The sequence below is a fragment of the Oncorhynchus mykiss genome, chromosome 7, assembly GCF_057628025.1.
Source record: "Oncorhynchus mykiss isolate SJ-2025 chromosome 7, ASM5762802v1, whole genome shotgun sequence".
NCBI lineage: Eukaryota > Metazoa > Chordata > Actinopteri > Salmoniformes > Salmonidae > Oncorhynchus > Oncorhynchus mykiss.
In genome coordinates this window covers 1,690,376-1,834,554 of record NC_143028.1, presented here as the reverse complement: position 1 = coordinate 1,834,554, position 144,179 = coordinate 1,690,376, and the positions used below count along the sequence as shown (strand labels likewise).

Here is a 144,179-nt window from a genome sequence, read left to right as displayed (position 1 = left end):
TGATACTTAAGTATATTTCAAACTAAACACTTTTCGACTTTTACTCAAGTAATATTTTACTGGGTGACTTTCACTTTCACAAAAGTCATTTTCTATGAAGGTATCTTTACTTTTACTCAAGTATGACAATTGGGTACTTTTTCCACAACTGCACAGAGACACACAAACACACACAAAGACACTGACCCACAAACAAACACACCCTCACACACAAACACACACACAATTCCCACAGTCAATCTGGAGTCAAGCTGGGCTATCCCTCTCTACCTCTCCCATTGCTTTTCTCTATTCTCCTTCTCTTGTATTTATCTTCCATCTCACCCTCCTCTCCTCCTCTCCTCCTCTACCTCCCCTCCTCCTCTTCATCTAAGACAATAAACCATTGTCTTAATATCATTCGTACAAACCAACTGTAAAGTTGATCACAAACTGTAGACTGACTGTTGCCTCTGTATCAGTATTGGTGCTGTTTCTATATCTCTGTATCAGTATCAGTGCTGTTTCTATATCTCTATATCAGTATCAGTGCTGTTTCTATATCTCTATAGCAGTGCTGTTTCTATATCTCTATATCAGTATCAGTGCTGTTTCTATATCAGTATCAGTGCTGTTTCTATGTATCTATATCAGTATCAGTGCTGTTTCTATATCTCTGTATCAGTATCAGTGCTGTTTCTATATCTCTATATCAGTATCAGTGCTTTTTCTATATCTCTATATCAGTATCAGTGCTGTTTCTATATCTCTATATCAGTATCAGTGCTGTTTCTATGTATCTATATCAGTATCAGTGCTGTTTCTATATCTCTATATAAGTATCAGTGCTGTTTCTATATCTCTATATCAGTATCAGTGCTGTTTCTATATCTCTACATCAGTATCAGTGCTGTTTCTATATCTCTGTATCAGTGCTGTTTCTATATCTCTATATCAGTGCTGTTCTATATCTCTATATCAGTATCAGTGCTGTTTCTATATCTCTATATCAGTGCTGTTTCTATATCTCTATATCAGTGCTGTTTCTATATCTCTGTATCAGTGCTGTTTCTATATCTCTGTATCAGTATCAGTGCTGTTTCTATGTCTCTATATTAGTATCAGTGCTGTTTCTATATCTCTGTATCAGTATCAGTGCTGTTCTATATCTCTATATCAGTATCAGTGCTGTTTCTATATCTCTATATCAGTGCTGTTTCTATATCTCTATATCAGTATCAGTGCTGTTTCTATATCTCTATATCAGTATCAGTGCTGTTTCTATATCAGTATCAGTGCTGTTTCTATATCTCTATATCAGTATCAGTGCTGTTTCTATATCTCTATATCAGTATCAGTGCTGTTTCTATATCTCTATATCAGTATCAGTGCTGTTTCTATATATCTATATCAGTATCAGTGCTTTTTCTATATCTCTATATCAGTATCAGTGCTGTTTCTATATCTCTAAATCAGTGCTGTTCCTATATCTCTATATCAGTATCAGTGCTGTTTCTATATCAGTATCAGTGCTGTTTCTATATCTCTATATCAGTATCAGTGCTGTTTCTATATCTCTATATCAGTGCTGTTTCTATATCTCTATATCAGTATCAGTGCTGTTTCTATATCTCTATATCAGTATCAGTGCTGTTTCTATATCTCTATATCAGTATCAGTGCTGTTCCTATATCTCTATATCAGTATCAGTGCTTTTTCTATATCTCTATATCAGTATCAGTGCTGTTTCTATATCAGTATCAGTGCTGTTTCTATATCAGTATCAGTGCTGTTTCTATATCTCTATATCAGTGCTGTTTCTATATCTCTATATCAGTGCTGTTTCTATATCAGTATCAGTGCTGTTTCTATATCTCTATATCAGTGCTGTTTCTATATCTCTATATCAGTGCGGTTTCTATATCAGTATCAGTGCTGTTTCTATATCAGTATCAGTGCTGTTACTATTTCTCTATATCAGTGCTGTTTCTATATCTCTATATCAGTATCAGTGCTGTTTCTATATCAGTATCAGTGCTGTTTCTATATCTCTATATCGGTATCAGTGCTGTTCCTATATCTCTATATCAGTATCAGTGCTGTTTCTATATCTCTATATCAGTATCAGTGCTGTTTCTATATCAGTATCAGTGCTGTTTCTATGTCTCTGTATCAGTATCAGTGCTGTTTCTATATCTCTATATCAGTGCTGTTTCTATATCTCTACATCAGTATCAGTGCTGTTTCTATATCTCTATATCAGTATCAGTGCTGTTTCTATATCAGTATCAGTGCTGTTTCTATATCAGTATCAGTGCTGTTTCTATATATCTACATCAGTATCAGTGCTGTTTCTATATCAGTATCAGTGCTGTTTCTATATCTCTATATCAGTATCAGTGCTGTTTCTATATCTCTGTATCAGTATCAGTGCTGTTTTTATATCTCTATTCCAGTATCAGTGCTTTTTCTAGATCTCTATATCAGTATCAGTGCTGTTTCTATATATCTACATCAGTATCAGTGCTGTTTCTATATCAGTATCAGTGCTGTTTCTATATCTCTATATCAGTATCAGTGCTGTTTCTATATCTCTGTATCAGTATCAGTGCTGTTTTTATATCTCTGTTCCAGTATCAGTGCTTTTTCTAGATCTCTATATCAGTATCAGTGCTGTTTCTATATCTCTATATCAGTGCTTTTTCTATATCTCTATATCAGTATCAGTGCTGTTTCTATATCTCTGTATCAGTGCTGTTTATATATCTCTGTATCAGTGCTGTTTCTATATCTCTATATCAGTGCTGTTTCTATATCAGTATCAGTGCTGTTTCTATATCTCTGTATCAGTATCAGTGCTGTTCTATATCTCTATATCAGTATCAGTGCTGTTTCTATATCTCTATATCAGTGCTGTTTCTATATCTCTATATCAGTGCTGTTTCTATATCTCTATATCAGTGCTGTTTCTATATCTCTGTATCAGTATCAGTGCTGTTTCTATGTCTCTGTATCAGACCTAGTGGAATGTCTCACTGCAGTGTGAGCTACAGTCCCTTAGATCAGGAAGAGTGCAGTTCAGAGTAGTGTCCTATAGACAGCAGAAGACAGTATCTTCATGACTCCAGCTCTTCCTCTGTTCTCCGACTGTGAGAAGTAATTACCACTGTCTCACACACACGCGCACATGGAAGCACACATACACACATGGAAGCACGCACCCACACATGGTCACACACACACACAAATGGAAGCACACATTCACACATGCACGTGAATGCACGCGCACATGCACACACTATCAGAAATGTCGGGAAGATAACCAGAACCCCAATTACCTCATTGATGGGACATTTCACTGGGGTGGGAGCCATACTAAAATAATGGGGAATTGGCCAAGATTTACAATGGTGGCTTGGCTGGGACATTTCCAAGACGCTCGCTAGGTCCACCCCCCCCCCCCCCCCCCCCACACACAATTTCCACTTTACCAAATGGAAGATGGTGGAGAGATATCCCAAGTAAATTAGATGGGTTTTTTCTTTGTATGAAGAGACTGCAATCATATAGAGGTTCTCGTTCCAATCAAGAGTTGGCTTGCGTCCCAAATGACACCCCTACTACTAACATAGTACACTACCTTTGACCAGGGCCCTATGGACCCTCATCAAAAGTAGTGCACTATGTAGAGAATGGGCTGTCATTTGGGACTCAAGTTGGTTCGGCGTGATAGAGCGGTGATGGAGGAGAAACATTAGCATTGAGACAACAGTGTTAACTAACCTCCAAATGAGCTTCAATGCCATACAACACTCCTTCCGTGGCCTCCAACTGCTCTTAAACGCTAGTAAAACCAAATGCATGCTTTTCAACCATTCGCTGCCCGCACTCGACCGTCCGACTAGCATCACCACCCTGGATGGTTCCAAACTAGAATACGTGGACATCTATAAGTACCTAGGTGTCTGGCTAGACTGTAAACTCTCCTTCCAGACTCATATCAAACATCTCCACTCCAAAATCAAATCTAGAATCGGCTTTCTATTTCACAATAAAGCCTCCTTCACTCACACCGCCAAACTTACCCTAGTAAAACTGACTATCCTACCGGTCCTCGACTTTGGCGATGTCATCTACAAAATAGCTTCCAATACTCTACTCAGCAAATTGGATGCAGTCTATCACAGTGCCATCCGTTTTGTTACCAAAGCGCCTTATACCACCCACCACTGCGACCTGTACGCTCTGGCCCTCGCTACATATTCATCGCCAGACCCACTGGCTCCAGGTCATCTACAAGTCTATGCTAGCTAAAGCTCTGCCTTATCTCAGCTCACTGGTCACGTTAACAACACCCACCCGTAGCACACGCTCCAGCGGGTATATCTCACTGGTCATCCACAAAGCCAACACCTCCTTTGGCCACCTTTCCTTCCAGTTCTCTGCTGCCAGTGACTGGAACGAATTGCAAAAATCGCTGAAGCTGGAGACTTACATTTCCCTCATTAACTTTAAACATCAGCTATCTGAGCAGCTAACTGATCTCTGCAGCTGTACATAGTCCATCTGTAAATAGCCCACCCAATCTACCTATCTCATCCCCATATTGTTTTTATTTACTTTGCTGCTCTTTTGCACACCAGTATCACTACTTACACACCATCATCTGATCATCATCATCTGCTCATCTATCACTCCAGTGTTAATCTGCTAAATTGTAATTACTCCGCTACTATGGCCTATTAATTGACATACATCCTCACAACATTTGCACACACTGTATATCGACTTTATTTTTTTTCTATTGTGTTATTGACTGTACGCTTGTTAATTACATGTAACTCTGTGTTGTTGTTTGTGTTGCACTGCTTTGCTTTATCTTGGCCAGGTCGCAGTTGTAAATGAGAACTTGTTCTCAACTAGCTTACCTGGTTAAATAAAGGTGAAATAAAACATTTAAAAACAGCTAGAGGAGATTCATGCTCTTTCTACAAAGACTATCTTATTCACATTCACATGGGAGCCTTGAACAGCATCACCCCACAGCCTGTGTCTGGCTCAGCATCACCCCACAAAATGTGTCTGGCTCAGCCTTGAACCGCTTCTCTCCACAGCTCAGCCTTGAACAGCATCACCCCACAGCCTGTGTCTGGCTCAGCATCACCCCACAGCATGTGTCTGGCTCAGCCTTGAACAGCATCACCCCACAGCATGTGTCTGGCTCAGCCTTGAACAGCATCACCCCACAGCCTGTGTCTGGCTCAGCATCGCCCCACAGAATGTGTCTGGCTCAGCCTTGAACCGCTTCTCTCCACAGCTCAGCCTTGAACAGCATCACCCCACAGCCTGTGTCTGGCTCAGCATCACCCCACAGCATGTGTCTGGCTCAGCCTTGAACAGCATCACCCCAAAGCATGTGTCTGGCTCAGCCTTGAACCGCTTCTCTCCACAGCTCAGCCTTAAACAGCATCAGGTTTGATTGGTATTAATCCACTAACTGTCAATCACTCAATGTGACCATTGTGAAGGTCCACAGTTAAGGCTTGATATCATGTGACCATTGGGAGCGTCCACAGTTAAGGCTTGATATTATGTGACCATTGGGAGCGTCCACAGTTAAGGCTTGATATCATGTGACCATTGGGAGCGTCCACAGTTATGGCTTGATATCATGTGACCATTGGGAGCGTCCACAGTTAAGGCTTGATATCATGTGACAATTGGGAGCGTCCACAGTTATGGCTTGATATCATGTGACCATTGGGAGCGTCCACAGTTAAGGCTTGATATCATGTGACCATTGGGAGCGTCCACAGTTAAGGCTTGATATCATGTGACCATTGGGAGCGTCCACAGTTAAGGCTTGATATCATGTGACCATTGGGAGCGTCCACAGTTAAGGCTTGATATCATGTGACCATTGAGACGGTCTATAGTTGAGACTAAATATCATGTAACTATTATGAGGGTTCCTAGTCAAATCAAATTTGATTTATCACATGCTTCATGGACAACAGGTGTTGACTAACAGTGAAATGTTTACTTGCGGGTCCTTTTTCAACAATGCAGAGTTACAAGATAAAAAATAAAATAAAATAAAATAAATAGTGACATAGAAAGAATATATACACAGTGAATAATGAATTAATAAAAACAATGGCTATACACAGAGAGTACCAGTACTGAATCGCTGTGCAGGGGTACGAGGTCATTGAGGTAGCTACAGTGCCTTGCGAAAGTATTCGGCCCCCTTGAACTTTGCGACCTTTTGCCACATTTCAGGCTTCAAACATAAAGATATAAAACTGTTTTTTTTTTTGTGAAGAATCAACAACAAGTGGGACACAATCATGAAGTGGAACGACATTTATTGGATATTTCAAACTTTTTTAACAAATCAAAAACTGAAAAATTGGGCGTGCAAAATTATTCAGCCCCCTTAAGTTAATACTTTGTAGCGCCACCTTTTGCTGCGATTACAGCTGTAAGTCGCTTGGGGTATGTCTCTATCAGTTTTGCACATCGAGAGACTGAAATTTTTTCCCATTCCTCCTTGCAAAACAGCTCGAGCTCAGTGAGGTTGGATGGAGAGCATTTGTGAACAGCAGTTTTCAGTTCTTTCCACAGATTCTTGATTGGATTCAGGTCTGGACTTTGACTTGGCCATTCTAACACCTGGATATGTTTATTTTTGAACCATTCCATTGTAGATTTTGCTTTATGTTTTGGATCATTGTCTTGTTGGAAGACAAATCTCCATCCCAGTCTCAGTTCTTTTGCAGACTCCATCAGGTTTTCTTCCAGAATGGTCCTGTATTTGGCTCCATCCATCTTCCCATCAATTTTAACCATCTTCCCTGTCCCTGCTGAAGAAAAGCAGGCCCAAACCATGATGCTGCCACCACCATGTTTGACAGTGGGGATGGTGTGTTCAGCTGTGTTGCTTTTACGCCAAACATAACGTTTTGCATTGTTGCCAAAAAGTTCAATTTTGGTTTCATCTGACCAGAGCACCTTCTTCCACATGTTTGGTGTGACTCCCAGGTGGCTTGTGGCAAACTTTAAACGACACTTGTTATGGATATCTTTAAGAAATGGCTTTCTTGCCACTCTTCCATAAAGGCCAGATTTGTGCAATATACGACTGATTGTTGTCCTATGGACAGAGTCTCCCACCTCAGCTGTAGATCTCTGCAGTTCATCCAGAGTGATCATGGGCCTCTTGGCTGCATCTCTGATCAGTCTTCTCCTTGTATGAGCTGAAAGTTTAGAGGGACGGCCAGGTCTTGGTAGATTTGCAGTGGCCTGATACTCTTTCCATTTCAATATTATCGCTTGCACAGTCCTCCTTGGGATGTTTAAAGCTTGGGAAATATTTTTGTATCCAAATCCGGCTTTAAACTTCTTCACAACAGTATCTCGGACCTGCCTGGTGTGTTCCTTGTTCTTCATGATGCTCTTTGCGCTTTTAACAGACCTTTGAGACTATCACAGTGCAGGTGCATTTATACGGAGACTTGATTACACACAGGTGGATTGTATTTATCATCATTAGTCATTTAGGTCAACATTGGATCATTCAGAGATCCTCACTGAACTTCTGGAGAGAGTTTGCTGCACTGAAAGTAAAGGGGCTGAATAATTTTGCACTTCCAATTTTTCAGTTTTTGATTTGTTAAAAAAGTTTGAAATATCCAATAAATGTCGTTCCACTTCATTATTGTGTCCCACTTGTTGTTGATTCTTCACAAAAAAATACAGTTTTATATCTTTATGTTTGAAGCCTGAAATGTGGCAAAAGGTCGCAAAGTTCAAGGGGATCGAATACTTTCGCAAGGCACTGTATATACTGTACATATAGGCAAGGTGACTAGGCAACAGGATAGATAATAAACAGTGGCATCAGCGTATGTGGTGTGTGCATGTGTGTGTTGGGGTGTCAGTGCAAGTATGTGTGAGTGTGTGGGAAGAGTCCAGTGTGTGTGTGTGTGTGTGTGTGTGTGTGTGTGTGTGTGTGTGTGTGTGTGTGTGTGTGTGTGTGTGTGTGTGTGTGTGTGTGTGTGTGTGTGTTATGGGGTGTCAGTGTAAGTAGGTGTGATTGTGTGGGTAGAGTGTGTGTGTGTGTGTGTGTGTGTGTGTGTGTGTGTGTGTGTGTGTGTGTTATGGGGTGTCAGTGTAAGTAGGTGTGATTGTATGGGTAGAGTCCAGTGTGTGTGTGTGTGTGTGTGTTATGGGGTGTCAGTGTAAGTAGATGTGATTGTATGGGTAGAGTCCAGTGTGTGTGTGTGTGTGTGTTATGGGGTGTCAGTGTAAGTAGGTGTGATTGTGTGGGTAGAGTCCAGTGTGTGTGTGTGTGTGTTATGGGGTGTCAGTGTAAGTAGGTGTGATTGTGTGGGTAGAGTCCAGTGTGTGTGTGTGTGTGTGTTATGGGGTGTCAGTGTAAGTAGGTGTGATTGTGTGGGTAGAGTCCAGTGTGTGTGTGTGTGTGTTATGGGGTGTCAGTGTAAGTAGGTGTGATTGTGTGGGTAGAGTCCAGTGTATGTGTGTGTGTTGGGGTGTAAGTAGGGGTGATTGTGTGGGTAGAGTGCAGTGAGTGTGCATAGTCTCAAAAAAGGTTGAGACTATATCACGTGACCAATGGGAGGGTCCTTCTGTTAGTGTTCCAGCAACTGTCAAGTGTTTTATGGATTGACTGAGGTGGTTTAGATGTCTCACTGGAGAAATGTCGGTGTGATGAGTGTGTGATGAGTGTGTGTGTGTGTGTGTGTGTGTGTGTGTGTGTGTGTGTGTGTGTGTGTGTGTGTGTGTGTGTGTGTGTGTGTGTGTGTGTGTGTGTGTGTGTGTGTGTGTGTGTGTGTGTGTGAGGAGAAGAGTACCGGTTTGTGGTGGGAGTCTCCAGCTCATGGAAGCCAGCTAATGGAAGCCATCTCTCTCCCTCCATCTCTCTCTCCATCTCCCTCTCCACCTCTCATTCCATTCGCTCTCTCTCCCTCCCTCTCTTTCGATCTCCCTCTCTCCCTCTCTTTCCCTCTCTCTCTGTCCCTTTCTCTCTCTCTCAGCTAGCTATGGGCAGAATTACCTCCCTAATAGCCGTTCTGCAGCTTCCTGCTAACGGTACCATGGAGAACCATAGACAGACAGACAATCCCATTCAGAGGCATTCAAACAGCAGTCACATAAGATAGGAGAGGACATTTTTGTAGTGTCCCACTGTGAAAGAAGTCCCCATCTGGATCAATGACTGAAGGTGGAACAAGTAGAGCAGTAAAGAGTAGCTATGTGTCGTTCGCAAATGCCGTTTCCTTGATGGCTGGTCGTAGAAAATGAATAGTTGAAAACAAACAGCTGTTAGTTGGTCTGTTGGTCTGTGGCCAATCAGACTGCTCCAAGATATCTATTGAAGAAACCACATAGCCCATACCATTCCATTTGTAATGGAACATCTAAAAACCAAACATGCAGGTTACATGGCACACACACACACTCACCATTAGCATCCTGAGCAGACCCATTACTCTCTATCTGTTGTGTGGGCCCCAGCCATAATGAGTCTAGTCCCAGAGGCCTTTACTCAGGTGCAGTACAGTGAAGGGTTCCTCCTGAATGGACAGCACTGGCCTTTTTAAAGGAAAGGAGAAGAATGAGGGCAGGTTATACTGCCCAATATGGAGACCAGTGTTGTCTTTCAGCAGGAGCTAGCCTCACTACCCAATATGGAGACCAGTGTTGTCTTTCAGCAGGAGCTAGCCTCACTACCCAATATGGAGACCAGTGTTGTCTTTCAGCAGGAGCTAGTCTCACTGCCCAATATGGAGACCAGTGTTGTCTTTCAGCAGGAGCTAGTCTCACTGCCCAATATGGAGACCAGTGTTGTCTTTCAACAGGAGCTAGCCTCACTACCCAATATGGAGACCAGTGTTGTCTTTCAGCAGGAGCTAGCCTCACTACCCAATATGGAGACCAGTGTTGTCTTTCAGCAGGAGCTAGCCTCACTGTTTCATCCTCACAACCGACAGGACATGGCAGAAAACATCAAATCATTTGACCAGGTCAGTCAGTAGGAGGATTTAGCTTTGCATTGGCATGTTTTTGTCACGTCTTCTCCCATCCCCCTAACTGGCGCTCAACATCGCCAGTTTATTCATTATTACGCACACCTGCCACCATAGTTACGCGCACCTGCGCCTCAGGAGACTCCCCCGGACTCCATCACCTTCCTGATTACCTCCCCTATATCTGTCACTCCCTTTGGTTCGTTCCCCAGGTGTCATTGACTCTGTTTTATGTCTGTACGCTACTCGTGTCTCTTGTTTTGTTCCATGTTCCATTAGTAATTAAATTCACTCCCTGTAATTACTTCCCGATTCTTAGCGTACATGTTACAGAACAACGCCTCACCAAAGGAAAGCATCAGGGATTTACTGGTGACCTTGGGTCCAAGTGCCTCTGCTGTCTTGTCAGACTTCCATGCCTCGGCTGGCTCGTCAGGCTCCCGCGCCCCAGCCGGCTCCACAGGTTCTCGCGCCCCAGCCAGCTCCACAGGTTCTCGCGCCCCAGCCGGCTCCACAGGTTCCCGCGCCCCAGCCGGCTCCACAGGTTCCCGCGCCCCATCCAGCTCCACAGGTTCTCGCGCCCCAGCCGGCTTCACAGGTTCTCGCGCCCCAGCCAGCTCCACAGGTTCCCGCACCCCAGCCGGCTCCACAGGTTCCCGCGCCCCAGCCAGCTCCACAGATTCTCGCGCCCCAGCCGGCTCCACAGGTTCCCGGGCCCCAGCCGGCTCCACAGGTTCCCACACCTCAGCAGAAGCAACCGGCCCGCTCCTGGTCCTCGGGACCGTCCCTCGGGTCAACGTCCTGCAGCTGGAGTCGCACATCAGGGAGGATGTACTGTCACTTCTACTCCCGCTCCCCGGCGCTCCACGTCGCCAGTTCATTCATTATTACACACACCTGCCACCATCGTTACATGCACCTGTGCCTCAGGAGACTCACCCGGACTCCATCACCTTCCTGATTACCTCCCCTATATCTGTCACTCCCTTTGGTTCGTTCCCCAGGTGTCATTGACTCTGTTTTATGTCTGTATGCTACTCGTGTTTCGTTCCATGTGCCGTTATTTATTAAATTCACTCCATGTACTTGCTTCCCAATTCTTAGCGTACACGTTACAGTTTCGCCTTTATAATCACTTAGCGCCAATTAACGCTAGGAAATGTATGTGTCCTAACCACGGCTGAGACTGAACTCCAAGAGATGGAAAACATCTTGATTTCTACATTATTAAATGTACTAACTGTATTGTCCCGACAGTGAATCCCTCCTCCTGAGGGCACAGGATGGAAGGATATGTCTGCCAGCGCCGGCAGTGTCACTGTCGAGGCTGCCAGCTGCATCTGATTCATCCTCTCTGGTTGTAATGGGCGTAAGTCATCCTTGATTAACCCCTGCAGAATGAGTCTAATTACTTGAAATTAGCCCAGGCACAATGGAGCCGCTCTTCATGCAGATGCAAAGTGGAGGGGTGGAGGGCACTACCCTGCCCTGCAGCGTTATACAATACCTAACTCCTCGACAATCCCCTCTCCAAGCCCAACTCCTCTCCCCTCTCCAAGCCCAACTCCTCTCCTCTCTCCAAGCCCCCCTCCTCTCCTCTCTGAGAGGTCAGTCTGAACAGGCCCATTTACACCAGAGGATGCCATAATTGTTCTAGTTTATCAGCGACCCCATTTCTATTATTCCAGCCTGATGATGGGTTTGTCCGTCTGCCAGCCCTAGACAACAAGGGCTACGTCCCAAATGGAACCCTATGCCCTCCACTTATTTTGACCTATGCCTGTAGGGCACTATGTAGGGCATAGGGAGCCATTTGGAATGTAGCCCTTGTTTGCCATTGATGCAGAAAAGTCATGTTAGGCCCATGCCAGGGGAGCGAGACAGCGTATTCAAGCTCGGGGACGACAAATTGAAAAGGAGATTTTGTAATGTGCCGAAAGCGCGTCTGAAAATCAAAACAGACCCAATAACCGTCTACCTCGCAGCTATTCACCTCATTATGCAGACAGGGGAAGATGAGGCGGTTATGTAGAATGTACACTGACTGCATCCCAAATGGCACCCTATTCCCTATATAGTGCACTACTTTAGACCAGAGCCCTATTCCCTATATAGTGCACTACTTGACCTCTATCCGTTTAGCTACCAGGAATTGTACACACCAGACCAGAATCACTGAGGAAGTAAAGTACATTGTTCCTGAATGTGTCTAAGTGGCGGATTGGTTGCGTTTCAGGCCATTTAATTTATTGGGTTAATTGATAGAATGATTTTCATGTGACTATACGTACTAGTCTAAAAGTGAGTATGAATGAAGTGAGGCCAGTTCAGAAGGAGCACGCCAGTGTGGTGCCACCAGCTGATCACATCAGCGGATATCACACCAACTGGATTCATACAACTCACATGCGGTCTATTTAAGTTGACCAGTTCTACACATGCTTCCTCAATGCCGGATGTATCTTGCTGCCATTGCGCTGCTGCTGTAAATAGCTGTTAGTCACTATGCTGGCTGTTTTTTGATATCCACTCCAGCCTCCTCCTGTCTGTGTTCTGGGTTTCTTCCTTCAGACTATTGTGCTCATTGCCTGTAGATATTTTATCATCTTTATATGATGCTTGGCTCTGGCAGTGAGCTACCCTGAAGGAGCAGAGCCTAACGCCAAGACTATGCGTTGTAATCTTTTCTAATAAATGGTTGAATGTACACGTGGCGTTTCCTTTCTGAGCTTGTTCTGAGAGATAACAAGATAAACGTGTCTGTCCACCGTAACTGTGCAATGACTGTTGAAAGAAAGGTGGTAACTTCCACTGTTTAGTTCAAGAACAACTATTGTGTCTAAGTATTTGCCTTGACTGGACATCAGAGGTGTTAGTGGAGAAGTTTACTGGTGTGGAGAGGTTTACTGGTGTGGAGGTGTTAGTGGAGAGGTTTACTGGTGTGGAGATGTTTACTGGTGTGGAGATGTTTACTGGTGTGGAGAGGTTTACTGGTGTGGAGTTGTTTACTGGTGTGGAGGTGTTAGTGGAGAGGTTTACTGGTGTGGAGGTGTTAGTGGAGAAGTTTACTGGTGTGGAGGTGTTAGTGGAGAGGTTTACTGGTGTGGAGAGGTTTACTGGTGTGGAGGTGTAAGTAGAGAGGTTTACTGGTGTGGAGGTGTTAGTGGAGAGGTTTGCTGGTGTGGAGGTGTTAGTGGAGAGGTTTTACTGGTGTGGAGGTGTTAGTGGAGAGGTTTGCTGGTGTGGAGGTGTTAGTGGAGAGGTTTTACTGGTGTGGAGGTGTTAGTGGAGAGGTTTCATGGTGTGGAGGTGTTAGTGGAGAGGTTCACTGGTGTGGAGGTGTTAGTGGAGACGTTTACTGGTGTGGAGGTGTTAGTGGAGAGGTTTACTGGTGTGGAGATGTTTACTGGTGTGGAGATGTTTACTGGTGTGGAGAGGTTTACTGGTGTGGAGTTGTTTACTGGTGTGGAGGTGTTAGTGGAGAGGTTTACTGGTGTGGAGGTGTTAGTGGAGAAGTTTACTGGTGTGGAGGTGTTAGTGGAGAGGTTTACTGGTGTGGAGATGTTTACTGGTGTGGAGCTGTTTACTGGTGTGGAGAGGTTTACTGGTGTGGAGAGGTTTACTGGTGTGGAGGTGTTAGTGGAGAGGTTTACTGGTGTGGAGAAGTTTACTGGTTTGGAGATGTTTACTGGTGTGGAGAGGTTTACTGGTGTGGAGATGTTTACTGGTGTGGAGGTGTTAGTGGAGAGGTTTACTGGTGTGGAGGTGTTAGTGGAGAGGTTTACTGGTGTGGAGAGGTTTACTGGTGTGGAGGTGTTAGTGGAGAAGTTTACTGGTGTGGAGATGTTAGTGGAGAGGTTTACTGGTGTGGAGATGTTAGTGGAGAAGTTTACTGGTGTGGAGTGTTATAGTGGAGAGGTTTACTGGTGTGGAGAGGTTTACTGGTGTGGAGGGGTTTACTGGTGTGGAGAGGTTTACTAGTGTGGAGGTGTTAGTGGAGAGATTTACTGGTGTGGAGAGGTTTACTGGTGTGAAGGTGTTAGTGGAGAAGTTTTCTGGTGTGGAGGTGTTAGTGGAGAGGTTTACTGGTGTGGAGGTGTTAGTGGAGAAATTTACTGGTGTGGAGAGGTTTACTGGTGTGGAGCTGTTAGTGGAGAGGTTTACTGGTGTGGAGAGGTTTACTGGTGTGGAGAGGTTTACTGGCATGGAGTTAGTAGAGAGGTTTACTGGTGTGGAGGTGTTAGTGGAGAGGTTTGCTGGTGTGGAGGTGTTAGTGGAGAGGTTTTACTGGTGTGGAGGTGTTAGTGGAGAGGTTTCATGGTGTGGAGTGGTTAGTGGAGAGGTTTACTGGTGTGGAGGTGTTAGTGGAGAGGTTTACTGGTGTGGAGGTGTTAGTGGAGAGGTTCACTGGTGTGGAGGTGTTAGTGGAGACGTTTACTGGTGTGGAGGTGTTAGTGGAGAGGTTCACTGGTGTGGAGGTGTTAGTGGAGACGTTTACTGGTGTGGAGGTGTTAGTGGAGAGGTTTACTGGTGTGGAGTTGTTAGTGGAGAGGTTTACTGGTGTGGAGGTGTTAGTGGAGACGTTTACTGGTGTGGAGGTGTTAGTGGAGAGGTTTACTGGTGTGGAGCTGTTAGTGGAGAGGTTTCATGGTGTGGAGCTGTTAGTGGAGATGTTTACTGGTGTGGAGGTGTTAGTGGAGAGGTTTACTGGTGTGGAGGTGTTAGTGGAGAGGTTTACTGGTGTGGAGATGTTAGTGGAGGGGTTTACTGGTGTGGAGGTGTTAGTGGAGAGGTTTACTGGTGTGGAGGTGTTAGTAGAGAGTTTTACTGGTGTGGAGGTGTTAGTGGAGAGGTTTACTGGCGTGGAGAGGTTTACAGGTGTGGTGATGTTAGTGGAGAGGTTTACTGGTGTGGAGGTGTTAGTGGAGAGGTTTACTGGTGTGGTGGTGTTAGTGGAGAGGTTTACTGGCGTGGAGAGGTTTACTGGTGTGGAGGTGTTAGTGGAGAGGTTTACTGGTGTGGAGATGTTAGTGGAGAGGTTTACTGGTGTGGCGATGTTAGTGGAGAGTTTTACTGGTGTGGAGGTGTTAGTGGAGAGGTTTACTGGCGTGGCGGTGTTAATGGAGAGGTTTACTGGCGTGGAGGTGTTAGTGGAGAGGTTTACTGGTGTGGGGATGTTAGTGCAGAGGTTTACTGGTGTGGAGTTGTTAGTGGAGAGGTTTACTGGCGTGGAGAGGTTTACTGGTGTGGAGGTGTTAGTGGAGAGGTTTACTGGTGTGGAGGTGTTAGTGGAGGTGTTTACTGGTGTGGAGGTGTTAGTGGAGAGGTTTTCTGGTGTGGAGGTGTTAGTGGAGAGGTTTACTGGCGTGGAGGTGTTAGTGGAGAGGTTTACTGGCGTGGAGGTGTTGGTGGAGATGTTTACTGGTGTGGAGGTGTTAGTGGAGAGGTTTACTGGTGTGGAGGTGTTAGTGGAGAGGTTTACTGGTGTGGAGTTGTTAGTGGAGAGGTTTACTGGTGTGGAGGTGTTAGTGGAGACGTTTACTGGTGTGGAGGTGTTAGTGGAGAGGTTTACTGGTGTGGAGCTGTTAGTGGAGAGGTTTCATGGTGTGGAGCTGTTAGTGGAGAGGTTTACTGGTGTGGAGGTGTTAGTGGAGAGGTTTACTGGTGTGGAGGTGTTAGTGGAGAGGTTTACTGGTGTGGAGTTGTTAGTGGAGGGGTTTACTGGTGTGGAGGTGTTAGTGGAGAAGTTTACTGGTGTGGAGTTGTTAGTGGAGAGGTTTACTGGTGTGGAGATGTTTACTGGTGTGGAGGTGTTAGTAGAGAGGTTTACTGGTGTGGAGGTGTTAGTGGAGAGGTTTGCTGGTGTGGAGGTGTTAGTGGAGAGGTTTTACTTGTGTGGAGGTGTTAGTGGAGAGGTTTCATGGTGTGGAGTGGTTAGTGGAGAGGTTTACTGGTGTGGAGGTGTTAGTGGAGAGGTTTACTGGTGTGGAGGTGTTAGTGGAGAGGTTCACTGGTGTGGAGGTGTTAGTGGAGACGTTTATTGGTGTGGAGGTGTTAGTGGAGAGGTTTACTGGTGTGGAGTTGTTAGTGGAGAGGTTTACTGGTGTGGAGGTGTTAGTGGAGACGTTTACTGGTGTGGAGGTGTTAGTGGAGAGGTTTACTGGTGTGGAGCTGTTAGTGGAGAGGTTTCATGGTGTGGAGCTGTTAGTGGAGATGTTTACTGGTGTGGAGGTGTTAGTGGAGAGGTTTACTGGTGTGGAGGTGTTAGTGGAGAGGTTTACTGGTGTGGAGGTGTTAGTGGAGGGGTTTACTGGTGTGGAGGTGTTAGTGGAGAGGTTTACTGGTGTGGAGGTGTTAGTAGAGAGTTTTACTGGTGTGGAGGTGTTAGTGGAGAGGTTTACTGGCGTGGAGAGATTTACAGGTGTGGTGATGTTAGTGGAGAGGTTTACTGGTGTGGAGGTGTTAGTGGAGAGGTTTACTGGTGTGGTGGTGTTAATGGAGAGGTTTACTGGCGTGGAGAGGTTTACTGGTGTGGAGGTGTTAGTGGAGAGGTTTACTGGTGTGGAGATGTTAGTGGAGAGGTTTACTGGTGTGGCGATGTTAGTGGAGAGGTTTACTGGTGTGGAGGTGTTAGTGGAGACGTTTACTGGTGTGTAGGTGTTAGTGGAGAGGTTTACTGGCGTGGAGGTGTTAGTGGAGAGGTTTACTGGTGTGGAGTGGTTAGTGCAGAGGTTTACTGGTGTGGAGTTGTTAGTGGAGAGGTTTACTGGCGTGGAGAGGTTTACTGGTGTGGAGGTGTTAGTGGAGAGGTTTACTGGTGTGGAGGTGTTAGTGGAGGTGTTTACTGGTGTGGAGGTGTTAGTGGAGAGGTTTTCTGGTGTGGAGGTGTTAGTGGAGAGGTTTACTGGCGTGGAGGTGTTGGTGGAGATGTTTACTGGTGTGGAGGTGTTAGTGGAGAGGTTTACTGGCGTGGCGGTGTTAGTGGAGAGGTTTACTGGCGTGGCGGTGTTAGTGGAGAGGTTTACTGGTGTGGAACCTTAATCGATAGTCACCAGTGGTTTTATCTGAATGGCTGACTTCTGTACGGTAGAGATTGATGACATAGGTAAGAAGGCAGTATTAAGATCGTCACGTGTGGAGAGACTCGATTTACCCTCAACCATTTCTTTATCTCACAGTGTTAGTCTGAGTCTCTCTTATGCGTGCACGCGAACACACACATGCACACATGCACTCTCTATCCCACTCCCTCTCCCTCTGTTATGTTTATCCAGATAAGGCTCTTTGAACCTCACAGTGTTAGTGTGTTCTGAGACTCTGCGGTGGCATCTGTTAATGTCACTGGTAATGACGTACGGCCTGCTGGCTGACTGGTGATGCACCTTGAAAGAGCAGCGGGGAACTGAGGCTCAATCATTCTCACACTCTTCACAGAAATATATAAATGTATTCATGAAAGGGTGAAAAACAAAGAGCGAGAGAGTAAGAGAGAGAGAGAGACTTTCAGAATCTGAGAATCTGAGAACTGCGAATGCAGACACTTCTTTTCTCGTAAATCATTTTCACACATGCCTTTGAAATGGCAAAGCCCCTTGAAAAAGATGAGGGAAGCTCCAATATTATGAACAACAATCCAGAGATGAAAGAAGTTCATGCTTCCCCGTCACCTTTTCACCTCGGTCTATCTACTGATCAGGGATCAGGTGACAGGGTTGATGCCTCCTGGGGTCAGAGCAGGTTACCCAGAGAGAATGTGATCGTCAGCCTCGTGGAGAGAGGACCTATGGTGAGCATCATTACGCCTCTCGCTGATGAAGACGGCAGTTGGAAATGGTTCCAGCACCAACCTTTCCCATCTCTTTAGCAAAGAAACATTTAGCAGTTCATCAGATGATGCACGACTAATTACACTATAGAGTTACAAGATACAAAAAAATGCACCTATCGGATAGGATTAAATACATAGAAACAGAATGAACAGAACGGACAAATCATTGACTTGAATGGGGACTCCCGTTCTCTTCATTCTATTTCTACGCTTTTAATCCCATCCAATAGGCGAAATCCAGATAGCTAACTTTTGAAAATCTGGGTCCAGATCTCACAAGCTACCTTCCCTCCCTCCCTCCCTCCCTCTCTCTCTATGTTATATATATATAAAAAAATATTTATCCTACTTTCTCATTAGGTTTCTGTTAATGTTATTTCCATACTGAACAGATAGGAACTCGTCTAAAGAACACCTTTTGGATTGTCTTGATATACATTAACATTAATTACCATAGGATAAAACACACTTTCCCCCCGAATGATTCCAGCTGCGTCTCAGAGGGAGGGCTTTCTCTGTTCTCTGCACAGCAACACTGCTCATTGATGCAGGAGGTGTCCTGTCAATATTGGACCATTCACTACGAGTGGACAGATCTCTCCTGACAGAGTCAGACGGCCACCTGGGTACCAAATAGGATTAAGAGAGGAAGGTACACACATTAATATACAGATGCAATACGGTCACCTCTCACATGTCTCCCAAATGGCATGCCTCCCAAATGGTATCCTATTCATTATATAGTGCACTACAATTGACCAGGGCCCTATTCACTTTATAGTGCACTACAATTGACCAGGACCCATGAAGATTAGGGTGCCATTTGGGACACAAGATAGGACAATCAGGGGAAATCAAGTTGTTGAAGACACATAGCAACCAGCTAGACTAGACTATCAGACCATATTCCAATGGATCGTTCACAGACAGCGACTAGGAATGCATTGCAATCACACACGCCCTGACTATCACCGTCGGTATGTCAATGAAAGCATATCGGAAACAGCACATTTACTTTCAAATCCTATTCAATCCATTCAGATTCAATCAAATTTACAGCCCATATAGAAAACGGCATGTATTAATATTGAATCAATGCAGATCTTACTGTAACCATATTGAAAATCACAAAAAACAAAAAAAATAAACACACACAATAATCACAATCCTATTCAAAACTGGGATTGCTATGCTGGTGTACAGTGTACTGCATATGTAGGCCTATGTGCAGAGTAGTATATCTGTCCCAGGCAGTTCTCCTGTGTGTTGTGGAGAGGTGTTAGATGGTAATAAATGATAAATGTTTTTTTTTGCTTTGGGTTGCTCCGGGTCTTCTTTTCTCCCTCTGTGGAGGTCAATACCTGACAGCTGCTGATTGGCTGTGTGCTGTGGAGGTCAATACCTGACAGCTGCTTGGCTGTGTGCTGTTGCCATGGCTCCCCAGTGGATGGCCTAGTTTCTTTGACCTCTTGTCTTCTCTTTTATGCCCACTCACCTCACGGAGAAGCTGCAATCAAATCAAACACACACATCTAGAGAGAGAGAGTGTGTGAGAGAAAGCACACACAACTAGAGAGAGAGTGTGTGTGAGAGAAAACACAACTAGAGAGAGAGTGTGTGAGAGAAAGCGAGAGAGAAAGGTTACACACATGAACACACACACACAGACAGACAGACATCAAAATCACTGCTTCATTTTTGACAAGATAATACATGGCGTTCAGCATCTGTGGATGAGTACCTTCCAGTCTCTATTCATGCTCCAAAACCAAGCAGCTATTAGAGTTTCCTGTGTCTTATCACACCTTGTCATGTTTGTCACTGAGCAGAAGACAAGTCATGAATGCCATTAGGAATTCACCCATTGAGAATTCAAAGCTACAGATGTAGGATGTTTTTTTGATCACTCTTTTGTTGCTGAGAATTTTCACTGCACCACAGGAAGTGCAGATGAGCTTCGTGATTTACCTAAATTCACTGAAAACCCCCATTAACACACGGTTATATTAATTTTAACCAGCAATCAAGCAACATTATGGACTAAACATTAAAATCCTGTTGCTGCCAGATTATTTTGCTTTGACAACCAAATCAAATTCCAAATCAAATCAAATTTGATTGGTCATATACACATGTTTAGCAGATGTTATTGGTCACATACACATGGTTAGCAGATGTTATTGGCCACATACACATGTTTAGCAGATGTTATTGGTCACATACACATGTTTAGCAGATGTTATTGGTCACATACACATGGTTAGCAGATGTTATTGGTCACATACACATGTTTAGCAGATGTTATTGGTCACATACACATGTTTAGCAGATGTTATTGGTCACATACACATGTTTAGCAGATGTTATTGGTCACATACACATGGTTAGCAGATGTTATTGGTCACATACACATGTTTAGCAGATGTTATTGGTCACATACACATATTTAGCAGATGTTATTGGTCACATACACATGTTTAGCAGATGTTATTGGTCACATACACATGGTTAGCAGATGTTATTGGTCACATACACATGGTTAGCAGATGTTATTGGCCACATACACATGTTTAGCAGATGTTATTGGTCACATACACATGGTTAGCAGATGTTATTGGCCACATACACATGTTTAGCAGATGTTATTGGTCACATACACATGGTTAGCAGATGTTATTGGCCACATACACATGTTTAGCAGATGTTATTGGTCACATACACATGGTTAGCAGATGTTATTGGCCACATACACATGTTTAGCAGATGTTATTGGTCACATACACATATTTAGCAGATGTTATTGGTCACATACACATGTTTAGCAGATGTTATTGGTCACATACACATATTTAGCAGATGTTATTGGTCACATACACATGTTTAGCAGATGTTATTGGTCACATACACATATTTAGCAGATGTTATTGGTCACATACACATGTGTAGCAGATGTTATTGGTCACATACACATGTTTAGCAGATGTTATTGGTCACATACACATGTTTAGCAGATGTTATTGGTCACATACACATGTTTAGCAGATGTTATTGGTCACATACACATGTTTAGCAGATGTTATTGGTCACATACACATGGTTAGCAGATGTTATTGGTCACATACACATGTTTAGCAGATGTTATTGGTCACATACACATGTTTAGCAGATGTTATTGGTCACATACACATGTTTAGCAGATGTTATTGGTCACATACACATGTTTAGCAGATGTTATTGGTCACATACACATGGTTAGCAGATGTTATTGGTCACATACACATGTTTAGCAGATGTTATTGGTCACATACACATGTTTAGCAGATGTTATTGGTCACATACACATGTTTAGCAGATGTTATTGGTCACATACACATGTTTAGCAGATGTTATTGGTCACATACACATGTTTAGCAGATGTTATTGGTCACATACACATGTTTAGCAGATGTTATTGGTCACATACACATGTTTAGCAGATGTTATTGGTCACATACACATGTTTAGCAGATGTTATTGGTCACATACACATGTTTAGCAGATGTTATTGGTCACATACACATGTTTAGCAGATGTTATTGGTCACATACACATGGTTAGCAGATGTTATTGGTCACATACACATGTTTAGCAGATGTTATTGGTCACATACACATGGTTAGCAGATGTTATTAGTCACATACACATGTTTAGCAGATGTTATTGGTCACATACACATGTTTAGCAGATGTTATTGGTCACATACACATGGTTAGCAGATGTTATTGGTCACATACACATGTTTAGCAGATGTTATTGGTCACATACACATGTTTAGCAGATGTTATTGGTCACATACACATGTTTAGCAGATGTTATTGGTCACATACACATGGTTAGCAGATGTTATTGGTCACATACACATGTTTAGCAGATGTTATTGGTCACATACACATGGTTAGCAGATGTTATTAGTCACATACACATGTTTAGCAGATGTTATTGGTCACATACACATGTTTAGCAGATGTTATTGGTCACATACACATGGTTAGCAGATGTTATTGGTCACATACACATGGTTAGCAGATGTTATTGGTCACATACACATGGTTAGCAGATGTTATTGGTCACATACACATGTTTAGCAGATGTTATTGGTCACATACACATGGTTAGCAGATGTTATTGGTCACATACACATGGTTAGCAGATGTTATTGGTCACATACACATGGTTAGCAGATGTTATTGGTCACATACACATGGTTAGCAGATGTTATTGGTCACATACACATGTTTAGCAGATGTTATTGGTCACATACACATGGTTAGCAGATGTTATTGGTCACATACACATGTTTAGCAGATGTTATTGGTCACATACACATATTTAGCAGATGTTATTGGTCACATACACATGGTTAGCAGATGTTATTGGTCACATACACATGTTTAGCAGATGTTATTGGTCACATACACATATTTAGCAGATGTTATTGGTCACATACACATGGTTAGCAGATGTTATTGGTCACATACACATGTTTAGCAGATGTTATTGCGGGTGCAGCTAAATGCTTGTGTTCCTCGCTCCAACAGTGCAGTATTATCTAACAATTCACAACAATACACAAATCTAAAAGTAAAAGAATGGAATTAAGAAATATATACATATTAGGACGAGCAATGTCGGTGTGGCATTGAGTAAAATACAGTAGAATAGAATATAGTATATACATACAGTATGAGATGAGTAAAGCACGATGTAAACATTACTAAAGTGACCAGTGTTCCATTATTAAGGTGGCCAGTGTTCCATTATTAAAATGACCAGTGATTCCATGTCTATGTATAAATGGCAGCAGCCTCAAAGGTGCAGGGTTGAGTAACCGGGTGGTAGCCGGCTAGTGATGGCTATTTAACAGTCGATACAGGTCAAATTAAGATCCTACACCTGTATGACATGATATGACAAGGCTGTACCACCAATGGCACAAACGGGCCCTTTCCCACTCCTTTTCATTGCCATTCAGGTTGAGGCTAGACAGACAAACCTGAATGGTACCGTATTCACACTATCATGTCCACACAAAGCATAGGAAGCTGGCTTGTGTATTTTCCTGGAGTATCATGGACATAACCTTCAACAGACTGGCAGGCCCAGACCCAGACAATGGTATAAAAAGTATTTTTCACACTGTCACTTTCTCATTATACTGTTACAAATGATATTTAATCAATTTAGATAAAACCAATTCACACCCTACTGAAAACTGCTCCTTTTACTGTCACAAATCATATTTAATCAATGCAGATCTCACTGCAACCAAAAACCACACATTTTCTTTCACAATCATCACAATCCTTTATTCAAAACGGGATCGCCATGCTGTTGAATTGCTGGTCTACTCCATTAGTTGGATTGGCCTCGGATCGGCTCTGCTAGTGTGAAAAGGACATGGGTGTCGCCAATCATGGCCACACTCAGCACAGAAGGGCCACAGTATCATGAAGATAACCTTCAACAGACTGGCAGGCCAAGACAATGCTAGAAACAGTCAGTTTCACACACTGTCACTATCTCTCTCTTTCTCTCACACTCAACGGGCTTTAATTGGTTCTAAACAGCTGGCCACGGTGGCCTTGTCTATGTTCTATTTCCTCTGCGTGTTCTGGCTTAGGAAGGACCAGCGCAGCACTAAATATCACCCAGCTAAAAGGGCACTTTCTCTGGCTCTGTCTCCCTCCCCCATCCCTGGTTCTCTATTTCAGCGACTGCGGGGGAGACTGAACCTCCGAAACCCCTAGCATTCATTATCGTTTTTCTGTTTTTCTCAGTCTGTCACTCCAAATCCCTCCAGTCCCTCCCTCCTCTCTTCCTCCCTCCTGTCTCCTTGCTCAGATGAGTAATGGAGGATGGTAGTGAGGAGGTCTGCAGCATTCAGGGCCCAAGCATAGAGTCTTAGAAAATAGTCTGAAGAGGAAAACTGTCCATTAGGGTGCTACAAAAGGCCTTAGATTTCAGCTGTGGTCTTGACTTCCCGCTGCAAACTGGTAGTGCATATGTATAGTTATCTATGTACATACACATCTAGACATCCAGGGTGTAGGCACTGCATCATGCTGAACCAAAGCCTGTTTCCTGTGCTGAGGAACAATCTCTTCCAGTGGTGTAGTGAAGGGTATAGAGCCCCACAGGGGAGGTGTCATAATACCTATAAAACTTAGCGGTCAAACAGGGAAATGGTTCCAATCGTTTTTCCACCATTCATTTTTCCCCATAGGGGATTTTGCTAATTAGCATTTTCGATTCTGAGAGTAAATAGAGGCAAATATATTGATAAAAGTCACCTTGTCCGAGAGAGATTTACATGGTTATCAATACGCCACGCCAGGGTAAGAAGACACGAAACACAGCCCGTATTTGAAGTGTTTCTGAAACCCCCTATGGGGAAAATGAATGGAACCATTTCCCTGTTTGACCGATAGATGTTATGGTTATAATTACTCATACTGTGGTACTCTATATGCAGGTATACACCCATATACACACCTTTTCTTCAGTGGGCATTGCATATACACACTTCATAATTCCCTCTGATGTGTATCAAAGTAGTGTAGTGGAGGTATATGCTGTATCAATTAATAAGGTTGATGGAACAGATCAGACTGTTTATCTTAAAATGTTGATAAACTGTTATTTCTGCACATTTGAGTGCAGCGATGTGCACATGGTGGTTAAGCCAACATGCCAATGTTCCAGAATGTCATCAGCTGGAAAACACTGTTCTGAAACGTACACCACACATGCAACTGTTTTCAGATGGAACGGCTTCCCCAAAACCTTCTCAATGAAACGTTAACTAAAGTAGCCTATGTCTTCCTGGCCACATGATATCATGATCCAGTGGCCATTTGTTCTGCTCCATCTCATGTGTGCTACAGAAACACTGGTTGCCTGAACACTTTCATTAAAGGATAACGACACAACAAAAAAATATAAATTTCTCAGATTTGACCCAGTCCTCAAAAGTGGTCTCCTGATGTGATTTAAGCATTATTGTGAACTTAGAACATCCAATGTTGTTGTTTTTCTATTAAAAAAGCGTGACTTTGAGAGCTAAAACCTGAAAGAAATGGGAACAATCAGAAACCTGTTCATTTCTGACTCATCTGTTTTAATGGTAGTCTACTATTAGCCTACTCACCGGCACAGCTTGGTTTGGTCTTACTGTGAGAGACCAATATGGCATTGATCATTTTAGGTCATTCAGAGTACAATTCTCACATGATTTTTCACACAGGCCGCCATTACTTCGCCGGGCGATCCGTTTGGGAAATGTTTTGGCAAAATGAGAGTATACCCACATCTCCAGGCACCACTACACCAGTGATCGCTTCAATGAAGCATCTCCATTGAAAACATTTATTAGTCCAAGAATAGATAGAATCTGAGTCCCAGAAACTGCCCCAGGAAGTGCAACCACGGTAACACACACATAGACATCACCATTGAAATGTGCGGTCATATGGATGTTCCACTCCACTGCAGGCTTACCATAATAGACTAGAACCAATGAACACCGAGCATAGAGGTCCCCATTAATCTCATCCTGCTTAAATACCTGAATGAGTGAACTCCTGTCAGTGACACACCCAGCCACTGCCTTTTGGGTAAAGGGCATCTGTCATTGTGCTCTCTGCTCTACTAAAGTCCATTGAAATTGTCCTGATCCATCTTCCTCAATAAAAGCCCTGCATTCAGCTGACGGGATTAGCAGCCCTGCTGCCTCATATTCCAATGATGGATCGCAGTCGTTCAATTATTTATACTGTAAAAGCACTAACTGCCAGGTGAAAGCGATGTCAGCATCCCGGTGCAACAGTGTGAGCAGAGTGGTGGACGGTTTGTTTTTTATCTATGATATGCATGCACACAGGGACTCTCAATGGAACCGACGGAAGCTTTTATGTTGCAATAGCAGCTTGTGTATGCATGCACTTTACCACTATGCAACATGGGCTGGGATGATACGGTGATACGCCGTGTGTGTGTGTTTACTGCCACATAACATAGGCTGGTATGATAAGGTCATACTGTGTGTGTGTGTGTGTGTGTGTGTGTGTGTGTGTGATGGTAGGTTTACTCCCCAGAGATGCCGACCAGGGTCCTCACCAGCAGTTGTTAAATATTTACACCTCAGTCAACCATGCAGAGATAAGCAAAATGCCTGTGTGTGTGTGTTGGTGCTACATGTCTTGGTCTGAGCTCTATCGTTAGTTTTTCTTTCACCTTATCTGAGCTCTCTCTCTCTCTGACTCAACATGTAGTGAGAACATCTTATCTGAGGTCTCTCTCTGACTCAACACGTAGGGAGAACATCTTATCTGAGCTCTCTCTCTCTCTCTGGCTCAACACGTAGGGAGAAAAATGGAGAGGTAGAGGTGTAGAGAGGAGGTAGAGAGAAAGAGACTGTGTGGTTACGTGTGTGCATGCGTGTGTTTGTCTGTGTCCCTGTGTCTGTGAGAGAGAAAAAGAGAGACAGAGAGAGAGTGAGACAGAGTGAGAGCTGAACGAGTCAAATGGATAAATGTCAGTCAGTGCTTCATCAGCTCACAGCGTGCTCTCCCTCCCCAAATGCCATGTGTAAGTCACACATCCAGGGCCGTCAGCCAGCCTCCCAGAACACTGTAATAAGATTACGGCTCTGCTGCATGCCACCGTGTGAGTGTGTGTGTGTGTGTGTGTGTGTGTGTGTGTGTGTGTGTGTGTGTGTGTGTGTGTGTGTGTGTGTGTGTGTGTGTGTGTGTGTTTGTGTGTGTAAGGTAACTCAGTATAAACTAGACTGACACAAATCCAGGCAAATAAGCTCTGTTACTCACATAAAAACAGATGAGGTGAAAGTAGGCATCAGAATAGTTTTCGTCTACCTGTTTTTAGTCTCCTGAGTCAATATATATTAAGACAGCCTCAGTCTCATATACACTACCGGTCCAAAGTTTTAGAACACCTACTCATTCAAGGGTTTTTCTTTATTTTTACTATTTTCTACATTGTAGAATAATAGTGAAATACATCAAAATGACAAAATAAGACATATGGAATCATGTAGTAACCAAAAAAGTGTTAAACAAATCCAAATATTTTTTATTTGAGATTCTTCAAATAGCAACCCTTTGCCTTGATGACAGCTTTGCACACTCTTGGCATTCTCTCAACCAGCTTCATGAGGTAGTCACCTGGAATGCATTTCAATTAACATTTCAATTGTGCCTTCTTAAAAGTTCATTTGTGGAATGTCTTTCCTTCTTAATGTGTTTGAGCCAATCAGTTGTGTTGTGACAAGGTAGGGATGGTATACAGAAGATAGCCCTATTTGGTAAAAGACAGAGTCCATATTATGGCAAGAACAGCTCAAATAAGCAAAGAGAAATGACAGTCCATCATTACTTTAAGACATGAAGGTCAGTCAATGCGGAACATTTCAAGAACTCTTAAAGTTTATTCAAGTGCAATCGCAAAAACCATCAAGCGCTATGATGAAACTGGCTCTCATGAGGACCACCACAGGAAAGGAAGACCCAGAGTTACCTCTGCTGCAGAAAATAAGTTCATTAGAGTTATCAGCCTCAGAAATTACAGCCCAAATACAGTCGGGCAAAAAAGTATTTAGTCAGCCACCAATTGTGAAAGTTCTCCCACTTAAAAAGATTAGAGAGGCCTGTAGGTACACTTCAACTATGACAGACAAAATTAGAAAAAAAATCCAGAAAATCACATTGTAGAATTTTTTATGAATTTATTTGCAAATTATGGTGGAAAATAAGTATTTGGTCACCTACAAACAAGCAAGATTTCTGGCTCTCACAGACCTGTAACTTTTTCATTAAGAGGCTCCTCTGTCCTCCACTCGTTACCTGTATTAATGGCACCTGTTTGAACTTGTTATCAGTATAAAAAGACACGTGTCCACAACCTCAAACAGTTACACTCCAAACTCCACTATGGCCAAGACCAAAGAGCTGTCAAAGGACACCAGAAACAAAATTGTAGACCTGCACCAGGCTGGGAAGCCTGAAAATGCAATAGGTAAGCAGCTTGATTTGAAGAAATCAACTGTAGGAGCAATTATTATCAAAATGATAACAAGGGGTCAAAATGGGGGTCAAAATGATCACAAGAACGGTGAGCAAAAATCCCAGAACCACACGGGAGGACCTAGTGAATGACCTGCAGAGAGCTGGGACCAAAGTAACAAAGCCTACCATCAGTAACACACTACGCCACCAGGGACTCAAATCCTGCAGTGCCAGACGTGTCCCCCTGCTTAAGCCAGTACATGTCCAGGCCCGTCTGAAGTTTGCTAGAGAGCATTTGGATTATCCAGAAGAAGATTGGGAAAATGTCATATGGTCAGATGAAACCAAAATATAACTTTTTGGTAAAAACTCAACTCGACATGTTTGGAGGACAAAGAATGCTGAGTTGCATCCAAAGAACACCATACCTACTGTGAAGCATGGGGGTGGAAACAGCATGCTTTGGGGCTGTTTTTCTGCAAAGGGTCCAGGACGACTGATCCGTGTAAAGGAAAGAATGAATGGGGCCATGTCTCGTGAGATTTTGAGTGAAAACCTCCTTCCATCAGCAAGGGCATTGAAGATGAAACGTGGCTGGGTCTTTCAGCATGACAATGATCCCAAACACACCGCCCGGGCAACGAAGAAGTGGCTTCGTAAGAAGCATTTCAAGGTCCTGGAGTGGCCTAGCCAGTCTCCAGACCTCAACCCCATAGAAAATCTTTGGAGGGAGTTGAAAGTCCGTGTTGCCCAGCAACAGCCCCAAAACATCACTGCTCTAGGGGAGATCTGTATGGAGGAATGGGACAAAATTCCAGCAACAGTGTTTGAAAACCTTGTGACTTACAGAAAACGTTTGACCTCTGTCATTGCCAAAAAAGGGTATATAACAAAGTATTGAGATAAACTTTTGTTATTGACCAAATACTTATTTTCCACCATAATTTGCAAATAAATTCATTAAAAATCCTACAATGTGATTTTCTGGATTTTTTTTCTCATTTTGTCTGTCATAGTTGAAGTGTACCTATGATGAAAATTACAGGCCTCTCTCATATTTTTAAGTGGGAGAACTTGCACAATTGGTGGCTGACTAAATACTTTTTTGCCCCACTGTAGATGCTTCACAGAGTTCAAGTTACAGACACATCTCAACATGAACTGTTCAGAGGAGACTGTGTGAATCAGGCCTTCATGGTCGAATTGCTGCAAAGAAACCACTACTAAAGGACACCAATAAGAAGAAGCGACGTGATTGGGCCAAGAAACATGAGCAATGGACATTAGACCGGTGGAAATCTGTCCTTTGGTCTGGAGTCCAAATTTGAGATTTTTTTGTTTCAACCGCCGTGTCTTTGTGAGACGTGGTGTGGGTGAACGGATGATCTCCACATGTGTATTTCCCACCATAAAGCATGGAGGAGGAGGTGTGATGGTGTGGGGGTGCTTTGCTGGTGACACTGTCTGTGATTTATTTAGAATTCCAGGCACACTTAACCAGCATGGCTACCACAGCATTCTGCAGCAATACACCATCCCATCTGGTTTGGGCTTAGTGGGACTATCATTTGTTTTTCAACAGGACAATGACCCAACACATCTCCAGGCTGTGTAAGGGCTATTTTACCAAGAAGGAGAGTGATGGAGTGCTGCATCAGATGACCTAGCCCCCACAATCACCCGACCTCAACCCAATTGAGAAGGTTTGGGATGAGTTGGACAGCAGAGTGAAGGAAAAGCAGCCAACAAGTGCTCAGCACATGACTGTTGGAAAAGCATTTCAGGTGAAGCTGGTTGAGAGAATGTCAAGAGTGCAAAGCTGTCATCAAGGCAAAGGGTGGCTAAAATGTATTTTGATAACACATGATTCAATATGTGTTATTTCATAGTTTTGATGTCTTCACTATTATTCTACAATGTAGAAAATAGTCAAAATAAAGAAAACCCCCTGGATGAGTAGGTGTGTCCAAACTTTTGATTGGTACTGTATGTTTGTATTACGGTGTCCATATTAGGGCAGACTCAGTCTCAGCAGGACTTTTAAGATGCCAACAATCTTGTCTACATAGACTAAGAAACTGTAGGGTCTGGGGATGAAAGGTTGAGTTCATTCTCACATGGGGAGTCTTCCTTCACGTCCTCTTTCAGAAGAGGTCATAGTGACAAGCACCCCTAACACACAATGGTAGTCTATTGTCAAACGAGAGTTATGTTCCATTCACAAACTTTGAGGCGTATTCCAACAACTTCATTGCACTGAAGAATACTGTTATATACACTATATCCTGTTTACCTCACATAATGGGCCTTGTGTAAATTGGTGACCCCAAATGAGAAAGACACAGGGTATATCCTACATGTACTGCTACATGTTGGTTCCTTCAACAAACTCTCACAGTCTCACGTCACAATTAGACTTTCATCATTTTGAAGTTGTTCCAAACGCACAATGTTGAAGTGGTTAAGGTTAGACATGAACTTTGAATGATTAAGGGTAAAGGTTTGAGATAGGCTTAAAACAAAAATCTAAAAAATAACTTTCTATCATTGGATTCGAACATGCAACCTGTTGCACTAGAGGGAGGTTAGTCATTAACTCCAAATGGTTAACGTAAGGGTTAAGGTTTGGGACAGGCTTAAAACCAAAGTCTCAAAAATTACTTTTATCACTGGGTTCAACTTTCTGCAACAGTAGCAGATGCTTACACCCCCATTCACCATCCCCAACACCCAAACAAAACGAAACCTACTTAAAAGGTAACAGCGCTCACAATTGCCCCTAGTGGCCTTTTTCACGTCATTTCCGGACTTCCTCAGACATGGATGGATGTCGAATACTGACTTGTATCACGGGTGACCTGGTACCTTCAAAGCAACTCCAAGGTCTGTGTTTGTCTTTCTAAATTCTTTGGTCTACTACTTTAGTCACACGTAGAGTATATGGTTAATGTGTAGGCCTATAACCGAGAGCCTATTGTGGTCCAATGATTTGCATATCTCCTCCTCTTACACACCTTAACCTGTCAAATCGCCCCTTTGGCGGGATCGTCAAAGCCATTTACCTTATATAGCCACGCACGAAGTTGATTGACAGTATGTACACGCCCCTCCACTCGCTACTCTCCTCCCCGTTTGTCTTGCGATGCCTGTAGCCTACTACCATCCTGCCCGAACATTTTCCTACGGAAGCGGAGCGCTGGGGAAAAGCCTAGTGGGGATGAGCAAGGTTACTACCTAGCAATATCCTACGGATACACATGGAGCCTCCATCATCTCTGCAAGTTTGCGTTTATCACCAAGTCTAAACTCGTTCATTAGAGTCTCCAGCAAATAGTGAAACTATATATTTCCTTCTTTCGGATCTGTTTATGTTTCTTTCTATGCATTATATTTCCTGAAAGGACTGGCATGAACGTGGATTTTGACATTTGATTAGGCGCAGCCGGATTCCTTTTTTTCGTGGAACAGTCTCCTTTCTGCGCTCCGCATACAGAGCATCACCATGGACGTTTTGGCGAATCACGGTATTTTTCAGGAACTCCAGCTCGTGCATGACACCGGCTACTTCTCTGCGATGCCTTCGCTGGAGGAGAACTGGCAGCAGGTGACTATAGAGTTTCGATCGAGAGTTTCGATCGTTAGCTATATTAATCGTTAAGTGTAGCTATATTGCTGATGGTGGTTTGGCAAAGCCACCGAAGTGCGCCCGAATCACTGACATAGGCGTCAACTTTCCTCCAATATCTTGCATCACAAGTTCAGAGAGAGAGGTACTATAGCCTAAATATAATAGTAACTTGTCAAATAGATGAGTTTATGAAAGGAAACCGCTGCGCTATTGCAATTAAATCTTCATACTAGGCAAATAAATCTGCACGATGTATTGTTACGGTATTGTTAAGAATATTACCCTGTGTGATTAACTTGAAGCATGTAGTCTAATTAACAGTGTCGCAATGTAAACTTGTACTAAGTATGATTGTGTTATGATATTAGATCATACCAGCGGAGTGCTGTTCTGTGTTGAGCCGAGCGCAGGTTGTTATTCGCTGCCGCTAATGTATCCTTCACCGGTGCGCATGGTCTCAGCTGTCAACAGCAATTAGGGAAAAGCGGTCATAATTTCGACAGGGATGATGTAGATCTCTGAATAATAAAACCAGTGCTTTGTACATAAATAATACATCTGCTTCCGTCGGATTACTTGTTTTGAAACCCTCGGCGGCATGAGGCGAGGAGGTTCCCCATTCAAATGCATAATGTATTAACGCAGATGTATAGGGTTGCCGTTCGAGATAAGCAAGTGGTCTTTTTACAAGATGCTGTGGAAATGGGGAATAGGAAGAGGGGGATTATAATGGGGGAATGATGTGGTCCAGGAGTCAAGCCTCGAGGTTTCCGAGTCACATTGTGTCATAGTTTTTATAAGCACAGGCTCTATGGTGAAATGTCACGCCGGGGGACACATGGTGAAACCAACCTACTCTCCGTAGGGCCGCAGGCGTTATTCAACTCTGGTCTGCTGGGAAGTAAACTGTTTCACTTACTATGCAAGAAAGACAACATATACACGTTCAGTTTTCTCTGTATGCATAAAGTCTCGATGTTTCTTGTTTTACGCGGTGCGTGTAAAGGCATTTAAAGAACCACGCGGTTTCCATGCAGCATGCCATCCACCTGCGCTGATGGAAGCAGTTTTGGATGATCGATTTCGCCACCAGCATCGCTGGGCTGCAGACAACAGCAGTGCGTGGTCATTTGATGCCGGCTACTTGTGCCAGTAGAGTTCTTGTGTGTAAATGAAGGCTAGTGGTCCATGACCATGGCTTTACCCTCTCTAGTCACCTTCTTAATTGGCTTCCTGCTGTCAGCCACTCAAACATCCAGACTTAACTCAAGATCACTGTCCAATCACACACCAGATATTACTGCAGGCATTTGAAACACTATGTAACCATTGATAAATGTCATGTTATTGTATTACTGACATGGCTCTGGCCTGGTCTGGAGAATACAACCTGTCATCAATCTGAATCCTGGTCTGGAGAATACAACCTGTCATCAATCTGAATCCTGGTCTGGAGAATACAACCTGTCGTCAATCTGAATCCTGGCCTGGAGAATACAACCTGTCATCAATCTGGTAGAATCCTGGTCTGGAGAATACAACCTGTCATCAATCTGAATCCTGGTCTGGAGAATACAACCTGTCATCAATCTGGTAGAATCCTGGTCTGGAGAATAAAACCTGTCATCAATCTGGTAGAATCCTGGTCTGGAGAATACAACCTGTCATCAATCTGGTAGAATCCTGGTCTGGAGAATACAACCTGTCATCAATCTGGTAGAATCCTGGTCTGGAGAATACAACCTGTCATCAATCTGGTAGAATCCTGGTCTGGAGAATACAACCTGTCATCAATCTGGTAGAATCCTGGTCTGGAGAATACAACCTGTCATCAATCTGGTAGAATCCTGGTCTGGAGAATACAACCTGTCATCAATCTGGTAGAATCCTGGTCTGGAGAATACAACCTGTCATCAATCTGGTAGAATCCTGGTCTGGAGAATACAACCTGTCATCAATCTGAATCCTGGTCTGGAGAATACAACCTGTCATCAATCTGGTAGAATCCTGGTCTGGAGAATACAACCTGTCATCAATCTGAATCCTGGTCTGGAGAATACAACCTGTCATCAATCTGGTAGAATCCTGGTCTGGAGAATACAACCTGTCATCAATCTGGTAGAATCCTGGCCTAGAGAATAAAACCTGTCATCAATCTGGTAGAATCCTGGTCTGGAGAATACAACCTGTCATCAATCTGGTAGAATCCTGGTCTGGAGAATACAACCTGTCATCAATCTGGTAGAATCCTGGTCTGGAGAATACAACCTGTCATTAATCTGGTAGAATCCTGGTCTGGAGAATACAACCTGTCATCAATCTGAATCCTGGTCTGGAGAATACAACCTGTCATCAATCTGGTAGAATCCTGGTCTGGAGAATACAACCTGTCATCAATCTGGTAGAATCCTGGTCTGGAGAATACAACCTGTCATTAATATGGTAGAATCCTGGTCTGGAGAATACAACCTGTCATCAATCTGAATCCTGGTCTGGAGAATACAACCTGTCATCAATCTGGTAGAATCCTGGCCTAGAGAATACAACCTGTCATCAATCTGGTAGAATCCTGGTCTGGAGAATAAAACCTGTCATCAATCTGAATCCTGGTCTGGAGAATACAACCTGTCATCAATCTGGTAGAATCCTGGCCTAGAGATTAAAACCTGTCATCAATCTGAATCCTGGTCTGGAGAATACAACCTGTCATCAATCTGGTAGAATCCTGGTCTGGAGAATACAACCTGTCATCAATCTGGTAGAATCCTGGTCTGGAGAATACAACCTGTCATCAATCTGGTAGAATCCTGGCCTAGAGAATACAACCTGTCATCAATCTGGTAGAATCCTGGTCTGGAGAATAAAACCTGTCATCAATCTGGTAGAATCCTGGCCTAGAGAATACAACCTGTCATCAATCTGGTAGAATCCTGGTCTGGAGAATACAACCTGTCATCAATCTGGTAGAATCCTGGCCTAGAGAATACAACCTGTCATCAATCTGGTAGAATCCTGGCCTAGAGAATACAACCTGTCATCAATCTGGTAGAATCCTGGCCTAGAGAATACAACCTGTCATCAATCTGGTAGAATCCTGGTCTGGAGAATACAACCTGTCATCAATCTGGTAGAATCCTGGCCTAGAGAATACAACCTGTCATCGATCTGAATCCTGGTCTGGAGAATACAACCTGTCATCAATCTGAATCCTGGTCTGGAGAATACAACCTGTCATCAATCTGGTAGAATCCTGGTCTGGAGAATACAACCTGTCATCAATCTGGTAGAATCCTGGTCTGGAGAATACAACCTGTCATCAATCTGGTAGAATCCTGGTCTAGAGAATACAACCTGTCATCAATCTGAATCCTGGTCTGGAGAATACAACCTGTCATCAATCTGGTAGAATCCTGGTCTGGAGAATACAACCTGTCATCAATCTGGTAGAATCCTGGTCTGGAGAATACAACCTGTCATCAATCTGGTAGAATCCTGGTCTAGAGAATACAACCTGTCATCAATCTGAATCCTGGCCTGGAGAATACAACCTGTCATCAATCTGAATCCTGGTCTGGAGAATACAACCTGTCATCAATCTGGTAGAATCCTGGTCTGGAGAATACAACCTGTCATCAATCTGGTAGAATCCTGGTCTGGAGAATACAACCTGTCATCAATCTGGTAGAATCCTGGTCTGGAGAATACAACCTGTCATCAATCTGGTAGAATCCTGGTCTGGAGAATACAACCTGTCATCAATCTGGTAGAATCCTGGTCTGGAGAATACAACCTGTCATCAATCTGGTAGAATCCTGGTCTGGAGAATACAACCTGTCATCAATCTGAATCCTGGTCTGGAGAATACAACCTGTCATCAATCTGGTAGAATCCTGGTCTGGAGAATACAACCTGTCATCAATCTGGTAGAATGAGTGTTAAATCCAGGCTGACATAGGCCTGGTGTAGTTTCAAAATGTTGTACTCTAGAGACACAGCCTATTGTACTTACAATGTATATGCTTGCAATATTTCCTAGATGTTTGTGTGAGTGAATGAAAAATGTCTCAAGGTCTGGAGTTGACATCCCCAGACCAGATAAGTCATTATAACAGACCTGTCTACCTGACGGCAGCCACTCAGGGACAAGCGACTGGCATTGTCCACCTCCATGGAGAAATATTGCCTGTATAAAACACATAAAACTCTGCCTGGCACATGGAACAATGTTGTCTTAATGCTGTGGCCCACAGTAGACATGTGATGCTTTAAGTGATGCTGTGATAGAACCTTGGTTTTAAAGGGCACCACTGGCATTGTGGTGGTGTTCCCTCCTCCCTGTCTACAGGGCATAAATCAGGTGGTTATGGCATCAGCTGCTAGGCCTACACGAGGTGAGACTGCCCGACCATAGACCATGAATAGGACGTGCAATACAATACACAGATTCAGCACCCAACCATAACCTGAATAGGAGCACATTGCCTATTTTGTCACATGACTGACTGACCAGCTGTCTTGATAGAATTTGTAGAGTGTTTTGTTATTCCCTTTTGTTATTCCCTGTCTACCCAGTTGGTAGATGTAGAATTATCACTGGCCACTGGCCACATCACACACCTCATTTGGCCGCCTTTCGTTCCAGTTCTCTGCTGCCTGTGATTGGAACGAATTGCAAAAATCGCTGAAGTTGGAGACTTTTATCTCCCTCACCAACTTCAAACATCTGCTATCTGAGCAGCTAACCGATCGCTGCAGCTGTACATAGTCTATTGGTAAATAGCCCACCCATTTTCACCTACCTCATCCCCATACTGTTTTTATTTATTTATTTTTCTGCTCTTTTGCACACCAATATCTCTATCTCTACCTTTACATAACCATCTGATCATTTATCACTCCAGTGTTAATCTGCATAATTGTAATTATTTGCATACCTTCTCATGCCTTTTGCACACAATGTATATATAGACTCCCCTTTTTTCTACTGTGTTATTGACTTGTTAATTGTTTACTCCATGTGTAACTTTGTGTTGTCTGTTCACACTGCTATGCCTTATCTTGGCCAGGTCGCAGTTGTAAATGAGAACTTGTTCTCAACTAGCCTACCTGGTTAAATAAAGGTGAAATAAAAAAAAAATAAAAAAACATCACATGGACCTCATGGCTACACTGTAATACTACAGCCACAACACAAGAGCTGGCTGACATTGACCTACAGACAGTCTGTCTGCCCTCCAACACACTCACTTTGTCCTTCAGGGTTCACTCACAATAAGGGATGTCTAGTCAGTACTCAGGCAACATGGCCGAATATCACTCTACTGTATCAGAGATGTGCTTGGTTTCTAAATGTAGTGAAAGGGAAATAGCATGTCTTTATAGAGGAGCTGTGTGTGTGTGTGTGCATGTGTGTGGATATCTCCAGCAACCTGGCAGGTAGCAGTGGTGGTTGATGATAAAGAGAGGAGGGAGGGAGAGAGAGAGCAAGAGGAGAGGAGATGAGGAGAGGGCAGAAGAAGAAAGCGGAGAGGAGAGGAGAAACGAGAAGAGAACAGGAGAGGAGAAGAGAGGAGAGGATGGGAGAAGAGAGGGAGAGAGAGTAGAAGAAAGAGGAGTGAGGATAGGAGAAGAGGGTAGGAGAATAAAGCAGAGAGGAGAGGAGACAAGAGGAGAGGGAAGGAGAGGAGAGGAGAGGGGAGAAATGAGAGGAGAAACAAGAAGAGAACAGGACAGGAGAGGAGGAGGGGATAGGAGAGAGTAGAAGCAAGGAGAGAGAGTAGAGGCAAGAAGAGGAGAGAAGGGAAAAGGTAGAGAGGAAAAATGAGAAGAGGAAAGAAGAGGAGAGAAGACAAGAGGGGAGGAGAGGACTGGAGAGGAGAGGAGGAGGAGAGAGGAGGAAGAGAGTAGGAGGAGAGGGAGTACAGGCGAGGAGGAGAGTAGAAGCAAGGAGATGAGGAGAGAGAGTAGAGGCAAGGAGATGAGGAGAGAGAGTAGAGGCAAGGAGATGAGGAGAGAGAGTAGAGGCAAGGAGATGAGGAGAGGGAGTAGAGGCAAGAAGAGGCTGGGAGAGGAGAGAGTAGAGGCAAGGAGATGAGGAGAGGGAGTAGAGGCAAGAAGAGGCTGGGAGAGGAGAGAGTAGAGGCAAGGAGATGAGGAGAGGGAGTAGAGGCGAGAAGAGGCTGGGAGAGGAGAGAGTAGAGGCAAGGAGATGAGGAGAGGGAGTAGAGGCAAGAAGAGGCTGGGAGAGAAGAGAAGGAAAGGAGAGAAGAGGAGAGGAGGACAGTCAGATAAAGGAGAGAAGTGCCAAGCATGCACATTTGCTACTGCAGGGTTTCACATTTCACAGTCCACTGGGCCAAGCCTGCAGGAGCAGATAGATGTAGAGATGTAGAGATAGAGAGATATAGAGAGTCAAAGAAAAAGAAAAGCATGAAGAGACAGACATGGAGCTGGACTGACTGACCGGCTTTCCCTTTGACTGACCAGGGAATCTGCCCCGGAGTGTCTCTTGTGTTATCCTGACCCTGTCTGCAGCCAGCCGGCTGCGTGCGTGAGTGAGTGTGTGTTGTAATCCTCAGTAGGGCCCCAGCTGCTTTCTCACAGCATGCAGACTGGAGGAGGAGAGCACTTACACTCTCCCTCTCTCCCTCCTTCCCTCTCTCCTTCTCTCCTTCCCTCCCTCCCTCCGTCTCTCCCTCTCTCCTTCCCTTCCTCCTTTTCTCCCTCCTTCCCACCTCCTTAGCTCGTTCATATGAAATGAAGAATCAACTCCCAATGGGATTGTCAGACGGCAGCACTCTGGTTAGTGTGTAAGAGGACGTGTACGCACACACATAAACACACAAAAACGCAAACACAAAAAAACACACACACACACAAACACACACACAAAAACACACACTTGTGTGAGGACATGACCTCTGAGACTGTGTTTCTGATAAGCTCCAGTGTGTTGTGAGTGCATGTTCTGTATGGGGAGATACAGGATATATCTAGCTTATTCTATTTCTGTCTTCACCACCAAGCCAGCAGTCCTCTCTAGCTTATTCTATATCTGCCTTCACCACCAAGCCTGCAGTCCTCTCTAGCTTATTCTATTTCTGTCTTCACCACCAAGCCAGCAGTCCTCTCTAGCTTATTCTATTTCTGTCTTCACCACCAAGCCTGCAGTCCTCTCTAGCTTATTCTATTTCTGTCTTCACCACCAAGCCTGCAGTCCTCTCTAGCTTATTCTATGTCTGCCTTCACCACCAAGCCTGCAGTCCTCTCTAGAATGGCCATGTTTCCTTGCTGATGCTGATTGGTTACTGGTATAGGAGCAGTCTTCAATTCAGCCGTTCACTTATGGAGGGATTCATTCAATTCAATTCTAGTATTTTTCCATACATTTTTCCTTCATTTCTCAATTCGTAGTGAGAAAACCCTGAAATATTGTCAGACGTGCAGTAACTTGTATGATAAATCACTATCGTCATCTGATATGATGCAGATCTCTACATTTCAAAGTAATGAAGTGACGTAATAGCAATTCTATGAATCCACCTCAAAGGAATCGGACAGAAGAAAGAGGTTGGTGAGCAAAGCTTTGTCCCAGGAATCCAATAGATCATCAGCATGTGGAGGAGAGGACAGAGATTGTCCTGAGATGACATCACTCATGACACACTCTTTATGAAAGGAGCTTCATGTGGTTGAGCGTCATTTCTCAGGAGGGCGTTACGCAGCGCTCAGGAGACACTATCTTATGACTGAGCGTCATTTCTCAGGAGGGTGTTACGCAGCGCTCAGGAGACACTATCTTATGACTGAGCGTCATTTCTCAGGAGGGTGTTACGCAGCGCTCAGGAGACACTATCTTATGACTGAGCGTCATTCTCAGGAGGGCGTTACGCAGCGCTCAGGAGACACTATCTTATGGTTGAGCGTCATTTCTCAGGAGGGCGTTACGCAGCGCTCAGGAGACACTATCTTATGACTGAGCGTCATTTCTCAGGAGGGCGTTACGCAGCGCTCAGGAGACACTATCTTATGGTTGAGCGTCATTTCTCAGGAGGGCGTTACGCAGCGCTCAGGAGACACTATCTTATGACTGAGCGTCATTTCTCAGGAGGGTGTTACGCAGCGCTCAGGAGACACTATCTTATGACTGAGCGTCATTTCTCAGGAGGGCGTTACGCAGCGCTCAGGAGACACTATCTTATGACTGAGCGTCATTTCTCAGGAGGGTGTTACGCAGCGCTCAGGAGACACTATCTTATGACTGAGCGTCATTTCTCAGGAGGGCGTTACGCAGCGCTCAGGAGACACTATCTTATGACTGAGCGGCCATTTCTTAGAAAACAGGAGGACAGAATTCAAGAGGAAATAGGCTTTGGTGACCTGGAGCAGAATAAAATAAGAATTTCCATCTCAGATGGACTAATGAAGTTCTATTCTACAGATGGACTAATGAAGTTCTATTCTAGTTGCTGTATCTAAGTCTAATACAGTTATATTCTAGTTGCTGTATCTAAGTCTAATAGAGTTCTATTCTAGTTGCTGTATCTAAGTCTAATACAGTTCTATTCTAGTTGCTGTATCTAAGTCTAATACAGTTATATTCTAGTTGCTGTATCTAAATCTAATACAGTTATATTCTAGTTGCTGTATCTAAGTCTAATACAGTTCTATTCTAGTTGTTGTATCTAAGTCTAATACAGTTATATTCTAGTTGCTGTATCTAAGTCTAATAGAGTTCTATTCTAGTTGCTGTATCTAAATCTAATACAGTTATATTCTAGTTGTTGTATCTAAGTCTAATACAGTTATATTCTAGTTGCTGTATCTAAGTCTAATAGAGTTCTATTCTAGTTGCTGTATCTAAGTCTAATACAGTTATATTCTAGTTGCTGTATCTAAGTCTAATACAGTTATTCTAGTTGCTGTATCTAAGTCTAATACAGTTATTCTAGTTGCTGTATCTAAGTCTAATACAGTTCTATTCTAGTTGTTGTATCTAAGTCTAATAGAGTTATATTATATTCTAGTTGCTGTATCTAAGTCTAATACAGTTATATTCTAGTTGCTGTATCTAAGTCTAATACAGTTCTATTCTAGTTGCTGTATCTAAGTCTAATACAGTTATTCTAGTTGTTGTATCTAAATCTAATACAGTTCTATTCTAGTTGTTGTATCTAAGTCTAATACAGTTCTATTCTAGTTGTTGTATCTAAGTCTAATACAGTTATATTCTAGTTGCTGTATCTAAGTCTAATACAGTTATATTCTAGTTGCTGTATCTAAGTCTAATACAGTTATTCTAGTTGCTGTATCTAAGTCTAATACAGTTCTATTCTAGTTGTTGTATCTAAGTCAAATACAGTTCTATTCTAGTTGCTGTATCTAAGTCTAATACAGTTCTATTCTAGTTGTTGTATCTAAGTCTAATAGAGTTCTATTCTAGTTGCTGTATCTAAGTCTAATACAGTTCTATTCTAGTTGTTGTATCTAAATCTAATACAGTTATATTCTAGTTGTTGTATCTAAGTCTAATAGAGTTCTATTCTAGTTGCTGTATCTAAGTCTAATACAGTTCTATTCTAGTTGTTGTATCTAAGTCTAATAGAGTTCTATTCTAGTTGCTGTATCTAAGTCTAATACAGTTATATTCTATTCTAGTTGCTGTATCTAAGTCTAATACAGTTCTATTCTAGTTGTTGTATCTAAGTCTAATAGAGTTCTATTCTAGTTGCAGTATCTAAGTCTAATACAGTTCTATTCTAGTTGTTGTATCTAAGTCTAATAGAGTTCTATTCTAGTTGCTGTATCTAAGTCTAATACAGTTATATTCTATTCTAGTTGCTGTATCTAAGTCTAATACAGTTATATTCTAGTTGTTGTATCTAAGTCTAATACAGTTATATTCTATTCTAGTTGCTGTATCTAAGTCTAATACAGTTCTATTCTAGTTGTTGTATCTAAGTCTAATACAGTTATATTCTATTCTAGTTGCAGTATCTAAGTCTAATACAGTTCTATTCTAGTTGTTGTATCTAAGTCTAATAGAGTTCTATTCTAGTTGCTGTATCTAAGTCTAATACAGTTATATTCTATTCTAGTTGCTGTATCTAAGTCTAATACAGTTCTATTCTAGTTGCTGTATCTAAGTCTAATACAGTTATATATTCTGTTCTAGTTGCTGTAGCTAACTCTTGTATCATCGTCGTCAGACACTTGCATGACAATGAATTGACAGAGAGGAGCTGGCTAAACCTAACACAGACTGGACCACTAGGCTAATCTAATGTATATAAACTAACACAGACTGGACCACCAGGCTAATCTAATGTATATAAACTAACATAGACTGGACCACCAGGCTAATCTAATGTATATAAACTAACACAGACTGGACCACCAGGCTAATATAATGTATATAAACTAACACAGACTGGACCACCAGGCTAATATAATGTATATAAACTAACACAGACTGGACCACCAGGCTAATATAATGTATATAAACTAACACAGACTGGACCACCAGGCTAATCTAATGTATATAAACTAACACAGACTGGACCACCAGGCTAATATAATGTCTATAAACTAACACAGACTGGACCACCAGGCTAATCTAATGTATATAAACTAACATAGACTGGACCACCAGGCTAATATAATGTCTATAAACTAACACAAACTGGACCACCAGGCTAATCTAATGTATATAAACTAACACAGACTGGACCACCAGGCTAATCTAATGTCTATAAACTAACATAGACTGGACCACCAGGCTAATCTAATGTATATACACTAACACAGACTGGACCACCAGGCTAATCTAATGTCTATAAACTAACACAGACTGGACCACCAGGCTAATCTAATGTCTATAAACTAACAGACTGGACCACTAGGCTAATCTAATGTCTATAAACTAACATAGACTGGACCACCAGGCTAATCTAATGTATATAAACTAACATAGACTGGACCACCAGGCTAATCTAATGTATATAAACTAACACAGACTGGACCACCAGGCTAATCTAATGTCTATAAACTAACATAGACTGGACCACCAGGCTAATCTAATGTATATAAACTAACACAGACTGGACCACCAGGCTAATCTAATGTCTATAAACTAACACAGACTGGACCACCAGGCTAATCTAATGTATATAAACTAACACAGACTGGACCACCAGGCTAATCTAATGTCTATAAACTAACACAGACTGGACCACCAGGCTAATCTAATGTCTATAAACTAACACAGACTGGACCACCAGGCTAATCTAATGTCTATAAACTAACACAGACTGGACCACCAGGCTAATCTAATGTATATAAACTAACACAGACTGGACCACCAGGCTAATCTAATGTCTATAAACTAACATAGACTGGACCACCAGGCTAATCTAATGTATATAAACTAACATAGACTGGACCACCAGGCTAATCTAACGTATCTAACACTGAACAATAGAGTTCAGGGTGCAATTCAGACCAGATACAAAGACTGACAGCAAGGAGATTCTTAATGAGATTCCTATTGCACTGTCAGGGAGAAAAATGACATGCATACAAGCATTAGAAGGCTGTTGCCAAAAGCAAGCCCTCATTATTCAACTGGCATTCAAGCACTCCACTGTGAATCACTTCATAATCATCATTTTGTGTGTGTCTGTCTGTGTCACCCTCTGACCTCAGAACACATCTTTTAAGTGATCGGACCACAATGCACTCTGCCTGCTCCTCCAAGAGGTGAGCTCGTCATTCAACAAGCGAGAAGATGATTGCGAGTGATGGGTGGGTGATGCATTGAAAAGGAGTCGACGGAGAGGTGGAGTGTTGATGAAGTAAAGAAGAGGATGGAAGGAGGAGACAATGCGTTCATTTGTCTGGCTCGTCTCATTCAGAGGAGTGACTGTCACGTCAGTAGCACCCTCTTGGAGAGACGATGAGAGGAGAGGGGGGAAGAGGGGATGAGGAGGAGGAGGAGGAGAAAAGGGGAGGGAAAGCACATCTTTATGTATGGATTCTGTCATCTCCGCGCTGGACGAGCACGTCGAGCATATCTGGCAACCCTGCCCTGGGGGGATTTGATTAACAGTGGGGAGAGGGAGCCAGTCATTTATTCTCACACCAGACTCACACATGGCCAGGCAATGACTTTCACATCATTTGAGTGGAGATGGGAAGCTGTTACAGTGCTTTAGAGTGATCCGACATGCCTCGTCGCAATTCATCCTGACATTGCAACCAGAGCGAGAGAGAGGGCTCAGACATTTCCGACATGTCCTTAAAATTTGGCATTTTGGCAATTCTTATATCCTCTCTCGGTCTCAGTCTGTCTTCCTGCCTGTCTGTCTTCCTGCCTGCCTGTCTGACTGCCTGTCTCTGTTTCGTTCTCTCTCCCTGTCTGTCTCTCACACTCAGCATCGGTGAGGAACTGGAAGACTGAGAAGGTTCATCATTGTTGTTATCTAAGACCATGGAGTTTTGTTCCAACTGAACACAGTGTACCAAGGATACATGGTACTTTACTTGTCTGCCCTATTCTTCTATAACCTTTTACCCCAGACAAACGTCAGTGGAAGGTGTCCTAGCATGCCAAATCAATGATCAACCGCTGTTGACAACCAAACATAAAATCAACCTCAGATCTCTCTAGTCTAGCAACACCTGTTGCTAAGCAGCCGGCACCGAGCACCAGGCAGGCTTAGGATCATTTGTTTGTTTAGTCTGGAACAATAATCCCACCTACCCATGGAACATCGAGGTCTAGAGAAGGGAGATGTCAAATCTGTTTTCTCCATCCTCGTTTATTCCATTCCTCACCTTTCTGGTAAAGTGGATTGGAGGAGAGGATCCCAGGACCCTGCCCTCTGACGACCTCCTCCTATGCTCTTTGAGAGAGAGGAGAGGAATGGAGGAAACAAGGACGGAGGAAGCAAGGATTGACATCCAGTAACAGCCAAAGAGTCCTTTACTGTGACGTGGAAGGAGAGAGTTAAACAGTAGTGCACTTTAGATCAGAAGTAGTGCACTTTAGATCAGAAGTAGTGCACTAGATATGAAAAAGGATGCCCTTTCAGATTCCCCCAGAGACAGAATGGGGAAGCCTTACAGACAGGAACATAGTGCAGGATAAACGTCTGTGGCTTATGCACGGTTCAGCCTCTGTCATATTGGTAGTTACCCATGGATGACGGTGAGGGAGATTGGGATATAGAGTTACCCATGGATGATGGTGAGGGAGATTGGGATATAGAGTTACCCATGGATGAGGGAGATTGGGATATAGAGTTACCCATGGATGACAGTGAGGGAGATTGGGATATAGAGTTACCCATTGATGATGGTGAGGGAGATTGGGATATAGAGTTACGCATTGTTGACGGTGAGGGAGATTGGGATATAGAGTTACCCATGGATGAGGGAGATTGGGATATAGAGTTACCCATGGATGAGGGAGATTGGGATATAGAGTTACCCATGGATGATGGTGAGGGAGATTGGGATATAGAGTTACACATGGATGAGGGAGATTGGGATATAGAGTTACCCATGGATGATGGTGAGGGAGATTGGGATATAGAGTTACCCATGGATGACAGTGAGGGAGATTGGGATATAGAGTTACCCATGGATGATGGTGAGGGAGATTGGGATATAGAGTTACCCATGGATGACGGTGAGGGAGATTGGGATATAGAGTTACCCATTGATGATGGTGAGGGAGATTGGGATATAGAGTTACCCATGGATGACGGTGAGGGAGATTGGGATATAGAGTTACCCATTGATGATGGTGAGGGAGATTGGGATATAGAGTTACCCATGGATGAGGGAGATTGGGATATAGAGTTACCCATGGATGAGGGAGATTGGGATATAGAGTTACCCATGGATGAGGGAGATTGGCATATAGAGTTACCCATGGATGAGGGAGATTGGGATATAGAGTTACCCATTGATGATGGTGAGGGAGATTGGGATATAGAGTTACCCATTGATGATGGTGAGGGAGATTGGGATATAGAATTACCCATGGATGAGGGAGATTGGGATATAGAGTTACCCATGGATGAGGGAGATTGGGATATAGAGTTACCCATGGATGATGGTGAGGGAGATTGGGATGAATGAGAGAGTGAGGGACTGATCACATGAGAGTACAGTGCTGTAATGGGAACATGGAGGCATGTGGTTAGGTTCAGAATGTTAAGTGACCTTGGCTTCCTTTACTAAGAAGAGGTAGGATGCTGAAGATGTGGTGGTTTTGAGTTGCCCAATAAGAGGTGTGTGTGTGTGTGTGTGTGTGTGTGTGTGTGTGTGTGTGTGTGTGTGTGTGTGTGTGTGTGTGTGTGTGTGTGTGTGTGTGTGTGTGTGTGTGTGTGTGTGTGTGTGTGTGTGTGTGTGTGTGTGTGTGTGTGTGTGTGTGTGTGTGTGTGTGTGTGTGTGTGTGTGTCTTCAGCTCTGTGGCCCAATATGCAAACCCAGCGGTATTTCCATATGCTCTGAGTAATCATTTCCTCAGTTCCAACACGACCTGGCCGCTCTCCAGTCAGCCAGTGTGTGTCAGGACCTCGATGTAATGTCCTCCCCCCTCCCTCCCTCTGCTGTCTCTCACTCAGAGCAACGCAGGCTGCTGGCTGGACCCGGCTACTGGAATACAATATGCACCATCAGCTGTAGTGCATCAGTGGTGGTTAGGCTACGGCTATACTATAGACAGTAATGCCCAGGCTTTAGCTCAGAGGGCTAAGTTCAGACCTAGATTTGAACCCCGGTCAGTTACATTGTGGTTCACCACAATAGCAGCTACAGGCTAACTTTGCTGGGATTGGAGGAGAGGAGGGTGGCTGGTTTTACAGAAACTAATGCTAGGCTGCTGAACTGGCAGATGGTCTCTATTTAGTCTGGAGACTATCTTCTCCCTCAGTGATTTGATGAATCCTGGGGCAAGTCATTCCTCACGGTCTTCTTCTGACATCAGTGGCCTGGTTTTGATCAGTACTATTGGTCTGTCTCATTGCACTACCAGTATAGACCTATAGAAGGCCTATATTTGGCCAAAGAGGACCCCATTCAAGCAGTTGATCCTATTTACTGTAATCTTGTGACCCCAGTCCCTGTCCTTCAGCCATTTTAGAGCAAATGTATGTCTATGATGTTCTGTCTCCCAGGCAATATACAGTAGACTGCATCCCCCACCTCTCCCTGGCCCACTACTGTACACTCTTGGCCTAGATAGGCCATAAACACTTGGTTATAAAAAGGAGGAAATTAATTACCCAGTCAAACAAATGGCTTCGGTGTAACGTTGGGCGCCTCAGACAGTTCCAACAGGGGGAAGTTATTTGGGTCGCTAGATATTTTAGTCCCGGTGATGTTGCCGGGAATACCTTAGGGAACAGACTGGGTTTTATAAGAGAGACCATCAATAATTTTGGACTGTGTGTGTGTGTCTGTGTGTCTGGAGGGGGAGGCGGTGTGTGTGTGTCTGTGTGTCTGGAGGGAGAGGCGGTGTGTGTGTGTGAGAGAGAGAGAGTGAATGAGAGGGGGAGCTATAGCAAGGCAGTGATCTGTGTACATTATTACCTGTATGCTTCTACATGCCCTACTGTATAATGATGTGTTCTTGTCGTAGCCGGCTGGGACCACTCTGTCTATGAGGTTCAGTGGAGCAGGTCCCAGGTGTCTGCTGGGACCACTCTGTCTATGCAGGTCCCAGGTGTCTGCTGGGACCACTCTGTCTATGAGGTTCAGTAGAGCAGGTCCCATGTGTTCACTTAAATCGCAACTAGTCGTATTTATTTAAGCCTGAACTGGTGCAACCAGTGAACCCACAGCCAAGGGACTGTGGGCCGGTGTTTTCCTTCCAAACAGTCCCCCATAGCTCCAACCAACCAGGCAACATCAAGCACAACTCTGCACACAGTCCATTATGGGAAGCGTTCATTCAAACACTACCTCAAGCACATGTGACTGATCTCTGTGTGCAAAGTGAATGGCGCTCTCTCGGTGAGTGGTGAACAAACACAGGTAATACTAGCCCAGATATGGCTCGTAGAAAGGTGAGTTGGGGAAAGGTTGTGTTTGGGTTGAGATGAGATCGTGTGCTACATGACTAATGTGGGTAACAAAAGAACCATGAAAGAGTTGTTTTGTCTTGAGATGTGAACCTGTGGTTTAGATTGGATGGGGCTCTGGGACGGACTTTTCTACCTATATGATTGTATTAATGGATAGATCCAATCCAAATCAGATCAGATTGTATTTGTCACATGCGCCTGATACAGGTGTAGACCTTACCGTGAAACTCTTACAGACAAGCCCGTAACCAACTATGCAGTTCAAGAAATAGAGTTAAGAATATATTCGCTAAATGAACTAAAGTAATAAAATAACAATAACGAGGCTAAATACCGAGTCAATGCGCAGGGGTACAGGTTAGTCGAGGTACTATGTACATGTAGGTGGGGGTAAAGTGACTATGCATAGATAATAAACAGCGAGTAGCACCAGTGTAAAAACAGGACGGTGCAGCTGTAGAAATTATCTTTATAATCTGGGGACCCATGACAAATATTTGTTGTCTCCTGAGGGGGAAAAGGTTTTGTCGTGCCCTCTTCACGACTGTCTTGGTGTGTTTGGACCATGATAGTTTGTTGGTGATGTGGACACCAAGGGGCTTGAAACTCTCGACCTGCTCCACATACGGCCCTGTTGATGTTAATGGGGGCCTGTTCGACCTGACTTTTCCTGTAGTCCACAATCAGCTCCTTTGTCTTGCTCACGTTAAGGGAGAGGTTGTTGTTCTTGCGCCACACTGCCAGGTCTCTGACCTCCTCCCTACAGGCTGTCTCATCGCTGTCGGCGATCAGGCCTACTGTTGTGTCGTCAGCAAACTTAATGATGGTGTTGGAGTCGTGCTTGGCCACGCAGTCGTGGGTGAACAGGGAGTACAGGAGGGGACTAAGCACGCACCCCTGAGGGGCCCCTGTGTTGATGATCAGTGTGGCAGATGTGTTGTTGCCCTTATCAGATAAACTTCAGTCTCACCTTTCATACTATACTGCACTAATTTCCTTTTAAATGGGACCTGCCTGCCAAGCCTGAACCAATCAAATACGAACTTACAAAACAGGCTTCCAGGCCTGAACCAATCAAACACCGGCTTACAAAATAGACTTCCAAGCCTGAACCAATCAAATAGAGGCTTACAAAACCGAAATCCAGTCTCTTGTTTATTATTACAGTGTCTGACTCATACTATGCCCTTCGTCCATGTGACAGACAGCTCACGCGTGCACACACACACTCACTCACACAACACACACACACAGAAGCAAAAGTCTGGTTGTAGTGCTTCTATCTTCACTAAAAAGATACTCAATTATTAGGAAGAGGCTCGGCTATTAGGAAGAGGCTCGGCTATTAGGAAGAGGCTCGGCTATTAGGAAGAGGCTCGGCTATTAGGAAGAGGCTCGGCTATTAGGAAGAGGCTCGGCTATTAGGAAGAGGCTCTGTTATAAAAACAGGTTTAGTTATAGGAAATTGGGATTAAAGTGCTTGCACTCTGTTTCAGTATTTCACTGAGGAGGCAGACTCTGGGCAGAGAGGGGTGAGCAGGTTCAAGCAGAGTAGCGTGCTTCCTTCCACGGCACAGTCCTCAATCAGCACAGAACACTAAACAGGCTTTTCTTCCATTCTATCTCTGGAGGAAAGCCCACTGCAGTGGCAACAGAGAGGTATGTTGTTCAATATTTAAGCAGCTTGGCTAATCTGTGTTCCTGAGGTTTGTTTTAAAAGCGTTCCTGTGTGAATGAAGACGGGGGAGAACGACACATTATCTCTTTCTTCTGGCTCATACACCCTCCCAGTTAATTCTGGAGGAGGGAAGTTGCGCTCACACACACACACACACACACGTAAACAATTTAACCCCGTCACCTGAGGCCCTAGCAGGGTGTGGTTACCTGCTTTCGAAAGATCCCGCCTTTTTTCCCTATTGAACCTTAATTAACTTAATTGGAAGCATATCTCAATGCTGTAATCAGTGGTTGGTGGAGTTGACCCTCTTGACCCCTAGTTAACCTCAGTGGGGGCATATCTCCATGCTGTGGTTGGTGGTGTTGACCCTCTTGACCCCTAGTTAACCTCAGTGGGGGCGTATCTCAATGCTGTAATCGGTGGTTGGTGGAGTTCACCTTCTTGACCCCTAGTTAACCCCAATGGGGGCATATCTCAGTTATAATCAGTGGTTGGTGGAGTTGACCAAATGCCCACACTGAGGTTAACTAGGGGTCAATATCTCAATGCTGTAATCAGTGGAGTTGACCCTCTTGACCCCTAGTTAACCTCAGTGGGGGCATTTGGTCAACTCCACCAACCACTGATTATAACTGAGATATGCCCCCACTGACGTTAACTGGGGGTCAAGAAGCTGAACTCCACCAACCACTGATTACAGCATTGAGATATGCCCCCACTGAGGTTAACTAGGGGTATATATATATCTCAATGCTGTAATCAGTGGAGATGACCCTCTTGACCCCTAGTGAACCTCAGTGGTTGGCAATGATCAGTCCCATGACTGGCTGTAAAATAACCTTTCACAACCGCTTTCTTCAAACGCTGTACATCTGTAGACATCACACCTCAGCCCTCACTACCAGACTGTGTTTGACCTTGGCAAATCGTTTACATGTTAGTCCTTTAGCAGATGCTCTTATCCAGAGCCACTTACAGGAGCAATCAGGGTTAAGTGCCTTGCACAAGGGCACATCTACAGATTTTTTAACTAGTCTGCTCGGGATTTGAACCAGTGACTTTTCTGTTACTGTCCCAATGTTCTTAACCGCTAAGTGCCTTGCCGCCCGTAGCACCGTGCAGCAGACAGAAACAAAACCTAACAGGTCCTATCTGTACAGACCCAGTTTAGCCTGTTCTCCATTCTGGACGACGTGACTTGGGTGCCCATTCTGTATCTGCACCAAGCCTGTATGAAGAGGAAGCTGACTTTTTCCAGTTCGCTGTTCCCTTTATCTCTCCCCTCTCTCTCCTCTGCCTCTGTTATCCCCCCCTCCCCTTTCTCTCCCTCACAGCTCTTTTGTTTCGCCAAACTCATTTCCAGCCGAGTGCCATTCTCTCTGCCCTGTCATTGTGTGTGGTAATGAAGATTAGCTAGCTTGTGGCTCACAATGGGGTACCCAAATCCAGCATACAGACGACTCCAAATCCCCCCGCTAACTGTTAACCCTGGTGTAAAACGCTTGTCTCCCACCCAACCCCTATCCTAACCCACTCCAACCCTTTCGGTGAGCGTGTGGGGGGGGTGTAATACTTTCGGCCGGTTCACTGGTTGAATGGGAATGGCTGTTTCCTGATTAGATTAGCGTGGATTTGGCCGCTGAGAGGGGACCTCTTGGTGAGTCGCTACACCGATAAACAGCAGCTCAACCAAAGCCAGTTAAAGAGACAAGGATCCTCTCCCCAGTGAGCTCCACTACCGTCACGCTAGTCTCTCCAGTCACTGGGATAATCCACTGGGCTTGGCTCCTCTCCCCACAACTTCTCTATTTCCCCAAAACTATCTCCTCTCCCTCTCCTCTTTTCTCCTCTCCCCCTTTCTCTCTCTTGTCTCCCTCCTCCTCTCCTCTTTCTCCTATTTCGCTCTTCCTCTCCTGTCTTCTAATCTCTCCTCTTCTCTCATGTCTTCCCCTTCTCCTCTCCTCTCATCTCCCCTGTCCTCTCTATCCTCTCCTCTCATTTCCACCCTCTGTTCTCACTCGTCTGCTCCTCCCTTCCTCTCATCTCCCCTGTCCTCTCCATCCTCTCCTCTCATTTCCACCCTCTGTTCTCACTCCTCTGCTCCTCCCTTCCTCTCATCTCCCCTGTCCTCTCCATCCTCTCCTCTCATTTCCACCCTCTGTTCTCACTTGTCTGCTCCTCCCTTCCTCTCATCTCCCCTGTCCTCTCTATCCTCTCCTCTCATTTCCACCCTCTGTTCTCACTCGTCTGCTCCTCCCTTCCTCTCCTCTCCCCTGTCCTCTCTATCCTCTCCTCTCATTTCCACCCTCTGTTCTCACTCGTCTGCTCCTCCCTTCCTCTCATCTCCCCTGTCCTCTCTTCCTCTCCCCTGTCCTCTGCTCCTCCCTTCCTCTCATCTCCCCTGTCCTCTCCATCCTCTCATCTCCCCTGTCCTCTCCATCCTCTCATCTCCCCTGTCCTCTCCATCCTCTCATCTCCCCTGTCCTCTCCATCCTCTCTTCATTGCCAAGACACACAGGCGTTTTCACAGCACGTCACAACCAAATTAGACTGCTGATCAGAAGAATACATTTGGTTTGCTTTTCTGAGGCACTGCATGATGTTGCCTCAGTAATTCTCCTAATCTTTAATTACTTTTCTTCTAGAAGGATTTACATCTCGAAGCAGTCTGTCCATTTACTGTAGAATGTATACTGAGTTGTTTACTGACAGTTGTATACTGACAATCGGTTGTTTACTGACAATAGGTTGTTTACTGACAATAGGTTGTATACTGACAATAGGTTGTATACTGACAATAGGTTGTATACTGACAATAGGTTGTATACTGACAATAGGTTGTATACTGACAATAGGTTGTATACTGACAATAGGTTGTATACTGACAATAGGTTGTATACTGACAATAGGTTGTATACTGACAATAGGTTGTTTACTGACAATCGGTTATACAGTGAGGGAAAAAAGTATTTGATCCCCTGCTGATTTTGTACATTTGCCCACTGACAAAGAAATGATCAGTCTATAATGTTAATGGTAGGTTTATTTGAACAGTGAGAGACAGAATAACAACAAAAAAATCCAGAAAAACACATGTCAAAAATTTTATAAATTGATTTGCATTTTAATGAGGGAAATAAGTATTTGACCCCCTCTCAATCAGAAAGATTTCTGGCTCCCAGGTGTCTTTTATACAGGCAACGAGCTGAGATTAGCACACACTCTTAAAGGGAGTGCTCCTAATCTCAGCTTGTTGCCTGTATAAAAGACACCTGTCCACAGAAGCAATCAATCAATCAGATTCCAAACTCTCCACCATGGCCAAGACCAAAGAGCTCTCCAAGGATGTCAGGGACAAGATTGTAGACCTACACAAGGCTGGAATGGGCTACAAGACCATCGCCAAGCAGCTTGGTGAGAAGGTGACAACAGTTGGTGCGATTATTCGCAAATGGAAGAAACACAAAAGAACTGTCAATCTCCCTCGGCCTGGGGCTCCATGCAAGATCTCACCTCGTGGAGTTGCAATGATCATGAGAACGGTGAGGAATCAGCCCAGAACTACACGGGAGGATCTTGTCAATGATCTCAAGGCAGCTGGGACCATAGTCACCAAGAAAACAATTGGTAACACACTACGCCGTGAGGGACTAAAATCCTGCAGCGCCCACAAGGTCCCCCTGCTCAAGAAAGCACATATACTTGCCCGTCTGAAGTTTGCCAATGAACATCTGAATGATTCAGAGGACAACTGGGTGAAAGTGTTGTGGTCAGATGAGACCAAAATGGAGCTCTTTGGCATCAACTCAACTCGCCGTGTTTGGAGGAGGAGGACTGCTGCCTATGACCCCAAGACCACCATCAAAAATGGAGGTGGAAACATTATGCTTTGGGGTGTTTTTCTGCTAAGGGGACAGGACAACTTCACCGCATCAAAGGGACGATGGACGGGGACATGTACTGTCAAATCTTGGGTGAGAACCTCCTTCCCTCAGCCAGGGCATTGAAAATGGGTCGTGGATGGGTATTCCAGCATGACCCAAAACACACGGCCAAGGCAACAAAGGACTGGCTCAAGAAGAAGCATATTAAGGTCCTGGAGTGGCCTAGCCAGTCTCCAGACCTTAATCCCATAGAAAATCTGTGGAGGGAGCTGAAGGTTCGAGTTGCCAAACGTCAGCCTCGAAACCTTACTGACTTGGAGAAGATCTGCAAAGAGGAGTGGGACAAAAGAAGCTCCCCTTTCTTTACTCAGTGCTGACGGCACTTCACTGTCAACGTTTTGGATTGGCTGCACCAGGAAGAGAAGGCCAGGTCACAGGTCACTCCTGTTAACTCCACACGTTGGTCCCTGTCTGACTGGTGGTATAACTCTGTCTGAAATAGATCAGCATGTTGAGGAGGTAGGGAGCATACGTGTGGGATATGATTGGTTCTTGTCTTGTGTTGCTCTGTCTGTGAGCTTCTCTGTGCAGACGTATGATTTCTTGATTAGCACTGAAGTGTCTATGGACATTATTCAGACCTTCCTGGTAAGCAGGTTTCAGGGAGAGGCCACAAATCGACATTTTAATTCCACCAAATGAATGTTTAATGTTGTTGACTGATCCGGGTACATGGGGTGAGCGCTTTGGCTTGAACAGCCGGCTGAAGTGTGTCATCATCAGGAACCATGCTTGCCAAGCCCTTTAAACCTGCACTAAATGATCTGGGAGCCAAGCCCTTTAAACCTGCCCTGGCGGATCTGGGAGCCAAGCCCTTTAAACCTGCCCTGGTGGATCTGGGAGCAAAGCCCTTTATACCTGCCCTAGTGGATCTGGGAGCAAAGCTTTTTAAACCTGCCCTGAAGTATCTGGTAGCAAAGCCCTTTAATCCTGCCATGAAGGATCTGGGAGCAAAGCTTTTTAAACCTGCCCTGAAGTATCTGGTAGCAAAGCCCTTTAATCCTGCCCTGAAGTATCTGGGAGCAAAACCTTTTAAACCTGCCCTGAAGTATCTGGGAGCAAAGCCCTTTAAACCTGCCCTGACGGATCTGGGAGCAAAGCTTTTTAAACCTGCCCTGAAGTATCTGGGAGCAAAGCTTTTTAAACCTGCCCTGAAGGATCTGGGAGATTATATTGTGAGGGTAATGTCGTCTGATAAGGGCTGTGTGTGTGTAATTATCTCACATCTCTGCTCTGCTTGGCTGCACCGGTCTCTAACGCCTCTTAAGTGGTGGCAGAAGGTGTTAGATCTCGCTGAACCCAACCTCTACCACCCCATGGATCCAGAGTGGCACAGCGGTCTAAGGCACTGCATCTCAGTGCTAGAGGCATCACTACAGACACCCTTGTTCAAATCCAGGCTGTATCACAACTAGGGTTTGCACATTTTGGGGAATATTCAGAGGTGGAAACTTTCCGTGGGAATTAATGGGAATATATGGGAAATAATGGAAATATATGCTAATTAATACCATTTAAATATAGATGTTTTCGCATTGGATATATTTACCATATCATATGGAGATAGAAACATAAACCTTTTACCTTATCATAAGTAGACATGATTGCAAATGATTAAATCCTTCCAATAGAAATATTAAAAACTGTTTAGTTAAGAATTTAACTTTAATTAAATGAGTTGACTCTTCACATGGGATGATTTCACTTAACAAAAGAAAGGGAATATTGAATGATCCCCAATGATCCTTCGCATCTCCCTAAAAAAATGATAGTCTAGAAACTAAAGCTTTGGTTGTTTTCTTCTCAGGCTTCCATGTCTTCTCCCTGGACCTCCTCAATGTCCACCTCTTGAAAATCAGACTCTGAGGCCTCATCTTCACTGTCACTTTCCAACCTTGTTGAGGATGGCTCGTTGTCAGGCTCAAAAAGCCTCAAATTTGCCCGGATGGCCACCAATTTTTCAACCCTTGTATTGGTCAGCCTGTTGCGTGCTTTGGTTTGTGTTTCCAAACAAGGACCAGTTGAGCTCTGAGGTGGATGATGTTTGTGGGATTTGGAGGATGATGGAGGCAACAGGGGAAAGAGCCTCAGATCCACAAAGTCCCTTCCACCAGGTAGCTGATGAGATATGTTGGCACGACTGCCATATTGCTTATGGCATATCTCCATCCCAAAGCCCTTGCTTGAAAGTGTACTTCGCCAGACTGCCAATAACCTTTCCCTCATCCAGGCCAAGGTGGCGAGATATGGTAGTGATGACACCATAGGCCTTGTTGAGCTCTGCACTAGACAGGATGCTCTTGCCAGCATACTTGGGGTCCAACATCTACGCTGCAGCGTGTATGGGTTTCAGGCAGAAGTCTTCATGCTTTTGATGTATTTCAGAACTGCAGTTTCCTCTGCTTGGAGCAACAGTGAAGTGGGCAGGGCAGTACGGATTTATTCTCTTACATCTGCAAGCAGAGTCTGAACATCAGACAGGATGGCATTGTCTCCCTCAATCCATGCAATGGCTACTGCTATAGTTTTCAGGAGTGTCAGGCTACTTACCACTCTCTCCCAAAATACATCATCCACGAGGATCCTCTTGATGGGGCTGTCCATATCGGCAGACTGTGATATGGCCATTTCTTGGAGAGACTCCTTCCCCTCCAGGAGACTGTCAAACATGATGACAACACCACCCCAATGGGTGTTGCTGGGCAGCTTCAATGTGGTGCTCTTATTCTTCTCACTTTGCTTGGTGAGCTAGATTGCTGCTATAACTTGATGACCCTTCAAATACCTAACCATTTCCTTGGCTCTCTTGTAGAGTGTATCCATTGTTTTCAGTGCCATGATGTCCTTGAGGAGCAGATTCAATGCATGAGCAGCACAGCCAATGGGTGTGATGTGAGGGTAGGACTTCTCCACTTTAGACCAAGCAGTCTTCATGTTCGCAGCATTATCTGTCACCAATGCAAATATACCTTCTGTGGTCCAAGGTCATTGATGACTGCCCATCTCAGCCCATCTGCAATGAAGAGACCGATGTGTCTGTTGTCCCTTGTGTCTGTGCTCTTGTAGAATACTGGTTGAGGACATGAGCTGTTGCTATCGATAAGGTGTCTGATTCCAGGAGGACATGAGCTGTTGCTATCGATAAGGTGTCTGATTCCAGGAGGACATGAGCTGTTGCTATCGATAAGGTGTCTGATTCCAGGAGGGCATGAGCTGTTGCTATCGATAAGGTGTCTGATCCATCATTTTCACCTCGAATAGAAGTAGAGGGACTTCTGTCAGACGTTGCTTGTTGTGAGCGCTGAGGGAACTTTATGCACTTGGCCAGATTATTCTGCATCTTTGTTGCATTCTTCACCTATGATTTGTCACAGTATTTGCAAATATACATAGCTTTTCCTTCTACATTAGCTGCAGTGAAATGTCTCCACACATCAGATAGTACCGTGGCATTTTCCTGTAAAGATTAGGAAAAAATTAGTTAAAAAAAAACATACAATTCCATGTACAGATAAATAGTTAAACAGTTAGATTAAACAACTCCTTTGTAAGATAAATGTTTTAAATGAAGCATGTATGGAAACAGGTGAATTAACACTCCTCAGTTAGCAGGCTCAAACAAGCTAAAACCCACATGGTAGCAAAAACTAATTAGCAGAAATTGTTAACAAGTTAGAAATGATTTAAACACACTTTGCTGTAGGCTACTATATACTAGTTAACTAAAAATGATGTATGTCATATAAAATATATTCACCCCACCCAGTATTGTAATCACAATGTACCAGGAAGCATGTAGTCCTTGGCTCTGACAAGGTAGTAGTGTGGGCTCAATAGCATCTCATTAGTGTGCAAGATCTTGAGAATCAGCTGTACATGTGATGGAAGAATGCACTTCCATTGAATTGTAGCATATTTTGGTTAAACTATCCCCAAGAATTTTCCGACCCTTTGCAACCCTAATCCCTTTGCAACCCTAACCGCCATAGGGCGGCACATAATTGGCCCAGCGTCGTCTGGGTTTGGCCGGTGTAGGCCGTCATTGTAAATATACATTTGTTCTTAACTGACTTTCCTAGTTAAATAAAGGTTAAATAAAATTTTAAAAATGAATGTGAAATATTTGTTTAGGCTTGGCTCAGTAGTTTTTAAAAATTGTAATAAACAGAGGCTATAGTCTAAGTGTTCTCTCACTCAGATCAGTACGGAAAATGGAGTACTGTCTTCTTTCCTGTGAACAGTCAAGTCAGTCAAGCCTGTGCTGCTGCTAGCAAACTATATTTACAAAAGTATGTGGACACCACCTCAAATTAGTGGATTCAGCTATTTCAGCCACACCTGTTGTTGACAGGTGTATAAAATCGAGCACATCGCCATGCAATCTCCATAGATAAACATTGTCAGTAGAATGGCCTTAATGAAGAAATCAGTGAATTTCAACGTGGAACCTTCATTGGATGCCACCTCTCCATGAAGTCAGTTTGTCAAATTCCGGCCCTGCTATAGCTTCCCCAGGCAACTGTAAATGCTGTTATTCTAGAAATGTTTAAGAGCAACGTCTAGGAGTAGAAACATCTAGGAGAAACGTCTAGGAGCAACAACGGCTCTGCCACAAAGTGGTAGGCCACACATGCTCACAGAACAAAACTGCCGAGTGCTGAAGCGTGTAGTGCATAAGAATCGTCTGTCCTCAGTTGCAACACTCACTACCGAGTTCCAAACTGCCTCTGGAAGCAACGTCAGCACAATAACTGTTCGTCGGGAGCTTCATGAAATGGGTTTCCATGGCCGAGCAGTCCCACACAAGCCTAAGATTACCATGCACAATGGCAAGCGTCGGCTGCCATTGGAGTGATGAATCACGCTTCACCATCTGGCAATCCGACAGATGAATCTGGGTTTGGCAACCTGTCCCAATGTATAGTGCCAACTGCAAAGTTTGGTGGAAGGCCTTTTCCTGTTTCAGCATGACAATGCCCCCATGTAAAAAGCGAGGTCCATACAGAAAGAGTTGAGATCCGTGTGGAGCCCTGACCTCAACCCCATCAAACACCTTTGGGATGAATTTGAACGCTGACTGCGAGCCGGGCCTAATCGCCCAACATCAGTGCCCGACCTCACTAATGCTCTTGTCGTTGAATGGAAGCAAGTCCCAGCAGCAATGTTCCAACACCTAGTGGAAAGCCCTCCCAGAAGAGTGGAGGCTGTTATAGCAGAAAAGGGGGGGACCAAGTCCATATTAATGCCAATGATTTTGGAATGAGATGTTCGACGAGCAGGTGTCCACATGCTTTTGGTCATGCAGTGTATCTCTCTGTTCTCTACAGCTTCTTAGATCTTCACCTGGCTGAGGTGGCATTCAGTGCAGGTGCAGGCAGGAGGAGAGGGGCTGAGGAGCATGGGGAAGGTGATAGGATGTGGGGAGGCAGGAGGGACATTTCTAAGTATTGCTCAGCGAAGTCATGAATCACCCTCTGGGAGGGTCACACACACACACCCACACACAGGGATGGAGCCAGGCGACCAAACGATTCTGCTTGAGTCAGGCTGCTGGAGAATAGTCATTTGGCTGGTGTCACATCAGAGTGAGGCAGCACATCAAAGCTTCTCATTGGTAGACAGAACAGGCACCTGACTTGACAGATGACCCATGTCGTTGCAGATTTCATGGAGCTAATAGTGATGCCACTATACAGTTTATTAGGTACACCACCCTGTTCACGAAAATGGTTCTCTCCCACGGACTCTCTAGGGTTCACCGAAAATGGTTCTCTCCCACGGACTCTCTAGGGTCCACCGAAAATGGTTCTCTCCCACGGACTCTCTAGGGTCCACCGAAAATGGTTATCTCCCACGGACTCTCTAGGGTTCACCGAAAATGGTTCTCTCCCACGGACTCTCTAGGGTTCACCGAAAATGGTTCTCTCCCACGGACTCTCTAGGGTCCACCGAAAATGGTTCTCTCCCACGGACTCTCTAGGGTCCACCGAAAATGGTTCTCTCCCACGGACTCTCTAGGGTCCACCGAAAATGGTTCTCTCCCACGGACTCTCTAGGGTTCACCGAAAATGGTTCTCTCCCACGGACTCTCTAGGGTCCACCGAAAGTGGTTCTCTCCCACTGACTCTCTAGGGTCCACCGAAAATGGTTCTCTCCCACGGACTCTCTAGGGTCCACCGAAAATGGTTATCTCCCACGGACTCTCTAGGGTTCACCGAAAATGGTTCTCTCCCACGGACTCTCTAGGGTCCACCGAAAATGGTTCTCTCCCACGGACTCTCTAGGGTTCACCGAAAATGGTTCTCTCCCACGGACTCTCTAGGGTCCACCGAAAATGGTTCTCTCCCACGGACTCTCTAGGGTCCACCGAAAATGGTTCTCTCCCACGGACTCTCTAGGGTCCACCGAAAATGGTTCTCTCCCACGGACTCTCTAGGGTCCACCGAAAATTGTGCGACAAACAAAAAACATCCAGTCAGTGGCAGTTCTGTGGGTGAAAACAGCTCGTTGATGAGAGGTCGAAGGAGAATGGCAAGAATCGTGCAAGCTAACAGGCTGGCCACTAACAGGCAAATAATTGAAGCAACAGGATTAAATCTTCACAACATTAATGACCCATATCCACCTTATCTCACTTAAGTGTCTTGTGTTCTGGCCTCAAGTCAGGGGTCTATGAAATCTGTGTGTTTTTATAGGCTAACCTGTGTTTTTACCAGCCTCTCCAGCAGTTAGCCAGGCAGCCAACTGTGGGTGGTAGCTTAGCTAGCACTTTGATACTAATGACATGCTGTGTGCTGGGCTGAGGGGAGGGATGCTAAAGGGGGCGAGAGGAGGGATAGCCTGTGTTGGCAGGCTTGCTATCTGCAGGGAGGGCACTAGTGGTGCCCATGTGGGTGGGAATTAATATTGGGGGAAGGCTGTGTTGAGATAGATGAGGTAACAGTTGTACTGCAGTGGTAGAGGCTAAGACAGAGGCAGGATACTCTACTATATGTATCAGTTAGATAGGATATATATAGGGGAACAACGTTGTTATCTGTATCGTTCACCCCAGCCTGACGATTGGCTCTGTGGTGTTTTGTTCTCGCTGCCTATTTCACTCTGCTATTCTGAGCTGCTCTCACTTCAGCGTGTGACACATGACTCACTCTGTCTGGGTAAACCACTGACTAGCTTGGTGTGAGAAAGGAAACAAAAACTAGTATTGGAGAGAGCCTCTGTCAAGCATAAGAATACTGGATAGCCATTGAGGGGTTTGTTCAACACATTATGCCATGGGGCAGAGAGAAACAGGTCAGTTCTCCAGCCATAAATAATATCCCTGGTGGCTTGGTGACTAACTCACTAACACACAGCTCAGCTCCGCCCAAAGGCTTTGTTATCATGGCAGCAAAATGTCATATCACGGAACGTTTGTTTGCCCAACATGCTGACTCAGACAGGGTCATGGCTGAATCCAACTGTTGGCTGTGGGCATGTCTTCACTGATAGCACTAAATGGACCGCCAGGTTGGAGTGGAAAGATCCGTCTTTGGACAACTTTGCTTGTGCAGCAGGTCATTGGATAACTTCTCCTCAGTTCTGCTCCAACTTGGCGGTCCAAAGAGGGGTTCTCTTTTCTTTTAGGTCATGCATAGAAAAGGAGTCTGCTTTAAACCTGAGAGACTTAAAGACATCTTTGTGTGGAGACGATCCATGTTGACTTTTCAGATCCGTGTCAGTCAATTACTCTGTCAGTCCAAGTGGCCTGTTAAGTCCTCTTTATCTTTTGTTTTACCTTTATTTCACTAGGCAAGTCAGTTAAGAACAAATTCTTATTTTCAATGACTGCCTAGGAACAGTGAGTTAACTGCCTTGTTCAGGGGCAGAACAACAGATTTTTACCTTGTCAGCTCAGGGATTCGATCTTCCAACCTTTCGGTTACTAGTCCAACACTCTAACCACTAGGCTACCTGCCGCCCCAGCTGGCCTTTTTGGAGGAATCAGCCTCCGAGGGATGCCAGAGCACTGCTTTTAAACCTGACAAAGCGAGGAAAACCACACACATTGCAGAGAAAGATACACAGACAAGTGAAGAAAATTCTGAATAACTCCTCTTGAACAACATTCCTTTAGTGAGAGAGAGAGTCTGCTGTCTCTCCCAGCCCTCCATCTTCTCTCCATCTTCTACCTTCCAATAAACTCCTCAGACACCCTGTCTGCATCCCAATTCTCTAACCCCTTGACTAGTGTGCACTGTTCACTTCCCTTCCTGGGTTTAAAAGGAAAGTTGTAAGAAATATGGTGGAAAGTCCTTCTAGCCCACGCTTATCTCACACCAATCATAATGCTTTTAAACCTCTCCACTGGCATACAGTCTCCTCCTCAACACTGATCACCTGACATCACTGACCTACACTCACATTCAATACATCTAATGTGTTTCATAAAGCCCTTTTTACATCAGCATACCAGGTAGAGAGGAACCAGTCTCAGAGGGGAGACCAGTCCTCTTCTGGCTGTACCTTGTAGAGAGGAACCAGTCTCAGAGGGGAGACCAGTCCTCTTCTGGCTGGACCAGGTAGAGAGAAATCAGTCTTGGAGGGGAGACCAGTCCTCTTCTGGCTGTACTGGGTAGAGAGAAATCAGTCTCAGAGGGGAGACCAGTCCTCTTCTGGCTGTACCGGGTAGAGAGAAATCAGTCTCGGAGGGGAGACCAGTCCTCTTCTGGCTGTACTGGGTAGAGAGAAATCAGTCTCAGAGGGGAGACCAGTCCTCTTCTGGCTGTACCGGGTAGAGAGGAACCAGTCTCAGAGGGGAGACCAGTCCTCTTCTGGCTGTACCAGGTAGAGAGAAATCAGTCTCAGAGGGGAGACCAGTTCTCTTCTGGCTGTACCGGGTAGAGAGGAACCAGTCTGAGGGGAGACCAGTTCTCTTCTGGCTGTACCAGGTAGAGAGAAATCAGTCTCAGAGGGGAGACCAGTCCTCTTCTGGCTGTACTGGTTAGAGAGGAACCAGTCTGAGGGGAGACCAGTCCTCTTCTGGCTGTACCAGGTAGAGAGGAACCAGTCTGAGGGGAGACCAGTCCTCTTCTGGCTGTACCAGGTAGAGAGAAATCAGTCTCGGAGGGGAGACCAGTCCTCTTCTGGCTGTACTGGGTAGAGAGAAATCAGTCTCGGAGGGGAGACCAGTCCTCTTCTGGCTGTACTGGGTAGAGAGAAATCAGTCTCAGAGGGGAGACCAGTCCTCTTCTGGCTGTACCGGGTAGAGAGGAACCAGTCTGAGGGGAGACCAGTCCTCTTCTGGCTGTACCAGGTAGAGAGAAATCAGTCTCAGAGGGGAGACCAGTTCTCTTCTGGCTGTACCGGGTAGAGAGGAACCAGTCTGAGGGGAGACCAGTTCTCTTCTGGCTGTACCAGGTAGAGAGAAATCAGTCTCAGAGGGGAGACCAGTCCTCTTCTGGCTGTACTGGGTAGAGAGGAACCAGTTTCAGAGGGGAGACCAGTCCTCTTCTGGCTGTACTGGGTAGAGAGAAATCAGTCTCAGGGGAGACCAGTCCTCTTCTGGCTGTACTGGTTAGAGACCTACACTTAGAGACTGATACGGAACCGCTACAGTGTAGTCTCATCCCACCTTGCCCTGAGGTGGGTATTCAGAGTACAGTCTCATCCCACCTTGCCCTGAGGTGGGTATTCAGAGTGCAGTCTCATCTCTCCTTTCCCTGAGGTGGGTATTCAGAGTGCAGTCTCATCTCTCCTTTCCCTGAGATGGGTATTCAGAGTGCAGTCTCATCTCTCCTTTCCCTGAGATGGGTATTCAGAGTGCAGTCTCATCTCTCCTTTCCCTGAGGTGGGTATTCAGAGTGCAGTCTCATCTCTCCTTTCCCTGAGGTGGGTATTCAGAGTGCAGTCTCATCTCTCCTTTCCCTGAGGTGGGTATTCAGAGTGCAAGGCTACTGGACCTATGTTAGTTAGCCTGCTGTGAGGATACCGTTACGGTGAATGTCACAGGCCCAGGATTGATTTTACTTCCCACTGTGAGAGCCAAGGCAAGCCCTCGCTCCCTCTCTCGGTCTCCCCTTTTTTCACACCCTCGCTCCCTCTCTCGCTCTCGGTCTCCCCTTTTTTCACACCTTCGCACCCCCGGTTATTCTCGGTTTTCCTCAGCCCCTCCTTCATCCATCTGTTTCTCTTCCATACCTCATTTCTGTCCCTCATGTCTCTCTCTCCATCTCTTTTCCCCTCCTCCCTCTTCAGCCATCTCTCTTCCTCATCCATTTTTACTTCCCCCTCTTTCTTTCTTTACTCATAACCCCATGAGTAGGGAGGGAGGGAGGGGGAGAGAGGGAGGGAGGGGGGGGGAGAGAGGGAGGGAGGGGGGGGGAGAGGGGGAGGGAGGGAGGGGGGGGGGGAGAGAGGGAGGGGGGGAGGGGGAGAGAGGGAGGGGGGGGGGGAGAGGGAGGGGGGGGGGGGAGAGGGGGAGGGAGGGAGGGGGGGTTTGGGGGGAGCAGTAGCTTGAAATGAATCATGAAAGCTGAACATGTCCACATCATGAACTATACACTGCATTAGCATATTGAGCTCACTAGTGTTAGCAGACTCAGACAGTGACCAATGGCTGTATGGAGGATTGTTCTCCCTTTTGAATTCAGTGAAGATTGAAACCATTTTCTTATCACTTCTTAATGTCGCCAACACTTAAATTGCCTCTCTCGTAAATTCAGTTCATTCCAATTACATTTTACAATGACCGCAGCAATCAAGGGAGCAGTAAACCCACGGAAAAGGTTATTTTTTAAAAGCATCTTAAAATAAGTCCCCATTATAACAGGTAAGAGAGACATTTCCACAGCATTTCTCTATAGACACTCTCTTGGGGGTGCTTACAACTTTACGTTAATATGCTAATTAGTTTAACAGCAAAAAAGTATCACCTAGCAACAGATACAAATAATAAAGGACTGTAGTATTTTTAGAGTGCAGAACACAGAAACAAGAGTTATATGAACTTCACCTGTCAGATGGATGCCGTCTGTACACCCTCCACCTCCATAATGGAGCTGTCTGTCATTCTCCTCTGGCTCAGTTGAAATGGTTAGTACAAGGGCCCGGCGGCAGGGCTGTTTTCTCCCATTGCCACTGTCAGAGTACTTTAGCCTCTACATGCCAAACACAACTCACAGCTATCAGAGAGAAAGAGAGAGGAGGAGGAGGAGGGAGGGGGGGGGCCCTGCCGTCAGACAAAACGCCTTTATGGTTTTGTGCGGAGAGCACCGCTGTGCTGAACAGCGTCTGAACAGCGTCCCTACATCTCCAACCCAACACGTCCCCTCTTGAACAGAGAGCCAGGCTTTGTCTGATGGAGTTGGTCTACTAGGTATATGCAGGTGGTTCATGATGGAATATTCCGTTATTTTAGCATACGGCCAAACCAGAAGGAAATCCCTAGACTGATGACTTAATAAATCTGTCCTCTCCCCTATCTGAGGGTTGTAAAACTGCACGCGTGGCTTATCTGTGCTCAATAAAGAGAGACCTGTGCTTGTGTGTGTGTGTGAGAGAGAGAGAGAGAGAGAGAGAGAGAGAGAGGTTAGTCGGTTCAGGGCTCCTCTCCCCACTCCAGCCATTGTAATCAATCTGTGTGTAATGAGCCATCTCTGCAGAGCTGCCAGGCCTGGTAATGTGGGGCTGGTTCCACCATCTACTATCCTCCCTGGGGTTCTAAAAATACAACAGCAGTCTTTCTCCATGTATATAAAAAGGTATGATGGGTCCACACTCAAAAAGATGTCGCATAAAATGTGTTTTTTGAAAGGATTTTCACTGCATCAGGGGACAGGGTACACAGACGTTTCGGCTCCGCAGCCTTCAGTGTGTAGGTACAAATCATTTTTATTCACAACAGCATTTGGAGGGAACACAGGTGAACAACCAATGAGCAGCAGGTGCTTCTAATCAGGGTGGTCACTCATCTGCCAATCAGGGATGTGCTTTCTCTGATCTACCTGTATACAGTCACAAAGACATACAGAATGATAGGGTATGGGAGTGGGCTCCACAGGAGGCTGCTGAGGGGAGGACGGCATCAAACGGAATGGCATCCATGTGTTTGATGTATTTGATACCATTCCTCTGATTCCGCTCCAGTCATTACCACGAGCCCATCCTCCCCAATTATGGTGCTACCAACCTCCTGTGGTGAGCACAAAGGGAAATTGAGGGCATCAGGGGTGAGCTATTCATCATTCAATTGCCTTAGTTGCCCGCTCACTTGGATACATTATATCAGTTGATGAGAGAGCTCCACATATCACCCAGCTCTGACTGGTGTAGTAATTATGGGAGTTGTCAGGTTGTTTTAATTGAATGATGTGATCTAGTGAACCAATCCGAACAGGAAATATCCACTCAGCTTTAGAGGGATGTTCACCATCAGCAGCACAGTATTCCATTATTCCACTGAAATCTGCACTGTAGTGATTCTATGTAGCATGTGCTTCAGCCAAGGTTATGAGTACACCAGTCTGGGAATAGCAGTACCACTATACGAGTACCTGTATATCAGTGTTAAGACATAGGGTTTATGTGTGAGTCTGACCCCTGTCTCTCCCTTCTCCCTTCAGACATGCCTGGAGTTGGAGCGTTACCTACAGACGGAGCCCAAGAGGCTGTCGGACCTCTTTGACGAGGAGCTTGACTGCCTGCTCACCCCGGCCTACCTGAAGGAGGACAGTGAAGAAGAACTACTAGACCCCCTCCTCCCCAGCCTCCCGGACCCCCCCAGCCCTCCTCTACCGCCCCTGCTCTGCCCCTCTCGGAAGCACCTCTCTGGGGCCTTGAAGTCTGCCAAACTTAGAGACGGGATGGGGTTAGGGTCTGGAGGGGGAGGGGTACACCCAGCCCAGTTGAGCGCCGTCACCTCCCTGACGCCGCCCTCGTCCCCGGAGCTGGGACGCCACCTGGTCAAGCCCGACCCCCACCAGACTCTGACAGCGTCCGCGGACGGCACGCTCACTCTCAAACTGGTGGCGAGGAAGGTGGGGCTGAGCTCCGCCATGCTGGCAGCGACAGACGCGCCACCGCTGCCCACAAGGCGTGACACCACAGGCGGGCACAGCGACGGCGAGCAGGGGGGCACGTGTGTGATGGGCGTGGGGGGTATCTCTGAGAACAAGAAGAGGGTCCACCGTTGCCAGTTTAACGGCTGCAGGAAGGTCTACACCAAGAGCTCCCATCTCAAGGCACACCAGAGGACACACACAGGTGACACTCATCAGCACTACTCTGCAGTCTACAGCACAGTCGGAATTGCATTGGTTTTTATTTCAGATACTTTGAGCATCAGATTGAGCCTGCCTTGAATACCAAATGGACGGCACTTTTGGGACTCTTCTGTTCCATCCCACTGCACTAGGCAAGCTTAATTAAGTATGTGATAGGAAATAAATATTAGGGAAATACTGCTCACTTTTGCTCAGGGAAATACTGTTCACTTTTGCTCAGGGAAATACTGCTCACTTTTGCTCAGGGAAATACTGTTCACTTTTGCTCAGGGAAATACTGCTCACTTTTGCTCAGGGAAATATCAAATCAAATCAAATGTATTTATATAGAAATACTGCTCACTTCATCCCAGGGAAATACTGCTCACTTCATCCCAGGGAAATACTGCTCACTTCATCCCAGGGAAATACTGCTCACTTCATCCCAGGGAAATACTGCTCACTTCATCCCAGGGAAAGTCACTTAATCTGAAAACATAAGTATCATTTATCAAAGAGGTAGATCATCTGAGTCGTTAACAGGCAGGGCGAGCTCTCAGACAGACTAGACCACCAGACCAACACCATCAGAACTACTACACATAATACATTACCTTCTTAGACATCCCTCATCCATCCATGTTTCCTGTTTCTTACTTTTATCTCAGGTTCTCTTTAATCATACCTGGTACTCATCATGGCCTTTTCTGTTAATGGAGCCTCATTTATCAGTTAAAGAACAGATCTTCTTTATCATCCTCTACCTCCTACTCAGCCTCTTCATCCTATTCCTCGTCTAACCCTAACCCTAACCCTGACCCTAACCCTACTCAGCCTCTTCATCCTCTTCCTCATCTAACCCTGACCCTCACCCTAACCCTCTTCATCCTCTTCCTCGTCTAACCCTGACCCTCACCCTAACCCTAATCCTACTCAGCCTCTTCATCCTCTTCCTCGTCTAACCCTAACCCTAACCCTGACCCTAACCCTACTCAGCCTCTTCATCCTCTTCCCCGTCTAACCCTGACCCTGACCCTCAGCCTGACCCTGACCCTAACCCTGACCCTGACCCTCACCCTGATCCTGACCCTAACCCTAACCCTGACCTTCACCCTAAACCCTAACCCTCACCCTGACCCTGGGCCAGTGCTCACTGGCTCCTCAAATGTTTAACTGCTTGAGTACCAATTACAGAATATTGGCCCTAAAATATAATTACCACCTAAACTTAGAGTGCTGGCACCAGCAGCCAAAATGAGTACTTCAGTACTGTTCAGCGCTGCCAGGGCCCTCAGTATACTCTGCTATCAGTATTCTTTCTCAAGGTTACCACACTACTTCCTCAGCAGATTTCCAGAGGGGGAAATGGCCATAATTCTCACTCTCCTCAATCTCAATCCCAAACCACTCACACCTCTGTCAGGAAACTGTCCGCTGAGTGACTAACTGCCCTGTGATTGATGGATTGACCTGGATAAGCCGTGGTTTCCCAGTTTATTTTAGTCTGCCGCCCCATATCCCTCTACGTACTCTTTCTATAGGCTAAATCTGCCACTTCTCAAACACCTGTATTATAACCAGGTTTGTGGTCAATTCCATTTCAATTCTAGTCAATTCAAAAAATAAACCAAACCAAAAAAAAATCTTATTGAAAGGCATTGAGGAGAATTAGAATTTTAGTTCACTTCCTGAATTGAAATGGAATGGACCCCGACTCTAATGCTCCATGTCAGTTCTACAGCCTCAACTGGTCTGCTCCAATATCCACACTAGCTTCCCATTTAGAATGAAGCTATGCATCGGCCATGCATTTTGAGTAGTATGTGGTCAATGAAACACATGAAAGAGAGTGAGGGATATAGCTGAAACACGTGAAAGAGAGTGAGGGATATAGCTGAAACACGTGAAAGAGAGTGAGGGATATAGCTTGAACACGTGAACGAGCGTGAGGGATATAGCTGGAACACGTGAACGAGCGTGAGGGATATAGCTGGAACACGTGAACGAGCGTGAGGGATATAGCTGGAACACGTGAACGAGCGTGAGGGATATAGCTGGAACACGTGAACGAGCGTGAGGGATATAGCTGGAACACGTGAACGAGCGTGAGGGATATAGCTGGAACACGTGAACGAGAGTGAGGGATATAGCTGGAACATGTGAACAAGCGTGAGGGATATAGCTGGAACACGTGAAAGAGAGTGAGGGATATAGCTGGAACACGTGAAAGAGAGTGAGGGATATAGCTGGAACACGTGAACGAGCGTGAGGGATATAGCTGGAACACGTGAAAGAGAGTGAGGGATATAGCTGGAACACGTGAAAGAGAGTGAGGGATATAGCTGGAACACGTGAACGAGCGTGAGGGATATAGCTGGAACACGTGAAAGAGAGTGAGGGATATAGCTGGAACACGTGAACGAGCGTGAGGGATATAACTGGAACACGTGAACGAGCGTGAGGGATATAGCTGGAACAGGTGAACGAGAGTGAGGGATATAGCTGGATCACGTGAACGAGCGTGAGGGATATAGCTGGAACACGTGAAAGAGAGTGAGGGATATAGCTGGAACACGTGAACGAGCGTGAGGGATATAGCTGGAACACGTGAAAGAGAGTGAGGGATATAGCTGGAACACGTGAAAGAGAGTGAGGGATATAGCTGGAACATGTGAACGAGCGTGAGGGATATAGCTGGAACACGTGAACGAGCGTGAGGGATATAGCTGGAACACGTGAAAGAGAGTGAGGGATATAGCTGGAACACGTGAAAGAGTGAGGGATATAGCTGGAACACGTGAACGAGAGTGAGGGATATAGCTGGAACACGTGAAAGAGAGTGAGGGATATAGCTGGAACACGTGAACGAGCGTGAGGGATATAGCTGGAACACGTGAACGAGCGTGAGGGATATAGCTGGAACAGGTGAACGAGAGTGAGGGATATAGCTGGAACACGTGAACGAGCGTGAGGGATATAGCTGGAACAGGTGAAAGAGAGTGAGGGATATAGCTGGAACACGTGAACGAGCGTGAGGGATATAACTGGAACACGTGAACGAGCGTGAGGGATATAACTGGAACACGTGAACGAGCGTGAGGGATATAGCTGGAACACGTGAACGAGCGTGAGGGATATAGCTGGAACACGTGTTTTAGTCACTCAGAGACATAAAGCACCAAGACAGGGACCGAGCACTGAGGAGGAGAGGTAGGAACATCTCAGTCCACCTGTACTGTTACGTGACATGCTGACTCTAAAAGCACAGGGTCACTGTTATAGCTAGCTGAAATAGTTACTTTAGTGACAGCACCAAGACAGGGACCGAGCACTGAGGAGGAGAGGTAGGAACACTTCAGTCTGAGACATAGTGCCATGGGCCTCCACTCGTTCAATCATCAGGGCATGACTTAAGAGACGGTGGTACTCAAACCCCTCTTTTCTTCACTTGTTATTCCCATACATGACTGATAGAGAAGAGATTCACAGTAGAGCTGGAATCAAGCAGACTTTGTGTAAATTACACGTCCCTGCAGTGAGTTTTATGAATGGAGGTTTCAACGCAGATAAGGAATTGTGCAATTCGATTTTGAAGAGGGGAAGAGTCAAACACGTCCCTCTCTGTCCTGCCTCCTCCCCTCCTCTCTCTGTCTCCTCCATCTCTCCCTTTCTCTCACACACACCCACACACTCTCCCTCTCTGTCCTGCCTCCTCCCCTCCTCTCTCTGTCTCCTCCATCTCTCCCTTTCTCTCACACACACCAACACACTCTCCCTCTCTGTCCTGCCTCCTCCCCTCCTCTCTCTGTCTCCTCCATCTCTCCCTTTCTCTCACACACACACTCTCCCTCTCTGTCCTGCCTCCTCCCCTCCTCTCTCTGTCTCCTCCATCTCTCCCTTTCTCTCACACACACCCACACACTCTCCCTCTCTGTCCTGCCTCCTCCCCTCCTCTCTCTTTCTCCTCCATCTCTCCCTTTCTCTCACACACACCCACACACTCTCCCTCTCTGTCCTGCCTCCTCCCCTCCTCTCTCTGTCTCCTCCATCTCTCCCTTTCTCTCACACACATGCACACACACCCACACACTCTCCCTCTCTGTCCTGCCTCCTCCCCTCCTCTGTCTGTCTCCTCCATCTCTCCATTTCTCTCACACACACCCACACACTCTCCCTCTCTGTCCTGCCTCCTCCCCTCCTCTCTCTGTCTCCTCCATATCTCCCTTTCTCTCACACACACCCACACGCTCTCCCTCTCTGTCCTGCCTCCTCCCCTCCTCTCTCTTTCTCCTCCATCTCTCCCTTTCTCTCACACACATGCACACACACCCACACACTCTTCCTCTCTTTCCTACCTCCTCCCCTCCTCTCTCTGTCTCTTCCATCTCTCCCTTTCTCTCACACTCCCTCTCTGCTCATATAAAGGGAGCCAGCATTGACTAGTGTAACAGTAAACGTGTAGGAGTGAGTAGTACTGGTCTGTAAAGTGCTTTCCCAGTGCCCCCATAATGACCTCAGAGACCACGATACCCCGGTCCATCTCCAGCTAATGGAGGAAATGCAGTTAACCACAACTCAGCCACCTGAGAGACTGGGTTGTGTGTATGTGTGTGTGTTGCTAGGCAACCATAGCCTATCAATGGAGGAGTGTGTAGCTGGAGTGGTTATCTGCTGTGCTCTAGGCACTGGTCTCAGCCTGTATCGATGCTGTCTCCACTATGTCTCCCCCCTCACAACCACCTCACCCCCTACCCCCATCAAGAATGTACAGCGTTACAGTGCAGGTTGCTAGGCAACTGCATTCTCCTCTGCCAGCGTGAGTGGTAATTGGCTGGTGGCACAGCGGCGTGTGCTGCCAATGCCAGATCCAGCCAGCTGCACTAGCTGCCTCCTCCTCGTGTTTCATCCCTTACCCGGTTGCTAGGAGACTGAGTCAGGCATCCATGCCTCCCGGGACTATAATTGGCCGGTGTGAGGGAGGGAGGGAGGGAGGGAGGGAGGGAGGGAGTGGGCCAGACCTAAATCTGCCTCTCTTGTTTTTAAGGCTAGATGAGAGGAGAGGGGAGGATATGGCTAGAGGAGAGGAAAGGACAGAGGAGGGGAGGATGGGGCTAGAGGAGAGGAAAGGACAGAGGAGAGGAGAGGGGAGGATGGGGCTACAGGAGAGGAAATGACAGAGGGGAGGATGGGGTTACAGGAGAGGAAAGGACAGAGGAGAGGAGAGGGGAGGATGGGGCTGGAGGAGAGGAAAGGACAGAGGGGAGGATGGGGCTAGAGGAGAGGAAAGGACAGAGGAGAGGATGGGGCTAGAGGAGAGGAAAGGACAGAGGAGGGGAGAGGATGGGGCTAAAGGAGAGGAAAGGACAGAGGAGAGCAGAGGGGAGGATGGGGCTAGAGGAGAGAAAAGGCTTGGGCTAGAGGAAAGGACAGAGGAGAGGATGGGGCTAGAGGAGAGGAAAGGACAGAGGAGAGGATGGGGCTAGAGGAGAGGCAAGGTCAGAGGGGAGGATGGGGCTAGAGGAGAGGAAAGGACAGAGGGGAGGAGAGGAGAGGGGAGGATGGGGCTACAGGAGAGGAAGGGACAGAGGAGAGGATGGGAGAGGAAAGGAAAGGACAGAGGAGAGGATGGGGCTAGAGGAGAGGAAAGGACAGAGGAGAGGAGAGGAAAGGAGAGGGGAGGATATGGCTAGAGGAGAGGAAAGGACAGAGGAGAGGAGAGGGGAGGATGGGGCTACAGGAGAGGAAATGACAGAGGGGAGGATGGGGCTAGAGGAGAGGAAAGGACAGAGGAGAGGATGGGGCTAGAGGAGAGGAAAGGACAGAGGAGGGGAGAGGATGGGGCTAAAGGAGAGGAAAGGACAGAGGAGAGCAGAGGGGAGGATGGGGCTAGAGGAGAGAAAAGGCTTGGGCTAGAGGAAAGGACAGAGGAGAGGATGGGGCTAGAGGAGAGGAAAGGACAGAGGAGAGGATGGGGCTAGAGGAGAGGCAAGGTCAGAGGGGAGGATGGGGCTAGAGGAGAGGAAAGGACAGAGGGGAGGAGAGGAGAGGGGAGGATGGGGCTACAGGAGAGGAAGGGACAGAGGAGAGGATGGGAGAGGAAAGGAAAGGACAGAGGAGAGGATGGGGCTAGAGGAGAGGAAAGGACAGAGGAGAGGAGAGGAAAGGAGAGGGGAGGATATGGCTAGAGGAGAGGAAAGGACAGAGGAGGGGAGGATGGGGCTAGAGGAGAGGAAAGGACAGAGGAGAGGCGAGGGGAGGATGGGGCTACAGGAGAGGAAATGACAGAGGGGAGGATGGGGTTACAGGAGAGGAAAGGACAGAGGAGAGGAGAGGGGAGGATGGGGTCACAGGAGAGGAAGGGACAGAGGAGAGAAGAGGATGGGCTAGAGGAGAGGAAAGGACAGAGGAGAGGGGAGGATGGGGCTAGAGGAGAGGAAAGGACAGAGGGAAGGATGGGGCTAGAGGAGAGGAAAGGACAGAGGAGAGGATGGGGCTAGAGGAGAGGAAAGGACAGAGGGGAGAGGAGAGGATGGGGCTAAAGGAGAGGAAAGGACAGAGGAGAGGAGAGGGGAGGATTGGGCTAGAGGAGAGGAAAGGCTTGGGCTAGAGGAAAGGACAGAGGAGAGGATGGGGCTAGAGGAGAGGAAAGGACAGAGAAGAGGAGAGGAGAGGATGGGGCTAGAGGAGAGGAAAGGTCAGAGGGGAGGATGGGGCTAGAGGAGAGGAAAGGACAGAGGGGAGGAGAGGAGAGGGGAGGATGGGGCTACAGGAGAGGAAGGGACAGAGGAGAGGATGGGAGAGGAGAGGAAAGGACAGAGGAGAGGAGAGGATGGGGCTAGAGGAGAGGAAAGGACAGAGGAGAGGATAGGATGCGGCTAGAGGAGAAGAAAGGACAGAGGAGAGGAGAGGAAAGGAGAGGGGAGGATGGGGCTAGAGGAGAGGAAAGGACAGAGGAGAGGATAGGATGTGGCTAGAGGAGAAGAAAGGACAGAGGGGAGGATGGGGCTAGAGGAGAGGAAAGGACAGAGGAGAGGAGAGGATGGGGCTAGAAGAGAGGAGAGGAGAGGGGAGGATGGGGCTACAGAAGAGGAAATGACAGAGGGAAGGATGGGGCTAGAGGAGAGGGAGGATGGGGCTACAGGAGAGGAAGGGACAGAGGAGAGGATGGGGCTAGAGGAGAGGAAAGGACAGAGGAGAGGAGAGGATGGGGCTAGAGGAGAGGAGAGGAAGGGGCTAGAGGAGAGGAGAGGAAAGGATAGAGGAGAGGAGAGGTAAGGACAGATGAGAGGAGAGGAAAGGACAGAGGAGAGGAGAGGATGGGGCTAGAGGAGAGGAAAGGACAGAGGAGAGGAGAGGAAAGGAGATGGGAGGATGGGGCTAGAGGACAGGAAAGGACAGAGGAGAGGATAGGATGCGGCTAGAGGAGAGGAAAGGACAGAGGGGAGGATGGGGCTAGAGGAGAGGAAAGGACAGAGGAGAGGAGAGGATGGGGCTAGAGGAGAGGAAAGGACAGAGGGGAGGATGGGGCTAGAGGAGAGGAGAGGAAGGGGCTAGAGGAGAGGAGAGGAAAGGACAGAGGAGAGGAGAGGAAAGGACAGAGGAGAGGAGAGGAAAGGACAGAGGAGAGGAGAGGATGGGGCTAGAGGAGAGGAAAGGACAGAGGAGAGAAGAGGAAAGGAGAGGGGAGGATGGGGCTAGAGGACAGGAAAGGACAGAGGAGAGGATAGGATGCGGCTAGAGGAGAGGAAAGGACAGAGGGGAGGATGGGACTAGAGGAGAGGAAAGGACAGAGGAGAGGAGAGGATGGGGCTAGAGGAGAGGAGAGGAGAGGGGAGGATGGGGCTACAGGAGAGGAAGGGACAGAGGAGAGGATGGGGCTAGAGGAGAGGAAAGGACAGAGGGGAGGATGAGGCTAGAGGAGAGGAGAGGAAGGGGCTAGAGGAGAGGAAAGGACAGAGGAGAGGAAAGGAAAGGACAGAGGAGAGGAGAGGATGGGGCTAGAGGAGAGGAAAGGTCAGAGGGGAGGATGGAACTAGAGGAGAGGAAAGGACAGATGAGAGCGGAGGATGGGGCTAGAGGAGAGGACAGAGGATGAGAGGAAAGGACAGAGGAGGATGGGGCTAGAGGAGAAAGGAGGATGGGCTAGAGGAGAGGGCAGAGGAGGATGGGGCTAGAGGAAAGGAAAGGACAGATGAGAGCGGAGGATGGGGCTAGAGGAAAGGACAGAGGAAGAGAGGAGAGGAGAGGACAGAGGAGGATGGGGCTAGAGGAGAGAGGAGGATGGGCTAGAGGAGAGGGGAGGATGGGGCTAGAGGACAGAGGAGGATGTGGCTAGAGGAGAGGGGAGGATGGGGCTAGAGGAGAGGAAAGGACAGAGGAGAGGATGGGGCGAGAGGAGAGGAAAGGACAGAGGAGAGGAGAGGAGAGGATGGGGCTAGAGGAGAGGAAAGGACAGAGTAGAGGAGAGGGGGGATGGGGCTAGAGGAGAGGAAAGGACAGAGGAGAGGATGGGGCTAGAGGAGAGGAAAGGACAGAGGAGAGGAGAGGATGGGGCTTGAGGAGAGGAAAGGACAGAGGAGAGGAGAGGATGGGGCTAGAGGAGAGGAAAGGACAGAGGAGAGGATGGGGCTAGAGGAGAGGAAAGGAAAGGGCAGAGGAGAGGAGAGGAGAGGATGGGGCTAGAGGAGAGGAAAGGACAGAGTAGAGGAGAGGGGAGGATGGGGCTAGAGGAGAGGAAAGGACAGAGGAGAGGAAAGGATGGGGCTAGAGGAGAGGAAAGGACAGAGGAGAGGAGAGGGAAGGATGGGGCTAGAGGAGAGGAAAGGCTTGGGCTAGAGGAAAGGACAGAGGAGAGGATGGGGCTAGAGGAGAGGCAAGGACAGAGAAGAGGAGAGGAGAGGATGGGGCTAGAGGAGAGGACAGGACAGAGGAGAGGGGAGGATGGGGTTACAGGAGAGGAAGGGACAGAGGAGAGGAGAGGATGGGGCTAGAGGAAAGGACAGAGGAGAGGAGAGGAAAGGACAGAGGAGAGGAGGGGATGTTGCTAGAGGAGAGGAAAGGACAGAGGAGAGGAAAGGAGAGGGGAGGATGGGGCTAGAGGAGAGGAAAGGACAGAGGAGAGGATAGGATGCGGCTAGAGGAGAGGAAAGGACAGAGGGGAGGATGGGGCTAGAGGAGAGGAGAGGAGAGGGGAGGATGGGGCTAGAGGAGAGGAAAGGACAGAGGAGAGGATGGGGCTAGATGAGAGGAGAGGAAGGGGCTAGAGGAGAGGAAAGGACAGAGGAGAGGAGAGGAAAGGACAGAGGAGAGGGGAGGATGGGGCTAGAGGAGAGGAAAGGTCAGAGGGGAGGATGGGGCTAGAGGAGAGGAGAGGAAATGACAGAAGAGAGGGGAGGATGGAACTAGAGGAGAGGAAAGGACAGATGAGAGCTGAGGATGGGGCTAGAGGAGAGGACAGAGGAGGATGGGGCTAGAGGAGAGAGGAGGATGGGGCTAGAGGAGAGGGCAGAGGAGGGTGGGGCTAGAGGAAAGGACAGAGGAGGATGGAACTAGAGGAGAGGAAAGGACAGATGATAGCGGAGGATGGGGCTAGAGGAAAGGACAGAGGAAGAGAGGAGAGGACAGAGGAGGAGAGGAGAGGACAGAGGAGGATGGGGCTAGAGGAGAGAGGAGGATGGGCTAGAGGAGAGGGGAGGATGGGGCTAGAGTACAGAGGAGGATGGGGCTAGAGGACAGGGGAGGATGGGGCTAGATGAGAGGGGAGGATGGGGCTAGATGAGAGGGGAGGATGGGGCTAGAGGAGAGGGGAGGATGGGGCTAGAGGACAGAGGAGGATGGGGCTAGAGGACAGAGGAGGATGGGGCTAGAGGACAGAGGAGGATGGGGCTAGAGGACAGGGGAGGATGGGGCTAGAGGAGAGGGGAGGATGGGGCTAGAGGAGAGGGGAGGATAGGGGAAATGTGAACCTGTTTTGGGGAATGAGTTGGATGTGAGTGATAAGTACTCTGTTACACACCTTGTACCTCTGTTACCTACCACAAAGCTAGCCTCTAAAGATATGAATGGCCTCTGTTACTAACCACTCAGCTAGCCTCTAAAGATAAGAATGGCCTCTGTTACCAACCACTCAGCTAGCCTATAAAGATAAGAATGGCCTCTGTTGCCTACCACTCAGCTAGTCTCTAAAGATAAGAATGGCCTCTGTTGCCTACCACTCAGCTAGGCTCTAAAGATAAGAATGGTCTCTATTACCAACCACTCAGCTAGCCTCTAAAGATAAGAATGGCCTCTGTTACCTACCACTCAGCTAGCCTCTAAAGATAAGAATGGCCTCTGTTGCCTACCACTCAGCTAGCCTCTAAAGATAAGAATGGCCTCTGTTACCAACCACTCAGCTAGCCTCTAAAGATAAGAATGGCCTCTGTTACCTACCACTCAGCTAGCCTCTGAATATAAGAATTTGCCTCTGGTATTTTAAGTAGTTGAGTAGTGAATTCCTTATGGACAACATCAGAGTAACACCAAAGAAGGCTGGCCCCAGGAGGAAGAGGGGGCTAGTCCTCCTAAATATATCTTCACCTGCCGACACACGTCATCCCATTTGCTTTATTATGGTAATGTACCTTTCCGTTCTTCAGCAGCTCGGTTGGGGAGATAGCAGGCAGGTCATTATAAAAGCACTGCAAACCACAAAATGCTTCCTTCCTTTCTTAATTGCATTCTGAAAGCTGATGAAGCAAGTGTTATGTGGATTGGATGGAGCTCTTGAAGAGAGATATAAAACGTGTGACAACTGCTGGAACAAACCGTGCCTCATTAAACCATCCAAACACACCGGGGAGCTATTTTATAGGCTATATTATATAAGTTATATTATAGTATATATATTATATAGGTTATATTATATATTATATAGGTTATATTATATATTATATAGGTTATATTATATATTATATAGGTTATATTATATATTATATAGGTTATATTATATATATTATATAGGCTATATTATATAAGTTATATTATAGTATATATATTATATAGGCTATATTATATAAGTTATATTATAGTATATATTATATAGGCTATATTATATAAGTTATATTATAGTATATATATTATATAGGTTATATTATAGTATATATATTATATAGGTTATATTATATATTATATAGGTTATATTATATATTATATAGGTTATATTATATATTATATAGGTTATATTATATATATTATATAGGCTATATTATATAAGTTATATTATAGTATATATATTATATAGGCTATATTATATAAGTTATATTATAGTATATATTATATAGGCTATATTATATAGGTTATATTATAGTATATATATTATATAGGTTATATTATATATTATATAGGTTATATTATATATTATATAGGTTATATTATATATTATATAGGTTATATTATATATTATATAGGTTATATGATATTTTATATATTATATAAGTTATTTTATAGTATATTATATAGGTTATATTATATATATTATATAGGCTATATCATAGAAGTTATATTATAGTATATATATATTACATAGGTTATATTATAGTATATATTATATAGGATATATTATATAAGTTATATTATAGTATATATATTATATAGGCTATATTATATAAGTTATATTATAGTATACTGTATATATATATATTAAATAGGTTAGATTATATTATATATATTATATAGATTATATTATATAAGTTATATTATAGTATATATATACTATATAGGTTATATTATATTATATATTATATAGGTTATATTATATAAGTTATATTATAGTATATATATTATATAGGTTATATTATATATATTTTATAGGCTATATTAGATAAGCTATATTATAGTATATATATTATATAGGTTATATTATATAAGTTATATTATAGTATATATATATATATATATTATATAGGTTATATTATATAGGCTATATTATATAAGTTATATTATAGTATATATATATATTATATAGGTTATATTATAAAAGTTATATTATAGTATAGTATATATTATATAGGTTATATTATAAAAGTTATATTATAGTATATATATTATATAGGCTATATTATATAGGTTATATTATAAAAGTTATATTATAGTATATATATTATATAGGCTATATTATATAGGTTATATTATATAAGTTATATTATAGTATATATATTATATAGGCTATATTGTATAAGCTATATTATAGTATATATATTATATAGGTTATATTATATAGGTTATATTATATAAGTTATATTATAGTATATAAGTTATAGTAATATATAAATATATATATATATATATATATTCTATAGGTTATATTATAGTATATATATTATAGTATATAGATTTTGATATATAGGTTATATTATATGTTATATTATAGTATATAGATGATTTTATATAAGTTATATAATATAAGTTAATATAGGTTATATTATAGTATTTATATTATAGTGTATATATATATATATATATATATATATTATATAGGTTATATTATAGTATATAGATTATATATAGTGTTGTAGACTAGTACAAACCAACAAACACTGACACACATGTCATCAACTACTTAAAAGCATTGCCCTCCTGAGTGGCACAGCGGTCTAAGGCACTGCATCGCGGTGCTAGAGGTGTCACTACAGATCCGGGTTCGATCCCAGGCTGATGCACAGCCGGCCGCACACAATTGGCCCAGCGTCGTCCGGGTTAGGGGAGGGTTTTTTCTTGTCCCATAGTCTCTATGAGACTGTGTTTAGTCTGATGTCTCTATGAGACTGTATTTAGTCTGATGTCTCTATGAGACTGTGTTTAGTCTGATGTCTCTATGAGACTGTATTTAGTCTGATGTCTCTGAGACTGTGTTTAGTCTGATGTCTTTATGAGACTGTGTTTAGTCTTGATGTCTCTATTAGACTGTATTTAGTCTGATGTCTCTATGAGACTGTGTTTAGTCTGATGTCTCTATGAGACTGTGTTTAGTCTGATGTCTCTGAGACTGTGTTTAGTCTGATGTCTCTGAGACTGTGTTTAGTCTGATGTCTCTATGAGACTGTGTTTAGTCTGATGTCTCTATGAGACTGTGTTTAGTCTGATGTCTCTATGAGACTGTGTTTAGTCTGATGTCTTTATGAGACTGTGTTTAGTCTGTTGTCTCTATGAGACTGTGTTTAGTCTGATGTCTCTGAGACTGTGTTTAGTCTGATGTCTCTATGAGACTGTGTTTAGTCTGATGTCTCTATGAGACTGTGTTTAGTCTGATGTCTCTATGAGACTGTGTTTAGTCTGATGTCTCTATGAGACTGTGTTTAGTCTGATGTCTCTATGAGACTGTGTTTAGTCTGATGTCTCTATGAGACTGTATTTAGTCTGATGTCTCTATGAGACTGTGTTTAGTCTGATGTCTCTATGAGACTGTATTTAGTCTGATGTCTCTATGAGACTGTGTTTAGTCTGATGTCTCTATGAGACTGTGTTTAGTCTGATGTCTCTATGAGACTGTATTTAGTCTGATGTCTCTATGAGACTGTGTTTAGTCTGATGTCTCTATGAGACTGTATTTAGTCTGATGTCTCTATGAGACTGTGTTTAGTCTGATGTCTCTGAGACTGTGTTTAGTCTGATGTCTCTATGAGACTGTATTTAGTCTGATGTCTCTATGAGACTGTGTTTAGTCTGATGTCTCTATTAGACTGTGTTTAGTCTGATGTCTCTATGAGACTGTGTTTAGTCTGATGTCTCTATGAGACTGTATTTAGTCTGATGTCTCTGAGACTGTGTTTAGTCTGATGTCTCTGAGACTGTGTTTAGTCTGATGTCTTTATGAGACTGTGTTTAGTCTGATGTCTCTATGAGACTGTATTTAGTCTGATGTCTCTATGAGACTGTGTTTAGTCTGATGTCTCCATGAGACTGTGTTTAGTCTGATGTCTCTGAGACTGTGTTTAGTCTGATGTCTCTATGAGACTGTATTTAGTCTGATGTCTCTATGAGACTGTGTTTAGTCTGATGTCTCTATGAGACTGTATTTTGTCTGATGTCAATATGAGACTGTATTTAGTCTGATGTCTCTATGAGACTGTATTAAGTCTGATGTCTCTATGAGACTGTGTTTAGTCTGATGTCTCTATGAGACTGTGTTTAGTCTGATGTCTCTATGAGACTGTGTTTAGTCTGATGTCTCTATGAGACTGTGTTTAGTCTGATGTCTCTATGAGACTGTATTTAGTCTGATGTCTCTATGAGACTGTGTTTAGTCTGATGTCTCTGAGACTGTATTTTGTCTGATGTCTATATGAGACTGTATTTAGTCTGATGTCTCTATGAGACTGTATTAAGTCTGATGTCTCTATGAGACTGTGTTTAGTCTGATGTCTCTATGAGACTGTGTTTAGTCTGATGTCTCTATGAGACTGTATTTAGTCTGATGTCTCTGAGACTGTGTTTAGTCTGATGTCTCTATGAGACTGTGTTTAGTCTGATGTCTCTATGAGACTGTGTTTAGTCTGATGTCTCTATGAGACTGTATTTAGTCTGATGTCTCTATGAGACTGTGTTTAGTCTGATGTCTCTATGAGACTGTATTTTGTCTGATGTCTATATGAGACTGTATTTAGTCTGATGTCTCTATGAGACTGTATTAAGTATGATGTCTCTATGAGACTGTGTTTAGTCTGATGTCTCTATGAGACTGTGTTTAGTCTGATGTCTCTATGAGACTGTGTTTAGTCTGATGTCTCTATGAGACTGTGTTTAGTCTGATGTCTCTATGAGACTGTATTTAGTCTGATGTCTCTGAGACTGTGTTTAGTCTGATGTCTCTATGAGACTGTGTTTAGTCTGATGTCTCTATGAGACTGTGTTTAGTCTGATGTCTCTATGAGACTGTATTTAGTCTGATGTCTCTATGAGACTGTGTTTAGTCTGATGTCTCTATGAGACTGTGTTTAGTCTGATGTCTCTATGAGACTGTGTTTAGTCTGATGTCTCTATGAGACTGTGTTTAGTCTGATGTCTCTATGAGACTGTATTTAGTCTGATGTCTCTATGAGACTGTGTTTAGTCTGATGTCTCTGAGACTGTATTTTGTCTGATGTCTATATGAGACTGTATTTAGTCTGATGTCTCTATGAGACTGTATTAAGTCTGATGTCTCTATGAGACTGTGTTTAGTCTGATGTCTCTATGAGACTGTGTTTAGTCTGATGTCTCTATGAGACTGTGTTTAGTCTGATGTCTCTATGAGACTGTGTTTAGTCTGATGTCTCTGAGACTGTGTTTAGTCTGATGTCTCTGAGACTGTGTTTAGTCTGATGTCTTTATGAGACTGTGTTTAGTCTGATGTCTCTATGAGACTGTATTTAGTCTGATGTCTCTATGAGACTGTGTTTAGTCTGATGTCTCCATGAGACTGTGTTTAGTCTGATGTCTCTGAGACTGTGTTTAGTCTGATGTCTATATGAGACTGTGTTTAGTCTGATGTCTCTATGAGACTGTGTTTAGTCTGATGTCTCCATGAGACTGTGTTTAGTCTGATGTCTCTGAGACTGTGTTTAGTCTGATGTCTCTATGAGACTGTGTTTAGTCTGATGTCTCCATGAGACTGTGTTTAGTCTGATGTCTCTATGAGACTGTATTTAGTCTGATGTCTCTGAGACTGTGTTTAGTCTGATGTCTCTATGAGACTGTGTTTAGTCTGATGTCTCTATGAGACTGTATTAAGTCTGATGTCTCTATGAGACTGTGTTTAGTCTGATGTCTCTATGAGACTGTGTTTAGTCTGATGTCTCTATGAGACTGTATTTAGTCTGATGTCTCTGAGACTGTGTTTAGTCTGATGTCTCTATGAGACTGTGTTTAGTCTGATGTCTCTATGAGACTGTGTTTAGTCTGATGTCTCTATGAGACTGTATTAAGTCTGACGTCTCTATGAGACTGTGTTTAGTCTGATGTCTCTATGAGACTGTGTTTAGTCTGATGTCTCTATGAGACTGTGTTTAGTCTGATGTCTCTATGAGACTGTGTTTAGTCTGATGTCTCTATGAGACTGTGTTTAGTCTGATGTCTCTATGAGACTGTATTTAGTCTGATGTCTCTATGAGACTGTATTTAGTCTGATGTCTCTATGAGACTGTGTTTAGTCTGTTGTCTCTGAGACTGTATTTAGTCTGATGTCTCTATGAGACTGTATTTAGTCTGATGTCTCTATGAGACTGTGTTTAGTCTGATGTCTCTATGAGACTGTGTTTAGTCTGATGTCTCTATGAGACTGTATTTAGTCTGATGTCTCTATGAGACTGTATTTAGTCTGATGTCTCTATGAGACTGTATTTAGTCTGATGTCTCTATGAGACTGTGTTTAGTCTGATGTCTCTATGAGACTGTGTTTAGTCTGATGTCTCTATGAGACTGTGTTTAGTCTGATGTCTCTATTAGACTGTGTTTAGTCTGATGTCTCTATGAGACTGTATTTTGTCTGATGTCTATATGAGACTGTATTTAGTCTGATGTCTCTATGAGACTGTGTTTAGTCTGATGTCTCTATGAGACTGTGTTTAGTCTGATGTCTCTATGAGACTGTATTTAGTCTGATGTCTCTATGAGACTGTATTTAGTCTGATGTCTCTATGAGACTGTATTTAGTCTGATGTCTCTATGAGACTGTGTTTAGTCTGATGTCTCTATGAGACTGTGTTTAGTCTGATGTCTCTATGAGACTGTGTTTAGTCTGATGTCTCTATGAGACTGTGTTTAGTCTGATGTCTCTATGAGACTGTGTTTAGTCTGATGTCTCTATGAGACTGTATTTAGTCTGATGTCTCTATGAGACTGTATTTAGTCTGATGTCTCTATGAGACTGTGTTTAGTCTGATGTCTCTATGAGACTGTGTTTAGTCTGATGTCTCTATGAGACTGTGTTTAGTCTGATGTCTCTATGAGACTGTGTTTAGTCTGATGTCTCTATGAGACTGTATTTAGTCTGATGTCTCTATGAGACTGTGTTTAGTCTGATGTCTCTATGAGACTGTGTTTAGTCTGATGTCTCTATGAGACTGTGTTTAGTCTGATGTCTCTACGAGACTGTGTTTAGTCTGATGTCTCTATGAGACTGTATTTAGTCTGATGTCTCTGAGACTGTGTTTAGTCTGATGTCTCTATGAGACTGTGTTTAGTCTGTTGTCTCTATGAGACTGTGTTTAGTCTGATGTCTCTATGAGACTGTGTTTAGTCTGATGTCTCTATGAGACTGTGTTTAGTCTGATGTCTCTATGAGACTGTATTTAGTCTGATGTCTCTATGAGACTGTGTTTAGTCTGATGTCTCTATGAGACTGTGTTTAGTCTGATGTCTCTATGAGACTGTGTTTAGTCTGATGTCTCTATGAGACTGTGTTTAGTCTGATGTCTTTATGAGACTGTGTTTAGTCTGATGTCTGTGTTATGCGGTCTAGTTGGGATGATTGGTGGATGTGTGTGACATCTCCTTAGAGAGGCATGCAGCTGGCAGATTGTAAATATAGAGTAACTCCCATTAAGCAACACCACTGGCCTAATTACTACACACCTCCCACCAGTATCTCTGCCCTTCTCCTCCTCCTCTTCTCCTCCTTTTCATTTCTGCCCGTTCAGCAGGATAAGAGACCACTGGGAACCCCTCCGCATCCATGAAAACACACTACACACACACACACACACACACACACACACACACACACACACACACACACACACACACACACACACACACACACACACACACACACACACACACACACACAGGGGCAGACTGGCACCAGAATCAGCCATGGCGTTTCTAACACAGCGGCTCATGTTTTCCTTAAGACGCCCATTATTTGACAAATTATAATTTTGCGCAAAAAAAAACCCAAGTCAGACAGGCCCAATGGGCAAAAAATGAACCAGCCCTTCTGGCATTTGCCCGAAATGCCAGATGGCCAGTCTGCTCCTACAGACACACACACTCACTCCTAAATGGAAGTCTCCTATCAACTCAGCTGCATGTGAAACACAGTACGGTGGGAATATGCCCCCATCTAGTTGACTGAGCCCAACGTCGATCCTGTTTATCATAAACTCTAATGGTTATATCAGTTTACCGAGGTGGTAATAATCAAGCTCTAATACGTGAGATGGGGGTGGTGGGATTGGTGGATGCTTGCTGTAACCATCCGTATGATTGGTGGATAAGTGTTAAACATGCGTGTGATTGGTGGATGAGTACTGAACAGGAGTGTTTGTTTCTGTCCTCAGGTGAGAAGCCCTACAAGTGCTCATGGGAGGGCTGTGAGTGGCGGTTCGCCCGGAGCGATGAGCTGACGAGACACTACCGCAAACACACGGGCGCAAAGCCTTTTAAGTGTGACCACTGTGACAGGTATGTCAAAACACAAGCGCATCACACACACACACACACACACACACACACACACACACAGACACACACAGACACACACACACACAGCAACACAAATCAACACAAGCGCATCACACACAGACACACACACACACACACACACACAGCAACACAAGCCTGTTAAGTGTATCGACTCTGAAGGCGAGGCATGCGTTACTCAAGCCCAGTGTTTGTCAAGGCAGTTACAGTACTTAACAGACTGATGCAGCCAGTCCTAGTAAGCAACACTGTAGAACAGGGCATATAGTAGTGATGTTAAGTCCAGACCATAAAGATCAGAAAGACACCCGTCAAGTTGGGAGGACTTGAACGCCTTAAAAGAGGCCTAAAAAAAAGACTACAAAAATGAACTTTACTAAGAAATTCATTGCAGGGTCCCGTCTAGATTCCAATGTGTTTGCATTCTGCTCCCAACTGTTTGATTTGTTTTGATAAGGATGTATTTTAGCCCACCAGGAGCTGGTCTTCCAGTCCTTAAGAAATGTAAAGAAAGTGTAGTAAAAACACAGAGATCCACTGTCCAACTGTTCTGAGACCTCAAGTTATACTGTTGTCTCAAGGAGCCTATATTACCATGACAACTGTTCAGAACCCTCAGGTTATACTGTTGTCTCAAGGAGCCTATATTACCATGACAACTGTTCAGAACCCTCAGGTTATACTGTTGTCTCAAGGAGCCTATATTACCATGACAACTGTTCTGAGACCTCAAGTTATACTGTTGTCTCAAGGAGCCTATATTACCATGACAACTGTTCAGAACCCTCAGGTTATACTGTTGTCTCAAGGAGCCTATATTACCATGACAACTGTTCTGAGACCTCAAGTTATACTGTTGTCTCAAGGAGCCTATATTACCATGACAACTGTTCTGAGACCTCAGGTTATACTGTTGTCTCAAGGAGCCTATATTACCATGACAACTGTTCTGAACCCTCAGGTTCTACATTTGTCTATAGGAGACTATATTACCATGACAACTGTTCAGAACCCTCAGGTTATACTGGTGTCTATAGGAGACTATATTACCATGACAACTGTTCAGAGCCCTCAGGTTATTATTTTTTTATAGGAGACTATATTACCATGACAACGTGTGAGGAGCTTGGGGCACCAGTGTTTACCTCATCTTGTCTTAGCTGTACAGTAATACAGTATGTTGATTTTCACAACAACACCTCATCTGTGTGTCACCTCACCTCCCTGTCCTGTGTGTGTTTAACATCTCCATTCATCCAGACGTATGAGTCAGACAGGGACCTGTGTGTCACCTCACCTCCCTGTCCTGTGTGTCGTCTAACATCTCCATTCATCCAGACGTATGAGTCAGACAGGGGCCTGTGTGTCGTCTAACATCTCCATTCATCCAGACGTATGAGTCAGACAGGGACCTGTGTGTCACCTCACCTCCCTGTCCTGTGTGTGTCCAACAACTCCATTCATCCAGACGTATGAGTCAGACAGGGACCTGTGTGTCACCTCACCTCCCTGTCCTGTGTGTCGTCTAACATCTCCATTCATCCAGACGTATGAGTCAGACAGGGACCTGTGTGTCACCTCACCTCCCTGTCCTGTGTGTGTCCAACATCTCCATTCATCCAGACATATGAGTCAGACAGGGACCTGTGTGTCCAACATCTCCATTCATCCAGACGTATGAGTCAGACAGGGACCTGTGTGTCACCTCACCTCCCTGTCCTGTGTGTGTCCAACATCTCCATTCATCCAGACGTATGAGTCAGACAGGGACCTGTGTGTCACCTCACCTCCCTGTCCTGTGTGTGTCCAACATCTCCATTCATCCAGACGTATGAGTCAGACAGGGACCTGTGTGTCACCTCACCTCCCTGTCCTGTGTGTGTCCAACATCTCCATTCATCCAGACGTATGAGTCAGACAGGGACCTGTGTGTCACCTCACCTCCCTGTCCTGTGTGTGTCCAACATCTCCATTCATCCAGACGTATGAGTCAGACAGGGACCTGTGTGTCACCTCACCTCCCTGTCCTGTGTGTGTCCAACATCTCCATTCATCCAGACGTATGAGTCAGACAGGGACCTGTGTGTCACCTCACCTCCCTGTCCTGTGTGTGTCCAACATCTCCATTCATCCAGACGTATGAGTCAGACAGGGACCTGTGTGTCACCTCACCTCCCTGTCTTGTGTGTGTCCAACATCTCCATTCATCCAGACGTATGAGTCAGACAGGGACCTGTGTGTCCAACATCTCCATTCATCCAGACGTATGAGTCAGACAGGGACCTGTGTGTCACCTCACCTCCCTGTCCTGTGTGTGTCCAACATCTCCATTCATCCAGACGTATGAGTCAGACAGGGACCTGTGTGTCACCTCACCTCCATTCATCCAGACGTAGGAGTCAGACAGGGACCTGTGTGTCACCTCACCTCCCTGTCCTGTGTGTGTCCAACATCTCCATTCATCCAGACGTATGAGTCAGACAGGGACCTGTGTGTCACCTCACCTCCATTCATCCAGACGAATGAGTCAGACAGGGACCTGTGTGTCACCTCACCTCCCTGTCCTGTGTGTGTCCAACAACTCCATTCATCCAGACGAATGAGTCAGACAGGGACCTGTGTGTCACCTCACCTCCATTCATCCAGACGTAGGAGTCAGACAGGGACCTGTGTGTCACCTCACCTCCATTCATCCAGACGAATGAGTCAGACAGGGACCTGTGTGTCACCTCACCTCCCTGTCCTGTGTGTCCAACATCTCCATTCATCCAGACGTATGAGTCAGACAGGGACCTGTGTGTCACCTCACCTCCCTGTCCTGTGTGTGTCCAACATCTCCATTCATCCAGACGTATGAGTCAGACAGGGACCTGTGTGTCACCTCACCTCCATTCATCCAGACGAATGAGTCAGACAGGGACCTGTGTGTCCAACATCTCCATTCATCCAGACGTATGAGTCAGACAGGGACCTGTGTGTCACCTCACCTCCCTGTCCTGTGTGTGTCCAACATCTCCATTCATCCAGACATATGAGTCAGACATAAATATTTCCTTATTTGTAGCAATGAGGAAAGTAAAGAAGAAAAAGTGATGAATATGATTGAATAAAATATACATATTTAGTACATAATGTGACTTCATGTTTTACTCTGTTGACGTTGGCCTGGAACAAATGTATGAGTCCAATTTCAATGTGTTGTACTGATTTAGTTCTAATGTTGTTTGTGTTGCATTTCTTATACAGGCAGACAGCTCAACTAATTGTGCCTTAATGGTAGAAGAAACGTTGTTTGTGTTGCTTCTCCACCACTGGTTGAACAGATCCATGTACAGATTCCTTTCCTATTCAGAATGCAGCTGCAGTCATTACCGGCCCTGTTGAAAACGTGGATTGAAATGTTGATTATGAATTACATGTTTAATTGCATGTGCATTAGAATTGCCTTGACGCACTAGCGACTAGCTAACAGCAGCAGTTAGACTGTTGACTCAACAATAGTTCCTCCTACTATTGCAACAAGCTAACGACATCATTTCTGTCCGTTCTGCAGGTGTTTCTCACGGTCGGACCATTTGGCGCTACACATGAAAAGGCATATCTGAGGAGTTGGAGGGAGAAGAGAGGGAGAGGAGGAGAGCGAGAAGAGGAGAGGTGAAGATGGAGGTGAACGTCACGCCTGTCTCCGTTGTGTTGAAAAGGGTACTGAGAGAGAGAGTTCAATCAAAATCTTGGTTGCATCAGATCAAGGATCGGATCAGCCTTGGGAGACATGGGAGAGCCAGACAAACGGACAGGGTCTGTGGGGCTGCATTAGGCACGTACTCATGGTGTTTGTGTACAGACAGATAAACAGACAGTCTGGTCTAATGTTGTTCCCAAAGCAGCTCTGCCTCACCCGAGTCCTGGAAATCTGATACTGCCAGATGGGGATTCTGCCTGGAGACAGTAACACAATACCGGCTGACGCTTGTGTCGTATAAAGAGTAGAAGAGTTGTCGTCCCATTTTCTGTTGCTCTTTCAAAGGTTATCTTAGTGTTTGGACAACTGTAAACAACCACAGGATAAGGCTACTTTGCAAAGCCAACCCAGTCAAACTCCTCTTGTAAGGAGTCAAAGGTCAACTGGAAGACATTGACCCAGTCCCTGGTCAGACAACTGATGACCACATTGAACTATAATATTCACACTCCTATTCTCCAGATGCACTCCTCTCTGTCTCCTCTCTGCCTCCTCTCTGCCTCCTCTCTGCCTCCTCTCTGCCTCCTCTCTGTCTCCTCTCTGTCTCCTCTCTGTCTCCTCTCTGTCTCCTATCTGTCTCCTCTCTGCCTCCTCTCTGCCTCCTCTCTGTCTCCTCTCTGTCTCCTCTGTCTCCTCTCTGCCTCCTCTCTGTCCCCTCTCTGTCTCCTCTCTGTCTCCTCTCTGTCTCCTCTCTGTCTCCTCTCTGTCTCCTCTCTGTCTCCTCTCTGCCTCCTCTCTGCCTCCTCTCTGCCTCCTCTCTGTCTCCTCTCTGCCTCCTCTCTGCCTCCTCTCTGCCTCCTCTCTGCCTCCTCTCTGTCTCCTCTCTGTCTCCTCTCTGTCTCCTCTCTGTCTCCTATCTGTCTCCTCTCTGTCTCCTCTCTGTCTCCTCTCTGTCTCCTCTCTGTCTCCTCTCTGTCTCCTCTCTGCCTCCTCTCTGTCCCCTCTCTGTCTCCTCTCTGCCTCCTCTCTGTCTCCTCTCTATCTCCTCTCTGTCTCCTCTCTGTCTCCTCTCTGTCTCCTCTCTGCCTCCTCTCTGCCTCCTCTCTGTCTCCTCTCTGTCTCCTCTCTGCCTCCTCTCTGCCTCCTCTCTGTCCCCTCTCTATCTCCTCTCTGTCTCCTCTCTGTCTCCTCTCTGCCTCCTCTCTGTCCCCTCTCTGTCTCCTCTCTGCCTCCTCTCTGTCTCCTCTCTATCTCCTCTCTGTCTCCTCTCTGTCTCCTCTCTGTCTCCTCTCTGCCTCCTCTCTGTCTCCTCTCTGTCTCCTCTCTGCCTCCTCTCTGCCTCCTCTCTGTCTCCTCTCTATCTCCTCTCTGCCTCCTCTCTGTCTCCTCTCTGTCTCCTCTCTGCCTCCTCTCTGTCCCCTCTCTGTCTCCTCTCTGCCTCCTCTCTGTCTCCTCTCTATCTCCTCTCTGTCTCCTCTCTGTCTCCTCTCTGTCTCCTCTCTGCCTCCTCTCTGCCTCCTCTCTGTCTCCTCTCTGCCTCCTCTCTGCCTCCTCTCTGCCTCCTCTCTGCCTCCTCTCTGTCTCCTCTCTGCCTCCTCTCTGTCTCCTCTCTGCCTCCTCTCTGTCTCCTCTCTGCCTCCTCTCTGCCTCCTCTCTGCCTCCTCTCTGCCTCCTCTCTGCCTCCTCTCTGTCTCCTCTCTGCCTCCTCTCTGCCTCCTCTCTGCCTCCTCTCTGTCTCCTCTCTGCCTCCTCTCTGTCTCCTCTCTGCCTCCTCTCTGTCTCCTCTCTGCCTCCTCTCTGCCTCCTCTCTGTCTCCTCTCTGCCTCCTCTCTGTCTCCTCTCTGTCTCCTCTCTGTCTCCTCTCTGTCTCCTCTCTGTCTCCTCTCTGCCTCCTCTCTGTCTCCTCTCTGCCTCCTCTCTGCCTCCTCTCTGCCTCCTCTCTGCCTCCTCTCTGTCTCCTCTCTGCCTCCTCTCTGTCTCCTCTCTGCCTCCTCTCTGCCTCCTCTCTGTCTCCTCTCTGTCTCCTCTCTGCCTCCTCTCTGTCTCCTCTCTGCCTCCTCTCTGCCTCCTCTCTGTCTCCTCTCTGTCTCCTCTCTGCCTCCTCTCTGTCTCCTCTCCGTCTCCTCTCTGCCTCCTCTCTGTCTCCTCTCTGCCTCCTCTCTGCCTCCTCTCTGCCTCCTCTCTGTCTCCTCTCTGCCTCCTCTCTGTCTCCTCTCTGCCTCCTCTCTGCCTCCTCTCTGTCTCCTCTCTGTCTCCTCTCTGCCTCCTCTCTGTCTCCTCTCCGTCTCCTCTCTGCCTCCTCTCTGCCTCCTCTCTGCCTCCTCTCTGTCTCCTCTCTGCCTCCTCTCTGTCTCCTCTCTGCCTCCTCTCTGCCTCCTCTCTGTCTCCTCTCTGTCTCCTCTCTGCCTCCTCTCTGTCTCCTCTCTGCCTCCTCTCTGCCTCCTCTCTGTCTCCTCTCTGTCTCCTCTCTGCCTCCTCTCTGTCTCCTCTCCGTCTCCTCTCTGCCTCCTCTCTGTCTCCTCTCTGCCTCCTCTCTGCCTCCTCTCTGTCTCCTCTCTGTCTCCTCTCTGCCTCCTCTCTGCCTCCTCTCTGCCTCCTCTCTGCCTCCTCTCTGTCTCCTCTCTGTCTCCTCTCTGCCTCCTCTCTGCCTCCTCTCTGCCTCCTCTCTGTCTCCTCTCTGCCTCCTCTCTGTCTCCTCTCTGCCTCCTCTCTGTCTCCTCTCTGTCTCCTCTCTGTCTCCTCTCTGCCTCCTCTCTGTCTCCTCTCCGCCTCCTCTCCGTCTCCTCTCTGCCTCCTCTCCGCCTCCTCTCCGTCTCCTCTCCGCCTCCTCTCCGTCTCCTCTCCGTCTCCTCTCCGCCTCCTCTCCGCCTCCTCTCCGTCTCCTCTCTGCCTCCTCTCTGCCTCCTCTCTGTCTCCTCTCTGTCTCCTCTCTGCCTCCTCTCTGCCTCCTCTCTGCCTCCTCTTTGTCTCCTCTCTGCCTCCTCTCTGTCTCCTCTCTGCCTCCTCTCTGCCTCCTCTCTGTCTCCTCTCTGCCTCCTCTCTGCCTCCTCTCTGTCTCCTCTCTGCCTCCTCTCTGTCTCCTCTCTGCCTCCTCTCTGCCTCCTCTCTGTCTCCTCTCTGCCTCCTCTCTGCCTCCTCTCTGCCTCCTCTCTGTCTCCTCTCTGCCTCCTCTCTGTCTCCTCTCTGCCTCCTCTCTGTCTCCTCTCTGCCTCCTCTCTGCCTCCTCTCTGCCTCCTCTCTGTCTCCTCTCTGCCTCCTCTCTGTCTCCTCTCTGTCTCCTCTCTGTCTCCTCTCTGCCTCCTCTCTGCCTCCTCTCTGTCTCCTCTCTGCCTCCTCTCTGTCTCCTCTCTGCCTCCTCTCTGCCTCCTCTCTGTCTCTTCTCTGCCTCCTCTCTGCCTCCTCTCTGTCTCCTCTCTGCCTCCTCTCTGTCTCCTCTCTGCCTCCTCTGTGTCTCCTCTCTGCCTCCTCTCTGCCTCCTCTCTGTCTCCTCTCTGCCTCCTCTCTGAGTTCCCCTCCACAGCTGCGCAGCGACACTTTTGAAACTTTTGTAAAAAATGTCCTTTGTAAACCCTTCGGTCTTGAACTGGAAAGTCTTGAAACTCAGCAAACGTTGGCTTGGACACATACTGTTCTAGTGTGGACTGCCATATGCACACGCGAAAGACAAGTAGCAAAACAGCTACCGAAGCACAGACTGCAAAGGATATCGTAAATGATGTGTACAGGTTACTTCATTTATTTTCTAAAATCTCTTCTCTTTCCCTATATGTTTTGCTGAGAACAGTTCATTTCGGAGCGCACAGATCCTGAACATCAAAGTACCAAGCCTATGAACTCTTCAACATGCTTGAAATGACACATTGGTCTATGAGAGTACTTGGCCAATCCCCCTACAGAACTACGGAGGGCAACTACCAGACAAAAGACCAAACTAGAGCCAGAGTCAAAAGCATACAGACAGAGACGTCGGCCCTCACATTTCTAACAGAATTCTGCTCATGTCTACAGTTCATTTCAATAGGCCGAGATGCTTCTAGTCAAGGTGGGATGTGGGAAATGTATTTTATGTGGAGGGAGGATTCTTCTTCTTACGGTTAAAGTTTTTTTGGAGAGTGAGTGAGTTATTGTGATTGTACTGTTGTCTGTCTGCATGGCATTAGCACCCAGAAAGGTCAGTGGGATTGTTGTGCAGTCATATCGGTGGTACTGGTAAGCACAAGCCAGGCAGTGGGATTGTTGTGCAGTCATATCGGTGGTACTGGTAAGCACAAGCCAGGCAGTGGGATTGTTGTGCAGTCATATCGGTGGTACTGGTAAGCACAAGCCAGGTAGTGGGATTCACTTTCATTTGTCTTCTCTTCATTATTATCATCACCGTCATCTTTCCTCACCCTGACCTGTGTAAGAATTGGAAGGTGCAGAAACGCACACATCACTTGGCGAGAAGACAGACAAACATTAGCTCGCTGTTGACATTTTTTTGCTAGCCACTTGCCAATTGCCATCTAGACATCTGCTCCGTTAGCTGTTAGCATCATCCAGCGCTAACCTCTCAGAGCTGCCCACTGAATTGGCTGACATTGGCCAATGGGAGGGCACGTTGACAGCAGGGTCATCGAGGTAATGTGGAGTGAATTCTGCTCCCTTAGCAGTGCTGGTCAGTGCCGGTCAGCCCTCTAACAGGACTCAATGGAGTGAGACTTCCCAACTTCTCTCTCTTTCTCTCTCTCTCTCTCTATGTCTCTCTCCTCTCCTCTCCTCTCCTCTCCTCTCCTCTCCTCTCCTCTCCTCTCCTCTCCTCTCCATGGAGTGAGACTTCCCAACTACTCTAGTTTGCCAGAAAGTGTCAGCCTCCTGTCCTGCTACTCGCAAACTCCAGGGTCATGTTCAGTAGGGAGGAAATTAATGTGTGAAACAAGCTACCGCATGGACGTTTTAAAACCTTTTGCTACAGTGGTCCTGGATGAACACAACCCAGACCTCCAGGCCCATCTAGATTAACTGTGCACAAACACACGCAGGGAGGTTGAATGCATTGCACACGACATCTCAATGATTTGTATAAACTACTAGGAAGAGACCAAAAGAGGAACCCGGTAATAATGTTCTGTGTATATCAAACCTTTACAAGCAACAAAGGTTTTAGAGTAGTTGGGACTGTGATTAATGTTTCCTCTATTGGCAGCTCGCTGTGTTCAGACCTTTCAGTATTCCAGGGTGAAACCGTTAAGACAACAACTTAACTAAATGGTCTCATGTAAGTTTTCTCTGTAAATGCTAGCTACCAGTTGATTACTGAGATGTTGATTGTGATATAATCTTTTTTTTTATCGTACAACAAGATTCACTGTGTACTTGAACAGAGTTCACTATTGGGGAGGCTTATCCAAAGCAGTCAAAATGAAGCTTCATTCTGGCCTGCCGAGTGGCGCTGCAGTCTAAGGCACTGCATCACAGTGCTAGAGGTGTTACTACAGACCCGGGTTCGTTCCCAGGCTGTGCCACATCTGGCTGTGCCCGGGAGTCTCATAGGACAGTGCACAATTGGCTCAGCATCGCTCGGTTTAGGGGAGGGTTTGGTTTAGGGGAGGGTTTGGCCGGGGGAGCTTTACTTGGCTCATCGTGCTCTAGCGACTCCTTGTGACGGGCCGGATGCCTGCAGGCACATGACCCACCAGTTGAATGGTGTTTCCTCCGACACATTGTTGCGGATGTTAAGGAGCGCGGTTAGGTGGGTCATGTTTCGGAGGACAAGGATAATATCAAAATTGTAGAGAAAACAGGGAGGTAAAATTAGAAAAATAATGAATCGCCTCACATTCAGTCGGTATAATTCAGCACTACAATTTGTTACGACATTTAAAAGAAAGACAGGCATTTGGATTGTTTTACAGTTGTGGGTAGCATCTTGATGTACTGTATGACAGGTGTTTGCTGTGCACTCAGTCCTCATCTTCAAGCCCACTCCCATGTCAGCTGTCTGACCACCACATGAACTTTGGATGTTACGTCCCAAATTCGTCTCCCTGAAACATCATTATGCACACACCAGTGTTGATGTATTTCCTGTTTCCAGGTTCCTGTCAGAGACGCATCATGTTTCCTGTTTGTGATCAGAGACACGTCAGTAAGTTAGTAAAAACATTCAAAGAACTACTGAAAGAGAGAAAACATTTCCCATTTACTTTGTGTCTGCAGTCGACACGTCATTTTTAACTTGTCTTTGTGCATCAGAACTTGGTTATACAACAATGGCTTTCACTGCTTTGTGTGGGAGTAAATCACTGCTTTGTGTGGGAGTAAATCACTGCTTTGTGTTGGAGTAAATGAAAATGTATTGTACACCATCCTTAGTGAAACAGCACCTTTTTCTACCAGCGCCCCCCACCCATATTCCTAACTGTACTCTCTTTCTCACTCCTTTTCTTTGCTGTACAAAGTGTTTTCAAAATTATTATTTGTATGATGTTAGTATGACAATGTTCTTTATTATGGAAAAAGGAAAGATTTATTTTTGTTACTGGTTTGTTTCATAATTCTTTTTTAAATTGGTATTGTAATATCTCTATGCAAGAACTGTTGAGTGAATCATTTGTATTTAAGAATGTAATATGTGTAATAAATAGTAGAATCACACTGGCCAGCGGTCTCTCTTTTCTTGGCCAGTCCCTGTAATTACATTGGGGATTTCTTTTTTCATAGAAGAAAGGTTGCACCCTGTTGGAGTCATGTCTAACCGGGACATCAGGAGGGATCAGCCAATCGAGAAGAAGAAAATGTACTGTCACAGACGTCATAATGGCACAGACACAAAGATGAATCTTCTCTCTATGCTCACACCTTGGCGGCCATTTTGGTTCCTCTTCCTAATCACGTTCTCTCACCTGCTTACAGTGACAGGTTCATTATTTGACCAATCAACCATCAATATGGGAGTAGGCCTACAAGCACTCTTTCATCAGTTCATTTAATTTCACATTCAATGTGGAAACGTTGCAGTCCATTGTCTTGTTGAGGCAATGGAAATTAATTTTGTTCTACTTTCAACCCAAGACCCATGATGGATGAATTACAACTGTTAGTAACCAAGGTGATGACATACCTGCCATTTCTTCTCCTTTTGACTGTGACTAAATGATAAAAGGGTACTCAAATAACTAAATGGTTAATTAGGGTGCAATTAACATGCTAGTTAATGAGCCTGTGCAGTGTATTAATTCTGCTTATGTCTGGCAGGGAGCTACTCTATAAGGTTTTCTCATTTAATGTCCTTAATTGAAATGGGCACCCTCATCAAGCAGCCACCATGTATCTGTCAGACTAAATGTGCCTCTGTGTGTAATTACAGACAATCACCACACACACCCCAAGTACCTACTGCCCATTGCACCTACACGAGATCAATCTATCGGACAGGTTATGAAATTAGAAATGAGAGTCATTTTTCACCCACCGTCCCTTATATCCCATGAGTAGTTTTTAATATTGAGGGATACCCCGATCACGTCATAAGATTCCCAGTGATGAAATGGGAATAACAATGAGTGTGTTCATGTTAATGACAATGAGTGTGTTCATGTTAATGACAATGAGTGTGTTCATGTTAATGACAATGAGTGTGTTCATGTTAATGACAATGAGTGTGTTCATGTTAATGACAATGAGTGTGTTCATGTTAATGACAATGAGTGTGTTCATGTTAATGACAATGAGTGTGTTCATGTTTAAAAAGAGGGGAAAAGATGCGTACAGTCGCTGGTGAAAGTCTACACACCCCTTTCACATTCTGCTGCCTTAAAATTACATCTAAAAAGGATTCAAATGTACATTTTTCCTACAGATCTGCACAACCTACTCCACATTTCCAAAGTGAAAGAAACTTATAGAAAATGTTCCAAAATTAATACACATTAAAATAACATATTTATTTATTTAACTAGGAAAGTCAGTTAATAACAAATTGTTATTTACAATGACGGCCTCCCCCGGCCAACCCCTAAACTACCCCGGCCAACCCCTAATGACGCTGGGCCAATTGTGCGCTTCCCTTTGGGACTCCCAATCACAGCCATTTGTAAATACAGCCTGGAATCGAACCAGGGTCTGTAGTGATGCCTCTAGCACTGAGATGCAGTGCCTTAGACTGCTGCGCCATTCGTCTCTGGTCTCGGATTGCATATGTCTTCATACTCCAGACGTAATACTTGGTGGAAGCACCTTTAGCAGCCATTACAGCTGTGGATCATTCTGAATAACATTCTACCAACCTTGTACAACTCTTATGTCAACACATGTATCCAAGAGGTGTTGAGTGTTCCTGAGGGGTCCAGTCTCAATCCTGACTTAAATTTGCTTGAAAATCTGAAACAAAATTTGAATATTGCTTCCATCAATGACTCCCAACCAAATGTAATGATCTTGAGCAATTTTGACAAAAACAATGGATGTATGTTGCCATAAGAGTTGGGTAGAATCTTATTCAGAATGATTTCCCAGCTGTAATGGCTGCCTAAAAGACTTTCAACAAGAAGTAACTCTGGGCTGTGAAGACATATGTAATCAAGAGTGGCGCCTCCCGAGTGACGCAGCGGTAGAGATGTCACTACCGATCCGGGTTCGATCCCGGGCTGTGTCGCAGCTGACTGCACTGCACAATTGGCCCAGCATCGTCCAGGTTAGGGGAGGGTTTGCCCGGCTGGGATGTCCTTGTTCCAGCATGCTCTAGCGACTCCTTATGGCGGCCGGGGGCATGCACTCTGACTTCGGTCGCCAGCTGTACGGTGTTTCCTTTGACTGGTGCGGCTGGCTTCCGGGTTAAGCGATCAGTGTGTCAAGAAGCGGTGCGGTTTTGCTGGGTCGTGTTTCGGAGGACGCATGGCTTTCGACCTTCGCCTCTCCCGAGTCCGTGCAGGAGTTGCAGCGATGGGACAAGACTAACTACCAATTGTATATCCCGAAATTGGGGAGAAAAAGGGGTAAAAAATAATTATAAAAATAATAATAATTTCTAAATAAAATATGGAGTAGGTTGTGTAGATCTGTAGGAAAAATATAAAATCCCCCAAAATGTGAAGACAAGGTGCAAGGGGTGTGTAGACTTTCACTAGGCCCTGTAGATGTGTGAGATATCCCAAGAAGTAACAAACATGCACCGGGCTGGACAAGACAACCCGTGAGATAAAACAGTTTGTTCCCGTTGAGAATGCATCAATGTCATTCTCCCACCAACGTACATATTCCCTCCCTGCCTCACAGAACAGTCAGATCCTCAACAACAAACACAGAAGCTCCAAATAAGTGTTTTTCACCCCCCAGTTTACCCTGCAGTCCTTCTGCAGTTCTCTAATGGTGTCTGGCAGCTTGGAGAAACAAGCTAATGCATCGAGGCATGGAAAGAAACAGAGGTGGATTCCATCTTCAGCTTATTGAATTCGAAGCTGGGGATTCCTAATTGGCATTATCTATACGTACACTACCGTTCAAAAGTTTGTGGTCACATAGAAATGTCCTTGTTTTTGAAAGAAAAGCACATTTTTTGTGTCCATTAAAACAACATCAAATTGATCAGAGAATCAGTGTAGACATTGTTCATGTTGTAAATGACTATTGTAGCTGGAAACTGCAGATTTTTCTATGGAATATCTACATAGGCGTACAGAGGCCCATTATCAGCAACCATCACTCCTGTGTTCCAATGGCATGTTGTGTTAGTTAATCCAAGTTTATCATTTTAAAAGGCTAATTGATCATTAAAAAAATATTTTGCAATTATGTTATCACAGCTGAAAACTGTTGTCCTGATTAAAGAAGCAATAAAACTGGCCTTCTTTAGACTAGTTGAGTATCTGGAGCATCAGCATTTGTTGTTTCGAATACAGGCTCAAAACAGCCAGAAACAAATAACTTTCTTCTGAAACTCATCAGTCTATTCTTGTTCTGAGAAATTAAGGCTATTCCATGCGAGAAATTGCCAAGAAACTGAAGATCTCATACAACGCTGTGTACTACTCCCTTCACAGAACAGCGCAAATTGGCTCTAACCAGAATAGAAAGAGGAGTGGGAGGCCCCGGTGCACAACTGAGCAAGAGGACAAGTACATTAGAGTGTCTAGTTTGAGAAACAGACGCCTCACAAGTCCTCAACTGGCAGCTTCATTAAATAGTACCCGCAAAACACCAGTCTCAAAGTCAACAGTGAAGAGGCAACTCCGGGATGCTGGCCTTCTAGGCAGAGTTGCATTGAAAAAGTCATATCTCAGTCTGGCCAATAAAATAAAATAAATGAAGATGGGCAAAAGAACACAGACACTGGACAGAGAAAGATTGGAAAAAAGTGTTATGGACAGACAAATCTAACTTTGAGGTGTTCAGATCACACAGAAGACCATTCGCGAGATGCAGAAAAAAATGAAAAGATGCTGGAGGAGTGCTTGACGCCATCTGTCAAGCATGGTGGAGGCAATGGGATGGTCTGGGGGTGCTTTGATGGTGGTAAAGTGGGAGATTTGTACAGGGTAAAAGAGATCTTGAAGAAGGAAGGCTATCATTCCATTTTGCAACGCCATGCCATACCCTGTGGACGGCGCTTTGTTGGAGCCAATTTCCTCCTACAACTGGACAATGACCACAGCTCCAAACTATGCAATAACTATTTAGGGAAGAAGCAGTCAGCTGGTATTCTTTCTATAATGGAGTGGCCAGCACAGTCATCGGATCTCAACCCTATTGAGCTGTTGTGGGAGCAGCTTGATTATATGGTACGTAAGAAGTGCCCATCAAACCAATCCAACTTGTGGGAGGTGCTTCAGGAAGCATGGGGTGAAATCTCTTCAGATTTCCTCAACAAATTGACAACTAGAATGCCAAAAGGTCTGCAAACCTGTAATTGCTGCAATTCTTTGACAAAAGCAAAGTTTGAAGGACACAATTATTATTTCAATAAAAAAAAACATTATTTATAACATTGTCAACGTCTTGACTAGATCTCCTATTCCTTTTGCAACTCATTTCATATATGTTTTCATGGAAAACAAGGACATTTCTAAGTGACCCTAAACTTTTGAACAGTAGTGTAGCTACATTACATTGTGTCTCTAATGCTTTGGTGTTCTTGTAAAGAAGATGGCTGTAGCATAACATTGTCCAAAGCGAGCAGTCAGTCTGATGTCAGAGCTGTACATCAGGTAATGCCCACCTTTAACCCAGAACACCAGACCAGGGACGTTATTCAGATTGGTCAATAGGCTACATGATGAATATTTCCTAGTTTGATCCAAGTGAAGAGTCGATTGAAGAAGTGTTTAATTGATGAAGTGTTTTTCACATGGACCCAGGTGTGTGTTCTTCCTTTTCTCTTGTCTCTCTGCCACGCTGTATAAAATGTGACAGGGGAAAAAAAGCTAGCTAGCTAGTGTTTACCTCTCCCAGTCGTTCCTTACCTGCGGGCATGTTGGCTCGTGTGTGACTCATCCTCTGTCTAGACCAGACTATTCAACACACCAACACCCCAGGACTGTATTGGAAATGTTGACATCGATTCAAAACAGGCTGCCTAATTACAGTTCTCAGCCACTGAGAAAAGGCAGCTTAAACATCTACGTGACAAATGAAACTATTCTCTACATAGTGCACTACTTTGGGTGAAAAGGATGCCATTTGGGATGCAGATATAGAAATCTGCAATGTGCATTGTGGGAAATTGTGAATGATCAGAATGAGTAGTGTGACCGTGCTAGAGACAAGCTACAGAAAGAGTCAAATAATACACTACAAATCTACAAAGACATCCCTGGTAAAAACAGTAACAACTGCCCTGATACAAACCCTATTGGCTGTGCAACAGAACAATCATTGAGCGGTGCCAGGTGTCTGCAGGATGTTGGCAGCGCCAGCGGTTTAGGGGACATTATTGTCACATCTGGCAGTGTTGATCAGCCAACCAAGTGGGAGGTGGAGTTGAGATTTCCCCTCCCTGTAGCTCCTTCCAGGTCACAGCTTCATTATGTCCTGACACTGGTGTCTGGTGTTCATTATGCTCTAACACTGGTATCTGGTGTTCATTATGTCCTGACACTGGTGTCTGGTGTTCATTATGCTCTAACACTGGTGTCTGGTGTTCATTATGTCCTGACACTGGTGTCTGGTGTTCATTATGCTCTGACACTGGTGTCTGGTGTTCATTATGCTCTGACACTGGTGTCTGGTGTTCATTATGCTCTGACACTGGTGTCTGGTGTTCATTATGCTCTGACACTGGTGTCTGGTGTTCATTATGCTCTGACACTGGTGTCTGGTGTTCATTATGTCCTGACACTGGTGTCTGGTGTTCATTATGCTCTGACACTGGTGTCTGGTGCCGAGATGATTCGCTGGTGAAAAGTACCATTAGGCATGTAGGGAACCATAAAGATAGCATTACATAAAAGGATGATGTGCATGAGCTGTCTAATAAATGCATTGCATTAAAAACATGCAACAAACATACGTACAAGAATAAACTTCTTGGCATTCGCATTGTATTGAGTATCGGTAGTCTATTCAGTGGTTGCTTTGCTAGAAGGGTGTATTTTGCCTGTCTGTGACCCCCGCTTGGGAAGTCTGTGAGACGGTCATCCTCCTCACCTCACAGCTTTGGATTTCATCACCGACTCCAATGGATTATTTTGTGCCCCGCTCGGGGCAACGGGAGCTCTTAGACATATCCAGTTATTGGGAATATGTCAGTGTGGCCCTCGGTAATTAAAGCCTAATCATCCCGGTGAATTCTGAGCGTGATCCTCATCAACGTTTGATTAGTCTCCACCTGGCTCTCTGACGCCCCTCGCCAGCCCTCCTCATTCTGCTGCTTTAAACGTGCAATATGTCACTTTTTGGGCGATCTGACTAAATTCACATAGAAATGTGAGTTATAGATCTATCATTCTCATTGACAGTAAGCCTAATAAGCGATGGGTCTGTTCTATCTGCACTATTTCTATGCTTCCCTTTCATAAATGTTGTTTTGACTTTTGGTTTTGTACACCAGGTTTAAACAGCTGAACATTCAATAACCAAAAATATTGTAAAGAAATACTCCAGATATAACAGACTGACCCTAGCCCCCTGACACAAACTATTGGAGCATAGATACTGGAGGCTGAGACAGGAGGGCTAGGGAGACACTGGATGTGCAGTAGGAGATGGTAGCCACCTGCATGTGCAGTAGGAGATGGTAGCCACCTGGCTCTGCAGTAGGAGATGGTAGCCACCTGGCTCTGCAGTAGGAGTTGGTAGCGACCTGGCTCTGTAGTAGGAGTTGGTAGCAACCTGGCTCTGCAGTAGGAGATGGTAGCCACCTGGATATGCAGTAGGAGATCGTAGCCAGATTAATGTGCAGTAGGAGATGGTAGCCACCTCGATGTGCAGTAGGATATGGTAGCCTGGATGTGCAGTAGGAGATGGTAGCCAGCTGGATGTGCAGTAGGAGATGGTATCCTGGATGTGCAGTAGGAGATGGTAGCCACCTGGATGTGCAGTAGGAGATGGTAGCCACCTGGATGTGCAGTAGGGGGTGGTATCCTGGATGTGCAGTAGAAGATGGTAGCCATCTGGCTATGCAGTAGGAGATGGTAGCCAGCTGGATGTGCAGTAGGAGATGGTAGTCAGATGAATGTGCAGTAGGAGATGGTAGCCAGCTGGATGTGCAGTAGGAGGTGGTAGCCAGCTGGATGTGCAGTAGGAGGTGGTAGCCAGATGAATGTGCAGTAGGAGATTGTATCCTGCATGTGCAGTAGGAGATGGTAGCCAGCTGACTCTGCAGTAGGAGATGGTAGTCAGATGAATGTGCAGTAGGTGGTAGCCAGATGGGTGTGCAGTAGGAAACGGTAACCAGCTGGATGTGCAGTAGGAGGTGGTAGCCAGATGGATGTGCAGTAGGAGGTGGTAGCCAGATGGATGTGTAGTAGGTGGTAGCCAGATGGGTGTGCAGTAGGAAACGGTAGCCAGATGGATGTTCAGTAGGAGAGCTGGTGGGTTGGTGGATGAAGACAAGGCAGTGCTGCTGCACTGAGGGGCCGCCTGGCCTTCATGCATTATGTAGGACCCTGTCACCATCTCACCACCTCTCCCTCTGTCTCTCTGCAGTAAATATAGATCAGTGACTGTCTTTTCTCCCACCACCTCTGTGTTGACTCTTTCCCAGGTGTAGCAGTCTATGGTTATTAAGCCTACCTCAAGAGCTAGGTGATTATGGTCATTTCTCCTCTGCATTCTTGTAGCGTTATTAGGTAAAGCATGCACACGTTTATGTGTGTGAGTGTGTTCCAAATGCAGCAGATGTGGAAAATTTGACAACAATTTATGGATTTAAGATTTCAAGCATCATCCAAACAATGAAGTTAAGTTATTTTTTAAGGTAAACGTTTCATTTCCTGTAGGCTCCTCTTTTTACAAAGAGTGTACTTTGTGCAATAGGCAAAGTCTATAACAGCACAGATTAGAAGAGCAGACTGGCTTCATGCTGAAGGATACAGTATTGCTGAGTGTTGGAGTGAAGGCTAGAGGGAGTTCACACACGAACACAAACACGCCCTCCTGGAGGAGTTGCACAGTGGGGGGCTCGTCGGAGAAACACTCCAGTCTTCCACTCACTGACAGCTCAAGGTCAGTCACTGTTTGCTGAATGCGTGTGGGGGTGTATAGACTAAATGGTTTGATCGATACATTTATTTTTATTTTTTAAAGCTAATAAAGATGATTGTCATAAATTGGTTTGAAGTGTAAGTTTCCCTTAGGATTTGCAACAGCTGCCAAAGCCGAGGGTTAATTTCTTTTAAAACACAGCTAATTTTGTGTCTGCAATAAAGGGATGTTTTTTATGGCTTGTGTAAGATGGAGAGGAATACTAGACAGATAAAGCAAATGAAATGGGCATCTTGAGCATTATAAAACGAACAGAAACTCAATAACCCCAACACAGTATTTCCCACAATACAAGATCAGGGTTTTCTCTGTTGGAACACCAAAACATGCCTCCTTTCTCCCTCAACGTGATCACTAATCAGAGATTAAATAAGTGAAAGTACCTAGCCAATAATCACAATAACACTATATTGGGTATTGCTTTAGTGGAGACCTTAATCAAAAACCTATCCCTGTCTTTCAAAAGGGAAGATGGAAGTATGTATTTCAACAGGGCCCAGATTGTAGAAGCTTCTTATTGCTGATTTGTAGCTTGAGTGTGGCAGCAGATCTATACAGCATGCTCACAGACAGTGTTCTACTGCCCCCACCTGGGACTCCCTAAAAACACGCCCCTTCGATACAGCTACGACCGGAAGTGACTTCTCGTAGCAGGTTAGGATGAAAAGTCCTAACCTTAACCTAATTCTCCTAACCTGCTGCGTACGTTCTCTTAATCTGCAATAGCACCCTCATAGATATCATCCTAACCAACCTGCGCACCAAATACACCTCTGCTGTCTTCAACCAGGATCTCAGCGATCACTGCCACATTACCTGCGTCCGTAACGGGTCTTCGGGCCAAACGACCACTCCTCATCACTGTCAAACGCTTCATAAAACACTTCAGCGAGCAGGCCTTTCGAATCGACCTGGCCCGGGTAACCTGGAAAGATATTGACCTCATCCCATCAGTAGAGGATGCCTGGTTGTTCTATAAAAGTGCTTTCCTCACCATCTTAAATAAACATGCCCCATTCAAAAAATGTAGAACCAGGAACAGATATTGACCCGACTGCCCTCGACCAGCACAAAAACATCCTGTGGCGTACAGCATTAGCATCGAATAGCCCCCGCAATATGCAACTTTTCAGGGAAGTTAGGAACCAATATACACAGGCAGTTAGGAAAGGAAAGACTAGCTTTTATATCCCTCATAATGATACTAAAATATATCTAGCCCATGAGCAAATTGGTTTGGGAACATTTGGAATATACATCTTGATTTATCACTAGTGACAATTATGTACAAAATAGTCTATTTAAGATTCTAGAATCAGTTCTACTGGCAGTACAATGCTGTTTTTAGCATACTGCTCATGCTTCCTAATATATAACAAAGATGTTATAGTTTCTGTTTTATAAGACGTCTTTGATTGACAGCTGTTCATGTTCTCGACTGACACATTTTGCACATGCGCACTTTTATTTAGGCCTACATTTCGTACACTTCCGCCAATGTTCGTCAATGTCGGTATTCTTCGTGTGGATTTCGTCATTTTCCGTTCGAATTCGAGCCCTGTCGATAGAACTGATTTTCGTCGTCTCCCTCGTTCTCCGTGTTGTTGTTCATCTCGGTGACGCGACAGAGGTGTAGCCTGACGCGGTCTCTTACGTGTCGGTCTGAATAAAAGTGGAGCTCGGAGGACCCGGGAGTGACGAAGCGAGTCTGTGTCGGGTAAGCATCCGATGCGGAGAGGGGGATAGAAGAAAGCCCTGGTGTGTTGGAGAAATCGCTCCAAATCTAACAAAGAGATCATGGCGGCGGTGTTGCAGAGCCACACGATGTTGAGTCAGTCTACAAAGCTAGCCAGCCAGCTATGTGAGAATGGTACTGGAAAAATGGGAGTGAGGCTTGAGTCCTCGAGTAAAGATTGCAACCACAGTAATTAATAGCATCAGCATGTTGGCTAACAGACCTAGTTTGGCCATCTCGCTACATAGCCAGCTGGCAATCACAAAACATGTAGGTTCGAATGCCTAACTTGCTAAGCTAACTAGCGGTATAGAATGATAGCCCAGCCCAATAATATCTGGCTTAGCTACAGACATTTCCCTCCCAAAGAACTAGCTAACGTTAGCTTGCAAGATAGTCCGTCTGCAAACACAGCGTGGTTGTCTTGGATAAGCATACTACATTAGCAAACTTAGATAAAGACATCAATTAAAGTGTCATAGCTAGCCAACGTTAAATGAACCACATGCAAATGAATTGATTGAGCTAAAACTCTTGATTTTTACCGCATGGGACACATTTGTATATTTACGTTAGCTAGCTAGCTGCTATGGCTAGTTAGCCAGGTTGTCGATATTAGCTAGCTACCACAAATATTTAATATAACGAGTAACAATATGAACATGGATACATTTCGTACCATTTGGTTGAAAATGTGTTTTTTCTTATCTATTAGTATAGCTAGGCAAGTGTCAGCTAGCTACTGTTTTCTTTGTAGCTAACAATGCTATATACTTTGCTAGCTAACTACTTGGAAAAGGGCGGCAATAACGGTATCGTGTTAGGAAATGATGTGCTGCATATTATACTGTAAATTGAAAATACACTTAACTAGTGTTGTCGTAAAATCATTACGTTCATGCAATGTTGGAACTTATTACATTAACATTGAGCAACACATTTTTACCTTAGGAACGTTACTTATGGTTTGGGATAGTATCTCCCATACTTTCAGATAGTCACACGTAATACTGCATGTCTGGTGTAGCCTACAATCACTTAAACAAACCTGGTCTGGTATGGATAGACAGAGGCACAAAAGCCACGACCTGAAACATCACAGTCAGTGTATAACATCACTTAATCAGTGCTCTCCAACCCTGTTCCTGGGGAGCTACCATCCTGTAGGGTTTCACACCAACCTTCTTCCTGGGGAGCTACCATCCTGTAGGGTTTCACACCAACCTTCTTCCTGGGGAGCTACCATCCTGTAGGGTTTCACACCAACCTTCTTCCTGGGGAGCTACCATCCTGTAGGGTTTCACACCAACCTTCCTGGAGAGCTACCATCCTGTAGGGTTTCACACCAACCTTCTTCCTGGGGAGCTACCATCCTGTAGGGTTTCACACCAACCTTCTTCCTGGAGAGCTACCATCCTGTAGGTTTTAGCTCCAACTGTAATCCAATGCACCTGATTCTAATAGTTAGCTGGTTGATGAGCTGAATCAGGTTAGGTACAACTGGGGTTGGAGCGAAACCCTACAAGATGGTATCTCCAGGAACAGGATTGGCGTGAACCTACACAACTTTATCTCTCCAGAAACAGGGTTGGAGAGCCCTGAATTAAATCCACCCCCATACCAATATTTTACATTTTGTGTAAAAACGCACATTCACAGGCTCTCCAGAGTTCTCCACCCGCCATTCCAGCCAACTAAATGACCATGGAAGCGGGAGCCGATACACAGCAGGGTGGTGACACAGCTGTTTCTGAGTCTGAGGCCCAGCAGATCACACTTGCCCAGGTACAGTACCCTCATCAACATTGCCAGGCACTTCAAATCAAATTTATTTATATAGCCCTTCGTACATCAGCTGATATCTCAAAGTGCTGTACATAAACCCAGCCTAAAACCCCAAACAGCAAGCAATGCAGGTGTAGAAGCACGGTGGCTAGGAAAAACTCCCTAGAAAGGCCAAAACCTAGGAAGAAACCTAGAGAGGAACCAGGCTATGTGGGGTGGCCAGTCCTCTTCTGGCTGTGCCGGGTGGAGATTATAACAGAACATGGCCAAGATGTTCAAATGTTCATAAATGACCAGCATGGTCGAATAATAATAAGGCAGAACAGTTGAAACTGGAGCAGCAGCACAGCCAGGTGGACTGGGGACAGCAAGGAGTCATCATGTCAGGTAGTCCTGGGGCATGGTCCTAGGGCTCAGGTCCTCCGAGAGAGAGAAAGAGAGAAGGAGAGAATTAGAGAACGCACACTTAGATTCACACAGGACACCGAATAGGACAGGAGAAGTACTCCAGATATAACAAACTGACCCTAGCCCCCCGACACATAAACTACTGCAGCATAAATACTGGAGGCTGAGACAGGAGGGGTCAGGAGACACTGTGGCCCCATCCGAGGACACCCCCGGACAGGGCCAAACAGGAAGGATATAACCCCACCCACTTTGCCAAAGCACAGCCCCCACAACACTAGAGGGATATCTTCAACCACCAACTTACCATCCTGAGACAAGGCTGAGTATAGCCCACAAAGACCTCCGCCACGGCACAACCCAAGGGGGGGGGGGCGCCAACCCAGACAGGATGACCACATCAGTGACTCAGCCCACTCAGGTGACGCACCCCCTCCAGGGACGGCATGAGAGAGCCCCAGTAAAGCCAGTGACTCAGCCCCTGAATAGGGTTAGAGGCAGAGAATCCCAGTGGAAAGAGGGGAACCGGCCAGGCAGAGACAGCAAGGGCGGTTCGTTGCTCCAGAGCCTTTCCGTTCACCCTCCCACTCCTGGGCCAGACTACACTCAATCATATGACCCACTGAAGAGATGAGTCTTCAGTAGAGACTTAAAGGTTGAGACCGAGTTTGCGTCTCTGACATGGGTAGGCAGACCGTTCCATAAAAATGGAGCTCTATAGGAGAAAGCCCTGCCTCCAGCTGTTTGCTTAAAAATTCTAGGGACAATTAGGAGGCCTGCGTCTTGTGACCGTAGCGTACGTGTAGGTATGTACGGCAGGACCAAATCAGAGAGATAGGTAGGAGCAAGCCCATGTAATGCTTTGTAGGTTAGCAGTAAAACCTTGAAATCAGCCCTTGCTTTGACAGGAAGCCAGTGTAGAGAGGCTAGCACTGGAGTAATATGATCAATTTTTTTGGTTCTAGTCAGGATTCTAGCAGCCGTATTTAGCACTAACTGAAGTTTATTTAGTGCTTTATCCGGGTAGCCGGAAAGTAGAGCATTGCAGTAGTCTAACCTGGAAGTGACAAAAGCATGGATTAATTTTTCTGCATCATTTTTTTGGACAGAAAGTTTCTGATTTTTGCAATGTTACGTAGATGGAAAAAAGCTGTCCTTGAAATGGTCTTGATATGTTCTTCAAAAGAGAGATCAGGGTCCAGAGTAACGCCGAGGTCCTTCACAGTTTTATTTGAGACGACTGTACAACCATTAAGATTAATTGTCAGATTCAACAGAAGATCTCTTTGTTTCTTGGGACTCTTGGGACTTGAATCAAATGAAACTTTATTGATCCTCTGGTGGAAATTCTTTACGAGGCCCTACTTTTGGTGTACATGTATGGTTGTGTTTACACTGGCAGCCCAATTCTGATGTTTTCCCCACCAATTTGTCTTGACCAATCACGTCATATCTTTTTAGAGCTGATATGATTGGTCAAAAGAAAGCTCAGAATTGAGCTGCCTGTGTAAATGCAGCCTATGCGTGTAGGGTGTATTCATGTGTGGGCTGCATTCAGCAGGGCACAACATTGTAGAATGTTCATAAATAAATATGTTTTGTAGAAGAGCAGAACTGTTCACTGACATGAAGAATAATCAATCACTTCTATTCATGGTCTTTGATTGTAACCATTATGTGGATTTTGGGCTCCCGAGTGGCGCAGTGGTCTAAGGCATTGTATCTCAGTGCTAGAGGTGTCGCTACAGACCCAGATTCGATTCCAGGCTGTATCACAACCGGACATGATTGGGAGTCCCATAGGGCGGCGCACAATTGGCCCAGCGTCGTCCGGGTTAGGGTTTGGCTGGGGTAGGCTGTCATTGTAAATAAGAATTAGTTCTTAATGACTTGCCTAGTTAAATAAAGGTTAAAATGATGGACCAGTTTCCCAAAAGCATCTTAAGGCTAAGTCCATCGTTAGACCCATAGGATCCTGTTGTGCTAAAATGGACTTGGCCTTAAGATGCTTTTGGGAAACCGGGCCCTGGAACGAGCATGTATAGCCCACACTCATAAGCCGTTTCTAAATCTGCGTCCCTGCTGCAGGTGTCTATGGCAGCAGGACAGGTCTCCTCCAGCGGCCCCACAGTCACCCTGGTGCAGCTGCCCAACGGTCAGACGGTTCAGGTCCACGGGGTCATCCAGGCCGCCCAGCCCTCGGTCATCCAGTCGCCTCAAGTACAGACTGTTCAGGTGAGCCCCATTCCTCCCTCCATTACAGTAGTGTATTGTGATGTACATAGTAAGATACATGCAATAGGCTTTGGTAGTAGGCAGCAACAGGTCTATATTGGACCTGTACTGTTGGAGCTTTAAGAATTTCACTGTACCCTTCAATTACATGTGTGACCCTGTGCATGTGACTAATGAACTGATCTAATCTATAGCAGAGAATCTCTCAGATGGCAGCTATTTGAGGGTTGGTGTGGGTCACATACAGTAATATAACAAATCAATGGAACATTATTGGATGTTGTATAGGTATTACTGCATTTCCAATAAACTGCAGGGTGTCTATGTGCTTTGGTGATGAAATTTCACTTAATGTTATATCCCTGTAAAATGAATTACTGGGAGTTATATATATATATATATATGACTCTATTTTCATAGCTTATAGTTTATTTGCTGTTAGTCAGCACCTCCACACAAAATCATTTTCTCTGGGTGTGTGCCAGCTATGCTTTTTATTAGACTTGTGTTATAAAACCCATTTTACCAAGACAAGTATGATTCTTCGTGTTCTGAATGGTTCAGTTGGGTCTTTCTCTAACATATCATGAACATATCTAAAAGGTTGGATTTCATAACCTAATACATCTGATAATAAGCAGCAGTGCAAGTTTCCTGTAATGATTTTTGAGAATTTTTCGTTTTGTGGTCAAAGTTGTTTCCGTGGGTCGCAAAAAAACTCAATTAGCATGAGACAAGCTGAAATAAATGTAAAAGGCTTTGGTAAAAAAAAAAAAAATTGGGGTATATGCTTATTGCTCTGACATTTCAGAGCTACGCTTGTTTTTGTGAGGTATCTTGGGGAAATGACAGGAATTTTGAATGAATATGAAAAGTGGATATCCATCTTACCTCTGTTTCATGTCCTTTGGATTCTAGAAGAAAGATCAGTTCAACGGGAAAGTGATTTTCCAGATTTTTTGCCACTTTTCTCTCTCTGGCCTCGATTGATTTAATCACCCTAATTCTGACCATCCTACAAGGGTAAAATCTTTCCAATGGATTATATTATTTTACCCATTGGTCAAAAAAAAGTGTTTTTGATTGGACGCCCTATAAACTGCAACTCTTGTGTTTGACCTTGTCAGATTTCAACAGTTGCAGAGGACTCCCAGGACTCCCAGGAGTCGGTGGACAGTGTGACAGACTCTCAGAAGAGGAGGGAGATACTTTCCAGACGTCCTTCCTACAGGTACCGCTCCTCCACAGGGCCACTGTCTCAGCCTCAGGGTGGCAGGAAAAAATCCCAATCTGGCAACATGACTGTCATGTTGACTCAGTGTTGCCAAATTGGGATTCTTTTTTTAATGCAGATTGGGTGCCATTTTGGATCTGATTGGGCTGTGAATGAAATCTGATGACACATTGACTGAGAGTCCGAGACATTGATTGGGATTGTTTGTTATCCCTTGCAGGAAGATCCTGAACGACCTGTCGTCTGACGTGTCTGCGGTCCCGCCGATCGAGGAGGAGAAATCGGAGGACGACTCGACCCCCGCCATCACCACCGTTGCCATGCCCACATCATGCCCCATCTATCAGACGGCCAGCGGCCAGTACAGTACGTAACCCCTACCTATTCAATCGTCAGTTTTATCGCTCCGGGGGGGGTCCCGTAGGTACTTCCACCAATCCCCTCTACATGGGAAAATGCTTAACTGACCCAAGGTCAGCATCTAGGGGCAACTTCACCCGTACTCCAGTTTCATCATGGCCATATGTGAAGAGTGCCTGCTTGTTCTGGTTTGGACAAGCTTAGTTGGCTTTCTTACTTTATATTTGATGAGTCGTGTATGGTCAATGACTATAGTGGAAATAGGGTCATGTTCAGTAGGGAGAAATGTTTGAATGAAACGGGAAGGTTCTACCTGAACATGTCCAATAATGACAATGTTAATTTTCCGTTTCGCTATGGTGTGCCTTGCTGAACATGACCGAGCAGACCGTAGTAATGTTCCTAACCTGACGATCATCCATTAACCCCTCCCCCCTCTTCAGTTGCCATCACCCAGGGCGGCGCCATCCAACTGGCCAATAACGGTACGGATGGCATGCAGGGGATGCAGACCCTGACCATGACCAACGCGGCGGGCGCCCAGCAGGGCACCACCATCCTGCAGTATGCCCAGACCTCCGATGGACAGCAAATCCTGGTGCCCAGCAACCAGGTGGTAATGCAAGGTGAGAACCTCTTGGACCATGGGAGGCCCCAGTCGCAATCAAGTTTTGGTTCTTACTGGGTGCCCGTCAGTTGTTCTGCTCGTACATTCTAAACAGAACCGTTTTCCTGCATACGCAGTCACACAACAACACAAACAACTCCTGTATGCCAACAATTTCTTGACGTAAACATTGTTTCCCAGCTGCCTCTGGAGAAGTGCAGACCTACCAGATCCGTACGGCCAACACCAGCAGCATGACTCCTGGGATGGTGATGGCCTCCTCTCCCGCCTTGTCTGGCCAGGAAGGCCCAGAGGTTGTCGTCACCCGTAAGAGGGAGGTCAGACTGATGAAGAACAGGTAGGTGGAGTAGAGGGTATAGATACTGTTAACTAGGGTTATGTTGATCACTTTAATGAAGGCTGTTGGGTGAAATGGTAGACTACATCCTATAATGTAGGTGTACATTTAGCATGTTGTTGATATGGAACTCCTATGTCTATACCTACACAATAAAGCTGAGGTTAAGTGAAAACATGGTGATCGTGTTAAGATTTGCTTTGCTGAGCCAGACATACTGTACTGACTCCGTGTGTGTGTGTGACAGGGAAGCGGCCCGGGAGTGTCGCCGGAAGAAGAAGGAGTACGTCAAGTGTCTGGAGAACCGTGTGGCCGTCCTGGAGAACCAAAACAAAACCCTCATTGAGGAACTGAAGTCACTTAAAGACTTGTACTGCCACAAATCAGAGTAGTGCCCCCCCCCCCCATGTACAGAGACTCACCACAGAGCCATGCATCTGGCACCACCCTCCCTCCCCCATTTATCCCTTTCTTTTTAAAAAGCTCTACCAGTCTATAAGACCTACAGAAAGAGGAAAAATAACAACACAATTTCTCCACTTTTTCACAAGTATCCCTTTAAAAGGATGACATGAGTACCCCTAAAAAGGATGGCCTCATAGGTACCCCTTAAAAGGATGATGAGTACTTTCCATCATGAGTACCCCTAAAAGGATGAGGTGGAGCACACTGTTTGTCCACCAATAGAATGGAGCCCCTAGTGGAATCTTCCAGTGGTAGGTATCGTGTCTATCCACGACACCACTGCTGCTAACTAACCAGTAGTCCCCAGTCTCAAGATGTCAGATACCAGGAAAACACCAGCCGTGGAGGACTAGGACCCCTCTGCCCACCATGAACTACCCTATACAACTATTGAGTTTGGACCGTCACCTGGCAACACACGTTGAAAATGATTTTGGAAAAATGGTCATCTTTTTGAGTGCTACACTATTCAGTATTTAGGCTGATGATTGCTTTAACTCTTCTGTTACTTACTAACACTTTATGTGGACTGTAGATCCCAACCACTGTCAGATGAAATGTATTATCTTTGAGCTTGAGTTGGGTTATCATGTATTGAATTTTTCTGCTTGCCAACTTTTGTTATTCAGCATTGCTAAGTCGGGTGTTTTGGGGTAGGAGATGGATTGTGGGTGGATTGTCTGCATCAACTAACAGGCATTAAAAGGTAACCTCAGCGATATGACGTAGATGCAGAATGTAAACAGCATAGTGGGTCAATTTCCACAACTAAGAGTGTTGAAGCGAGAAGCTCAACTCCGCTGTTTTGGTGCCGTGGCTACCACTACAACGTGAAGCGCTACTGTGTGATGGCAAAGTGTTGCATCTCGCTCATCTCAATATCTCCGGTGCTGCTCGGGGGGAAAGTAATTTCGCTGAGTACCTTTTTAAAGAGTTGTGCTAATGTAAACTGAGCTACCACACAGCTGACAGGAGGAATTGTGAAATATGACTGAAGGGTAGACTATGGGTGTTGTATAGTGTGCTTTTAGGCATTCATGTAATGTATACGATGTCTGAGGCAGTGTGTGTGTTTGAGTCTCCTTGTTTGTTTCTCCATGGCCTGAACAGGCATAAGGCATAATCATATTGGAGGATATCCTAACTTCCACTTAATCATGCATTGACATCAATGGGATTGTAGAGTGAAAGTTAGGATTAGCCCCACAATCTCACTTTTTCATCTGTTGTGCCTCAAAACACTTCTGATAGAACAAGGGAAGAAGCATTTTTTTATCATGTAGTTCGTTAAAAGGGATAGTTTGCTTGGATGATGACGTAGACCCATCGCTGACATTTAGACTGACAACTCGGTCAACAAACGTGGGATTTACACCAGGGGTGCGTTCAGCAGCTCACAACACTGTGGAACAGATCCAAATGTTCAGCTAGAACTGTTTTGTAGAACAGACATGCCTTTCTGACATGTAAAAGAAGGATTCATGTCAACTATATTTCTATCGGCAAAGTTCCATAACATTTGCTTACTGAACCCGGTCTTCTGTTTGATTGGATAACGGAATGCCATATTGTATTATTTAGTTTTTACGTAGCCATCTGTCATAACATATGCATCTTATTTTTAAAACACTTGCCATTTCTGTTCATATTTTGTAAACGTTGTATTTCTTAATGTCAGCATTCACTTGTATGAAAAAAGCAAAACAATTATATTACAGATTCTACTATTTGTTTTTGGCAGCTGTTAATAAATGTGTTTCTGGTATTATTTTTCACATGTCTTAATTTGTTTTCAAATCCATTTTATCAAAAAAGGATGAATGAAATTAAGACAATTACAATCACCCATAGTAGCTGGGTTGTAGCTCCATATTTTCTCCCTACTGGACACAACCCTGCATGAAACAAAACCATCCTCCATGAACCCATCTCACTGACTGTCCATTCATGAGTAGTAGCTCCCTGAACCATCAATGATTGACAGCACATTGATCCATCCACTGTGATTCAAACCCCTCACATCCCCCATCAGTCACTGGTTCCTACAGATCTCTCCTTGCTGGAAGCTTCACAGCCTTGTAGATGTGAATGTCTCTTTCCTTGTCATAGTGCACCTCGTGTACTGTGAAGCGCTGGTTCAGCATGCTCAGGAAGTTAGTGTCTCGCTCGTAGCGGATCTTGCAGGCCAGTAGCACTACACTACTCTCTGAGCTGAGGTGCTCCATCGTTTGCAGTAATGATGGAAATGTGTCTTCCAGGTAAACAATGTCTGCTCCCAGCACTATGTCAAAGCCTCCTGTGGGATAGCGCTCCAATCCCTGGCCCCAGGTCAGTTCTGAGACCTTCACTGCTCCTAGCCGATCCGGGGGAATGTTCTCTTTCACATTGGCTGCAAGGAAGCCCAAGGCAGGCTCACGGTCTGTGATGGTCACTTTTTTGGCACCTTTGGACAGAAGGCTTGCACGGTTAGCACATGTAAAAATGTGACTAACAATTAGTAGTTCTAACAGTTGAGCCTGATCCACACTATAGGGCCAACCCAAACAGTTCTGGCTCTGATGGTTTATTTTCACATTGTCCTTTCCAGAATGGTTCCAGCAACTATATAGTAGTCAGGCCAGCCCACATCAGCTCAACTATATAGTAGTCAGGCCAGCCCACATCAGCTCAACTATATAGTAATCAGGCCAGCCCACATCAGCTCAACTATATAGTAGTCAGGCCAGCCCACATCAGCTCAACTATATAGTAATCAGGCCAGCCCACATCAGCTCAACTATATAGTAGTCAGGCCAGCCCACATCAGCTCAAGTATATAGTAGTCAGGCCAGCCCACATCAGCTCAACTATATAGTAGTCAGGCCAGCCCACATCAGCTCAACTATATAGTAGTCAGGCCAACCCACTTCAGCTCAACTATATAGTAGTCAGGCCAACCCACTTCAGCTCAACTATATAGTAGTCAGGCCAACCCACTTCAGCTTGGTTTGGCCCTGTAATGCAAGTCTCCTACCAGTTTCTTATGTGAGTTCTTACCTAGAAGAGCTGCCACGATGCCCACCAGTCCAGTGCCTGCCCCCAGCTCGATGGCAACCTTCCCTGTCAGCTCGACCTGCCCCAGCTCCAGGTACATACACATCACTACCGCCTGACAGAGAAAGGAAAACATAAGATGTAAGGAGAGAACAGTATCGGTAAAGTGTGGCAGAATCAATCGTTCCATAGTTGGCTACATCTTTGTCACACTCAAGAAGACGACCGTAATTCAACAGATGATTGAATAGTTCATATTGGAATAAAACATATTTAAAAAATGCTGCAAAGTATGTACAGTCGTACACCAACGATGGTCACTCACTGCATCCCAGACGACAGCAGCTATTCCGAGTTTATTCCAGTCCTGAGTTAGTCTGACATTGTGGTCAGCAAAATGGAACTCGGCAGACGAATTATGTAGTTTTGAGAGCACGGGCAAATAATTCCCATCATATGGTACAAGCGCCATAGTCAAAAGAAGACCATGGAAATGTAATATAATATGTAACTTTTAGTAAGCTTGAAATTCATACCTCGCTGAACGATTTCTTATGAGGAAGTGGAAAAATCTATATTCTCGCGATAATAAAATCGTAGAGCTGACACTTGTCAAATGACAATGTTCACCAATCTCTGTCAAATAACAATTATTAATCTTGGTAAACAGCCAATGGTAATTGACGTGCGTCAAAATGGGCCGTTCTTGAGGGCGTTCCTTCCTAGTTGGCTTTGGCTGGAGTGGGAATCAGCTGTTAGCAGGCTAGCTTGTCGTCTCAAATCTGAGCATTATACATTTCTGTGTACGGTGAACGACCATACCTAGAACATTTGCTGAGACGAAGGAATTCGGCATATTCTCTGACTGCAATGCAGCGCAAGAATAGCTAGATCAAGTGGACCGGCATAAATAGCCAGTTAGCTGACGCCTGGATTAGCGTTAGCCGGGTGTAGGGCTAGCTAGCAAACTACGTCTGGTTTATGAAGACCAGATTTATGTTTTTTAACGTATCAGCTGTCTAGCAGCTTCAGCTAGGCTTTTTAAAACCGAGTATAACGTGTTGCTATTAACGGTTAAACCGGTGTCCTAGCGTTGCCAGCCTTTGGATTAGTTTAGTGGTCAAGCCTGTATCTGGCCGACGTATCAATGCGCTACTCGCCATGCCTTTGCGCACACGCCCTGAACAAGACAGGGATTCAACTGTTCAGTTTGAATTGTGTGTTGTAGATATGAACCCCGATATGTGGCTGCTACTCATGTATTTAAAATTGAATGTGTCATTTTGAGACCAGACATCACTGACAGTGGTTCTGTCTGATGTTATAGACGAGTGGACGGTTCTTTCAGATATCTGGGGTGTAGTCAGTAGTAGGACTTTAGCAAATTGTTTAATCATGGGGGCTACAGTGTCATGCTGCATGTCCCCCGGCGGGAGTCCAAAGCTTGCAAGGAGAGCAGTCGAGCTCGACGACTACCCAATAACCACCACTGGCGACGACGTAAGCGAGGACACGGGCACCTATCTGCAGCACATCAGCGATAGAGAGGTCCCGGATGGTAGGTGTACTTTTTGGATAAGCTGGAGTGGAGGGGTATACGTCATGGTCACGCCTCTCTGAACAGCCAAGACATGCATGAAAGGGGAAAGGAAGATATTGCTTGCTGTTAACGCACAATGCATACATCACACACCAGTTTATGACCTGTTGCACTATTGATTGTTCAGTCATATTGGTTCAGCTATTCCAAGATATCCTGCAGAGTAACCAGCATTGTTTTGGCTTCAGCTATAGCCTGCAGAGTATCTAGTGTTGTTTTTGCTTCAGCTATAGCCTGCAGAGTATCTAGCACCTCTCTGATTCAGAGGGGCTGAGTGAAATGCGGATGACACATTTCAGTTGAATACATACAGTTGGACAACTGACTAGGTATCCCCCTTTCCCAGAGTATAGTGAGTGTCATGATATCAAGTCACAAGGTGCACCCCCAGAAGTAATGATCTGTAATCAGTCAGTAGTATACTGTATCTCACTCTGTTTTCAGATACACATGGTGCATATAGTTGGGATACGTGTGCATTTCTTGTGGTGTTGGTGATAAAATAGGTGTGTATTTCTTGTTTCTTTCAGAATTGGCGCAGGAGTCGAACCCATCCGATAATGCCAGAGCCAGCACAATCTTCCTCAACAAGTCTCAGACTGATGGTAAGTGTGTAGCGGTATTGTTAGATGGGTAAATAAAATAATTTTTGTTCTGGTGCCAGGCAGGCAGGTATTAACCCTGCTGAAAGGCAAATAATAGGATAGATCGTTCTGCTACCAGAAACACACATCAGCAGAAGAGACTGTCTAGAGTGAAGACTGTTGGTCAGATGGCAAGTAGAAAGGATAAGAGACACCATATAAAACACATGTCACAGCACAGCGGTAACCCAACCAATAATACCACCTACAATAATAATGGCAGAGCAATTTAAAAGGCAACTTCATAGAAACAATTGACAAGAAAGAACCCACTCATAACCCTTAGAGAATTTGCAATATTCGCTATTACCTCCCAGTGAGGGGGGGGGGGTTGTTCTACTCTTCTCGGCCAAATGTCAGTAGGTCCACACCAAATCAATACAGTTCAAACAACAACCTCCCTTTAACTACAATGTCAACCCAAACATGTCTGGCAGGTCAGTAGTAGTCCAGCGCCACTGAACATCAAAGGGACTGCATTGGGGAGGAGTGCTGCAGTGTAAAGCACAGAGAGGAGAGGAGGGGGTCTTAGCTGTTGCACGGATTGTCCGTCGGATACACCTGATGGTTGGTTTGTTTGTCAAGGCTTCGCAACAATGTTGCTACCACTCCATGTGATCAATGACAGGAGCGCTCCCAAAAGATACACCCCCCACCAAGAGAGCTCACACTGTCGTTCCACCTCACACCGGGGTTCCACCCCCCCACCTAGAGAGCTCACACCGGCGTTCCACCTCACACCGGGGTTCCACCCCCCCACCTAGAGAGCTCACACCGGGGTTCCACCCCCCCACCTAGAGAGCTCACACCGGGGTTCCACCCCCCCACCTAGAGAGCTCACACCGGGGTTCCACCCCCCCACCTAGAGAGCTCACACCGGGGTTCCACCCCCCCACCTAGAGAGCTCACACCGGGGTTCCACCCCCCCACCTAGAGAGCTCACACCGGGGTTCCACCCCCCCACCTAGAGAGCTCACACCGGGGTTCCACCCCCCCACCTAGAGAGCTCACACCGGCGTTCCACCCCCCCCACCTAGAGAGCTCACACCGGGGTTCCACCCCCCCACCTAGAGAGCTCACACTGGGGTTCCACCCCCCCCACCTAGAGAGCTCACACCGGCGTTCCACCCCCCACCTAGAGAGCTCACACCGGGGTTCCACCCCCCCACCTAGAGAGCTCACACCGGGGTTCCACCCCCCCACCTAGAGAGCTCACACCACCCCCCACCTAGAGAGCTCACACTGGGGTTCCACCCCCCCACCTAGAGAGCTCACACCACCCCCCACCTAGAGAGCTCACACTGGGGTTCCACCCCCCCACCTAGAGAGCTCACACCGGCGTTCCACCCCCCACCTAGAGAGCTCACACCGGCGTTCCACCCCCCACCTAGAGAGCTCACACCGGCGTTCCACCCCCCCACCTAGAGAGCTCACACCGGCGTTCCACCCCCCCACCTAGAGAGCTCACACCGGGGTTCCACCCCCCACCTAGAGAGCTCACACCGGCGTTCCACCCCCCACCTAGAGAGCTCACACCACCCCCCACCTAGAGAGCTCACACCACCCCCCACCTAGAGAGCTCACACCACCCCCCACCTAGAGAGCTCACACCACCCCCCACCTAGAGAGCTCACACCACCCCCCGACCTAGAGAGCTCACACCACCCCCCACCTAGAGAGCTCACACCACCCCCCACCTAGAGAGCTCACACCACCCCCCGACCTAGAGAGCTCACACCACCCCCCGACCTAGAGAGCTCACACCACCCCCCGACCTAGAGAGCTCACACCACCCCCCACCTAGAGAGCTCACACCACCCCCCGACCTAGAGAGCTCACACCACCCCCCGACCTAGAGAGCTCACACCACCCCCCGACCTAGAGAGCTCACACCACCCCCCACCTAGAGAGCTCACACCACCCCCCGACCTAGAGAGCTCACACCACCCCCCACCTAGAGAGCTCACACCGGCGTTCCACTTCAACACTTTACGAAGCTGAACATAAACAAGAGTTCTGCAGAGTTGCACACAGTGTCAAACTGCCGCGCCAACCGAGAGCTCTCCACAGAGTGCCGGAAGAGCTATCTTTATCTCCCCCTTCCTGACTGCTGATGCGCTCTTAAAGTGGCAGTGCACAGTGAAGGCTCCGTGCAGCATGTCGCCACAAGTGGCATGGGGATCTTCTACTTCTCATGGCTGTATCCTCTGGTTATCATGGATGTCATGAATAGAGTTGACATGATTTCTTATTCTACATGTCAGAGGGGCACGCTTGTTCTACGTAATATATTTCTTTATCTGAACGTCCCACAACGTTGTGCCATGCAGATCACGTCCCAGGTCTGGACAACAGGAAAGTCTAATGGTCACAGTCAGATTATTCAACATGTTATTCTACACGTTCAGGGAACTACCTGACCTAAGATTTGTCTGACTTTTTTTCCCCTCCAGTGCGGGAGAAAAGGAGAAGTAACTACTTAAGTAATCATCACGTGAGTAAATCCATCTGTCCAGTCGAGCGTTACTATGGCTACCCATGGACATCCACTGATCCTAATGCAGAGATGTCAGGAAGTGATGCTGTGTTTTTCCCTGTTCCATGGACTAACAACTACTCCCTTTTCCTAGACGTCTCCTGGGTTATCTAAAAAGTACAGCTCCTGCTCCACAATATTCCTTGACGATAGCACGGTCAGCCTGCCCAACCTGAAGAGTACGGTCAAATGGTGAGACCTCCTTACCTCCACACACACGGCAGAGCAGAAAAGAGGCGGTCATTGTAAGGACTCACCGTCTTGTCTCTCTCTGTTCCAGTGTCACGTTGGCGATATACTATCACATAAAAAACAGGTAGGTTTTAGCTGTCATTCATTTCATGAGGAAAATTATATAGAGACGTGGTGAGGTAAATGGAGGAGTTTTGTGTTGATGATTTGTGTGACATGGTATCATGGTAATGAAGGTGTGTTGATTTGTGTGACATGGTATCATGGTAATGAAGGTGTGGTGATTTGTGTGACATGGTATCATGGTAATGAAGGTGTGGTGATTTGTGTGACATGGTATCATGTTAATGAAGGTGTGGTGATTTGTGTGACATGGTATCATGGTAATGAAGGTGTGGTGACATAGTAACATAGTATGGGAGTGGTCTTTCTCTGTGTGTGTGGGCTTGTAGCAGTAGTTTTCAGTCTTTTTTCCCTCATCAGGGATTCAAACCGTTCTCTGGACATTTTTGATGAGAAGATCCACCCATTAACGGTGAGTAGGTGGAAGAAGACTGTATACTGTATGTCTGTGTGCACACCAAACCTCCTGTCAGACTGACTGGCCAGGCCTCCTCTTCCTCAGAGAGAGAAGGTTCCAGAAGACTACTACAGCGTGGACCCTGAACACAAGCTCATCTACCGCTTTGTCCGCACGCTCTTCAGCTCGGCCCAGCTGACTGCTGAGTGTGCCATCGTCACCCTGGTACGTATGCCACCGTCACCCTGGTACGTATGCCACCAGTCAGTTGCCCCACCACGTATGCCACCAGTCAGTTGCCCCACCAGTCAGTTGCCCCACCAGTCAGTTGCCCCACCAGTCAGTTGCCCCACCAGTCAGTTGCCCCACCAGTCAGTTGCCCCACCAGTCAGTTGCCCCACCAGTCAGTTGCCCCACCAGTCAGTTGCCCCACCAGTCAGTTGCCCCACCAGTCAGTTGCCCCCACCAGTCAGTTGCCCCCACCAGTCAGTTGCCCCCACCAGTCAGTTGCCCCCACCAGTCAGTTGCCCCCACCAGTCAGTTGCCCCCACCAGTCAGTTGCCCCCACCAGTCAGTTGCCCCCACCAGTCAGTTGCCCCCACCAGTCAGTTGCCCCCACCAGTCAGTTGCCCCCACCAGTCAGTTGCCCCCACCAGTCAGTTGCCCCCACCAGTCAGTTGCCCCCACCAGTCAGTTGCCCCCACCAGTCAGTTGCCCCCACCAGTCAGTTGCCCCCACCAGTCAGTTGCCCCCACCAGTCAGTTGCCCCCACCAGTCAGTTGCCCCCACCAGTCAGTGGCCCCCCACCAGTCAGTGGCCCCCCACCAGTCAGTGGCCCCCCACCAGTCAGTTGGCCCCCACCAGTCAGTTGGCCCCCCACCAGTCAGTTGGCCCCCCACCAGTCAGTTGGCCCCCCACCAGTCAGTTGGCCCCACCAGTCAGTTGGCCCCACCAGTCAGTTGGCCCCACCAGTCAGTTGGCCCCACCAGTCAGTTGGCCCCACCAGTCAGTTGGCCCCACCAGTCAGTTGGCCCCACCAGTCAGTTGGCCCCACCAGTCAGTTGGCCCCACCAGTCAGTTGGCCCCACCAGTCAGTTGGCCATCACAGGGAGTTTCACTTTGGGCATGTTTAGTAGTTAAGTGTTGTGGCGCGTTGAGACCTGACGTGAGTAAAAGAGACGCTTGTTCTGCATAATAATCTATTGTCTCCTGATGAACACCTGGCCCTGGTAACGGTGTTACTGTGTCCTGCTGAACACCTGGTCCTGGTAACGGTGTTACTGTGTCCTGCTGAACACCTGGCCCTGGTAACGGTGTTACTGTGTCCTGCTGAACACCTGGCCCTGGTAACGGTGTTACTGTGTCCTGCTGAACACCTGGCCCTGGTAACGGTGTTACTGTGTCCTGCTGAACACCTGGCCCTGGTAACGGTGTTACTGTGTCCTGCTGAACACCTGGCCCTGGTAACGGTGTTACTGTGTCCTGCTGAACACCTGGCCCTGGTAACGGTGTTACTGTGTCCTGCTGAACACCTGGCCCTGGTAACGGTGTTACTGTGTCCTGCTGAACACCTGGCCCTGGTAACGGTGTTACTGTGTCCTGCTGAACACCTGGCCCTGGTAACGGTGTTACTGTGTCCTGCTGAACACCTGGCCCTGGTAACGGTGTTACTGTGTCCTGCTGAACACCTGGCCCTGGTAACGGTGTTACTGTGTCCTGCTGAACACCTGGCCCTGGTAACGGTGTTACTGTGTCCTGCTGAACACCTGGCCCTGGTAACGGTGTTACTGTGTCCAGCAGTGTCCGATGAGACCGTCTCATTTACTGTGTCCAGCAGTGTCCGATGGGACCGTCTCATTTACTGTGTCCATCCTTCCCCAAGGTGTACCTGGAGCGTCTGCTGACCTACGCTGAGATGGACATCTGTCCCTGCAACTGGAAGCGGATCGTACTGGGAGCCATCCTGCTGGCGTCCAAGGTGTGGGACGACCAGGCCGTGTGGAACGTAGACTACTGCCAGATCCTCAAGGACATCACCGTGGAGGACATGTCAGTGTCCCTCTGTCCTGTCCACTCACCTGTCCCCCTGACTGCTCACCTTCACAAGTCACCCCAACCTTTAGGCATTAGACCTGAGGGTTGGATAGGTGTAAGCAAGAGGGACGACTACCATCATCCTTACAGCTCTCCAATCCTCTCATATCTAAGTGCTTAGGGCAGGGGTATTCAACTCTGACCCTACGAGGTCTCGGAGCCTGCTGATATTCTGTTCTATCTGATCATTAATTGCACCCATCTGGTGTCCCAGGTGTCTCAGTCCCTGATTTAGAGAGAACAATATAAAAAAGCAGTGGGAAGTGGCTTGGAGGTTCAGTTGAATTTGAGGGGTGTCAGGGTAGTTTTAGGATTCAGGCTGTGGGTCTCCCATAAGGCCCCCTGTCTTACCACTGTGGGCTTCTTACCACTGTGGGCTTCTTGTGGCACATCCTTGTTCAAAGGACTATATTCATACAATATAGTAGATTGATGCCGCTGACAAATGTCTCCATAGAAGTGTGCAGGAATTTATTGTTTTGGCTCACCCAAGAGAACTGTGAATAAAAATATATAAATCTCAATATTATGAGGCGCATTGTTAAATTGGAACGTTGCCATGTGGGTCAAAACTCATCATCTTATGTAAATCAATAAAATTAGATTTTGATTTTGCCTTGCTGGCCAGGTACATCTCAAAAGTCTTCCCTCGATTCCTTGCGTCCTCAACCCTCTCCCCGAGAACTCACTTCCCTCTGACGTTTTGAAAAGGAGGCTGGGAGAGTATGGAGGATAAGACTGCTGAGATTTATGCTCTACCCCTCTCTCTCTCTACCTGTACCCCTCTCTCTCTCTACCTGTACCCCTCTCTCTCTCTCTCTCTCTGCCTGTACCCCTCTCTCTACCTGTACCCCTCTCTCTCTCTCTCAGGAATGAGATGGAGAGGCACTTCCTGGAGCTGCTTCAGTTCAACATCAACGTGCCGGCCAGCGTCTACGCCAAGTACTACTTTGACCTGCGCTCCCTGGCCGACGACAACAACCTCAACTTCCCCCTGGAGCCACTTGACAACCAGCGAGCCACTAAACTGGAGGTGAGGAGAGCTTCTAGGACGGCAGGAATGAAAACACTGCTACTTGGCAAGAGGGGAGTTTAATGGTTGTCCTGGTTGACTTGGTCCTGTTCAGAAACAACCCCAGCCCCTACTCCCCTACTATCATGTAGTTACTAAAAAATTGTTCCCAGGCTATCTCTGGGCTGTAATAAGTGTTGTTGCGTTCCCAGGCTATCTCCAGACTGTGTGAGGACAAATACAAGGATCTGGGCAAGGTGACCATAAGGAGGTCCCTCAGCGCAGACAATCTGGTGGGTGTCCGAACCACCCACGCCGTGCTGTCCTAAAGCTGGACCTGCTACACACACAGGACAGGCTGAGGATGCACCGAAGGTCTTCCTAAACTAGACACTCACTGGCACCATCGACACACACAGCTGGTCCCAAATCACGCCCAGATCTGTATGGTGGCAGCTCCACCACTGATACTTACTCATACACTCCAGATCTGCAAGAAGGGATGGAGTGTCTGACACCACACACTGACCATGGTGAGGAAGCCTCTAACTACCCTGTGGTGTAGTTTGGCACACGGACAGATGGTGATGTAGGACGGTTTTCTTTGCTTACTGTGTAGGCCCTTTAGCTGGGAAATGTATCGGTTTTTAATTGAACATATTTTCAGTTGCTGTTTATTTCAAATAAACTGTAATAAACTATCAAATCTGTGTATGGTGTCTCATTTCTAGATAGGATGCATGATGTTATGGTGTCAGTCCTGGGTTTACTTTAGCCTGTCTGTGGTGCCAGCTGGGTGGGGTTGGCAGTTCTGGGTTTACTTTAGCCTGTCTGGAGTGTCAGCTGGGTGGGGTTGGCAGTTCTGGGTTTACTTTAGCCTGTCTGTGGTGCCAGCTGGGTGGGGTTGGCAGTTCTGGGTTTACTTTAGCCTGTCTGTGGTGTCAGCTGGGTGGGGTTGGCAGTTCTGGGTTTAATTTAGCCTGTCTGTGGTGCCAGCTGGGTGGGGTTGGCAGTTCTGGGTTTACTTTAGCCTGTCTGTGGTGCCAGCTGGGTGGGGTTGGCAGTTCTGGGTTTACTTTAGCCTGTCTGGAGTGCCAGCTGGGTGGGGTTGGCAGTTCTGGGTTTACTTTAGCCTGTCTGGAGTGCCAGCTGGGTGGGGTTGGCAGTTCTGGGTTTACTTTAGCCTGTCTGTGGTGCCAGCTGGGTGGGGTTGGCAGTTCTGGGTTTACTTTAGCCTGTCTGGAGTGTCAGCTGGGTGGGGTTGGCAGTTCTGGGTTTACTTTAGCCTGTCTGGAGTGCCAGCTGGGTGGGGTTGGCAGTTCTGGGTTTACTTTAGCCTGTCTGGAGTGCCAGCTAGGTGGGGTTGGAAGTTCTTGGTTTACTTTAGCCTGTCTGGAGTGCCAGCTGGGTGGGGTTGGCAGTTCTGGGTTTACTTTAGCCTGTCTGGAGTGTCAGCTGGGTGGGGTTGGCAGTTCTGGGTTTACTTTAGCCTGTCTGTGGTGCCAGCTGGGTGGGGTTGGCAGTTCTGGGTTTACTTTAGCCTGTCTGGAGTGCCAGCTGGGTGGGGTTGGCAGTTCTGGGTTTACTTTAGCCTGTCTGGAGTGCCAGCTGGGTGGGGTTGGCAGTTCTGGGTTTACTTTAGCCTGTCTGGAGTGCCAGCTGGGTGGGGTTGGCAGTTCTGGGTTTACTTTAGCCTGTCTGGAGTGCCAGCTGGGTGGGGTTGGCAGTTCTGGATTTACTTTAGCCTGTCTGGAGTGTCAGCTGGGTGGGGTTGGCAGTTCTGGGTTTACTTTAGCCTGTCTGGAGTGCCAGCTGGGTGGGGTTGGCAGTTCTGGGTTTACTTTAGCCTGTCTGGAGTGCCAGCTGGGTGGGGTTGGCAGTTCTGGATTTACTTTAGCCTGTCTGGAGTGTCAGCTGGGTGGGGTTGGCAGTTCTGGGTTTACTTTAGCCTGTCTGTGGTGCCAGCTGGGTGGGGTTGGCAGTTCTGGGTTTACTTTAGCCTGTCTGGAGTGTCAGCTGGGTGGGGTTGGCAGTTCTGGGTTTACTTTAGCCTGTCTGGAGTGCCAGCTGGGTGGGGTTGGCAGTTCTGGGTTTACTTTAGCCTGTCTGGAGTGCCAGCTGGGTGGGGTTGGCAGTTCTGGGTTTACTTTAGCCTGTCTGGAGTGCCAGCTGGGTGGGGTTGGCAGTTCTGGGTTTACTTTAGCCTGTCTGGAGTGCCAGCTGGGTGGGGTTGGCAGTTCTGGGTTTACTTTAGCCTGTCTGGAGTGCCAGCTGGGTGGGGTTGGCAGTTCTGCAGCTGTTCTATTGGTTTCATGTGCCAGGTTAAGCTCAATCAAGCCCTGTATTTGAAATTACTTCAAATAAATTGAGCTGATTTTATTTCCCCATTGGTTTTTCATAGATTAGACTGGAGAAGCGTAGGCTCCATAAGCAGTCTGATGGTTTTTAGAATCAGACCAACCCACGACAGAACATACTCCAGATTCACATGTTTATTATTCTCTACCTGGGTTACAGGCTACATAGTTTAACACATTCAGTTGATTTATTAGGTATATAAGACAAAGGCCATTCGATAAATGGGATGCTACAGGTAGATTATGGTTGACACATTTGCAGAGGAAAAAACAAGATAGTGAAAGGACAATGTGCTGCTGTAATTACTAGAACCCACCACATGGAGGCAGAAGAGGCTACAACAGTGGTCTCTAAAGTGGTAATTGCACCTTTTAAAGAGGCACTCAAGTCTCAGTAGGTGGTCCAGGTAAGTAATCACAGCACAAGTGGTGGGGGGGGGGTCTGTATTGCTCGTCAAGCAAGGGGGAGAACGATGAAATTCTGGATTCCAATCAGACCAACTCAGTTAACACTATTTTCCTCACTTTCACCCTTTGTGTTCTTGGGATATCAATTTAACAGGAAAAGTAAAACATTGAGTGGTGACACCTCTCAATTCATCTGGGCTTTTTAAACTGACTTCATATTAAAAATCTGCACATAATCATAAATGGGTAGTGAAATTCCTTCATCCTAACAAGGCGTTACTGTGTCCATAAAAATTTCAAGAGTGAAATGTCCTTTTAGGAAGGCCACTAAATAAAATGACAAATAGCAATTCTCCATCTTTATTTCCCCCCCCCCAGATAATTTAAAAACACCTTTTAAAAAGTTCCAACTTCAGGGGAAATCTCCTGCAATGAGTCTAGAATGAGAACTAGGAAATATAATACAAAATACTTCTATATTGCCACAATTTGTTTAAACATGTCCTTATGTGAAGACAATAGTTTACATCATTTACAATGTTCAATAAGTTAAATTAACGTCCATCTAGTTTCCGTCGGCCACTCTGTGGAGCACCATGAGTCTGACAAGAGCCCATCCAGTCAATCTCTGTGGAGCACCATGAGTCTGACAAGCGTCCATCCAGTCAATCTCTGTGGAGCACCATGAGTCTGACAAGCGTCCATCCAGTCAATCTCTGTGGAGCACCATGAGTCTGACAAGCGTCCATCCAGTCAATCTCTGTGGAGCACCATGAGTCTGACAAGCGTCCATCCAGTCAATCTCTGTGGAGCACCATGAGTCTGACAAGCGTCCATCCAGTCAATCTCTGTGGAGCACCATGAGTCTGACAAGCGTCCATCCAGTCAATCTCTGTGGAGCACCATGAGTCTGACAAGCGTCCATCCAGTCAATCTCTGTGGAGCACCATGAGTCTGACAAGCGTCCATCCAGTCAATCTCTGTGGAGCACCATGAGTCTGACAAGCGTCCATCCAGTCAATCTCTGTGGAGCACCATGAGTCTGACAAGCGTCCATCCAGTCAATCTCTGTGGAGCACCATGAGTCTGACAAGCGTCCATCCAGTCTGGTCACACAGATGGGTGCGACAGGGACTTGTGCTCAGACTGCGAGGGGAGCAGCCCGGTGCGTGTCGTGAGGGATGTGCTGGCCTCGCTGTATACAGACGCGCTGGACGGTTTGTGGCCCCAGCAGGGACATGAACAACAGCACCTCCCCAGGAACCTCCTCCACGACTCCAGAGTCTTCCCCGACCACACCCACACCCCCGAGGTGATCCCCACCACCAGGCTCATAAAGTACTTCAGCATGAAGATGGCGTGGTCTGGCCCTAGGCCTAGCCTCTCTCTCTCAGCCTGGCAGGAGCAGGAAAGACCCCTGTCCCACTGGGGCCTGAGGTGCTGCTCGTACACCAGACAGGCCACCACCACCGCGGCAGGGACCGTGTAGAGGACGGTAAAGAGGCCCAGCCTTAACATCAGCTTCTCCAGCTTGTCCGTCTTGGTCCCCCCCTGCTTGATGACGCTGCGGATGCGGAACAACGACACAAACCCCGCTAGGAGGAAGAGGGAGCCTGTGAAGAGGTAGACCACCAGGGGAGCAAGCACGAAGCCCCGCAGGCTCTCCACACTCTGGTTGCCCACGTAGCATATCCCTGCCACAGGGTCTCCGTCAGCAGCGCTCAGGGCCAGCACGGCGATGGTCTTGACGCTGGGCACCAGCCAGGCGGCCAGGTGGAAGTACTGCGAGTACCCGGCGATGGCCTCGTTGCCCCACTTCATACCCGCCGCCAGGAACCAGGTGAGCGAGAGCACCACCCACCAGATTGCGCCGGCCATGCCAAAGAAGTAGACCAGCAGGAACACCAAGGTGCACAGGCCGGCAGGGCCCGAAGCGTCGTACAGCACATGCCCGCCGTCCTCGGAGCACGCCACACGCTCGTGGCCCGCCGCCAGCCGCACCATGTATCCCAGGGAGATGAAGAGGTAGCAGGCAGCCAGGTAGACGATAGGCAGCTCGGGGTAGGAGAAGCGGTCGCGGTCAATCAGGAACGTGACCACCGTAGTTAGGGTCGAGACGAAGCAGAGGACCGACCACAGGCCGATCCAGAGGGAGGTGAAGGCGTGTTCGTCTGGGGTGAAGTAGGGCTGACGGCAGGGCTGGGCGCAGTTCTCCACGGGGCCTGTGTGGACGCCGCGGCCGTACAGTGAGCGGGCCTCATGCTTGACGGACACCAGGGGGTGGCGACAGCGGCAGCCGCGTTGTTCACAGTCCTGGTGGTGGTGACTGTGGTGGGGTTTGGGCAGGAGATGCGGCCTGCGGCGGGCTGGGTTGCGGTAGGGGGCTTTGGGGGTAGGCTTCGGGGGGAAGGCCGGGCCTGGGGACAGAGTAGTGGCGTCACTGCTGTTCCGGTCCATACAGAGGAGGTCAGCATCACCCAGCTCTGGTAGCCCCTCGCAGCTCATCCTCTCGGGCCATTCAAACCCATACTGGCTCATCAGGGGGGAGCAGCCACGCTTGGCCCGCTCGCACACGGAGCGGCACGGGGGCAGAGGCTTGCGATAGTCCGGGATGCAGATTGGGGTGTACATGCTGCAGAGGAAGAAGAGCAGGTCAGGGGAACAGTGGATGCGCACCAGCGGCCAGAACTGGTGCACCTCCAGCCCCACCTCGTCCTGAGTGTCGTGGTTAAACTGGTTGGGCGTGTAGGTCAGGTTGTAGCCGATGCCCTTGCACATGGGGACCGTGATGGGTTCACACACGATGGCCTTGGAGGCAGCGCGCACCAGTAGTGCGCGCATCAGCAGGAGTAGGCACGGAACGCTGATGTAAAGAGGGCAGATGTGCGTCATGGTCGCCATGGAAGCTCCTCCAACGCTGTGGATTTCCACAAAAAAATATAATTGAGGTTATTGGACAGGAAATGCGCTCTGAACGTTTGAAACATTGTATTACTGTTTCTATGTTCTATCAATAATACATCCAATGCACTTTGGGTCTTATTCACTCACACGTAAAGGCTAAGAAATACAGTGATGAAACAAGTTGATCAAATGTATAACTCACCAAGTCGATCACACGGGAAAATGTAAGCTACCTCATCAATATGCAATGCCAATCAAAGAGAGAAGCGCCATCTGATAATCTTGCCACCACTAAATTCACTCCCAGTGTACCTTTAGAAAACGCGCCTCCGGTGCAATCAAATAAAGTCCATTTCGACTCGATAATGCAGACGGAATTTTCAGGCAGCAACGCCTAATCCTTGCGCCACACTTTTTCTTTCAACAATATTTAGTGAAACAGCCTCCTATTCTCAGAAAAAAACCTACACTCCACGACTGTCTTCCCTCGTGCGTCTTCTTGCTCCGGCTCCTAACCATACCGACTAACAACACCGTGGCCGCTTACTCTGGACAGCCACGCCCACAGGGCAGCGTCCTCTCCAATAGGAATCTGCTTACACCCTGAACGACTCAATCAGTACATTCTTTACCCATAACCTACTTATCACATAAGGTAATATCATTCCTTATTTTTATAGGCCTACAATCTATGTAACATCACCAGTAAAGTTAGACAATGTTTAAAGTAGTGTTGTGACCAACTCAATTCATTAATTCCTTTTACCATAACCTTATCAGACAACTGAATACATTCTATATGACCTCACACCTACAATGTTTTATCAAAAGTAGTGTTTGATTAGTGTTTGATTACTAGTTAAGTCAATTTCAATTGTCCTGTGTGTGATATACTCCTATAATAATCTGTGTGTTTGTCCTGTGTGGGATATACTCCTATAATAATCTGTGTGTTTGTCCTGTGTGGGATATACTCCTATAATTAATCTGTGTGTTTGTCCTGTGTGTGATATACTCCTATAATTAATCTGTGTGTTTGTCCTGTGTGGGATATACTCCTATAATAATCTGTGTGTTTGTCCTGTGTGGGATATACTCCTATAATAATCTGTGTGTTTGTCCTGTGTGGGATATACTCCTATAATAATCTGTGTGTTTGTCCTGTGTGTGATATACTCCTATAATAATCTGTGTGTTTGTCCTGTGTGGGATATACTCCTATAATAATCTGTGTGTTTGTCCTGTGTGGGATATACTCCTATAATTAATCTGTGTGTTTGTCCTGTTTGGGACATGTTCCTTTAATTCATCTGTGTGTTTGTCCTGTGTGGGATATACTCCTATAATAATCTGTGTGTTTGTCCTGTGTGTGATATACTCCTATAATAATCTGTGTGTTTGTCCTGTGTGGGATATACTCCTATAATAATCTGTGTGTTTGTCCTGTGTGGGATATACTCCTATAATAATCTGTGTGTTTGTCCTGTGTGGGATATACTCCTATAATAATCTGTGTGTTTGTCCTGTGTGGGATATACTCCTATAATAATCTGTGTGTTTGTCCTGTTTGGGATATACTCCTATAATAATCTGTGTGTTTGTCCTGTGTGGGATATACTCCTATAATAATCTGTGTGTTTGTCCTGTGTGGGATATACTCCTATAATAATCTGTGTGTTTGTCCTGTGTGGGATATACTCCTATAATAATCTGTGTGTTTGTCCTGTTTGGGATATACTCCTATAATAATCTGTGTGTTTGTCCTGTTTGGGACATGTTCCTTTAATTCATCTGTGTGTTTGTCCTGTGTGGGATATACTCCTATAATAATCTGTGTGTTTGTCCTGTGTGGGATATACTCCTATAATAATCTGTGTGTTTGTCCTGTGTGGGATATACTCCTATAATAATCTGTGTGTTTGTCCTGTGTGTGATATACTCCTATAATAATCTGTGTGTTTGTCCTGTGTGGGCTATGCTCCTATAATTAATCTGTGTGTTTGTCCTGTTTGGGACATGTTCCTTTAATTCATCTGTGTGTTTGTCCTGTGTGGGATATACTCCTATAATAATCTGTGTGTTTGTCCTGTTTGGGATATACTCCTATAATTAATCTGTGTGTTTGTCCTGTTTGGGACATGTTCCTTTAATTCATCTGTGTGTTTGTCCTGTGTGTGATATACTCCTATATTAATCTGTGTGTTTGTCCTGTGTGGGATATACTCCTATAATAATCTGTGTGTTTGTCCTGTGTGGGATATACTCCTATAATAATCTGTGTGTTTGTCCTGTGTGGGATATGCTCCTATAATAATCTGTGTGTTTGTCCTGTGTGGGATATACTCCTATGATAATCTGTGTGTTTGTCCTGTGTGGGATATACTCCTATAATAATCTGTGTGTTTGTCCTGTGTGGGATATACTCCTATGATAATCTGTGTGTTTGTGGGAGGAATGGCTGATGCCTCTATAGGTGCTTGGACCTGTCCTGGCATGGTTCTCCCTTCCATAGATTTGGTCTCATTGCATAGTTACCTAGATTGCCAAATTTAACATATGAGTGTTCTGAGGTTATTCTGAACAGAACTGAAGATAAAGTCCTCTACAAATAAAATGACAAATGAATTCTAAATGAAAACCTGTTGGTTACATGTCCTATGTCAGGTTGAGTCACACTGTGTTGTTGAGAGTTACTGTTGGGAGCAGAAGATTCCTGTCTGGAGCCCAGTGAGGGATGGATAGAATCTACTCTGTTACGTGCATGTGAATGTAGGTGTGTGTACATGCTTGCTTGTACGTGCGTTTGTATGCACTAGAGGACGCTGGTGGGAGGAACTGAAGGAGGACGGGCTCATTGTAATGGCTGGAAAGGAGTGAATGGAACGGAGTTAAACACATGAAGCATCTGGAAACCCCACGTTTGACTCCGGTCCATCGATTCCAATCCAGCCATTACAATGAGCCCGTCCTCCTATAGCTCCTCCCACCAGTCTCCTCTGGTATACACGTACGTGTGTCTATCTGTGAAAGGACAACCCTATGGGCTGCGCTGGTTCGTCGCTGTCTCTCTGTGTCTCCTGCTGCCCTCATTGTCCAAGGCTCTTTTGTTTTCTGTTTCTGATGGCATCTCTCAGGCCTCTTGTCGTTAGGAGACTAGATGAGCGTCTGATTGCTCTGTGGGCCACTGGACAATCACAAAGAGGGCTTTGCAGCTCGCTACAGTTGAGCCATTGTGGACATGGCCCCTGGACTAATTGGCATTGACAATTAAGCATGTTGGAATACAAGGTCCGTTTTCTCAGCAGAGGAAGGAGGGAAAATGGGCTGAGTCAGGCAGTTCAGTACATGCAGTACAGTATACACACAAGCAGACACAAAACACACACACACACAGATGAAAAACACACACACACAAGCAGACACAAAACACACACACACACACACACAGAGGCAACACACACACACACACAGGCAAAACACACACACACACACAGGCAAAACACACACACACACACACACACACACACACACACACACACACACACACACACACACACACACACACACACACACACACACACACACACACACACAGAGGCAAAACACACACACACAGAGGCAAAACACACACACATACATGCAAAACACACACACACAGAGGCATTGTGGAAAACTGAAGAATGCCAAACCAATGTACCGTTCACTGAGGGGAAACTCAGAGTACACACATATCATACAGGACAGTATGCACACGCACACTCACTTGCATTGTTGAAAAATCTATGTACTGTTCACTGAGGTGAAATCCCACAACAGGCCACAGTGAAGACTGGAGTGCTGTGAGCAGTAGTAAAACCAGTGTTTATCTCAACCTGCAGTAAGGCAGGCCTGTATGATCAAAGTGTGGTAGCTGTCTGACATCATGACGTGACAGCTCTAGGTGATTGAGGGACAGTCTCAGTGTTCACAGGGAACGGAACTACAGTAAACATGAGTATGGATTCAGTTGAAACATTCACACACAGCCATCCATTGTGTTCAAGTCTGCTTGGAACATGGTGATATCATTTAGCAAAGAGGTTCAAAGGTGGAACTTGAGATCTAACAAGTGAGCAACAATGCCCTCATGCCATTCTGACTGATTTATGGGTACTGTACAGTGTATAGCCCATGGTGGCGACCCAAATGATTCCCTATATAGTGCACTAGTTTTGACCAGGGCCCAATAGGGCTCTGGTCAAAAGTAGTTCACTGTGAAGGGAGTAGGGTGCTATTTGGGATGCAGTCAAGTCTACTCTGCAGCCAATGCCAGCGTTGGTGTGATTAGTGGACTATTTATTTATGTCTCTAGGGTGTGTCTGACACAAGTACTGTATGCTATTACTCACTGAACAAATCCACATCCTGGACATCAGCTGATAGGATACAATAGAATAGGACTTTGTTAGTCTTCTACTTCTTGTCTCCAGGGCTCAGCGGCAGGAGACAGACAGTACCTCAGAAAGCCCCAGGACTCAGCGTTAGGAGACGGTACCTCAGAAAGCCCCAGGACTCAGCGGCAGGAGACGGTACCTCAGAAAGCCCCAGGGCTCAGCGGCAGGAGACAGTACCTCAGAAAGCCCCAGGACTCAGCGTTAGGAGACGGTACCTCAGAAAGCCCCAGGGCTCAGCGGCAGGAGACGGTACCTCAGAAAGCCCCAGGACTCAGCGGCAGGAGACGGTACCTCAGAAAGCCCCAGGACACAGTGGCAGGAGACTGTACGTCAGAAAGCCCCAGGACACAGAGGCAGGAGACGGATCCTCAGAAAGCCCCAGGGCTCAGCGTTAGGAGACGGTACCTCAGAAAGCTCCAGGGCTCAGCGTTAGGAGACGGTACCTCAGAAAGCTCCAGGGCTCAGCGGCAGGAGACGGTACCTCAGAAAGCAGCAACCTTATGGTTGACATTTTACCTACAAGTTGTTATTGCCCGGTCCGGGACTCTCTGAAAAGGTCCTAGTAGTCCCTTCCCATGGAGCATACTGTGTAAGATGCAGCTCTCTCTCCCTCGCTATCTCTCTCTTTCACACACACACACACACACACACACACACACACACACTTTCTAAACCAGAGGCCCTGGGGACTGAGCCCTCAGTAGTCCAGTCTTTCTGAACCACAGGCCCTGGGGACTGAGCCCTCAGTAGTCCAGTCTTTCTGAACCACAGGCCCTGGGGACTGAGCCCTCAGTAGTCCAGTCTTTCTGAACCAAAGGCCCTGGGGACTGTGCCCTCAGTAGTCCAGTGTTTCTGTGGGAAGAGCAGCAGTGTGTACACGCCTCACTGACTGCCACAATGCCAGGGTCACTGAAATACTGAAATAAAAGTACCTAATGAAGTTTCTCAACGATAACGCTTTGATGCAACTGTGCTCTAACTGAAGAACAGGAGGAACAGTTTGGCAAGGAGAGGGAGGGGAAAGATAGGGGGGACCTTCCCAGAGTAACGAGAGAAGAGAGGGCAAGCTTTGATGTTGGAGCGACGCTGTAGTGTAAACCTTTGATTTATATAACAACTCGCTCACTCCCATCCTCCCCCCTCCTCCTTCCATACATTACCTTCAGTACCACTTCCTCCATCCTCCCCCTCCTCCTTCCATACATTACCTTCAGTACCACTTCCTCCATCCTCCCCCCTCCTCCTTCCATACATTACCTTCAGTACCACTTCCTCCATCCTCCTTCCATACATTACCTTCAGTACCACTTCCTCCATCCTCCCCCCTCCTCCTTCCATACATTACCTTCAGTACCACTTCCTCCATCCTCCCCCCTCCTCCTTCCATACATTACCTTCAGTACCACTTCCTCCATCCTCCCCCCTCCTCCTTCCATACATTACCTTCAGTACCACTTCCTCCATCCTCCCCCCTCCTCCTTCCATACCTTACCTTCAGTACCACTTCCTCCATCCTCCTTCCATACATTACCTTCAGTACCACTTCCTCCATCCTCCCCCCTACTCTGTCCATACATTACCTTCAGTACCACTTCCTCCATCCTCCCCCCTCCTCCTTCCATACCTTACCTTCAGTACCACTTCCTCCATCCTCCCCCCTACTCTGTCCATACATTACCTTCAGTACCACTTCCCCCCTCCTCCTTCCATACATTACCTTCAGTACCACTTCCTCCATCCTCCCCCCTACTCTGTCCATACATTACCTTCAGTACCACTTCCTCCATCCTCCCCCGTCCTCCTTCCATACATTACCTTCAGTACCACTTCCTCCATCCTCCCCCCTACTCCTTCCATACATTACCTTCATTACCACTTCCCCCTCCTCCTTCCATACATTACCTTCAGTACACTTCCTCCATCCTCCTTCAATACCTTACCTTCAGTACCACTTCCTCCATCCTCCCCCCTCCTCCTTCCATACATTACCTTCAGTACCACTTCCTCCATCCTCCTTCAATACCTTACCTTCAGTACCACTTCCTCCATCCTCCCCCCTCCTCCTTCCATACCTTACCTTCAGTACCACTTCCTCCATCCTCCCCCCTCCTCCTTCCATACATTAGCTTCAGTACCACTTCCTCATCCTCCCCCCTCCTCCTTCCATACATTACCTTCAGTACCACTTCCTCCATCCTCCTTCAATACCTTACCTTCAGTACCACTTCCTCCATCCTCCCCCCTCCTCCTTCCATACATTACCTTCAGTACCACTTCCTCCATCCTCCTTCAATACCTTACCTTCAGTACCACTTCCTCCATCCTCCCCCCTCCTCCTTCCATACCTTACCTTCAGTACCACTTCCTCCATCCTCCCCCCTCCTCCTTCCATACATTACCTTCAGTACCACTTCCTCATCCTCCCCCCTCCTCCTTCCATACATTACCTTCAGTACCACTTCCTCCATCTTCCTTCCATACCTTGCCTTCAGTACCACTTCCTCCATCCTCCCCCCTCCTCCTTCCATACCTTATCTTCAGTACCACTTCCTCCATCCTCCCCCCTCCTCCTTCCATACATTACCTTCAGTACCACTTCCTCCATCCTCCCCCTCCTCCTTCCATACATTACCTTCAGTACCACTTCCTCCATCCTCCCCCCTCCTCCTTCCATACATTACCTTCAGTACCACTTCCTCCATCCTCCTCCTTCCATACCTTACCTTCAGTACCTCTTCCTCCATCCTCCCCCCTCCTCCTTCCATACATTACCTTCAGTACCACTTCCTCCATCCTCCCCCCTCCTCCTTCCATACATTACCTTCAGTACCACTTCCTCCATCCTCCCCCCTCCTCCTTCCATACATTACCTTCAGTACCACTTCCTCCATCCTCCCCCCTCCTCCTTCCATACATTACCTTCAGTACCACTTCCTCCATCCTCCCCCCTCCTCCTTCCATACCTTACCTTCAGTACCACTTCCTCCATCCTCCCCCCTCCTCCTTCCATACATTACCTTCAGTACCACTTCCTCCATCCTCCCCCCTCCTCCTTCCATACATTACCTTCAGTACCACTTCCTCCATCCTCCCCCTCCTCCTTCCATACATTACCTTCAGTACCACTTCCTCCATCCTCCCCCCTCCTCCTTCCATACATTACCTTCAGTACCACTTCCTCCATCCTCCTCCTTCCATACCTTACCTTCAGTACCTCTTCCTCCATCCTCCCCCCTCCTCCTTCCATACATTACCTTCAGTACCACTTCCTCCATCCTCCCCCCTCCTCCTTCCATACATTACCTTCAGTACCACTTCCTCCATCCTCCCCCCTCCTTCTTCCATACATTACCTTCAGTACCACTTCCTCCATCCTCCCCCCTCCTCCTTCCATACATTACCTTCAGTACCACTTCCTCCATCCTCCCCCCTCCTCCTTCCATACCTTACCTTCAGTACCACTTCCTCCATCCTCCCCCCTCCTCCTTCCATACCTTACCTTCAGTACCACTTCCTCCATCCTCCTTCCATACATTACCTTCAGTACCACTTCCTCCATCCTCCCCCCTCCTCCTTCCATACCTTACCTTCAGTACCACTTCCTCCATCCTCCCCCCTCCTCCTTCCATACCTTACCTTCAGTACCACTTCCTCCATCCTCCTTCCATACATTACCTTCAGTACCACTTCCTCCATCCTCCCCCCTCCTCCTTCCATACCTTACCTTCAGTACCACTTCCTCCATCCTCCCCCCTCCTCCTTCCATACCTTACCTTCAGTACCACTTCCTCCATCCTCCTCCCTCCTCCTTCCATACATTACCTTCAGTACCACTTCCTCCATTCCCATTCCCCTCCAATCCAACCTTAGTCTAAGCATTGTTTGTTGGAGGGCCAGACCCCTTCAAGTGGTTTCTCCTTTCTTCTCTCTTCTCTTTTATCGAGCCTCCATGAATAAGAACCCTTTGAATTCATCTTTGATGAGGCCTTAAAACCCGGCATCCCGTTATTTATGTAAAAGGTTCCACATCACATGCATGTTTGTATGTGTACAGGGACATCCATTAGACACCAAGGCATCAGGAACATTAAACGATAGTGTTGTACAAATGGTTTGATCAGCTGCATGGATTCACCACTGAAATGTTTGCTTTTGATAACATCTGAAAAGGCGTATATTTCTTTGAACATGAACATACATGCACACTCATATGAACAGATACACACACACACACACACACACACACACACACACACACACACACACACACACACACACACACACACACACACACACACACACACACACACACACACACACACACACACACACACACACACACACACACACACACACACACACACACACATACAAAACGCTGTGTTTTTGGTGTTGCAAATGGGTGTTTCTAATTTGAAGTGTTTCTCAACGCTTCTAATGATGTGATTAGATGTAGTGTTTGACAGAGAGGCAAATGGTCATCAGTTTCCCAAAGCTTCAGCTTGAGTAGAGAACAGCAACAACCCCTACAGCCTCTCTCCCAAAGCTTCAGCTTGAGTAGAGAACAGCAACAACCCCTACAGCCTCTCTCCCAAAGCTTCAGCTTGAGTAGAGAACAGCAACAACCCCTACAGCCTCTCTCCCCTCAGTAAGGGGACTCACCTGGCCTGCCTGATGCTGGGATCAGAGGAGGAGAGGAGGACAGGGGGAGAGGAGAAGGACAGGGGAGGTGGTGAGGAGGAGGAGAGGACAGGGGGAGGAGGTGAGGAGGAGGAGAGGACAGGGGGAGGAGGACAGGAGGAGAGGAGAAGGAGGAGAGGAGAGGAGGAGAGGAGGAGAAGTAGGAGGAGGAGGACAGGGGGGAGGAGAGGAGAGGAGGAGAGGGGGGAGAGGAGGAGGACAGGGGGAGGGGGAGGAGGAGGAGAGGAGGAGGAGGAGGAGGTGGAGGAGGAGGAGGAGGAGGAGGAGGAGGAGGAGGAGGAGGAGGAGGAGGAGGAGGAGGAGGAGGAGGCGGAGGAGGAGAGGAGGAGGACAGGGAGAGGAGGAGGAGGAGAGGAGGAGGACATGAGGAGGAGGGGAGGAGGACAGGAGGAGAGGACAGGGAGAGGAGGAGGAGGAGGACAGGGGGAGGAGGAGGAGGAGGAGGGGGAGGAGGAGGACAGGGGGAGGAGGACAGGGGGAGGAGGAGGGGAGGAGGAGGAGGAGGAGAGGAGGACAGGGAGAGGAGGAGGAGGAGGAGGAGGAGGAGGAGGAGAGGAGGAGGACAGGGAGAGGAGGAGGAGGAGAGGAGGAGGACATGAGGAGGAGGGGAGGAGGAGGAGGAGAGGACAGGGAGAGGAGGAGGAGGAGGACAGGGGGAGGAGGAGGAGGAGAGGGAGGAGGAGGACAGGGGGAGGAGGACAGGGGGAGGAGGACAGGGGGAGGAGGAGGGGAGGAGGAGGAGGAGGACAGGGAGAGGAGGACAGGGGGAGGAGGACAGGGGGAGGAGGAGGGGAGGAGGAGGAGGAGGACAGGGGAAGGCCCTCTTTGTTTTGTTGTTGTTGTACTAATTTGACATTTTACAGATTCCTGTGTCATCAAGTTCCTCAAGTGTGGTAATTAAGAGCAGCAGGTCACTCCTGAATGAGGCCTAAATGCAAACATGGTCACTGCCAATCAGCTGCAGGCAGGGGGTGGAGGGGCTGTGTGGGGGCTGTGGTAGACACACAGGACTCTCCCTCTCTCTTTCCCTGGGGAATTGTTATGGGAGAGAGAGAGAGGTTTTAACTTCAGTTCATGGAACATGGGACCAACACGCTAAATGTTGCGTTAATATTTTAGTTCTGTATAAAAAATAAAATACGAAATACATACACTACGAATATTCAGCTATCTGGAAATGATTTATGCTCATGGAAAAACAATCAGATAAGCCTTCTTAGCCTTTCATTGTATGTGATTGTATATGAATTGACTGTAATTTGCTTTTGAAAGAGAAACGACTAAATGTGAAAATGTAAATGAAACTTTCTCCAAAGTCACATATGTTTTGATGGAGAACTGCATTACCCATTGGTCTTATCCTCCTTTCTCTCTCTTCAGACACACAGGCTACCGGACAGGACATTACCCATTGGTCTTATCCTCCTTTCTCTCTCTTCAGACACACAGGCTACCGGACAGGACAGGACAGGACAGGACAGGATCTAGGACCTGGCTAAAAATACTTGAATCAGTCATAGAGCCCATTGCCCTTTATGGTTGTGAGGTCTGGGGTCCGCTCACCAACCAAGACTTCACAAAGTGGGACAAACACCAAATTGAGACTCTGCATGCAGAATTCTGCAAAAATATCCTCCGTGTACAACGTAGGACACCAAATAATGTATGCAGAGCAGAATTAGGCCGATACCCACTAATTATCAAAATCCAGAAAAGAGCCGTTAAATTCTATAACCACCTAAAAGGAAGCGATTCCCAAACCTTCCATAACAAAGCCATCACCTACAGAGAGATGAACCTGGAGAAGAGTCCCCTAAGCAAGCTGGTCCTGGGGCTCTGTTCACAAACACACCCCACAGACCCCCAGGACAGCAGCACAATTAGACCCAACCAAATCATGAGAAAACAAAAAGATAATGACTTGACACATTGGAAAGAATTAACAAAAAAACAGAGCAAACTAGAATGCTATTTGGCCCTAAACAGAGAGTACACAGTGGCAGAATACCTGTCCACTGTGACTGACCCAAACTTAAGGAAAGCTTTGACTATGTACAGACATAGTGAGCATAGCCTTGCTATTGAGAAAGGCTGCCGTAGGCTATGTGCTCACTGCCCACAAAATGAGGTGGAAACTGAGCTGCACTTCCTAACCTCCTGTCCAATGTATGACCATATTAGAGAGACATATTTCCCTCAGATTACACAGATCCACAAAGAATTCAAAAACAAATCCAATTTTGATAAACTCCCATATCTACAGGGTGAAATACCACATATATATGTGTATATATATATATACATGTATAATATGACATTTGTAATGTCTTTATTGTTTTGAAATTTCTGTATGTGTAATGTTTACTGTTAATTTTTATTGTTTATTTCACTTTTGTATATTATCTACCTCACTTGCTTTGGCAATGTTAACACATGTTTCCCATGCCAATAAAGCCCCTTGAATTGAATTGAGAGAGAGGCTAGCATTTTTCAACAGTGATTGTTTTTTTGTGTGGGCTCACTGATCACCAGGAGAAACATAAGCCCCCCTGGTTTCTGCTTGAGAAGACCAACACACAACTAAACAGTAGCAATACAAGAATCATCTCCCCCTCCTCCGCCACTCTCATTGTCTTGGTGTGTTTAAGAAAAGCTGTCTCTAATGAGGGGCTAATAGGTGGGATTCAGCCCCAATTCAGTTCCTCTCCGGGGGTATTGTTGGTATTGTAACGGCTGCCTGGGCTCCAGCTGTAGAGCCTGCAGGGGACATACGTGTGAATGGGGATGACATGCAAATCTATTGGGCTAAAACAAGGTTCTTTTGTATTGACTGTCAATGACAATCAAGAGGTTGAGAGGGGTGTTGGTGGGGTGGGTAGTGGACACTGAGGTTGGTAGGGGTGTTGGTGGGGTGGGTAGTGGACACTGAGGTTGGTAGGGGTGTTGGTAGGGTGGGTAGTGGACACTGAGGTTGAGAGGGGTGTTGGTAGGGTGGGTAGTGTACACTGAGGTTGAGAGGGGTGTTGGTGGGGTGGGTAGTGGACACTGAGGTTGAGAGGGGTGTTGATGGGGTGGTTAGTGTACACTGAGGTTGGTAGGGGCGTTGGTAGGGTGGGTAGTGTACACTGAGGTTGGTAGGGGTGTTGGTAGGGTGGGTAGTGGACACTGAGGTTGAGAGGGGTGTTGGTAGGGTGGGTAGTGTACACTGAGGTTGAGAGGGGTGTTGGTGGGGTGGGTAGTGGACACTGAGGTTGAGAGGGGTGTTGGTAGGGTGGGTAGTGTACACTGAGGTTGGTAGGGGTGTTGGTGGGGTGGGTAGTGGACACTGAGTTTGAGAGGGGTGTTGATGGGGTGGTTAGTGTACACTGAGGTTGGTAGGGGCGTTGGTAGGGTGGGTAGTGTACACTGAGGTTGGTAGGGGTGTTGGTGGGGTGGGTAGTGGACACTGAGGTTGAGAGGGGTGTTGGTAGGGTGGGTAGTGTACACTGTCTCTCTCTCTCTGCTCCCCCTAGTCTTTCATTCTGCCCACCTCCACTGTCTACATTAGTGTTGTTTGTAGGCTGGCTAGTCTTTCATCTGTCCAGTGTTTTTATGTTCTGTGCTCTTCAGCACAAAGGCTCCTCTACCTCACCTCTGGGTTGGTTTTGATGAGTACACCAATTGTAAAGGGGTCTCCATAGAAACAGGTGCAGGAACCTCCTCTGTTCCTGACTGAAGATGCACACACACACACACACGCACACATGCACACACTAACACACACACACATGCATGAGTTACAAGACAATGCAAGCCGACCACACACACACACACACACACACACACACACACACACACACACACACACACACACACACACACACACACACACACACACACACACACACACACACACACATGAGTAACAGACAATACAATCCAACCACACACACATGAGTATCAGACAATACAATCCAACCACACACACACATAAGTAACAGACAATACAATCCAACCACAAGCTCCTTGGGATTTGTAAAGATGTGCTGGATGTTTATTGTATCAGAGTAACACATTTGTTAATGTGGTAAAAGAGTATAAGGTATCTAGTAGTAAGTCAATTAACGCACAGAAATATTTAAGAGGGCCAGTTTGCAGTTACGTTGTACTTTGCATAACTAAATACTGTAATAGTTACATATACACACATATTGTCACATATTGTCTCATGTAGTCCTTTCTCCTGCTTTTTAAATCGTCTAGTTTCCGCTGTCAATGCCCTGTGATGGCTATGGATCTGACTATGAACAAACAGCTCCACCGTGTGGTATTAAGGTGGACACACAGCACACGGGTCAATAATCTACCACTCCAAAACTGTCAGTTGTTGGCTATTCAGAATGTTCCGAAAGAACTGCTCCCAGAGGCGGTCCTGTAGTCAGCTGCTACTCTTGTTCCAACCCAGTAATAATTCGTCATATTCAACTAATCAACTTTAAACACTTGTTTAGTTGAAACATATCTGTTAGTGCAGTTCACTTTTTTTTTATGAAGAAAGACTAACTAGTGTTTGTTCAATTCTTTGTCTATCAGGTTTCATTCAGCTCGTTTCATCAAACTGTGAATCACTGAGTCACTTTCTCAATGAATCTTCCCTCGCTTTTTTGTGTCCTCTCTCCACGCACCCTTCTCAAAACGTATCGGAGAAAGTCTGAACCGGGGGGAGGCCCTCCTCGGATACGCTCGAGCAGGAGGCGGGGAGCTGGAATGCGAGGAATTAAGGTACAATGAGTTGAGTCTGACTGTTATTTGACTATGCTGCCCATTTATAGTTTTCTTCGACAGCTAGTTGAATCATCCATTTATAGTTTTCTTCGACAGCTAGTTGAATCATCCATTTATAGTTTTCTTCGACAGCTAGTTGAATCATCCATTTATAGTTTTCTTCGACAGCTAGTTGAATCATCCATTTATAGTTTTCTTCGACAGCTAGTTGAATCATCCATTTATAGTTTTCTTCGACAGCTAGTTGAATCATCCATGTATGGTTTATCTTCACCACTAGATGGCAGGCTTACCCTTCTCCTTATTCCCCATCAGTTGTCGACACCTCCAGTAGCAGACACAGTCAGACAGACACAGTGTAAGATTTATTTTATAACAAATTATCTACAAAATATATATTTTAAACATGCTACTACTATTCAATAGCATGATCTGATATAAGTAAAGTGTAAAAAATACAGTACACTGCAACAAAAATAAGGGCTCTTTG

At 46.1% G+C, this 144,179-nt stretch overlaps 4 protein-coding genes and 1 pseudogene across 7 annotated transcripts; 3 read left to right on the top strand and 2 right to left on the bottom strand.

The window, feature by feature from the left end:
• The first annotated feature begins 30,842 nt into the window (after positions 1–30,842).
• On the top strand, positions 30,843–89,760 carry LOC110514048 (Krueppel-like factor 7). Its single transcript, XM_090242275.1, has 4 exons — positions 30,843–31,521; positions 65,867–66,506; positions 84,802–84,925; positions 88,497–89,760. The coding sequence occupies exons 1-4, from the start codon at positions 31,420–31,422 to the stop codon at positions 88,546–88,548; spliced, it is 918 nt and encodes a 305-aa protein (XP_090098401.1). The 5' UTR covers positions 30,843–31,419; the 3' UTR covers positions 88,549–89,760.
• A 15,027-nt stretch (positions 89,761–104,787) lies between these two features.
• Positions 104,788–114,256, top strand: LOC110495586 (cyclic AMP-responsive element-binding protein 1). Of its 3 annotated transcripts, none has more exons than XM_036951771.2 (8): positions 104,788–105,021; positions 106,699–106,824; positions 109,321–109,467; positions 110,595–110,698; positions 110,922–111,067; positions 111,505–111,687; positions 111,870–112,026; positions 112,274–114,256. In XM_036951771.2, exons 2-8 carry the CDS (start codon positions 106,738–106,740, stop codon positions 112,416–112,418), a joined length of 969 nt encoding a protein of 322 aa, XP_036807666.1. In that variant the 5' UTR covers positions 104,788–105,021; positions 106,699–106,737; the 3' UTR covers positions 112,419–114,256. The 3 variants fall into 3 exon arrangements, with proteins under 3 accessions (XP_036807666.1, XP_036807667.1, XP_036807665.1); XM_036951772.2 differs by having other exon boundaries at positions 105,001–105,165; XM_036951770.2 differs by having other exon boundaries at positions 105,001–105,174.
• Positions 114,138–116,100, bottom strand: LOC118941088 (protein N-lysine methyltransferase METTL21A-like). The gene is made up of 3 exons (XM_036951773.2): positions 115,850–116,100; positions 115,528–115,639; positions 114,138–114,934 (listed from the first exon to the last, which is right to left on the bottom strand). The coding sequence occupies exons 1-3, from the start codon at positions 115,994–115,996 to the stop codon at positions 114,534–114,536; spliced, it is 660 nt and encodes a 219-aa protein (XP_036807668.2). The 5' UTR covers positions 115,997–116,100; the 3' UTR covers positions 114,138–114,533.
• Positions 116,101–116,126: 26 nt separating this feature from the next.
• Positions 116,127–124,828, top strand: LOC110497041 (cyclin-Y-like protein 1). Its single transcript, XM_090239671.1, has 10 exons — positions 116,127–117,082; positions 117,655–117,729; positions 120,222–120,262; positions 120,399–120,496; positions 120,585–120,620; positions 120,980–121,031; positions 121,122–121,241; positions 122,899–123,065; positions 123,981–124,143; positions 124,335–124,828. Exons 1-10 carry the CDS (start codon positions 116,920–116,922, stop codon positions 124,449–124,451), a joined length of 1,032 nt encoding a protein of 343 aa, XP_090095797.1. The 5' UTR covers positions 116,127–116,919; the 3' UTR covers positions 124,452–124,828.
• A 1,771-nt stretch (positions 124,829–126,599) lies between these two features.
• LOC149982203 (frizzled-5 pseudogene) lies at positions 126,600–130,345 on the bottom strand (annotated as a pseudogene). The gene is made up of 2 exons (XR_016497508.1): positions 129,994–130,345; positions 126,600–129,804 (listed from the first exon to the last, which is right to left on the bottom strand). The product of XR_016497508.1 is annotated as a frizzled-5 pseudogene (transcript).
• Between the last annotated feature and the right edge of the window lie 13,834 nt (positions 130,346–144,179).

Coding starts and splice junctions, on each gene's coding strand:
- LOC110497041 (XM_090239671.1), top strand. CDS start 116,920: ATGGGGGCTACAGTGTCATGCTGCATGTCCCCCGGCGGGAGTCCAAAG. Junction 120,497..120,584: donor CTGAAGAGTACGGTCAAATG/GTGAGACCTCCT, acceptor TCTCTGTTCCAG/TGTCACGTTGGCGATATACT. Junction 121,032..121,121: donor AGAAGATCCACCCATTAACG/GTGAGTAGGTGG, acceptor CCTCTTCCTCAG/AGAGAGAAGGTTCCAGAAGA.
- LOC118941088 (XM_036951773.2), bottom strand. CDS start 115,996: ATGGCGCTTGTACCATATGATGGGAATTATTTGCCCGTGCTCTCAAAA. Junction 115,640..115,849: donor CTGCTGTCGTCTGGGATGCA/GTGAGTGACCAT, acceptor TTTCTCTGTCAG/GCGGTAGTGATGTGTATGTA. Junction 114,935..115,527: donor CATCGTGGCAGCTCTTCTAG/GTAAGAACTCAC, acceptor TTCTGTCCAAAG/GTGCCAAAAAAGTGACCATC.
- LOC110514048 (XM_090242275.1), top strand. CDS start 31,420: ATGGACGTTTTGGCGAATCACGGTATTTTTCAGGAACTCCAGCTCGTG. Junction 31,522..65,866: donor TGGAGGAGAACTGGCAGCAG/GTGACTATAGAG, acceptor TTCTCCCTTCAG/ACATGCCTGGAGTTGGAGCG. Junction 84,926..88,496: donor AAGTGTGACCACTGTGACAG/GTATGTCAAAAC, acceptor TCCGTTCTGCAG/GTGTTTCTCACGGTCGGACC.
- LOC110495586 (XM_036951771.2), top strand. CDS start 106,738: ATGACCATGGAAGCGGGAGCCGATACACAGCAGGGTGGTGACACAGCT. Junction 110,699..110,921: donor TCCAGACGTCCTTCCTACAG/GTACCGCTCCTC, acceptor TATCCCTTGCAG/GAAGATCCTGAACGACCTGT. Junction 111,068..111,504: donor GACGGCCAGCGGCCAGTACA/GTACGTAACCCC, acceptor CCCCCTCTTCAG/TTGCCATCACCCAGGGCGGC.